A 143,870-nucleotide genomic window follows, 5' to 3' on the forward strand; every position below is an offset into this window, starting at 1 on the left:
CACGTCAACTTGTTGGCAAATAAAAGCCAACAGCAGTGACTTGAGAAGTGGATTTATTCCCTTATAACAATTACACTGTGCAAATTATCATGCCCATCAGTTCATCTTACGCTTTCAATTTTTGCTTGACTAAACAGCAACACGGGCCATGATGCAAATTTTGTTTTCATGATTACTAGAACTCTCCTCCTCCCTCCAACACCTGCAAGGAGGAGACTTGTGCTCATATGTATTGTTTTTAAGCTATTAATGCATCACCTTGAATATAGAAAATGCTACATTAGAAAAAACACAAAAACCTCCATGCAGAGAACTCCAGGTTGGACTTAGGAGGAGCTCAAACCAGGCTCCCATGCCGAAGACAGGTAGTAAGTGTCCCTATGATCATGAAATGGATCATTAAAATGAAACTGCTTAGAAAATGTAGCCAAACTCATTCAGGCTGAAGAGGCTTAAAATGCAGAAATATCTATGCTACTGAAACATAAAAAAATCTTTTTCAAACAAAGAAACAAAAGCACTTTTGTGCTTTGCAGGATCAGCACTGTTACTTTATAGCAAGACCATGGCACACCGAGGACCCTGTTTGTATTTCTATAAATCATACAGATGCAGTGCACTCTGTCATGTGTACACAATGAACAACATGGACAACTTAATCTAGCTGTTTGCTATGACATTAAAAAACAAACAAACCTATGGGTCTAAGGTTTAATACAAGGCGGGGGGGGGGTGGGGGGGTGGGGGGTGGGTGGGAAGGAGGACTGTATTTTCTCCATTGGTTAAAGTGAACAAAAGTGGCCATGTATCTTAACACCTGGGAAAAGTCAGGGCATGCACAGCTGGCTGCGAGCTGGTCACACATTCCTGAGGTTACAATTACGAGCAGTGTTCTCAAACCAGGCTCATTGACAAGCAGTTGCAGGTGGCCAAAACGCTTATGTATGGAAATAGCTTTACTCAGCAAAATCTTAGAAAAATAATGTATCAATAGGAACACTTGTATATGCAGATATAACACTTTCTCAGTGATGTTTTCTTCAGTTAGCCCCCAGGTCATGTCATATAAACTGAAAACAGGAAATATTTTGTGTTGCACATCATATATATATCATTTGGTACCAGAGTATCATTTTCCCCAACAAGTAGACTTGCAATGTAGTTAAAGTGAGGAAACACTATCAGCCTGTTACGTTCTGTTCCCAGCTTTGCCAACAGCCAGCTAATGTGGCCAGCCCTCATCTCAATATGCTGGTTTAACGAGGGGACAAATGGGCATGATAAGACTCTCATTTGTGTATACAACTTCATGTTTCTGACACTTGGATGAACAGCAAAGAACACTGTTAAGTATCATTTTATAATCCCTGTAACACAAGAAAATGCACTCATATTTTCTCTCTTCAGTAATGACATTTAAAAATACATCTACCTGAAAAACCTCTCTGATGTTTACTGAAACAATCAAAATTCAAACATGGTAAAAAATGAAAAATGTCCTGTTTAGATACAAGAATATAAAATGAAGTGTTTAGATATTTGCAATCCCTACAAGATACTTCTTCAGGAAGGTGATGGGGTGATCACGTGATCGGGTGACATTTTTTATGATGCTGAAAACATGGACACAATACAGGAGAAAGGAAAACAGTTGTTAAAGATTAAAAATACAGGAGGAAAAAGATATTTAAGTGCAACTCAAAATATAGCTTCAATTTTTCAAATTGTTTGGCAAAAATCAATACCAGAAATGCTATAGGAAAAATTATCAGAGTTCACACCAAGACTGCCAGAGCCAGCAGCAGGGGCAGAAACATCAACTGAAATCTAATTAGGGGACTGAGGTTTGCACCACTAAATGGACCTTCATTTCACAGGAAAAAAAAATACTATATTTTCCAGAACCAAATATGCAAAAATTTACATCCAGGTATGAATGCAAACATTTCATTTTCAAAATTTTCCTCAATAAAAAGCACAGTAGAACAACAAATATACAAGAGTATTGCTCATACCTGCTACCCCCTGAGCAAGAGCCCTGTTGCTGTGATTAGTACAGACCAACAGATGACCATCTTTATGCACATGATCAGCAAGACCAAAAGGTCACTATGGTGTTAATTGCTATAAAACTTGTATCTTTCAACAGACTCTGCATATGTTTTCCAGATATTACGTATACCTTAAAATTAAAAAAAAAAAATTACAAGTTAGATTACAAACCACTCAATATAAACTCCTAGTAATATTTTGACCCAAAACAGCCCCAAGTAGAAAAGACCTGTCCAGAACTTCTGGCTTTCCATTTTACTGGGCCTTACACTGCACTCCTGGAAACAGAAACCTTCCTTTATGAAGATTAGGGAACTTTGCCACAGTAAAGCGTGCAAGGCAGACTTCTTGTACAGCAATAATGATAACACTCTCTTAAAACTATTAAAGTTTGTACACAACACTTTAACATGTTATCAAAATGATTGGTAAACAAAATACTAAATGTGATTCCCAATTGTGTAGGTTAGTATTAGTGAATATGCCAAAGCCTTTTGAAAGAGAATTAGCTGAGAAGTAAATTTGAATTTGCATATTGCCTTCTGTATATTCAGCTTTTCAAAGATTATTTTATTTAGCTTGTAACTACCAGCACAAATGCTGATTCTAAATATATCTGCTGAACTCTAAATGACTTCTGTTTATAGAAATAGGACACAACAAGCTATTAAATCTTCCTTACAACAAACTGTGCTATGCCAAAATACTTGCTTCAGATTTTTAAGCTGGAGTTAAGACTTAGACTAACAACCAGAAGAAAACTGGTAAGATATTTATTATAGCAATGTATTTTATCATTTAAGTCTTTCCTTACTTGAAGACTTGGAATTAGTCTTACTAATTCTACATCCACACAGGTTAAAAAAAAAAAACAAACCCACAAAAAAACTCTAGTAGTGTTTGAAACCTTTGTTACTTTAAATCATTTAGAATTCAACACAACACTTTCTTGCTATACATCATCCAAATAAATCCAGAATAATCAGAATGCAATAATAATAAAAACCTGCATAACTTTCAGCAACACAAAGAAGTATCAAGTAAGAAATCACAATCCTGAGGACAAAGTTTGTAATTAGGCAAGAATTAACTGCACCCACCCATTAACCATTAGGTTTCTGCTCATTATAGGAAAAATGCAAAACTGGGAGCTGAGTTGCAGAGTTTGGGGTTTCCCCCCTTATTTTCCCCCCCAATAATCTCTGCATCCAGGTCAAGGTTGAGCAAGCTGCTTCTCCAGTTTCTGTAATCTCGAAGTGGTTGGTGTACTATAAAGTATTTTTAGGTTCTACAGTAAAGGTCAATAATAGTGTAAAATACTACAATTCTAAAAGGCCAGTATCCATTTTATTACTGTCATTGATGCATAAACACATTTAATTATTTGCATATGTAAAGCAAAACTAAAGTTTCAAACCTACACTACCTAAAGGAGCAGGCAGCATTTTCAGTTGCTCAAAGGTAATTTTAAATAAAGCACAAGAATTATGGCTCTCCTAAATGACAAGAGGATCTTGGGCAAGCAGTTCTGAAAACAACGATTTTGAAATTGAAAGTGAAGTTTCAAGTACAAGAATTAAGGAATGGGACTGTAATGGAGGCAGCTAATTTGTGGGAGGTAACTATGAATTCCTCTGATGAGGGAACATTTTTGTAGAACTACATGTATATAGTTTCACATGTCTCAGTAACTGTTAACAGGTTCTTGTTCTAAATTATACACATCTAAGCTGCCAGGAACATTAGGAATTTTAGCTAAGTAACAGTCAAACTCTGCCCAGAGAGGCTGTGGAGTCCCCTTCTCTGGAGATATTCAAAACCTGCCTGGATGCAAAGCTGTGTAATGTGCTCCAGGTGATCCTGCTAAAGCAGGACTAGATGATCTCCAATGGTCTCTTGCAACTCCAAGGATTCTGTGAAATCCAACAGCATGTTGCTTTGAAATAACCTATTTATTACAAGGCAGTTTTAGCCAAGTCTGACAAGAATCATAATACAATGGTTTGAGTTGGAAGGGACCTTAAAGATAATCCAGTTCCACCCCCCCTGTATGGACAGGGACACCTCCCACTAGACCAGGTTGCTCCAAGCCCCATCCAACCTGGCCTTGAACACTTCCAGGGATGGGGCATCCACAACTTCCCTGGGCAACCTGTGCCAGTGTCTCACCAACCTCACATGAAATAATTTCCTTCAAATGTCTCACCTAAATCTCCCCTCTTCCAGTTTTGAGCCATTACCTCTTGCCGTCTCACTACAAGCCCTTGTAAAAATTCCCTCCCCAGCTTTCCTGTGCCTAGATCCACTCCTCACAGCTGAAACCACTTGCCTTTCAACAACTACTTTATATGAAATAAACTCAGATTATCTCCAAAAGAATCTTCGTTTCCATTCTCTTGAAGTGAGATGACAGGACTCTTTCAAAGCTACTTAAACACAAGGGGCTTCCTCTCTCCCTTTTTGTTTTTTTAATTGAGAAAGTAAATTCTCTTACCTTTCACCAGGAACACTCACTCAATTATCTAACATAAACAGTACCAGGCTAACAAGAACAAGGAAAGTCATTACTTCTTTGTTACTTTATATCAACTTGGATAATTTTACCTAAGCTTTCTTGAAATCCTCCAAAAATAGGCTGTGCTGACATTAGAAATAAAGTAGAACTTTAGCTCTACCAACGCAATTTTATTACTGCAATGACCTGACAAGTGAACATTCATGCAAAAATGCTTCACATAGTGTTCCTCTACCAAAATTCTTGCTCCCTGTGAGTATATTAATTTGAACAGGCATTTTAAGTGCTGAAGCAAAATATATGGGTGATCTAAATTATCTAAAAAATGTAATGATTCAATTAATGCTGAGTTACTCCATGCATGAATGAACAATTTGACCTGGACTTGAATACACTATTTTAATAACGCAGCTGCCCCATATTCACCAGTCTCTACATTTCCTGAAAACTAATCTGCCAAAAAAGTTATACAGTATTAATCTTCTGTGCTTCCGTTCTTGGAGTGCTGAGTTAGTAATGCTCCACAATCACGTTATTTCATTGAAGAGCCACATTTTTTTAGAACATTCACAGATGCTATAATTGTAAAATTAAGACATGTATTTTCCAGTTGAAGAATTACTACTATCACCTAGGAGCATCTGAGTGGCAGGTACTAGTTTCTAGGAAACTTCAGGTCAGTTTAGGTACTAATTTTTAAATACCTGTTGTTTGTTGTTTTTCTTCTAGGTACACATGGCATTGCATCTGCAGTTTTCAGGTATTGTTCTCCAAGTGGCTGTGAGAACCATAGCTGTTCTGTATTTCAAATGCTTAGTAGCACAATACATTTGTTGTAAGACCTAAAGAAAATAAATTACCTAAGATTAAAATTATTTTAACATAAAACAAATCCCATGCACAAACCACGAACCATTCCTGCACCACCTGTCTGTTACAATCCCAATATGCAGTGCTGAACCTAAGTGAGCACTCTCTGGCAAAGCTTCACTTTTCACCAACCAACTTCATCCAGAGTTCATATGAAATGTGCATTAGCCTGGGCCCTCAAGAGCAATGTTCTTCTCCCCTTGTAAAGACAGCTTGTTTCATTGCAGAGTGAAATTACAAATACAGAAATAAACTTTGAGCAAAACCAAACTCAAGATTGCTTTGGTTAAGTAATTCAGCCCAATGAAACAATAAATACAATTATTTACATGCAGAGAGACTAGTGATGGATTGATGAAAGGCTACAATAAACTTTGGATAAACATTTACAATTTCAGATGCAAAAGTGATGTAAAAAGTAAGAATTCTGGAACTGCAGATGACAGCAGCATTACAGTTAATATTTAATCACGCTGTTATGAGAATGTTCAGTAGTGGAAGACAGGATTAACATATTGCTTTAAAACATTCCATTACTTTCTGCATCTGTTTACTGATAATAAAAGAAACAGCTGTTCGAAATGTAACATTAACAGGTGTACACTGTTCATTTGAGATTTAAAAACAATAATTCTCCTCCATTTCCTCCTTCGCTATTTTGAAATGACATTACAAACACCCCTCCTATTAGCTTACACAATTAACCCCCAATTGTTTAACCTCTCTGTATGTCCACAAAATGTATACATGTGGAGTTAGCTTCCTTCTCATTTTGTGGAAAAGGCTCTGTTCCTCTGCAGCGCACATCCTGAACTAATGCACCAGATGTGTCCCATAAAATGGTTGGTCACACTATTCAGCAGCTTTCCCTTAGCAACTGTTCTATATCAAATTTACTGTAAAAAAGCATCATAATTATGAAGTAACACTGTATCAAATTCACAGACGTAATATCTCACTACGTTTAGTTGAACCATGAATGATAATTGAGCTTGAAATTGTATATTTACTTTAAATAAGTCCTCCAAATCATCTGCAATAATGTGTGCTTAATTCGAAGCCATTAACAAAAGATTTAACTTTTCCACATTAATACTCTCCATAATTTCTGATATGATACTCCATACTTAGAGAGAGACAGACATAGAGAGAGGGGAAAAAAAAAAAAGCAAAAAAGCTATTTCTGGTAGCTTTCCATTTGCACAATTTAAAGGATGTACTTTAAGTTTCTTACTATTGTTAACCCAGGCTGTTAAATTCTGGGTACAAAAGAAACAAAACACTCAAAACCATTCAATATTGCTGTCGCAATTCCCCTGCCCCCCAAATTTTCAGTACTATCATTTTAATAAAACAACCCCAAAAATTCCTATAAAACTAAAACTAGACTTGCTTTATGCAAAATAAAAGAAGCTGTGAAGACCATATATTACAACCCTTTCAAAAACCTAAAAAACTGGTATTTGATGCTTACTTTCATGAAAGAAATACCAATATGTAGGTAGGAAAAAAAACCTAAAAGGAAACCACTTGCATAAATTGAGACTGAGGAATGGGTGCTTGTATAGCTAAATAGCATGTTGCTTAGAAGTACTGATTCTACTGCTAGATATTTGAATTATTCCATATTAGAATATGGAAATACAAAAAAGCCCATTTTAACAAGTCACAAAATACACCACACCAGTTTTACTGTTGCCAATGACTTGCTAAGTGCTCCTGAAACAAGTTAAGTGTTCTTCTGCTTATTATTCTCTGAACTGCTACTAATCGTAGGAAATGAAGAAAAAAATTCACATAAATACTCCAAGTCTTTTCACACACACTTCTTAACTGAGAGGAAACAGATACTTCATTAAGATCCCTACTACATTCAGAAAAGAAACATTTAAAAGTTCCTGAATTTCATTCTAATACCCATATTTATTTGCATAGAAAAGTAATGTTTTTTTTCAATAAAACTTTTGCACATTTAAAAAACAAGACTGGTATTCAATGGTTTCCTGTTTAAAGAATAAGCAACTTGGGCAAGGTGGACACTTGAGCTGCAAACACACCGCCAGAACCGAACCTGCTCAAACCAACCACATGAATGATCTGCTGAAATGTTGAAAGCTATGTACAACCAAAAGGTTTTAAATTTTTATTATGAGATCATGCTTCAACCTGGAAAACTCCAGATTATCACACAGGGAGCTCTGCTACCTGGACTAGGCCTATTTTGAGAAGACAAATATGGAAACCATGAGAAGCATTATAAGCTATAACAATCTGATTTACTGGTGACTGAAAGTAAGGATCTATGCTCGTTCCTGGCCAGCCTCAGGCCTGCCTACCCACCGTTTTAAGTCATCAGAATTGTACAAAAATAAAATGTCAGCAGAGGGCAGCGCAAATACAGTGACCTGACCCAGCCACTCATGGTAGCAACAGCCTCTTGGGAGCAGGCTGTGAGGTACAGCCATGTGGCAGCTCCTCTGCTTGCTGCTGGGATGTGTGCCCACCTACGGCAAGAGGGTCGAGCACAACAATAACCAAGTCTACTCATTTGTACACATTTCGGGCTTTCTTCTTGCAAACAAACAGCCCATGCAGCTGGGACTGACTGCAAGGACAGGCAGCCCTTGCCTGCTCTCCAGAGAGCCTCATGGGGCTCATCACTTGAGAAAACTTCCAAGTGGCACCAGAAGCTGACACAACAGCAACACCCCAACATGCCTTCCATTCTGAGAACCATTAAATCAAGTGCACCATTTGACCTCTTTTAAACTTGTAAATCTAGAACTGAAGTACTTCTTCAAAAAAGGAACGTAAAATGGACACAGAGGCACCAGTAAGATAATCTGTAAAACAGAAAATTACACTTCTTCCTGCCCAGAGTGGATAAAGCAAGGAGAGGCCTTGCCCACCCAAAGCCATCTCCCCTCAGCACAGCACCAGAGCAGCCCCCAGCTTCAGCCTGCACCCCCAGCCACAAGTTCAGCCAGGTTTACAGCCCCGAAGCTGTGCCACAGCACTCACTGCAGGCACCCAGCCATACAGGAACCCCCAACGTCCCAAAGAAACAGAAAGCAAACTGCACATACCTGTGTCTAAGGCAGAAATGCCCCAGAGCTCGCTGAGGTAAAGGACAGCCAGCCTCGCTGGGCGGGAAGAGCCGGCTGGAGCTGCTGGGCTGGTGCACCTGCACCCCCAGCAACACCTGACACTGATTTGCCACAAAGCCCCCTCAGCACCTGTGAATACTGATTTACCAACCACTTTTTATCTCAACCTAGGGTCTGAATACCTATTAAACAGCTTGTTCTCCATTAAACCAATAGTACTGTTACATGAAAGATCTCAATATTGATGCTAGTCTTACAAAAAATACTAGTATTTCCTCCAGTACAATTAAGAAGCAGCTATTTTACCTTCTGGAAAAGAACTGGCAGTTATTAATCTCTTTATATCCCAAACTGTGTAAAATTGGTGCACATGCTCATTTAAGCTTCAACAAACTTAGTTTGGTGATCAATTTCTGTTCTCCTACTTCATGGCTTTTCTCACTGTAAGGGCTACTGTCTAAACTCTCTCAGTTTGTATCCAAACAAGAATAAAAATAAACAAACTATAACCTTCGGCACCCACCGCAAGGCTGGGATCCTGTTTCCCCCTTAGAGCCAAGAGTCACGTCTCCTTCTTGTGTCTCCATCCACCTTCTCACTTCCATTCTAAAAATTCACATCTTCTGCACCGGGTGACATTTACAGCCAACGAGTGTCCAGCTTTCCAGTGACATTCTCATCTTGTACCTTGCTGACTGGTTAAGTTTGGAAAGAGTCTGCTTGTGTCCTCTGCTCTTTTCCTCCATCAGTCCCCATGCTGCTCACCCTCTTTTAGTGCCCATTACTACAAAGTTATGCATGGATATGTCTCCTTCAGTATAGCAGTAGATATCAAACTTCTCTTCCTCCAGAAAAAGACCCCACCTTTCTTATTTACACTTAACTAACTACCCTCACTGGATGCCCTTCAGCTGTTCCCAGTCTGACCTTACACATGTGCGTGGAAGAGGTGGGGAACAGCAAGAGGTGCCTACACTTCGTTGTGGTCTTGCTCCTTTGCAGCAGTGAGGGATTCACAGCTTAAGACAGTAACAGGAAGAGAGCACGTTGTTTGGTACTACATCTTACCTTAGCTCAGAGAGGCCTTTGCACCATTCTTCCACATATCAGAACTGTGTGCTTTCCTTGTCCTCTAACCCTTCATTTATGTGCCTCCTGGGCCAAAGTCAGCATGTGCTGTAAATGGAGTGGAGTCGGTATGTGCTGAAGGTCCAGGTGTCTGCTGCTGCACAGAGCAGGCTGCTGAGTTCAGCCTGCCTTTTGACTGCGTGGGGGCACAAGGTGCTCCCAGCTCTCTGGCAAGAGCATGGCCCCAAGCAGGTCATTCCAAAACATGAACTCAACCCAAGACTAACAGCTCCTTTGAGGAAAACACACTGTAATTAATGGCTGTGATTTAAAATGACAGCTAGTGAGTGCAGTTTATGTTTACTAAACTTGTTTTTCCTTTCTGCAGTTTGAAGTTATAAGCCCCTCTTCTATATGGAAAAGGTAAACTTTAACGGTGTAACAGCATACAATTCCAGTGTACAACTCACATGTTATCATGTATTGCTGTGATGCATTTTCTTTACTTACCTCACCAGTGTAGCATTATTTGATACACAACAATAGATCAGTAATTTTCATTTTTGGATTGTACATTTGCTTGTCTTGTCTGGTGCTCCTGTCCACTGACTAGTTTGCATTCAGGTCTCCAGCAACCTTCAACCATTTACCTAGCAGCCACAGAAACACTACAAAAGCTAGGTCTTCCCACCACATTTTCATAGTGCCAAGATTTGCTAACAACTGAACCGGAGATGGGCAGGAATGTTCAGGTGACCTTTCTTGAAACTTTTAAAACATACTTTCCAGAGACATTGCATCTGCTGTGCATAGAAGGTATAAATGGGTAGCTTTACAGAAGAAACTACTTGAAGTAGAGGAGTAAACATTATGTTGTAGTAGAAAGAGATTAACAAGTTTCCCAGAATCGGCAGCTCTCTGTATAGCAGACTTTGCACTAGTTATACCACATTCTCCTTGAGTGAAGACCATTGATGTTTCCTAGCCCGCTTCTGTAGATCATTGCACCCACATGCATGCATTGGCTCTGCTTTCAGTGCCAACCTGTGCTTCTGTGATTCTGATCCTCTCATCTTTCAAGTCACTGGCCAGTTTCTGTTTATCTAAAGTTCTAAGAGTGTACCACACTTGTGTAAGCTAATACTAAAAATACTCTATTTGCAGTTTAGAAAAATCCTTTTTGAAGACTGGACACTAGGACTGAAAATATTAATTTATGCAAGCCAAAAATTTGCAAATCGAAATGCAACACCATGGAAGTGTAACTATAACTACAAATGGCAGTTTAAATACCTACAGCTATCTGGCATTCCTTCAAAAATTAATATCTCATGGCCCTAGCACAATAACCTTTCCCAGGCTCTGTTGAAAGCAACTTCTAAGCACATCTAAAGCATTTTGATATACTGGTATTTTCTAAACCTGTAGCAATAAGGAAAAGCACCAAACCAGTTGAGAACATTTATTTAATAAATTCTTAAAAAAAATAGCCATCAGTTATTTCTCTACAGTATTTCCAGTTTTCAGTTAGCATTTGAATTTAAATTAAAAAAGTCTCTAGGAGGTGAACATGTGATAAATGAAAAGTCATTATACAAAAGCTTTGCACAAAACATAATGAAATTATAGAGTAATGATCAAATTAGGCAAGAGAAATATGATCCCAAGCAAAACGTTCCATTTACTGAACAATTTCCATGGAGTTGTGCTCATCAACTTCTGGAATATCTGCTAAGTGATAAAAAAAAGGACGACCATGAACACAGCCTTTATTTTCCTTTCCAAGCTGTTGCTTCATCCTGTAAATTGTGTTTTGTACATCTTCTTTGGACAAATGTAAGGGCAGCTGCCGAGCTAAACGTACTGCTTCTCCCTGTGGAAAAGAAAACAAAAACAAAACCCCAATAGTTTTAAGCACTACTTTTTAACACATTAACTTGGGGCTAGCAGAAAGCAGAATTAAAACACTCACAGTTTACAGGTCACTTTTTTTTTCTGCTGATAAGCACTCCCAAATCCCAGAAACCCAAATGTAACTCTAAACGTATCTTATTGGTAATTTCCTGACCGCTTCATGGAGGCACAGTCAGTCTCCTGGTCATGTCTGTTCTCTTTTTCTTCTAGGGTTCACATTTGAAGAAGCTTTGTGTTTCTGAATATCTTACTTCCTGTTAGCACCAGTATCAGCTGAAGGTGTTTATCAGTTCACAAGACACAATCTGCATGATAAAACTTTAAAACTAGCATAAATGAAGCCAAACAGGCAGCTAAACAAAGTTTTCAAAATATGATAGTGAAAGTTTAATGTTGTATTAACTATTGTCTACCACATTCTGTTATGTCACAAAACTAGAAAGCAGATGTGACTGCTAAGCACAACTACTGAATCATCCATCCTCAAGGAGTCAAGCAACTTCAAAAATAAGTTGCCAGGTGGGCATTCCTGCCATTTCCTTCTCTCCTGTACTTTACTAGTGTTGCCTAGACAGAAATGGATGTGGCATATAGTACCACTTCAGAGTGCACAAACCTGAAGCAGCATCCATAATGTTTTAATGGGAATCTTCTCATTTTATTTGTCTGGGATTTTCTCCCACTCTTCCAAGTGGAAAACAAATCACTGTGGACTATTCTCTACGTAGGAAGGCTGCTGCTTTAAGCACTTCCCTATTCTTTCTTCTGAGTATACAAAAAGAGAGCAAAAGCAGCAGACTTGCTGCCTATTCAAACATGAAACTTATAACAGTTACAAATCTGAACATGACAGTGAATGACATTTCCAGTGCTTACTCCCCAGAATGGTGAAAACTGTTTCTTTTCATAGTGTCTTTTTTCATGACGGCAAGCCATATATGTCCTAGTTAAATATGCATTTCCAGCTACTGCTACCACTCCACATGCATCTTCTTTCTGACAGTTCCTCACAGAATAAACATTGCTCTTAATAAGCCTTGCTTTGATGATCTCTTGATATATACATTTAGATGTATCTGTGTGTGTACAGCTATGTATTTATCTGTATACAGACACACACACACTTTTTGTATGTGTATGTCTATATATATAACAACCAACTCAATCCCACTCCATCTCACTGATGGGTATTTTTTAGTAGAGGAAATAAAGCTGCCTCCAAACCAAGTTGCAAACCATCCCTGTTTCAAGATTTAAATCATCCCTTTGCTAAGCTTCTTTCATGAGTGCATGAGATTGTTCAGTCGTAGAAAACAGAATCACTTGCTCCAAAGGCAGCTATAAACTAACTGCCTCAGAAATACAGGAAAAGATTTGTGTAACAGATTTTTATAAGATAAAACACATTCTGCACAAATGTCTAAGCTCCATTTTGAAGTAGCCCAATCCAGGAAAGCATGTTAGCAAATGCTTAAGTAAGAAGAGACTTAAAGATTTTGACAACCTTTTTGAAGGGAAGTCTTAAGAATTGGGATTAAAAATAGCATTAGTGAAGTGTCTAGGTAGGAAGTGATAGAAAACTACTACTGATAGTTACTCCAGCTTTAAATAGTACCACATATACTAATTATCTCTGAAACTTCACACCCATTGGATGGATAATTTTATCTATTTGCACAGCAAATACTAACACTAGTCATCCCAGTTCCAACTGTTCCATAGTAACTTCTGTAAGAAAACAGATTAAAGATTATTTTACTCAGTTACCATGCTTCTGGCAACTAATAATGCTGACTGCTTGTGAAGGACACATGGTTTCCTCTCTGTCAAGTGCACCACAGAACTTCCTCGCTGTGGCATTGATTAGAGTGGACTCACAAGACTTGCTGTTCATCGAGTGTGTGCTTCCCTTAACTGCATTTAACTGCAGAAGTTACTGAAGTTTTAAGTAAATGCAAGCTTTGGCAGAGGCATATGGAGCTCATTGTATGCAAGACTTCATTTTTTTTTACTTCAGTGTCTGAATTGCAATGACAGCTTTTCTTCTGGCAAAAAGTTTCCATTTATCTATCTCTACCATTTGTTTGACTGAATCATAGGAATTTTTCTTCTTTAACTGAAAATTATTATACTACTTTTCAAAAGTAACTGTTTAGAACAGAACTACATTAGTTGAAACAAAAACCTGAAGATTTTCAGACCGTTTAAGGATTTATTACAAGCCAAGATGGCCAGTACTTAAAAGTAAATCTCTGTCTTACCTCCAAGTAATTTATTACTTTGAGAGGCCTACATTCATATACTTCCTTTGCATTTCCAACAACTATTGCACTCAGAATTTCTTTCAAATCAGAAATACCATAATATGGCACACAAGTTGCCATCCCTTCTATTTCCAGATGACTTTCTGCCACTGAAGCACCTGAAAATACAAAAACAAAACATTTGATTTCTATGCTGGAGCAATGCAGAGAAAGTTAAAGATGTAAAGATGTAAAATCACTTAGTAGATCAGTCTCACAAATCCAATACAACAAGGAAACTTTTTTTATTCCTTCCATGGAGCAAAAAGCATATATTTGTCCAATGTTTCATTATGATGATATGTGCTTATTCACTTAAAAACTTTTTCAGATTATTTTAATTCAAATCCTAGCTGGTACTGTCTAAATGCTTACATTTTGCAGCATTTCCAGCATATTGCAGCATAATTCTATGGCTTCAAAGAAACATAATGTGAAATTGAAAGTAGAAGCTACTAATAAAATACAGTTTAGTTTGAAAAAAGTAAAACTGAGTATTGGCACTGTTTTCTATGTAATTGGTTTGTACCTCTGTAGAGTTCAGATGTTATCATAACAACTTCAGCTTTTACTGAAATAAGCAATTTTTTCTTGTACCACAGCAGAGGAAGAACTCAACCCCAAATAATTCAAGGCTCTGTGACACACTTCATTCACATGGTACCACTGCTGCAGCAGGAGCAACTCTGAATAGGAATTATGAATTAAACATTTAAACAACCTTCCCAACAAAATACCTATTCAATCTTTCACATGCAAGAGATTTCACTTATTATTCAGACTACTTGCAAAAGGTTTTGATGAAATTGTTACTGTACAGCTAACTCAACTCCCCCTCCCAGAAGCAAGTTCTCTAGGGGTCTGTCTCACATATTCTCATGCAGTTCTCCAGAGTTCCTCCTCTCATTCATATTGGGTGCACAGAAATCTCAACCCAGCTCGCATGGCTACCTTCTCTTCTCCTCTACAAACCTAAGAAGTAAAGAGCTTCACAGGGAGAGCACAAAAGAATACAGTTCATAATGAAAATAAACCCTCACTTGGGTACTGGCCCCAGGTAGGAGAAACTACATTTAGTCCGGGTCACAAATGGTTTTTGTAAAGTCAAAAAAGCTAGAGAAAAGGTTGCTACAAAGTGGATTAAACTAACAAACCATGATTAGTGATCACGCATCAGAAGAGAGAGAAAATACTTATGGCAATATAAGACAACACAATGTACTTTTATTAGCTAGTAGATCAGACCATTACCCATAATCAACCCCTATTTATTTGACAGTCATTAAATAGGAGCAGATGAAGATGAAGAGGAGGACTGAGCAGGCTGAGTTTTTTTCTAAATATCCATGTGTCACCAGGTACGTAATGTCCTTGGGTCTCTTTAAGCTGCATGGCATGAGATACCTTGACTAGAGTGGGGATTTGATATAGGGGACAAACCCCCCACCCCTCAAAAAAAAAAAAAAAAAAAGAATCACATAACCTGCTTCCAGCTACACATCTAACAGTGCTTTACATTAGAAATTTTATTTCCTTTTTCACTCAGCACTGTCTTCCCTCTCTTTTTCAAGCTGACTTTCCCTAATAGTGGCCAGGAAAAACAAGACATTTTTTATGTACTGCTGTAAGCCTGTGATCAAATTCAGCTTAAAGCAAAATGTTAAAATATCTAATAGTTCACCAGTTGTTAAGGTGAGAGAGGATGATGTACTATGTCAGTATTTCCCCATAGAAAAGGCTGCCAAAAAGAGGAAGGAGCAAAAGATAAAGTTAGCTTTTCATCTCCTCAAGCTCTTTTATCTTAATTTTAATCGCAATTTTACTTTACTGAAAGACTAGATTTGAGTGACTATTTCAGACCATTTGATTATGCTGCTTTCTTCCTAAAATGAGAACTTTGTGTTTGACAAGCTTTCAATAATTACCTCTATATAAGCTAAACCAAGACAGGAGAGAAAAATGTGTTAAATTTTAAGTGTTAAGATTTCCAGTTTAAAAACTTGAATTTGTAGTGCATGATGGTGAGGTTTTGGATTTGCAAAACTACTTTCCCCCCACTCCAAATCATAGAAAGGCCAGGGTTGGAAGGGACCTTAAAGATCATCTAGATCCAATCCTTGTTAATGAGACTGCTGATGCTCGATCCTCTTCAGCTTTACCAACAGCAATTTTACTGTTTCCAAATTTCAACAGCCAGATTTGCCTTCAGCATACTGCTCATTAATTTGAAGTCACAGGAGGCTTTGAAGAGTCTAACATAAAAATGAACAATGCAAATTCTGGCTAAGAGAAGTGGTATTCTTTAGTATTTGTTTCGTTCTCTTTTTTTTGCTTGCATTCTTTAGACTGAAAAGCTGTACACTGATGCTGATTAACATGTATTTACCTGCAAGTCTTTGCAACATTTTACTATATAAGCAGATACTTGTAAATTAAAAAAAAAAAAATACACATTAAGATTTTTGAGTGTTCAAACAGCAGTCTTCAAGCAGTTTCCATGATAGTTTCTATGAAATGCTTTGCAACTTCCAAGGAAAATATTTCCATGAACAAATAAACTAGCTTTCAATTGACTAAAAATGTGGATTTCTCATTGCTAAAAATTCTCTCTTTCCAAACAAAGCATTCACAACTGTCTTCAGATAATTCCTTCTTGATGGCAAGGAAAAACTGTTCTCTTTCCAGCTGCCACCTAGATTAGGTGACACTATATGACTATCTATCTTCCAGTCTATGGTCGAAATAAAACTGAAATGAAGTAGCAGCATGATTTTCCACTGGTCAGTTATGAGAGCTAAGGTAGCTTATATTATCAAGGAAGATGGGTTATTTACCTATTCCTGCTCCTTTAGGCCTTGTAAGCACATTCTTTGTATATACTTATGTTGGGTACACATACTCCATCAGGCAGAAAATACTACCCTAAAAGCCTGCTTTGGAGCATGGCCCAAGGCCCAACATAGTTACAAAAGCAGGTAAGAAGTGATCTTTGCTCTCAGCTCATTTTCAGCTAAGAATTCATCTCTCTCTCTTGGACTTTCCTAGAGGGAAACAGACAGATGTGCTGTGAAGGCAGATATAACAAACACATCTTAAGAAGAACTGGATGGAAAGTAATCCATCTTACTTCTTGAAATGCTTCTCTGTATGCAGGGGTCATTGCGAGCTATGCCCACCAAACAAATGCCTGGCAGATCCCAGAATACAGAGTTAAGTAAAAGCAAACACACTGCTCTCCCAAAGGGTAGCATCACTTGAAGCCTCAGTGAGGCCAGAACATGAGGGGGCGGGAGGGCAGGGGAGACGAACTGGAGCTCAGCGTCACAGCTTTGCAAATCACAACAACTGGCACGTTCCACAAAGAAACTATTGATTTTGCCTAACTGACACACTGACAGCAAGAAGCTTTTTCTGAGCTATTTCACAACATGTTTTTCACTGTCAGCTATCCAGAGAAAAATCTAGTTGAAAACCCCTTAAGAATGTGAAATAAAGTAATTTTTAGGAAGAAAAGGCCTAATTAGATCTTTCCAAAACCTGCTAGGAGTAGTCCAAGAAAAACATATCGGAGATGTAAGGCTGACACAAATGAAAGTTTGACCATTTAAGCAAATATATCTAGTAAGTCAACAGTTGATAACCATTTTATGTTACTAAAATCAAATTACCATCTCTGATTAAAAAAAAAACAACCAGCCCAATTCTAACTCTAAGAGCAGTTCAGCATCCTCACTCTAAGCTGGTAGGTACTGCCCATAGGCAGTGGCAAAAATCAGGTAAATAAGGGCAGACTTGTGGGTTTCCAAACAGAAGACAAAATTCTGGAATTAAAACTGCCTTGACCACTGATCAACTAATGGTACTGGCAATGCTCAAGCTGAGGTCGAGTACATCAGTTTTGCTGTCTGTGGGCTCACAAACAAATCAGAATCAGCAGAATGGCCTCCTCAGTCAGAAAGAAAAGTGGCTGCAATTACGCAGGCAGACTGCAAAAGGGAGGAGAGTGAGAAGGGGAATAAAATGGCATTACTACACAGATATTGTTTAGCACCTGACAAAACAAAGAGAATAGAAGGCATGACTTAGAAGAGAGATCATATTTTTCAACTGAATACTGGGATGACATCCCAATCTTCCAGAAGAAGCTGAATGCCTGCTTGTGCATCTGGTGTCACATGGTGCCATGTGGTTCAGAGTGATCATGTCTGTGCCTGTGAGAAAGACTCTGGTAGGTTATTAAGAGTAACTAAAGTTGAGAACCACCCCCCTAGCTAAAAGGTCTTGGCCATGAAATAGTATAGTTTTATTTTTGTGAATTGCAACCACAATGAGAGAGAAAGATTAAATATCCAGGTACTAATCCCAAGATCTAACAAAATTAGTGCAAGAGTAATGATTTTTTTTTTTTTTAATCCTATGAGAGAAGTTGTTCCTTACAAGTCATCCAAACAAGGAAAAAACAATACTATATAATTGTTTTGTGGTGGTTTTTTTCAAGTAAGAAACTATCAGAATCAAAACGTTTTTAAATAGCTCCTTAGTGCCATAAGTTGCCAAAAGGTAGGAAGTGAAACTGTGAAGAAGCATCTTAAAGAAAGAGCAGCTGAGATACAAGCCCAATAAAAAAAGAGGAATACCAAAGTCACCTTTCAAATCAGGGCAGCGGTTCACATTTGCTTGTTAGTAAATAAACTATCAGTCCCATAAAACACCCCCCACACCAAGAGGAAAGAAGGAATGATTTTATATATATATATATATTTTCAAGTCATGATACTTACCTAGGAAACAGTCCTTGGGAGGTGCTCAATAACAAAGGAAGAGGTCTTGTGTTCAGAGTTAATATCTGCATATTATGAATACACCTAATGTAAGATAATAGGCAGCAATACTTAGGGTCCTTCTCTCCTCCTTTGGCAGAATGTGTGGAAATGCAAATAATCAATGAATGCAACCTACTAGTCTGACAGTCCTCTTCAGAGATCACCATCAGCCAAGGAAAGCCTCTTCTTCTGTGGTCAAAACTGCCAGACATTGAATTGGAGCATTTAAGTTTCCTTTGTTCTTGTTTTTGAAGGTATCTTAGAGCTACTGATGGCAAGACAGACTTACCACATGGATCAACAGAAAGGCTTGTTATCTTGCAAGAAGAATTTACCAGAAATACCACCTCCACATTCGAATTTAAAGGTAAAGAAATGGAACCTTTGCTTGTGACATAAAAGAGGACACCTCTTTCAGAAAAGGAAATTCTCTAACACATAAAGCGAAACTCTTGACCCAGGATGGAAAAGGAAGCCATGCACCAGGGGCCATTAATAAAAAATCAGCCAGCAGTCAGAAAGTGCCATCTAATATGACCATGTCAGGATTGAAATCCCAAAGGAAAGCTTAGATCTTCAAGCATACTTTAGCAGACCTTGATGCCGAGAAAGAGTTGACTGTTAGTTTAGAGACAGCAAATAGTAGGACTCATCCAATTCACCCAAGAAGTTGGGGAAAAAATGAGTTAAGGTATGTGCATAGAGAATAGGGTTCAGGTGTGCTCCTTTGGATGCTGCTAAGCTGAAATTCTCCAGGTGCCATGGGGTAAATGCACATGTGAATTCTAGACACTTCTCTACAGGAAGCTGACGTGATGATCCACCATACAAAGTGGCAGCCCCTGTACTAAAAAATTAACAACATATCCTGAACAAACAAAACTGAAGAAACAAAACCTTGACACTGAGGCAACTCCTAGTTCAACAAAATGTGAAAGCCTCCCTTTCAGGCTGTGCCTTGAGTTTCAAAACACTGCAAAAACAGACACTGAATTCAGACAGCAAATGAAACAATTATGCTCCTATAAGAACAGTGAAGAATGTTTTATGACCTCTGAAAGTTGAGAAATCCTATAGAATAGTCAGGTGTAAATGGGACAAATCACTCCTGATCTGCAGGTCACTTTCTGTTAAGATTATACAACAAGGATCTATACATTAATAACCTCAAACTGCATATTGAAAAGGGGATGTAAGGAGTGTTAGTAATTAACACCTGTGCTACTAAAAATCAGCTTTAATGATTATTTGTAGAAGACAGCCGATTTCAAGAATGAATTTTTAAAAATTTAAAACAGGAGGGACTGATGAAGTATTTTAAAAAAATCCTTAGGTCAGCTGGAAAAAAATCAGGGAGAAATTCCACTTGTTTGCTGGTATTTCTACCATCATCTGAAATGTCATGCTCTTTTAATAACAGAGGCTGTAACTACTATAATGTCATCAGCAGAACCTTATAAACATGACTGACAAGACTCAGATGTTATTAACATTTCACTCAAGTAGTTAAAATATAAGACTGGGAGAGAGAACTGAATTAGATTCCCTTTCTTTGTATCGACTAGGTGTATGGTACTGATCAAGTCCACGACCATGGTATGTTGACCTGCACAGTGCATATAAAGCACTATTATTTCACCAATTACTTTAACTAACTCTTAAACCAAATTAGAAGAGTTTCCTCACAAGATTGAATTTCCTTAATTTTACATACTTACGAAGACAGGATTGGAAGACGGTTACTACTTCCTCATTACTGTGTCAATTCTTTTGCTGTTTTATTGTACAATTCTGCTCTTAAGCTTATCAAGCTATCTTAAAACTAGTTTCCCATGTCCAGCACCACAAGACCAGTCAACCATTCTCTTCTGTTGTTGCCTAGAAGCTATCTTCAGATTTTCACATTCAATGTATTCACATCCAGTTTACATTAATTAGATTTTGAGCAAATTTAGGATTATCAGGAAGTGGGGAAAAGAAAAAAGGATGTGAGTAAAAATGCTAAGCAACAATCCATTCCTCCCATATTTGTTGAGAGATGTATCGCAGACCTCTTCAGTTTTTTCTTTGCTAGACTGAATAGACTGTTTAGGAGCTGCCTCTTATAATAGGAACTTTATTCCCCTCATCATTCAATCTAAGATTATCACCACGAACACCTCTTCTACAACGTTTTTGCTGTTTATCTAGGGATTTAGCCAGTCTGAACTGTTTCCTTTTTTTTCTTACTGTGCATGATTCAGTTAAGAAAGCAGCTCAGGCTCGGTTCTTCCAATGAACCAGCCACTGAGTGAAAGAGTTGTTCCACATCCCTTTTTTGTACCTACCCTTAAAAGATCCCATATGTTACAGCAGATCTGTCATCACTGTACATATGTGCGGATCTGCAACACATGAAGCTATAGCATTTCTAACGGCTCTTACAGTGAATCTTTCTCAGAGCTGTCAGCTAGGTACTACCCCAAAGATGTTTGCTTTTCTTGGAATTCTGCTAGAGAAATCCCGGTCTGCAGAATGAATCCTGGGTGGGTTGCCCCTGGGTTTCCAACAGCAAGTCTACGGATCATTCTTCAGAAAAATGTATAAACATTTGATATCTCTTGCTAAAGTAAAAGATTGCTTTATGAAATGGATTTGTTCTGTTATCAACAGAGGCATTGAAAAGTAAGCTGTCTCAAAAAAAAGTTCAGATGAAACTCGAAGGTTTGATGATGATCCTGTCTCTCTCTCTTTACTGGCTCCTTTGGCCTCTGCTACAACCCTGATATGAAAGTTGGTCCATAACCAGATCCAGCTCCTTACTGGACCTCCTCAACTGCTCAACAGCACAGTTGTTTAAGCACGTATTTGCAGAAGCTTCTGCAAGCATCATCTTGAAGGAAGCTGCTAAGAATAAGGAAGTCTCTCTGTTTAATCTAAATTCTGTCAGAATGGCAATTAAGGATATCAACATCCAGCATTTTGAGGGGAAAAAAAAAGTCAGGAAAAGGTAAATTCCAGAGCATTATTTGAAACAGTAATAAAGTTTTCTGTTCAGCTATCAGTTTCCATTCACAGTGTTTTATGTGGATGACATTCTTTGCCAAGTAATAAAATCTCAATGTTACGGAAAACAGGATGTTAGTGCTTTAAATGATAAAGTGATGTAGAATAACATCATCTACATTAACAATCATTTAAATAGTGAAATCAGAAGAAAGATTTTTAAACCATCATACCTTCTATCACTTTTATCTGGAATCCATTTGCTACAAGTCTTGGATCTGACAAAAAACTTGATCCACTGAAACTCTGGCAATCCTTCTGCATTTTATAAAGAGCAGCCATATACTGAGATCCACCAAGAAGACTGGAAAAAAAAATAATTCCAAAAGGGTTAAAAGTCAAAATCCCTAATTTGAAAATTAAAACACTGAGAAAAATACAGAAAAAAAGAAGTGATGAAAAGCAATCAAGATTTCTCTAAGTATTCTGAAAGAGTAATTTGTTTAAAGAACCAAAATAGCAACTACTCACTTATCTAAAGAGAGACAAAATTCAGGCATATGATAATAATAATTACATGATCCACAGGGGAAGTTATCTAGAGCAAAGCTGTGAAAATGTGTAGCATTTAATTTTTCTCTGGGGGTAGAAATTTATGTTTACTGTATCATCCATGAAACCAGTCAAAATTCATTCTTATTTCAACTGGAGTATGATTAGGCTTTTCATTCCTATAAGGCAAAAGAACACAAACCAACAATCTCTTCATATAGATAAACAAATGTCTAAATGATAACAGAATTAGGAAACAAGGGCCTTACCAGAGTTTTCTGTAAAAAAATTATCAAATGATGCTTGAAATATTATACAAATACCTGTCTGTTAACACAACTGGCTTGTCCAGTTTCTCTACTGGAAGGTTATGATCCATCAATAATCTTTTGTGTAGGAGGACTTCCTCCAATCTATATGGATTCAGCAACATTAGCTTTTTTTCTGTAGCAAATATCCAGACATCAGGAAAACTCTGACGACGGATCAGGAGAAGCTCGTGTTCATCTGAATAATTTCTCTCCTGTCTCTGAAGGTGATGTCTACAGGAACTCAGAGAAAAAGGCACTGTCACAGTTTTCGAAGGCTCCTGAGGTTCGAACTCTTCGTCAAATAGAACATCAAGCATCTCGTTATGCTCCTGCTGGTTGGATGGGGAAGTCTTCGGCTTAGGTTTCTGTTTCTCTGCCTCCTTCCTTGGCCGGGGCTCTGTCTGTGCCATAGCTTTCTTGACCTCTCTGTTGTACCGTTCCAAGTCTTTAGCAGCTTTGACTTCATAACTTTAAAAACAAACCAGCAGCATTATCAGATAAAACACCTCAAACCCCAAATCCTAACATACTAAAACAAAAGAACAACTCTCATGGTTCATTCAAGTAACCACACCAATATGCTTTTGACTATGAAGGAGGCGGCAGGGACTGTGCTGCTACTACCTTACCCTGTGAAGATGGTACGTAGGCAATTTTCTGTCATCAAGACAGCCATCAAAACCTGAATTCCTGAATGAGGAGGAGCAGACTGCATCATACAAAGAGCTACAGCAGGCTGCTTTTGACCTCAGTCCCAAATACTGTTTGAGTCCAGTTCACAATCAGATACATAGTTCTGAAAGGAGTATTTTCCCAGGTACAATCAGCCCAGTCCACGAAGTCATTTAAGCTTCTAGAGCTGTGCAGACTTCACAGGGAATCCATGAAGGTAGGTAAGAGTTTGGACTAAATAAAGCCTGAGGCTTATGAAGAACTATATTTGACTTCAAACAGCCTAAAGTTAAACAAAAATAAAAAGCATGAGAAGACAGCATAGATACAATTCTCACAGAATTCTGTAACTAGTAAACTAACAGATTTTTCAAAACATACCAATTAATAAGCTACTCCTAGATGCTGACTAAATATTTTAAATGTTACTACATACTAGAGCTCTACATTATGAATGTATTCTTAATGAGCTTGAAAATGTCAGGAAGATAGCTGAACTTTTATAGGTGCCAAGTTTGTAATTGTCTACTACTTATGAATCTTAATTTTTTGAAGGCCTATGGAGTTACTTACTGGATTCCCTCTTTTTGCCCTTATTTGATACTTTGAATTCCAGCAGGTAATTCAAACCAGTCCAATCCTCAATAAAAAGAAGTAGTACTATCATATATAAGTATTGGAAATAAGTATTTTAGCTGGTCATATTTATTTATTGCTACTTGCTGGAACAGTTTGATTCAATTATGTGTATGCATGCTGGAAAATGAAGGTCAACAAAAGGGTCACCATTTGCAATTAATTATGATGTGCTAGCATTCACATATGGTACCAATATTTAGTTAACTAAAAAAGTCGGCCTAAGTAGTTTCTTGCAATAAATCATGTCCTAGAAACTATGGAGTAAACGTTAAGATAGAAAACATCTGCTCCTTTTAAAATGAATGGGTGAAATAACTTGAACAGAATTTTTTTTATTCCCAAATACATTTATAGATTTAACCAGAATAGACCCAATTGCAATGCAGGAGAATATTTAATTGTAAGAGAACTGAGTTTTTAGTGATATACTGGTAATCCAAAACAAAAGCACTTCTAAAGAAAGTCCAAGTTGCCTGTTACTATATGCTACCCAAAAAATTCTAGCCTTACAGGCTTTGATTGTGAGGGTTTTGCAAATTAATATCCATCTCCATCAGTCATTTGTTCAGAATCAAAGAAAATAGCAGGTTTTCAAACTACAAAGGGAATGCCTTTGCCCTTCCAAAAATCCTTCCACACAGGCAAGTATAATCAACAAGTGCTACAAGAACAGTTTCTTCTCAACCTGTGAATTCACAAACCTTTCCTCAACCCACAAAACATAAACCAAGGAAATTTGTAAAACTGTGTGTAAGAAGAGAAGTGGAAGACTAGAATGAAGTCTGGTTTCAAAGACAGCTTTGGCTTCACTAGAAAATGGTTCCCAAGTCTCGTAATTTTTCCCTTGCTTCTTAAACCCAAATATCTTGCATATTACTAAAACTTTTTAATATAAGATCTCTTAAATCTCTTAAGACAAATGAGATAATCTGAATCTGACTATTTGGAGTAAACTCTGACCAGAGATGGCCACTTGTGTAGATTCATTCATGTTTAGAATAGACTGGAACCCCATTCCAAATGTAATACACCTCTCAGCATCAGCCTCTTCACATAATGAAATCAAATCAACTCACACTGTCACCCAGAGTTATGCATTACATGCTCCTCCTGCATTTCCTTCCTTCGTGAAGAGGAAAACAAGAAAGAGCTTTTAACTGCCCATTATCAGCTTTTTACAGTCTTCTTCTGAAATGCATAGGTTTCAGGTACTAGCAGTGCTTCCTAGGAGTGGAGAATGTGGACCTATTGTTATGACTGAACAGATGCTGGGGACAAGCAACATATACCAATTATTAATACCATTATTCATGATTAATATCTGGCAGTAGATGAACGGAGCTGACTAGACACGTGATGGATTGCTGATGACCAGATGGTACCACCAAATTACTCCCATCCAAAGGAAAGGAACATGTTAACTAAAAAGTTAAAATACAATAAAAAAGAATTTTTATGGAATTGCTAAGCAAGCGTATTTTCCCCTGTGTTAGAGAGTTACAAATAATGGATATACAGGCACACAAGCCATGAGATGCACGGAAAGCTTATCAGGCAATAAAAAGCCACTCTACAACCTAGTTACTACCAGCCACTAATGACTATCTATGTGCGTGCTCTTCCCTGTCAATAGACAGCAAAGGCCATGATACCTGAAATGATGTTTCTCCCAAGGAACAAATCTACTTGTGACAAATTACTGTAGAGCACTGACAAAGTAATTTCTTAGCCCCATGATAGTGTGTGTGGCTCTGAACCTTTCCTACATTTTCAGGTTAACTTCTGCTGCCACTGTCATGGCATTTGGAGGGATTTCACCCACTCCTACTTGAGTCTGAGACACAAGATATATTAAGGCCAGAAACACATGCAAGATGCATTGACAGCAGAGTAAGCGCAAGGAATTAAATCCTGACTTTGCAAAGCAGGGGGGATATATGATGCTGCCAGCATGGACACGCATGGAAGTTTTCCTTTTCTATTATAACCTAAAGACCATAACATTTTACATTCCAGTTGAGTAATAAATGCTGGCTTGTTTGGAAAAGGCTGTCCTGTGTCACTATGAGACATCTGTTGGTCATACAGCTCCCCAAGGGATTTAAATTCATTTAGACCTGCTGGAGAAGCCACAGCAAGAAACAGAGACACTGTAGCCAAGCACACTCATTGTAACACAAGTGTGTGACCTTATCACAGAAGGATAGAGGACTAGTTCCCAGGAAAAGCAGCGCCTTGCCAGGAAGGCTGCATGAAGTTGGAGGGACAGTGGAACTAAGGCACTGTGGCTGCCCTCTTGTATATACATTTGTTGTTACCTCTAGGTGGCCCAATTTATCCAGAGTATCTGGTAGACTTACGTTCTCTGCCAGACATAGAACAGTTCTTCTGGATTGCTGCCTTGGTGGAAAAGATGACTGCGTATCTCTTCCTATTTGTTATTTTCTGAGGCAGTTTCAAAAGATTAAAAGCAGAAGAGAGGTCCACCAAAGCTGAAATTGTACAGATACCATTACTGGTAGATTTTTCATTCATTTCAACATCCATTGGACCATCCTGCAGCCATTCCTACATATAAGAAAAACCTCTCCATCCTGAACTAATACAAAACTAATTTGTAGGCACACTCTTAAACATAACAGTTGTATCAGGAAAGCAACCATGAAATCTCAAAAGCTAAGGCAGAGCAAATAAAATTTTTCTGAAACAGCTGGCAGAACCTTTTGTTTCATTTCATTAAAAGCATGACTATAATTAAGAGTAGATTTCTACTAATATGTTAATAGTTCTACTAATGCAGTTATGGACAAAACACTTGTCACATATATGGTTTTGTGATCATGGCATATTGCTTGCTTAGTGAGCTTTAAATTAGCTAAATCAGAAGCTAGATAAAAATGTTTTACTTAACTCTGATATAGCTGCTATTCAGAATAATGCAGATGTTTTCCAAGGAAAACCCAGACATGTTAACAGCAATTCAATATGTATATCTTCTCTTTCTTACCATTCTCCTAAACTAATGTCTCATTAGTGTTAAAATTACACAGTTTTGGCTAGTATAATTTTCTTTCCAGTGCTAGTACCTCTCCTTGCTCCTGTGAAGTAAAAAAAATGTTCACAACACTTCCAATGAGTTTGTTCTTCAGAACCAAAATTTCACTTCCCAAGCTTCTGCTACAAATCACAGTATGCACTCAAATCACTACATGTAAAACTACTGAAGAACGACTTCTATTTTACTCATTGGTGTGATGCCCTACAGTGATGTACATTTTATAAAATTACAAACAAAATGTGAAAAGTATGGTGCTTTTTTTTTCTTCTAAACTGCCTCTAGATTGTCTCAAACTCTGTTATTTTAATTACTCTTTTCCCATAATACAAGTTCCATATAAAAGATAACATATACCTATTATTTTAATTAATCCAACCCATGTCCCAAATTAGGCTAAAATATTTCCCTTACTTGCAGATGGATTTCAAAAACTCAGTGACAGTTAGTTTTAGAAAAATACAGAATTTAGCTATTCAAATTGTAATCTAAAAATAAATTTGCTTTAGATTGTTAGAGGTTAAAATTCAAACTGTACTATGCAGTGAACCAGCAATGGAATAGCTCTTCAGGGAGAAAAAGAAATTCCTATTGTGATTTGATTTGGTTTATAAATGCAATTCTGAAGTAGCCTGGGTTGGGATATGTACTACATTTAGAGGAAAGGAGTGTACTAAACATGTGAGCACTAAAGATCCTGAAAAAAAATTTTCACTTTGTAGCAATAAAATACAACATTTTTTTTTTGAAAGAAGCTCTGGAGGAACTATATGGTGCCTCGTCCATCACCATGCTTGTTTTCATTGACAGTGCATCAGGAGTGACAACACACACGCAGCCCTTAGAAAACAGAAGTTCACAGGATTCAAACAGTACGTTTTCTTGCCTGTTATCTCTAAATAATTCAGCAAAACTGTCCCTAAGCCAATTGCTGTACGGCACATTGTCACAACGAGCAACTCAAATCATCTGTGTACATATGCACACAGCAGAAGATGACAACTCACAATATCAATGCTGATCTTGAAAAGCTAACAACAATTTTCTGTTCTATTTTTTCATGGGTAACTGGGAAGTTACTTTTTTTTTTTTTAATTCACTACAGGCAGCTTGTTGGTAAATGCCAGATTCAGAACCAACACAGCCTGAAAACTTACTTCTTTTTTTCCTCTTCATTCAAATTCTTCCACTGCTCTTCAATCATCAGCAGGATGTCTGTCATGCTTTTCCTTGGATTATCAGCTATCAATTTTGGACGATGTTCTTGAGTGAAAAATCCCATTGCAGACCTCATCTTCTTTATTATTTTACCATTAATTAAGTCGTAAGCTGTCACTCGTCCAAATTTCTCACTTATAATATTTCTTCTCTTTTTACTTTGATTTGAGATTTGTGGCTCATTGCTTTGTTCACCAGGAGGTTTATTTTGCTTATTAATTGTTCCTCCAACCTCAGGAATCAAAATCTTAACAGGTTTCACTCTGATTCCTAGACTGTTTTTAAATCCACTTCCCATACTCCAATTATCAGCAGAGATTTCAGATAAGTCTCTAGGGACTACAGCTTCTTCATTTTTTTCTCTTTCATCAGTATTATGAGAACTCAAAAGATGCTCATCAGCTTTTTTAGACTTGGGGCTCACAGGAACACTGTTACTTTGAATATTGGTCATATTCTGTCCATTCTGTTCCTCCTCACACAATGAAGAACTGTCTGGAAGGGCATCACTCTGAGAAACCTCTTTTATGTCCAGGCCACTATGTACATTATCACCACAAAACTTCTGATGATTTAAGCAGATTTCTGTGTTTTTTCCTCCTTGACAGTTTTGCACATCACTGCTGAGTGACAGGAATGAAGTATGAGCATGTAGATCATCATTTCCAGATGGCCGCATTTCATTAACAACCACATCTGTTTGTTCTGTTCTATAAACAAACATGTTTTCTGAGGTAACATCTGTTTTATTACTTTCACCAGGGACTGTAGCAGGTAGTGGCCCATACACAGATTTCAACACATTTTCAACAGCACATAAGACAGATTCCTGGGGGTGAAGGGGAAAAAAATAAATAATAAAAAAAATCAAACCAGAAAATTCACACAGACAAACACACCTGAAAATGTAACTGAGATACCTAGAATATAGAACAATAAGCAAACTGATCTTATTCAGAATATTTTTCATACAAATCTGAACAGATTCTTGCGTTTCGGTTGTTAATGCATGCTCAAAGAGACTCTGAACTGGACACCCTTAGCCTCAAGTATTTTGTGATGAGTATTCTGCTTCACTGGTTTACTTTGATAACAGATAATGGATTAATTGCTTTCTTTGTAACAGGGTACTGACTGCTTAAACCAGTATCAGGTAAAGCTATTCCCACCTAATATGGAGTTAGAAGCTTATAGACAGATGCACCAACAACATCCTATTTCATGTAAGCGTGTTTTTGTAGGTGCTTTTATGGTGCATGTTTCCAAGACAGCTTTGTGTCAAATGATGGAAATGAAAAAGAAAAACCAACAACCCACAAAATAAAACACAACCACAGGCAAGTTTTAAACTAGACTAAGTGCGAGAATACTGGGTTAATTTTCATACAAGTGACACTTAACAGGCAGTACCTTTACAAAATTAACATAGATAAATAAAACTTTCAGTGAAGAAGAGAATTAATACACTCATGTTACTGCCTACATTCCCTTCAAATAACCACTTTACCTATGTAGCCTTCTTAATTTTCTGTGGCATTTTTTAACAAAGTGAAGTGGAAATTTATCCCTATACAGCCTCTAAAACATGAGCATATATGGTCTAAATTTCAGGTCTTGGGACTATAAACAGGATATCCTGAAACTTACGCGATGTCAACAATAATCTATACACATAATGGCAAAATGTTGCTTTGACCAGAAATCAACTCCCCCGGTCCCCACCTTCACATACATTACTTTTAAGAACTGATTACTTAGTGCAATAATGAATTTAAGCATAAGATTTATGTAGGGAATTCCGTTTAGCTTCCCTCACTATAAAGTCATTTGAAAACAAAGCAACACACGCACATCTGACACAGTGAACGTGATATTTGCAATCAAGTGAGAAATTAATTTTGAATAATCCTCCACTTAGCCTGTTCAATACTTTTCAAACAAAACAGCCCCACAAAGGCAAGCTATCCTTTCATGAAGAAAAAAACAAAATAAAAATTCAGTGACAGTGCTTAAACATTTCAGTAGTTACCAGAAGCCCTTATCATGCATATCTAAGTAAAAGGTTGACAACTCAAAAGCAGATTAAAATCGTAGTTACCTTATAATGCAGTAAAACTTGAGTTTTATCAGGTGTTACATTCACATCCACAGCAGAGGCAGGTACAGTAATATTCAAAAAGAAAATAGGATATGAACGAGTACAGCCCTTCTGCTTCACCTGACTGTAATACTGTCGAATTAACTACAGATTGATTTAATAAGAACATGTCAGTAAAGACAATAAAACAGACACAAAGGCACAGAAACAAAATTTGACATTATAATAGCATAACTAGTTTGTTTGTTGGTTTGTTTTTTTTTTTTTAAGTTAAAGGAATGCTAAAAAGGTCCTTGGGGAATGTATGTATGCTGGAATAATCATCAAAAGAGCAGTTACTGGTGTTTTCCACATCTTCAAAGCTAAATTTAAAAAAACCCAACAAACCAATTCCAAGTAGCTACTTTGACCTTCTGATTTAATCTATTGATCACACTTGGGAAAAAAAGGAATAATATGCCCAAATTGTACTGCAACTCCAAGACTTACTTCTTCAATCAGCATAAATACTATTATTTCTTTCCTTGTTAAAGAAAATTTTATAGAACGCAACTACACTGCTGTCTCTTTCAGCCAAACTGAAGTCTATTTGAGAGAGCAGCACTCACCACAGGCCTGCCCTTTTCACAGAACAGGATTAATTTGCTCCATTTATTAACCCAATTAGAAATTTACAGCTTTTCTCAAACTTTACTTGCCCTTACTATTTTCTCTATAATCCTCCCAAAAATGCATCCAAAAGACTATAAAATTATCTTGCTGTTTCAGAATCTTGGTCTTGTTGACTGGAAGGATCAATTAAAGATCCTTGTATTTCCCTCTAGTATCATGGTTCCTTCAGCAGGAGAAAGAATATGTTGACAGGACAAAAAAAAATTATATTGAATGCCTAAAGAATTAAGAGCTGCAGCATATTAGTTATAAAAAAAATATAAAAATTCTTAAATACTGTTTAAATAGCATGAAACTTGTGAAGGGGTTGAGTCACCATACCTGGACACATTTTAAAAGACATGCAGATGTGTTGCTGAGGGACATGGTTTTGTGGTGGACTTGGCAGTACTGGGTTAACCATTAGACTTGGTGATCTTAAAGGTCTTTTCCAACCAAGGCAATTCTATTATTTTCAAGTTATGTTAGCCTTTATATTCCCACAGTCTGTCCTCAGCTGTCACTGAACTGTAGTACTACCTGGTTCACCAACACTTCTTCCCCATACATAGCACAGACATAAAAGTAAGTGACCTGTAGCTTGTTTTCCAGGCCCAACAAAAAAATATTCTTACAGATGTATGGTTAGCCTCACCTGGCCAAAAAATCAATTATAAAACTGGACCCCCCCACCCACCAGAAAAAAGGAAAAGGCAGTGGAACACCACCACTTGCATTGCTACAAGAACAGCCCTAAATGAAAGGCAATGTATTTTTACTTTGTATAATAGTACTCTGAATCCCACCTTGAATCTAGGCCTCTGGCCTCTGGTTAAAAAGCTGCCTCTGTCATGGGATTCAAGCTGAGCTTTGAACTCCCAGGCACATCAAATACTGTGTGGAGATGGATCAGCGTTATTTGTCACTTCACATACCACAGTTCAGGGTTTACATCTGCAAAGCTTCGCTTGCCAACTTACTTCATTGTCTCCACTTTAAAACCTACACATACACTTTGGCATGATTTTCTTTTCTAGGGAGGGCAAGGACTAGGAGAGCAAGGGTGCTCCAAGGTTCAGTAGTGTGAGAAACCCAAGAGTATCAAATTCTGCCTACACAATGCCTAGCTGTAGCCAATGCTGCTGCACTATCACTTTCATTTTTATCCAACGCATACACAAACTTAAAGGGAAAGTATTCATATCTGCTTGATAAGCCCACAGAAAGAAGTGAAAAAAACCTACTTTTTTTTTTTTTTTTTTCAGAATACTTCTCTTAGAAGAAACCACAAAGTTCCCTCACTGAAAACTGCATTAAGTGTATTTCTGCAGGCTAACACAAAGAAAGAATCAACTGTGCTGATCTCTTGCACAGAATATCTGAAATTACATTTTTTTAAAGAGCCCTAAACATAACCTCCAGCTCTGTGGTCTTAAGAAACTGCAGCAAATGGAATAGAACTGAGGCACCAGGAGCATCTGACTTGTGGAAGAGGTTTCTCTTGTAAATGCAAGTATCTCCATCTGTAATACTCTATTTTATGTGGGGAAAATGGTTGCAGATTGCACAGGTGTCTCTGTTCTCAAAGAAGTAACATTTCTATTTCTTGAATAAGAAGCTGGATGATGTTACCTTCAGTATTTCCTTCTGGTGAACTGGACGACTATTAATAAAAATGAAACTCTTTTCTGAACTTGAAAGGCTTGTCAAAGAACTGTCTGACTGAGCTTTTGGGAGAAATCCAGAAACGTTTATCTGCAATGATAAAATAAATACAGTACAAAAGTCTTTTAAAGAGATCCCCAAAAAGGTTTTCATTCAGGTGAGATACTAAAATAAAATTGTACAGAACCCCAAGTCATTAAAACACATGCATCGCTTCTTGAAATTAGGATACAAAAAAATAAATGCACTCAAAGAAAAAAGAAAAGATTAAGGATAGGTTTGTATCTATTTTTCTTGACAAATTTTTCCAGGAGTTTGCCATTTGGACTGCCAGTTGCACCAGGTTGCTGCTGCAGCTGAGGGCTGTGGAGAACACCACCAGCCAGCTTTAGGCCTGCTGACTGCAACCTAAAGGCACGTGCTGCTGCCCAACCTGGTGAATGCAGCAGTGAATTACCCCTGTGGGGAAAGCCCAAAACATACAACCCCCCTCCCATACTTCACGCAGGGCACCTTAAATAGCCTGTCACAGGGCATTTATTCAGGGCACCTAAATTTACCTACACCACCTGTATCCAAATCATCTGACTCTCAAGTATGCTGAGCACCCACGATTCACAGACAGCAACAGAACCTGTGAGCGCACGGCACTGCCAAGGAGCCTCAGAATATCACAGGGTTTCAGTACCTAATATTCAACAACAGTTTTTTTTCTGATGAGATGATTTAACTTGTTTTTTTAAGGTCAAAATGAGGCTGATGACTTGTGCTGCCTGGCCCATCACCTCCCCCTCTCCTCCACCAAGCAACTTCGAAAATGTTGGATCAATTTCAATTCAATCTGACAAAGAAGCAGAAATCCCAAAGATATCATATTTCCACAAATTCTGTGATAACTGACAGCTGTTTGGAAAGGACAGCCTCCAGATAATGACCTTACTGAGGAAAAGGCAATTGTAACTTTTCAAAAGACAATATCCATCAGCATGTAAGCACTAACATGACAACCAGTCCACATACAGCCCCACTCATCACCCAAACCAGTAAGTGAAGGAACACAGGGGCATCGTGAGGATGGAGATTTTTGGAGATGTAGGGAAGTCTGGAGAATGTTCTGGTCACAGGGTAGATCACAGATATCAGACCTTGTTAGCTTTGCTTTTGGCAGAACCACTTGTATTTACTAAAATCCAAATTATCATGCATTAGAAACGGAATTTAAAATCCCTGGGATTTGGCCTATTCTTCCCATTCATCTACGTCACACCAGCTATCTGCTCATGTGCTCCCTTCCTCCCTCTTGACCTTGTAACAAGCATTCTGTGCTAAACCTGGAGTGTTCTGGTCAGCAACGTTGCACAGAACCAAACACCACTGGTCAAGTTAAAGAGGTGTCAAGTATCTGTTGGATGATTATCAGAAACCAACATGCAGCACTTCTAGATTTTATTCTGCAACTTTAGCACATCCTCTCTGACTGTTCCTCCTTTAGGCTTCAAGCTCCTTTTCTAAGTCCCATGTATTTGTACAAGTCTTCACTTCAAACCGTGTTTTTATATACAGACAACATTAAAGCAAAACTGAAAGTCTCTAAGTAACTCATTTAAGAAGTTGCCAGATTTAGAAATGGCTGACTGCTGTTACTATTTAAAGTCACGCAGAATATCAGTATGCTCATTAAAAGTTAGCAACAATTTCTAAAACTAGTCTTTCAGATATGAAAACACAGGAGGTGTAAAGACAAAACTAAAAACACTGGAATATACGACAGAATTTTGGCTTTTCCATTGAACCAACTGTTTTCAAAGTTAATATTTTAATAAAACACAACTTACATATGTATTAAAATATATCTGTGTTGACTAGAGAATAGAATGTCTTTCTTAAGTACTTATCTTTTTTCCCAGTGGCATGTGTATCTGCTAAACTTTACCCCCACAGAAAAAGAAGAGACTAGGAAAATTTCCTGTATGAAAGTTTTCAGCCAATATAGATCCATTCATTTATAAGACTGGGAATATGGATAACACAGATGCTATTTTGAACATGTAAAAAGTTGTGTTAGTTTATTTCCTTAGTTTGCTTTTTATTATAAATAGCTCCTGATTTGGAGTGAGCTTGAAATGTGTTCTTATTTCAGTGCTCATAATGAAAATGTCTTGAAGAAAGCCAGCCTTTAAAACCCCTAAATCACTTGTTAAAGGAGTTTTAACTCTGGAGTTAGTAAGGTATAGCTCACAGAAAGTTGTTCACAGCAACACAATTGTTGTTCAGAGCTACATAATGAGCAAGTAGGAGAGGAAAGAACTATAGAGCCTGGCCTGTGTGCTGAATGAGGCATGGACATAGCAGGAAGGAAAAAGGCAGCATATGCCTTGTCATTAAATACCTATCCCAATACCTGCACACAAGTGAGAAAGAAAGGGTTACATAGGCAACCTTAATTCTGCCATTTCATAGTGTTTGGCTGCTTAATTTAGAAACATTCATGGTTTCTGAATGTAGGTTTGTGTGAGCAATAGGCAAGGACTACTTACACACCTATAAATGATGCACATGGTATTTTACACACTATTTAGAGACAGAGAGCGATGGAATGTTCCCCAACTTCTATTCAAGGAATAGGGATGCCTCATGATATAGCAGAGAGGTAACGTGAGAATCTGAGTGCCTTCTTCAAGATAGTCTCTTCTAAGTACCCTCATGTCTTCCCTCTGCACTTGCCCTGTGGGGCACATCCAGCCTGCATTCAGGCAAGAATAACTCCGGATGTTCCATTCTGACATAAGCAACCAAAACTTTGTAAGCTACACGAAGCAACTTCCCTTTTTTCCCCTCATTTTGCTGCCTATCTATACTACAAGCATTCTGAAACTCAAGATTTAAGTCTAAATAATGCTAATAAACACAATTTACCATTCTGAATGTAGCATGGTAAGTTGTGTTTAATAGTCACTGTGACTTTACAGATGGTGATTCATCTCATCTATGTCACTGGTCAAGATTTATTATTACAAGATACAGGAAAATGCAACTTTAAAGGATCAGCAGTAGCAAGACTCCCCTTTGTAAGAATGTTTCCAACTCTCTAACCAGAGTAAAACATTTTTTATCTATTGGACAAAGGAGAATATAATGGGGAATTCCCTCAGCTTCAACAGGGGCAAAGAAAGCTTTAAAAACTATGGAGTTATTTCCTTGAAATATATGCTTAGTGGAAATTCCGCATAACTTGCTTTCTAAGTATGTGTTTCTTTTGTTGCTCAGGTGGAGCTCACTGAAACTGAGAGGATACTCTTAAAACTATGAGGCTAAGAGGCTACATGGATGAGAATGATACAAATGCTTAGATATTAATCAGAGCACAACCTGCCTGAGGGCCAGGAATCCCAACTTAGACAGCTCTGAGCAATCAGCAATTCTGCATTTGTCATCACAACTGTTTTTACTGCCATTTGATCACTGCCACATGAGTCCTCACTAGATGATTCTTGGAGTGGATTTTCAATCACCAAACCAATTAATTTTTCAGAGAGGACAGTAATAGAATCAAATGCATTAATCAGATGTCAGTGGGGAAATATTATTCTCGTTCTCAAAGTCTCCTCTGTGAATATTGATTCAGGTCTCTTCATTGACAGGCTTTAAGTGGATTTGGGAGAAGGAAGTTTAAACTCACCTCAGGATCTTCACAGCAGTGTTGAAAAGGTACCATACTGCTCATAACGGCTGTTCCCAGAACTGACATACAGGCCGTTTTGTGATTTGACACCCTGGTCTTCTGCCAAATAACTGCCTGAAACAAATGGCACGGAGTCAAATTTTTGACATTATATTTGTTGAACTCAAGTCATGTCTATGAACATGTATATGCAACTGCACACATACTGTATATGTAACATTCTGTACTTTGACCCTCTTACATTCACAACTTTCAGTGTTAACCCACACGATATGGTCCAACTTTCTGGCATGTCATCTCATATTGTATTACTTATTCAGACTCATAGTGATTGGAAAATTAGGCAAAGCTTATATTTATGGATGCTACCTGGCTAATCTGGACTTCTGCACCTAAAACTTTTATTAAAAACTAATCAATCAAAATACTACTTCTCCTCTTAGATATATAGCAGCAGGCTATGTGTTTTTACCAACCACGTAAATTGAGGGTTTACGACATGTCTCTGGCATGGTGGTCAGCACTCAGAGGTGGGCACTGCAATGCTGATGGTACTCATGGTCAAGAGATAGGCCATTTTGGAAGGTAGGCCATTAGATGTTCATTCATAGCACTCATCTGGATACTCTAGGTCTATGACAAGCCTGCTATTTAGAAAGGAAAATGGTTTCTTAGGCAGTATTTATAAGAAAAGGATTTGTTTGTCTAATGAAAACTTTGTAAAAGTTAGAAGTATAAATGAGTATCTGTTCTCTTAGCTACATATCTTGCAACACTACTGCAAAGATGAATTAATACAGTAAGGCAGTATGAAATGCAACTTGCATCAGAACTTACCTATCAAATCCACTTAAATATACAGAAAATATTAGCTTCTTTGGAAGGTGAAATTTTGTCTCTCACTAATGTGAAGTCTGATATTAAAGAGTCACAAATTTAACTCTGCATCTGCTGACTTATTGCTGTGTATCATCAAAAAAATATTTTGCTTAGGTTGCTTTCTGCTTCTAAGCAACTGAGACTGCTAGATTCAGATCCACTTTATTTCTGTCACTGTTAGCTGACTGAGTGTATTTTGGTGTGCGACATTCAAACAGAAGTGGAAAAAAATGCAGCAAATTGCACTTTAAATCTGACTTTACAGTGCTGTTTAAAATGCATGTTTTAAATAGGTGCTAGGTGTCCCATAAATTCAAAATAAGTCCACAGTATTGGAGTACAGGATGTTATCCGAAAGCATGGTGAGTGAGCAAAGAATACATATACATCCATCTCAAGAAACGCAATACATAGCCTTAAAATTCCACCTGTCCAGTGGGATATTTGCTGGCCTTGAGGGGTGAATTCCACTGAAGAACATGGTGTTCCTGTAAAATGATATTCCCTTCCTACAGGACAGGTGGAATTGTAAAGCTTTGAGACTGTTAAGCCTAAAACTGTTCCTCAAATCTTTAATTTTCCATTTCCATGTGAACTCCGAGTTGTTCATGAAACAGGGCTTTTTAGTCCAGCCTGAATCCAACTCACCTCCTAGACACCAGCCTGACAGACCTTTGTACATGCCAGATCACAGCTCAGTCATCCTACAGTGAGCTCAAACCCCTCAAACATAAAGGACAGATCTTAGTGTGGAGGGCAGCGAATTCAGAAAGGGGAGAAGGAAAAATGAGCAAGCAGAGCCATGACCTGGGTGTCCACAGCTCTGGCAGGGAGAGTCCCCACCGTGCTTCAGCAGCAGGCAGCAGCAAAGGACAGCCTGGGGCTGCCCAAGGCATGCTGTCTCTCAGCCTCTCTCCTCTACACCTGCTGTAAATCTCCTCAACGACATTTTGGAGTGATGAAAGAATTTGTCCTCTTCTTTAGAGCTCGTCTTATAAAACATATCCTGTACTGCTTCTATTTTAAAACAGATTACTTAAAATGGAAACACACAGTGCCAAGCCATTTTTTCTTTACTGCATGTGTTTTAAATTAAATGCATGTGACCAAACTGAGAAAGACACTTGTTACATGACAAATATAAACATCATGCTGTTTATTTTAGGTTATACTAGTGTGATGCTGCAGGTACAGATATAAATCTTAGCTGCTGATTAATGCAAGGTTATTACACTGCTTGACCTGCTGAATGGCTGATACTCAGGACTGTTAAAAGATCACTTCAGTAAGGTGGTTCTGAGAAAGCTGTCAAAATGAGAACTTATTAAATACAAACTTGCTAAAAGTAGATACTGTTATTAAGTTCAGGGTCTGTTTTTTAACTAGTCATACATTTATCAGACACTAATATTCAGAACTACAGGCATAATTTTAAGAACTAGTTACCTCTGTAGGTTAAATTAAAGCCTGAATACTAAAAAGACTAGGCAACTCCTAAATTTCTGTACAACAAACACAGAATACACTGTGTGTTCATTTTTAATCCTGACTGCTCATTATGAAGCAACAGCACGGGAATAGCTGGTAGTTTAAAGAAAATTATGCTTCTTGACTCTCCAGATGTATCAACAGGTATTAATAAATCCACAAAGAAACAACACCTGTTCCTTTTCATTTATTTTAGAAAGTGCCCATTTCCATGAGGTTCCTGCAATACCCTACTTTTTTAACCTTGCTTATACCCTTTAGTTTAGCTAAAAATACACCCCCCACACCCCCCATATTTTTTTTTCTAGGTCATATAAAGCGGGTGTCCAGGATGAGCCAAGGAAGAATCTGACTCTAGCCAGTATGATGACACTGCAGAAACAGCCTACTCAAAGATATATTATTACATATGGCCCATCTTAGGCTTTGCTAGAGCTAGCCAAATATATCCCAGCTCCCTCCTTGTTTCATTGAGGGGGATTACATGATCTAGATCTTACAAAATGTCATAACGTATAAAATCTGCTGCACATACACAGAAGAAAAGCATACGTGTGTGCCTGTGTATGTTTCTCCACCTCTAGGACATATGCATGCATACTTTTGTGGAACTGACAACGTATATGCACATATGGAGCAAGCATTTCTGTTATTTCAGGATGCAGGCACATAGCACAGAAGAATTTCCTGAAAAATATATAAAGTATGGAGAAAGAGTATGCAACCTCTTCTCACTGGGGTCCTTGGTATACGGCACTGAGGAGTATAAGAGCTGCTCATTATTTGTGTCCTCAAAGACAACAAGGAAGGACCAAGAAAAAATGCAGTCACTCCTAGTCCTTAGCTATCCTTAATATTTTAGAACTTTTACAAGCAATCACAAAGATCTGCAATCACAGACAAAAGAAAAACCTTAATTAGAGCTGATGCTGTTGCTGACTGGGGCTACTTCAATGCAACTATGATGTTGCAAGTTAAAAAGATTCATCCCATTTACCCGATTACTGCTTAATGGCAGTAACTTAACTAAGTGGACTTTTGCTACCCAGAAACCACATACTTTGTTTTGTGAAAAATGTTGTTTTATTTATCCTGTAATACAGTTTGAGGATGTAAAAGTCTAGTAGACCAATAACTGTACATGAAATGTAGGTTGCTAATGACATGAATTAGCCCTTTAAAAGACAACTGCATTTCACAGTCTCTCTGATTTTGTTTTACATGCTTCAAAAATCCTGGCATCTAGGATCTCACTGCAGATAGTTAAAACTCTTTGGGCCAGTAAGTTCCTTAGGTCCTGAATTAAAACCTAGTAGTTTATTAGGATCCAACATAATGGAAAACATCCCTGCCTACCTGTTAAGGGAGTATAAAAACAGGAACAAAGCCAGGCAGCAATATCCAAAGTTTGAGTGGAGCCCAAGTGAAACAAAAAGACATCACCTTGTATGATGTGTATAATCTTCTGCTTGTGACACAGGCACCTAGCTGCAAGGGTTGGTAGGTTCTCTGCAGTGGAAGAAAGCCTATCAGCTAAGATCAAGATAAAACCTTAACCATATTCTTTAAAATCCCAGCCTTGAAAAGCATTGCTGTTGTTTCTCTGCTCCACCCCATAACTGGTGTTTGTGTGTTTTTAGCTTGTTTAGAACAAGTTTTAAAACTCGTTTTAAAACTGCCGGTAAGTTATCTTACTAAAAGAGGGCTCCTGCACAATCTTCTCTTGAAAACAAACAGAAATCACAGCAGTTTTTTGACTTAAAGAAAAATAATGCAACTGTACATAATCCTAATTATTCTGCCTCTGTATTTTATACTTGCCCCCGAGGAATCAGTTGTCCCATCCACTTCATAAGTGATGGTGGGACACCTACCAGTGGAGGTAGAGAAACTGAAGGCCCTCTTTTTCCCCTCATCAGATGCACCTGACGTACTTGTCTATCCCAGGGGCATCAGACATCACAGCTATCAAGGGGATTTGTTGAAAGACAGTAATGTTCCACAGCACTGTTCATTCTACAAATTCTGATTTATTTCTTGCTCATATTTCCCATTTGCAATACAAGAGCACCCTCTCAGTGAAAAGGCTTCTTTCAGCATCACACAGTGGAAAAGTGCTTGTATTTGGGGAGCTGGAAGTTTAAGTTTGGAGAGGAGCTGAGCTATTACCAGGAGCCAAGGATGTTAATCTGGTAACACAGGTCTTCAGAGCCTTTTAAGAATTACAAAGACTACAGACAGTTGTAAGTTTTTTGGCTGCTTTAACCACACAAGTTCAGCGGTGGGTGTCTAGAGAAATTCTACTTGCATAGCAGAAGGAAAAAAAAGATAAGCAAACCCTCCTAAACAATCAAACTACTGTAAAAAAATCAGTTCCTAAACTGTCATTCAGAGGATGTATATCATCACAGTGAATTCCATTTAAGTAAAGGGAGGTTTAAAAGCTTTTTGTAAAACAATGGTTAAGAAAAACAACATACCTAACTGTGACAAAGTACATTGGTAAGGAAGAGGGAAAACTCCCAGGTGGCTTTGGAAACAAATATTTTTCTGTTAACTTTTAAGTGTACAAAGTGAGTGTGAAAGTCTTGTGAGAGCTAAAGGCACATCTCAGATTCTGCAACATGTTCTGCATATGTGAAACAGTAATTGTTTTGAGATTTCAGACATACACTGTGCTGTCATTTGAAAAAAGTGATGGATGAGAAACTGAAAACCTTGAGGAATTAGTAATAGGATATAAAGCATTTCACCTCTAGGTCACCAGTTCAAATTCAACCAGGTTGGTAGTGACCAAAAGTAGTTACCATCTGGCAGCTGTTCTCTGGCTGATGTAAATTGAGTTGAGGGTCTCAGCGCATTTCCTAGTGGACAGGTGTCCTCAGCACAAAAAACCCACCATAATTAACTCTCTGTTTGGCTTTCTCAGCAGAGCTACTGAACAACAAATGGAAGACTGAGCTAAACTGCAGGTCAGCATGAAAGCATGTTGGCTGCAGAGCACTGCAGATTCTTAATCATAATTCCTCTTTATATTTTAAGACACAGATTAGGGAGGGACTTAATTTATCATCATTATATTAAACAGAGCTTATATACTGCTGTTTCTGCTCACTGCAAATTTCTTTTCAGTGTGCAGCTACAGCAGAGTTTTGAAGCAAAATCAATGAATGCAAAGTACAACTCCATTATTAAAAATGGTAAATTTACCCTAAGGCACTTACTCATCTCAAAAACCACTTACTACAGAGACTCGGATACAGAAAACAAACTGGGTTTGGACTAATGGATACAGACTGCAGGTTGAGATTACCCAACTTTGGAAATAAGAGGAGACTTACTGTAAAGAAAAAATAAAACAAAGGTGGCACCCTTTAGGGCAACACCAACCACAACAGGGACTGGGGAATAATATAATCCACAATTATAATAATAGCTTTTAAATAGACCTCTTGCATCCAGAAGTTCTGAACTATGTCTCCCTCAAGAAACAAAAAAAACATAGCTCCAGGCAGAACCCTGTGTGACCAAGGATTCAAAATGTTACACATGAAAACCACTGGAAAAAAGATATTCCCTTATGCAGATTTTTTCTAAACAGCAGCTGGAAAATTTATTCAGTCTACTCAGGACCCACCTGTGCCTTACACAAGACATGGAACCAGTTGTGTATAGTATGACCTGCTGATAGGCACCATCTAAACCACCTGTTACATAATTTGTTCAGCCCTATTACATTTGAAATTGCTGAGACAGGTATAGTTACTGAGCGTCCTCTCTCATTTCACCATTTGTGGAATAAAGGTAGCTAGAACAGAATTTAAGTATTCCATACCATCAGCCTTTCAACACACAAAGGCATTTCTTGAACATCAGTGGCTTGTAAGACTGAGTCAAGGGCTACTGTTGTTAAACACTGAAGAGTGAAAACTGTTGTTCCAGGGCAGACCCCCTGCCCCATCTCAGGTAAAATACACCTAGGGTTCATAGGTGGCTAGAACACAGCATTTTGGGTTGAAGAGTTTGATGCAGTTAAAGTGGTAGCTGACTTTGGTATGTTCTTAGCACGCCTTCTGATAATGTTAACTTTAAATAAACCTGCTGAATACTCATGTAAATTATTTCCATTTGGCTGTCTCATTATTCAATATGCTTTCAAGGAACACGGTGATGAAAGAAGAAAAATACCTCTTTCTAACATAACCATACTGGCAAGAGGATCAACATTATCAGTATTCAAAGAATGTGTTGGCAGAATAAACCTTCATAAAAAGAAGGAGCACTAGCTAATCCAAGTTGTCAAAATAGCAATAGTACTTCAAAGGTTGCTCTGCAAAGTGATTCATTACTTATTGCTAAAGCAAACAAAACATTCTGGGCAGAAAGAGAAATTGAGTATTTCCCATCTCAGAAATCTACCGACAGAGTGACACAATAAATGAACCTAAGGATGACTGATAAAAGGACAGCTATTTTCTTACTTACTAGAAAACAACCCAAAGGCAGGAAGAGCATTGTGGTTCTTCACAGAAAAAAAGTCAGATCCTTAATGGTAATATTTTCATCTGAACTAACACAAATATGATATGTGGCACAGCAGGAAGAAAAATATCTGGAAATTTCTTTGTGAAGCACAAGGCTTAATATGATTAAAAAAACCCACATGGTGGAAATAAGATGTGCAATGTATTGTTCATCCTAAAAAATATATATACACTCCACAGTTCAGTACGATGCCTGCCTTTAAAAAATAAGTTCCTGCTAGAACCAATTAGGTAACCATTTCCAAACCCCTGACCTCAGACTTTTTATGTCAGTTTCAGCCTCATTATATCCTTTCTCCATAAAGCCAAAGCTATCCTTTCTTCCATTCTCCTTTCATTTCTCACAAAACACAGGGCTTTAAGTAATGATTTTTTTTTTTTTTTAAATCTACTGATTTTGTCAGTTATTTTCAAAATTCCTTTGAAATACACTGTGTATACTTTCTATGCACCTTGCCTTATCTCCTGAAATACCTCATCTCTTGTACCTTCTTGCTCTTGTAAGCCTCAGAAACTGCAATAGAACACCTCAGGAGTAATAAGATCAACAGAAAGTATTGGCTCAGCCTCAAGAATTTAAGATTCTAGGAGAGCTCCTCTGAATACTTAGCATATGCAAGTTTTAAAAATTAATATATCATCTGCGAGCTCCATGAAAAATACAGCCATTCTGAAAAGTTCAGTCTCTCCTACTACATGTCAAACAGAAATCCAACAGCCACCACAAAAAAACAAAACAAAAAAACAAACAAAAAAACCCAAACAAACAACAAACAAACAAAAAACCCACAAAAAAACAACAACAACAACACAAAAACCAGACAACCCTATTGAGTAGAGTATTATTCTAACACAGATATACTACAGTATCACTATAGGAAAAACATCTTCTGATCTGAATTAATAACTTTAATGACAACAATACTTAGCCTCTGAAGGGAAAATAACTAATGAATATTCACGCTTTGTGGTATTATGGTAAAGCAGACACACACAGACCTGTTGAAAGGTGTTAAGCATTGGAATTTCAGAATTTATTAAAAGGTATGATGCAATGGGTTATTCTTACTTTCCCTGCAATGACAACAGCAGTAGAAACAGGATTCTGCACTCCAAGCTCTTTTTCAACTTTTTTACACTATTTAAAAGCATTCACATATGCACAGGAAAACTACACTTATTATACCATTTCATTAGCCTTTGATTTTCCCAACTCAGCAACAGCTACTGAGCGACCTCTTGTGCTGAAACATGTCTGAGCAGCTCCTTTCTTTTTTTTTTCTCTAAAATAATTAAATTAACATAAGGCCAGCACTGCAAAATGTGGAAGCCATCCCTGTCATTAAAATGAATATATACTGCCTGCAGATAGCATTTAATTTTTACTGATGTGTTTCACCCACTCCAATTGTTTACTGAGGAATTTACCTCTGAAGCTAACATGAGAGGTAGTCAAAACCAACGTGCAACGGTTGCCGTCATGCTGCTCTCCATATCAATTTTGCAATAAGTATTGTGAAAAAGACATGTGATCAATGCCTTGCACATTATTGCCCTTGTATTAAAATAAACTTACGAAGAAAAAAAGATAGTCTAATCAAAGAGGATGAAATAAAAATACCATTAAAAAAAAATCTGCAACTTGTCAGCAGCAGTGAAATTCTCATTCCCCTTCTCCTCATTCCACTTTCCCCCCAAATCACAGCTGTCTTATTGAGAAGTCACATTCCCATGCACCTCTGCCAGCACCCAGAGGCATCAACATGACTTTCCAAACAGACTAGAAAAGCTCATGCAAACTCTGTAAGCAACCATGCAATAGATGTCTACTTCAGAAAGGTCAACTGAGCAACCATCTTCCACAGTAAATAACATGTTTCCCAATGCAGTAGATCAAACTTAAGATCTGTAATAGATGATAACAAGCTACAGTTGCCACAGAGGGGAAAAAAAGATCTACAGAAAGTACAGGCAACAAACAGTACTTGCATTGGTCAATAAAGATAAATAAAACCTCCTGCTTAACCACAGAAAAATTATACCACACCTATCAGAGAGGTCAAAAACCAAACCACCAATAGAAGATGAAACTAGTTTTATTAATCAATATTTAAGACCAAGACTGTGAAAGCACTGTTAGATGTGCCAGGAACCTTAATACAAACTAAGGAGAGATCTCTGGTTTCAAATTTTCTGTAGTGTCAACGAAGTAAGACTTAAAAGTAGTTATGCTTACTCAGCTTTGGAATACTTGCTCCTCAGCCACAAGGCAGGCTTTTGTTTTACACAAGATCTACACTTTGATATTTAGGAACTCATGAATAAATATAATCAGAGCATGCTACACAACTGGGATGGGCAATCTGTTGTCTTCTCAGAAAGCACAATGTCATTTGCCATTCCCCCCAAAACGGAACTGAAGTCTGAATGTTTGCTTGATTGAGTAACTGATCAAAACTGCCCAAGGAACAGGCAGAATAGCAAGATCAACAAACAGAAATGGTTTTTAACAGTAAAATAATTGCTGAGGGATCTGGCCACGAGATGTCACTCTCTACTTTGTGCCAACTTTTTAGCCTAGCTTTCCTCACAGAGGTGCTAAAAATAGTACAGCCAATAAAATTAGCCATGTTAAATTGGGGCCAGGTAAAGGAGGACTGCTCAATGAGTCATTTCTGTAGCTGTGCTGTAAAATTATTGCTCAGTAAGCTATGAAGTCAAGTAGACTCCAAGCAGCCTCTGAATCTGTTCCAAGTCCAAACAAAGCACAAATAGCTCAACTAAAGCCTGTTTGTTACATTACCATTGCTTACACCAATGTAGCAAATTGGTTTGTCTTTTTAAATAGAATCATCATGATGCATTGAGCTGTTATGAATCAGAACACAGCAAGTTACCTGAATGTGCTGGAGTGTCTACCCAGAGAGACAGCATAACCAAATGAGTTCTGAGAGTTTTTTTCAGTTGGTTTAGGTTAACACTTGGTTAGGCCCTGTAGCCTAACAAGGTCTCACTGTTTTGCACTGCAGACCACCACCACCATCTTTACTAACCACTAGCATGCAAAATAATTCTTATACCGCTAGCATGTAGAATAATTTTTATACTTCATGTATCTAACCAGGCATCTGTTGGAACAGACCAAGAAGCAGATCCGAACCAGAGTTTTAGAAATTTAGCATCAAAATCCATAACCATTATAAATACACATATATGAAGTGAAGAAGAAATCAAAGTTCAAAACAAATCTAAGGTGAAAGAAAATTCCTAGGAATTAATAATTTTACGTAAGTATTAGATGAACTGCATAAATCAATGAGAAACTGATCTTTAAGATAGCTGACAGAAAAAGTCATTACCTTATTATGTGATAAGGTTATCCTCAGCTCTGGTTTTATGATACCATATGCTATCAGAAGATCTTGGATTTTTTTCAGTTCTTCCTTACATTTTTTATTTGCTGAGTAAAACTGCTTTCTTACAGGAAGATTCTTAAACAAATTCAAGACTGTTACTGTAGTACCTGCAAGCAGGTGACAAAAAACAAGTAGAAATGACACTGAAAGCATACCATTGACTGGATATTGAGATAACTTCATTGTCACTTTAAGAGATCTGTCTGTTTGCAGCCGTACACAAAATAAACCCTAGTAACCCTTAATTAGATTATATTAGCATGAGAAGAAATTGACAAAATTAGCAGTCAACTTCCCCAAAAAAGTACCTCTAGAGCCCAAGAGCCACAATTCCCCTTTTTTATTTAATGATTGCAGCATTAAGTTTTCTTTTGTACACACTGACAATAGCAAGAATTAGCACTGAATAAAACTGGAGACTCTTTCAGAGTGTATTAAATTAACTTCTATTAGTAAAATGGTTAACAGACTAGGATCTAATTAGACATATCTGGAGACAAAGGAACACTGAGCTCCATAAGGCCCTCCACAAGCATTTGCTTTAGGATAATACCTGAAGAACCAGAAACCTCTGTTCAAGACACAGTACACAGTAAGAGGAGGAATATGTATCTACACAATCACATAAATTCCTAGCCCATAAGGATATTGCAAAGTATAAAATATATGTCACAGAATTCAGTCAATCATTCAATAGTTTTCCTAAAAGACAAGGAAACACAACCCACAGGCTTTCCAGCCATGGAAAATACTACAGGTGAAATCTTAAAAAGAATCCCTGGTTAAAATTAGTTAAAATTAAGAGTTCTCAGCTTTAACTCTTTCGTCAGCATTTGCCCATTGACAAGCCCTTGGCAGCTTCTGGCTTAATGGCTCCCTGCAGCCAGTCAGTGCTGAGGAGGAAGGGAGCCAGGTGATAGCAGCTCCCCATGGTGCACAAGTGCTGCAGCCAGCTTGGGGGCAGCTTGTGGGCACCGTATCGATAAGCAGTTGCCACAGCTCAACTGGGAAAAGTTGGATTTTATGGAAGAGCTGCAACTGCTTCCTCAGAAGCACACCCTCATTATGAGAAACAAGCACATCACTTTTCTTTTGAGAATACACACCAGTTGGAGTGTGAATGCCGGAACACGGTCCTCACTGAGCTACAATTAGCTGACCAGAGCACAGAGTACATGCTACCCCAAACCTACACCAACTCTGAACCACCATGGCTCGACTCTGAGGTGAGGTCAACCTTTAATCTTCCACACAAACACACTACAAGGGGGACACATCCATCCTGCAGGTCAGAACAAACTGTGACTGCCTCACCCAATAGCCGTGTTGCTTCCAGCAATTCCTTTGTATAGCAGCAGGGCAACTCCTCCCGCTTTAACTGAGGATTTTGCTACCTACAGAAACACTACTTGGGTCTTGAACAAATCTTTCATATACTTATATAGAAAGTCTGCCTGGACCTGGGGCATTGAATTTTTATAGCCTGTATTTCTGCTGTCAGCTTGAAGAGGTGAGTCAGAGAAGAAAAAACTAGTTTATAATTACTATCTAGGGCAACATCCAAGACTTATTATTTCTTATGGTAACAACACATTCTCAGTTGACAGACGTAAGGCAAGAAATATTTACAGCTGCAGAGAGTTCAAACTCAGCCTTCAGGTACAGAACAGGTATTTCAACATCAAATAGAGCCTCAGAGAAACATAAAATACTTCTGTCAGTGCAACACAAGAACAATTATATCCTACCTTGCCAAAGAGGGGAAGGCTTTTTAGAAGCTATATGCCCATTGCTATCCAAAGTATACTGAATGCTGAAATCATCATCAGGTGTCTTTGTTGTGATCAAAACCTGAAAAATGTGATTTAGAAAAAAAAAAAATGTTAGTCAAGGATTCACAAAGTTCAGCATGAGCTTAGATAAGCTTTGCTGCCACTCTTACCACTGCGTTATTTTAGTCACCTCAAGTACCTTTAATTAGTTTAGAAAAACTTTTCTACAAGTGCTTCTTACAGAAACATTCTGCATTACTAATAATTTCCCCTCAGTTTAACAAAAAGCCATGCACTTCTATCACACTAATACACCAAGCACAGCAATGCTGATTGCCTACCACACCACACTCATATTGCCTGTTTGAACAAAGGTTACACAAACAACTAAATCAAACGATAATTTTCATCCCCTGGGAGAGAAGGCAAATTAATGTGAAATTCCACAAATATAATAACTATTATCAAACAAACAGTATATTATCTTTGCACACCCAAACTTATCTAGCAATCAGCAGTAGCATGTTTTGTAAGGTATTAAGGTGATACACAGCTCAGCTTTAGCAAGACCAGTAATGCACCAGAAGTTCAATAAAACTACAATTCCCTGAGTTTAGGTATCAACATTTTGAAAAACAGAACCACTCTTTTTCAACCACCTGAAAGGCATAAAGTTTATCACACATACAGAGCTTCAGGATATTTTGGTTTATTTTAGTGTCCCATATGAATAATTCAGAGTTCAGCCATGCCTCTGGAGAAAAAAAAACAACAGTAGTTGATTAATTGGAAATTACAGTATTAGAGACCTACTTAAAGGCCAATACTAAAGTACCTCTTAGCTGAAACTTCAGGGGGCAATCTGGGTAGGCAGAATGCAATTAATGCCAGGAGTGCTTAATTAACATAATTACTGATCCAAAGATTAAAGTAATACCTATTAAAGTACTTACTATACTCAGACCACCTCCCCTCTCTTACGAAAGGCTCCACAGAGCTCATTAAAAGCTCAGAACAGATGGCACCCTGCTCTGACAACTCACAGAAGTGAGAAATAACTTAGCTCTGTCATTATCTGTCAAAACACCGACACGTTTGAAAGTATCTTTGGAAATCTCCAACCAAACACAGCACCAACCCCTGCTTAGTGCAATGTGAATGTAGCCCAAGGTAGCACAGAGTAGAGCTGTAACACCTCTCCTGACCTCAACAGTTGATGGTTCCAATCAGACACAGACACCAGTATCTTCTTGCAGGATCTAATGCTTGGCAGACTTAGAAAGAAGAATCCAAGACTTGACCTTTGCACAGCATGAATACAGAAAGGCAGAACACAATGGAACAGGCAGATGCTCTGCCCTGATCTGCCCACTTTTCAGCCGGTTTTGAACCAACTTACTTAGTTTCAGTCAACAAGTTAATCCTAAATATCAGTACACTGTCAGTCCCCATAACACAAACACATGGATCGGATTCAGGCAGGCCAGGGAGCAGGTTCCTGTTTACTCATATGGACAACAAAGTTTGTGCAATTGCAGTTATATACCTGTCAAGGAGCAATATGGTGCCCAGCAAGATGCCATGATTGCTGATCACCTAGATAACACCAAGGTAGAAATCATTACTAGAACAGTAGCTATGTGAGACATCAGTTCCCTGAAACAGGATCTCCTGGCCACCATCTGCCATTCCTCATTTTGGTTTACCCTAATTCAATTAGCAAACTCAGCCATACTCTTTGACATTATATTTGCTGATAACACTAGACAGGATAAGTCAGTGTCCTCAGGAATCACTCTCTATACCCTGATACAAAATAAAACACTAAGCAATGTGTCTTGGACCTATTCTGACTGAGGAAAAGAAATCAAGCACTCCTGTGACCAGTATGACAGAAAGGAAGGACACAAACCAAGAGATCCACACTGTTCCCTAAGCATTTGACATGACTTCTGGGAAGTGGAGGAAAGATAGCATACACAAGCCAAACTGTTCAGGAAACCTAACCCTGGCATGCTGCTGGAACAATTTAAAGTCTTTGCACCGATATTCCAATAACATTTTCAGAAAGACTTAAAAAGAATAAATCACAACACAAAAGACTAGATACATTTATACCAACTGCTCACCTCTGATATGCAGCAAATTGATGACAAAGCCTCCCCACGGAAACCATACGTTGTCAAACTGTCAAGGTCCTCAGAAGAGCTTATTTTTGAGGTGTAGTGTTTAATTGCCATAACTGGAACATCAACAGCCTTGATGCCATCACCATTGTCTCTTACTTCTATTTTGTTAAACCCATAATTCTCCTAGAAAAGAACAAACCAAAGTAACACTAAACCAGTCAAAATAACTAAGATACAAGTCTGAAGCAGCTAGGGTGACAGCCTCTAGTAATCCAGATAGAAATGGGAGTTTGGTTTTTTGGAGAAACTGTGCATCTACTAAATGTTCGGTTAAAAAAAAATTAAAAAAACATGTTAGGACAGTAGTGATGGTTTCTCTTGGTTTCACTATGAACAATGCAATTCACACCCTGTGGTATGAGTATATTACATAATGCAAATACAGTAGATTGAAACAGGAATTAAGTAATATTTTTTTTAAACTATGATGAAATTTGAAAAACCTAAGCACAGAAAAAGACCTATAGCTGGAAAGCTAAATACTTTTCACCCCTCTTACTTGTTTGGTGTAGTATTTTTCAAATCTCCCTAAATGCAGCCCTACATCCCCTAAAGTCAGTGGACTCTCACTGAGAGTTGTTTTCAGTGTCACCCTTTATGTGATTTCACTACTGCAGAGATTTTCCAGTCTCTGTATTGTCTCTTAATGTACAAAAACTGCAATTCTAAAGGTGGCAGGACATAAGTGGGGAGAAGACAGAAATAAGAAAGCCTGTCAAGGGGTACAACACTTTCTAGAAAGCAGTAAAGGTTCTTATAGGCTCTTTTAAACACCTTTCAAGGAAGCAACCTTCAGTCTCTGTGATTTACCTTTACATTTATACAATACATATTTTACTGAATTCTGATTTAAATGTTATTTCAATAAACACCAGCATAAACAGGGTAAAATTCTGAAAACCCAGATAATTAGTACAGCTAAATGAAACATGGAACGCAGGTTATATAACATCTCAAACAGATTTACCAAAGAAATGCTACCTTATAATCCGCACATGTAAATCACACCCAAAAAAATAATCACAGGCCAGAAGAAGAAAGTATTTAGAGCTGCAGGATCACTAACTAAACTTCTTTCACAGAACCACACCTGGCTCTTTGACAAGACATACAGAAAAATGTGCTGTAGTGTGTAATACATCTAGGTGACCTTAAAATTGGCTTTGCTTAGACAGAGTGTCTTGATTGAGTGGCTGACACCACTGATGCTGTTCAGAGCACATGATGGCTGCTCACAGAAAGCTGACTGATTTAACAGAACTAACTTTGTTGTCCCTTCTAGGCATATGTGTCTTCTAGGCATATACTGAAGACAGTTATAAAAAAAATACACTGTGCTCCCATGGTTATTTCTCTAAGTAAAAAAATAACGTAATTAAAGACAAAAGGAAGGTATCTACATATATTATCTGTGTTCACACAATCTACATTAGGAAACATCAAAAACCTCTGAGATAGGCACAGAACTATATATATTCAGTTAACACAACAGAAACATGGGTACACTTGGCTTTCTGTATTAATGAATCATGCTAAAGCTATCTTAAGGTGAAAAGCAATGCTTTTGCTAATATTTGAGTCAACCTCCTACTGAGAAGCAGCAATACACCTCACCTGAACACAGAAACACATAAGGAGATAGAAAAAAACCTTCTACCCTGCTGCTGTATGCACTAACGAAGGGCTGGAGCATTTTACAATGAACCCTTATATTCCATTCTAATTTTTACCTTCAGGCCACTTAACTGCTCAGGAAAAGTGAGATTACCTTCTTCTACTTGAATAAAAATTAATAAATAACTATTTCTTCTCTAGTATTATTCATTTTTACTTGCACATGTTTTACTTAAAATATTACAATGCATACTTTAACCTGAAGCCAGGACATTACATCAAGAATAAAAATAATTCTACACATGCTTAATGCACAGCCATGCTACAGAGGCAGTTGACCCTGCTGGTAACAAGGCAAGCTCTACCATGTTCCTATTTTTCAAAACAACGAAGCTGAGGTTCAAATTAATCACTAGATACCACTCGACACCTTGCAGAAAGGCTACAGTTGCATTTCTAATCAACTAACTGGCTTTTAATTTTAATTAAATAACATCACATTATAGAAAACTACAATATAAGCTGATGTTTTTCCCTGTATTGTATAAAAGCTAGTAGATATACAGCACAAGGGTGCTCAATAACATCACCTCCTGGAGTCTGGTCAACCAGAGAGTTAACAGGAATAAAACAATAGCCAAAGCTTCCCACTGCAACTGACCACTACCACACTTTCTACCTGAGAACCACTCCACCTGCTGGTTAACTCCTGACTGTCTCCAAAAAGCCCATTCCTGTCTTTCTTCAGGCAAATTGGGTAATAAATCTGAATGAATCAGCCAGCCTTCCTAATCCAGCTGGAAAAAGTTAAAACAATGAAAATGCCACAAGCCTCAAGCAAACACCATCAGGCTGTAAAATGAAATTTCAAAGTTTCCATTCTCTATTATACTTTGGAACTCAAGAGTTAATGTGGTTGTTGAACTCTCTTAAGTGGTTGACCTTATTTATGCCACACAATAGTATTCTTTTATACAAATATTCTTATCACAAAAAAAATCTCAGAAGAATCCATTGTTTTGCAGTCCTACTATGTACAGCTGTGCAAAGCACAAGTTTTCTCTTACTCACATAGTAACAATTAGCAAATCTCATCTACTTACTGACAACCTCCATAAAGCCAGGCTGGTTGGTTTGCTTGTTTTAGAAATACAGCAATCTGGACTGAACTGACAAAGTATTTAACAGTAGTGCAGGTGACTCATGCACTGAAAATGGCTGAAAATACTATTTTTAATTGATTTGGGAAACCAACACTGATGAGAGGACTTTCTTGTCTGCCTACCTGTATGGCTCTATACTGGCACTCCAGAAAAGCAGACAAGGTTTGCTCAAATAATTTTTGAAGGTTCCAATATCTTCTGTTGACTTCCTGCAGTTATTGATTAGCTCCCAGGATCTGATTGCAATACCCTTGCCCCAGGGCTGTGCACACACTACTCATTTTGGAGTTATTCATGAAGCAAGATAAGACACAGTCTAAATACTGAGAAGATAAGAGGCCATCACAGATCTGTCATGAAGACAAAAGTATCTTCAGCTCATGTAAGGCAAATAACAAATAAGTATGTTCCTTGGCATCTGCAAGCACCTGCAGACTCAGATGGAAAGCACTTGAGACTCATTTAAAAAAAAAAGCCAACAGTGACATGGAAAAACAAACAAGCAGAAATTTAATTGCCATCCTAATTAAAAGCACGTGTCTAATGCTTAATTCAATAATAGCTTATACATTCACTGTATAAGAAAACTGGATGTAATTCTGGACAAGTCCATTTATATAGATGCTAACAATACACTTTCTTACTAAGTATGAGATAAAGTACTGCAAAGCCAGGAAAACTCATGGAAGCAAGAGAAGCTGATCAGTTAGACATTTTATCCAATTAGGGGGAAAAAAGCACAAATTTCCTACTCTAACCAGTATTTTACTTTTTTTCAGAAATTATCCTTGAGTGTTATGCCAACTTTTTTTTTAAATCTGATAAACATGAAATGCTAGAACTAGCCAGAGATCATCATGCTGATGAGGGATCACGTGGCAATTTGTGTTACCAAAACATCTAACATGGCTATCAACAGCTTCTTCCATTGCTTCCATTTTCACCTACTTGATAATGTTTTGTAATGAAAATTAAACATGCCAGTCTAGCAGTGAAATGAAGTCCAACATCTTTTAAAACAAGCTATTAGCCAGAATAATTTTTAAGTAGGAAAACAAGTATTAAAGAAGCTGACAGGTTTTCCTCAAGATTACACTCAAGAGCACATATATGATTTGCTGTTTCAGTGAGTCTTCAAAAATGCTAAGGGAAACTGATTTTGGACCATTTTTATTTGAGGTTAAAATATATAGATGTATAAACACTTACTACCCTTCTATTCCCAAAGCTGCAGTAGCCTAAAAAATACACCTGCAGTAAAACAACTTTTCTAGCATCTTAACTTTACATCCAATTCTTTACAAGAGTCAAAAAAAAAAGAGGACTTACCAGTTTAATATCAACATTTGTGGCACCGGCATCCAAGGAATTTTCTATCAGCTCCTTCACCACACTGACAACTGATGTAATCACCTGAGAACTTGAAAGGAGACGAACTGTTTCTGCTGGCAGTTGTTTCATACTGGAGTAAGATGCAGAGAAGCTGCATAGAAAGAAAACAGAAAAAAGAATGTAAAAAGCAAGTTACAAAGTTACATTTCTAAGTAATTGTTTTACAGCAGGTACAGGTGGTTGTGATCTTGCAATTACAACTGACTAGACAGATCACTCCTCAGCATCAAGTCTAATTCCAGCATTGATGCAAAAAAACCCAAACAAAACCAACAGAGCTTTTTAAACTTTCAGTATTTTTTCCCCTACAAATTCCTTGCATCTTTTTTTCCCCCCCTACATTTAAAATTTTTGAGCTCAGCACTGCTGTGTTGTGTGTATGATTCCCATTACCTAAAAATTCATGGAATCAATATGAACTGAAGGTAACTGTTTGGGACTTGGGAAAGAAGTGAGGAAGAAGCAAAGGTGCTGAGTCAAAAGTCGTATCCAGTGGTAATGTGATCTACTGGCAATAATGAAAGACAAAAACACTTCTGAATTACAACCTTGCTCTACTTACCTGACTTCCCATGAGCCCTCACACAGGTCAGTTTATTTCTCTGTCTCTTGGAAATGGATATTATAATCTAGTGGAATTTTTATTTTTTTTACCTCACTGATAACACAAAGAATTACAAAATTCTTGCTGCATTATGAAGACACTTTACCATGAGGAGACTGTAAGTGGACCTTGCATGCAGTTCTGATTAAGTACCCAAGCAGAAACAATTAGCCAAGCTCCAGGAAAAATCTTTGTTGATCCTTGTAGCCTGACACAGGACTCAACTACAGGTTTCCATGCATATGAGAAACAGTGGTTTGCACCTGAAGAATGGTTCAGACTTGGGCTGCTCTCTGTCCTACAAGGAAGGCTTCTTTCCTGTGCAGCAGCAGTCTTTATTGGGTTATGTTATATAATGTTATTGATGTTGAAAGGCAAATAATCGCTGGCAGTCCCAGTTGCCCCATCAGTTCAGTCCAAGCTATCTGCTGGAGAACACAGAGCACATGCCCAGAACCTGTCCTAAGGATATGAGCACATGTGGAGGAATGGAGCAAACCCAGATTTGCTCCTGACAGATTCAGGACACAGCAATGGACTGCAGCCAACACCCCAGAGCACCACTCTCCTGCACAGTACATGCAGTGATAATTACAGGACCTTCCTCTGTCTTGATACCCTTCTAAAGACTGCCACTCTTGAAACATAAAAGACTAAGAAAACAAGAGGGTTACTTGGGGGGGAAAGTATAGTATTTTGAACAGGAAGCAGAATTAAAATTTCTGAAAGCAATTACAGAGAGGTTTCCTCTTAACACCTTTATTTACATTCCAAAGGCAGTTTTTGCCTTTTAGATGTGGCAAAATGATCGGACAAATCAGTTTTCCAACAAACAAACTGGAAAAGAGGAGCACAGACAGATGCATGTTGTTGAAGACAGACCAGTATTGCTCATGTACATGCATTGATAGGATCACAGAATGGTTTGGGTTGGAAGTGACCTTAAAGATCACCCAGTCCAGCCCCCCTGACGTGGGCAGGGACACCTTCCACTAGACCAGGTTGCTCAAACCCCATCCAACCTGGCCTTGAACACTTCCAGGAAAGGGACATCCACAGCTTCCCTGGGCAACCTGCGCCAGTGTCTCAGCACCCTCACAGGAAAGAATTTCTTCCCAATACCTTGTCTAAATCTCCCCTCTTTCAGTTTTAAACCATTCCCACTCATTCTATTGCTACAAGCCCTTAAAAAAGTCCCTCCCCAACTTTCTTGTAGGCCCTCTTCAGGTACTGGAAGGCTGTTGAGGTCTCCCTAGAGCGTTCTCTTCTCCAACCCCAACCTTCTCAGGCTGTGTTCACAAGGGAGGTGCTCTAGCCTTCTGATGATCTTTGTGGCCTTCTTCTGGACCCATTTCAACAGCTCCATGTCCTTCTTTTGAGGACTCCAGAGCTGGCTGCAGTACTGCAGGTGGGGTCTCTGAAGAGTGGAGTAGAGAGGGAGAATCACTGCCCTTGACCTGATGGTCACGCTTGATGTAGCCCAGGACACAGCTGGCTTTCTGGGCTGCAAGTGCACATTGCTGGCTCATGCTGAGCTTCTCATCAACAAACACCTTCGAGTCCCTCTCTTCAAGGCTGCTGTCAATCCATTCTCCACCCAGCCTGCATTCAGAGAGGCAGGTTTCCTCATGCACTCATGCATTACACAGGACTCCTGTGTCAGTGCTTCATGAGTGGTCGATGACAAGTGCCAGACTGGAGCTGTATATCTTTATCAAAAGACACTGACTAAGACAAGGGAGGGTCTTAAAAAAACCAAACCCTTGCAGATCCCAAAGACAAATTTTCTACCAGGTCCTAATGCAGTCAATTTGGGAGAGGAAGCAGCCCCCATGTGCTTTTCCCTTCCCTGGACTCAAACCACCCCAGGCTGGGCTGCCACTGCTCCCTGGATCACAGAGAGAGGATGCCAGGCTGGCCACATCACAGGGGCACCTGCTGGGAGAAGGTAGGATGAATCTCTGGTACCTGTTGCCTATGGAAGGAAATACAACCAACTCCCAATTACTTTAAGTTAAAATACGTGTATTTCAGCTCAAGCCACATTACTACTGACTCCTTGTCAACCAGACACGTCTGTGCTCAGGGGGAAGGTGCAGTATTTTCTGTGTTTGAACAGTATCACTGATGCTATTCTTCCAACCCCTCTGAGCAAAGCCAGGGACAGGGTCCCTCTGAACAGCTGTAATACTACAGGCCATCAGGGAAACCACAAACAAAAGCTCCTTCAACTTCGCAGTTCGACCCTCACAGATTCCTAGATCAGCACCCAAACCCCCGCCCGACAGCCACCTATCTCAGAAGTCCACCAGAACACGTGCCCAAGGAATTCTTACGCTTATGGGGCGGGGGGGAAGGGAGAAAAGCTGCAGACAAAACCTGCGGACAGTCACACTTGCGTTCACCACACGAACCGGCCCCAACTCCTGGTTCTGCTTTTCATGAAGAAAAGCACGGGGAGCGCCGAGCCCCTGGCCGAGGTAAGGGGAGGGGAAGGCAGGCAGGGCCGGGGAGGGCCGAGCCCCTGCCGCGGTAAGGGGAGGGGAAGGCAGGCAGCGCCGGGAGGAGGCGCGGCTCCTGCCCCCGGCCCGCAGGCCTCGCTCCCCGGTGGGGCCTGGCCCCGCTTCGGGGGCTGCCACACTAGGCCCAGGCCTAGGCCCGCGGAGCCCGGGGCGGCAGCGGTTCCCGCCGCGGTGCCGCCAGCTGCCCAGAAAAGCGGCGTCCCCGCCCCAGCCGAGCCCCGGGGGAAGCGCTGGCGTTTCCCGCAGCGGGCGGACAGCTGCCCTGCCCTGCCCCGCACCGCCCGCCCCGGGAGCCTGCGCGGGGGCCTGGGCCCGCACTACCTGCGCGTCCGCAGCGCTCCCGCCGCCGCCGCCGCTCCTGTGGGCGGTGCGGGCGGCCCAGCCCGGCCCCTCCCCGGCAACCCTGCCCACGGGGCAGCCGGCGGGCTCTACCTGCGGCCGGGGCTCCGCGCTCCGCTGCTGTTCCTCAGCGGCCGCAGCCTCGAGTGGGGCCGGCGGGTCTCCGGAAAGGTGGGGCCGCGCTCGGGAGGCGGGGGGCGGGGAGCGCCGGGGCCGCCGCTCTTACCAGCAGGCCCCGCAGCGGCCCGTGGCTGCTGCCGTGGGGCCCGGCGGGCCGGGATGGCGGGAGGGGTCTGCCCGAGGGGTCTTCCCGGTGCGTGGCCGAGGAGAAGAGCGGCTCCGCGGGGAGGCCCCGGCTCCTGGCAGGGCGGGCTGCGGCGGGTGTGCGGGCACGGCGTCCCGCCGCTGCCGTGAGAGGCACCGGGCGCCGGGCTGAGAGCAGGAACCGTGAGGGAAAGGTGGGGAGAGACGGAAAGTTACACCCCGAGGTTTGTCTGTGTGCGCGTTCGCTTGCGGTGCTGCGTCCCGGGGAGGGGTGACAGGCTCGCTCCCCCCGGCGCGGGTGCTGCGTTCCCCGCACGTGTGCCTTCTGCAATGCTGTGCAACAAGTAGGGGTGAAAATCGGCATTGCCCCGGTTTTCAGGTTCTATCGCATCTATTTTTATTCTACATCCCGCTGTTAGTAGCCCAAACTACTTGGGTATTAGTGCTCTACAGCACTAAGTATGTGTAAGGAACAAGCTTCCTACTAAAAGCAAGCTGTTTGGGCTGGTCAAACGATGCTTTTGAATGCTGATTTAGGAGGAAGTTAAGAAGTCTCCATCCCAGTCCCATAAATGAATGTAAGTGTCTTACAGATCAGGTGAGTATGACGCATGCAACGAGGTTTTTTAAATTATTACAGCTTTTAGTGCAACAGTATGAGAGTGTCACCTCCAGTAAGTTGTGTCAGTCTCCTGAAGAAATCAGTTATGAAATTGTTCCATGTATCTCTGTGTATGTCTTTTAGAAAACTTTTGAACCCATTGGCTCATTTCAGCCAGATTTGAACTGCCTGTCTGAAAACTAAAAGATGGGGAGAGGAGGAAAATCTGAAATCTGCACTCTGCTGCAAGAAAAGCGTGCAGAAATTAGTCCTTATTGATTCTTTCTAGCAGTATTTGTCAGGGCAATTGGTAAATGCAGCATGGATTAGAAACACGAGGAAATCTGTCAGATATGGGAAGTGGAAAGGAACTGTGGATAATGTTGGTGGATGGAGGAAGGGCACAAAAGATACAAAGCTTGGTTTCTTACAGGTTTGCAACTTCAGCTTATTGATGGTTTGTTTTGTTTGGTGGTTGTTTGGGTTTTTGTTGGTTTTTTTTTTAATGTCTTTTCTGTAGCAGGCTTGTGGGTTTTTATTTGTTAGGGCTTTTTTTAAAAGAACAGATCCCAACAGCTTCTTTGTATTGACTTCTCTATAAATCATACTTGGAAGATCTTGAGGTACGTCTTCACTTACACACTGTCTGCTCTTTTAAAACGGCCTTTTCCCAAGTTCAAAAATGGTGTATGTTAAGTACTTCTCTAGAAGAGTAGCCTCAGTCTTCAAACAGTTCTGTTTTATAGGGTAAAAATGAACGTAGGAGTTGCCCACAGCGAGGTAAATCCAAACACGAGGGTGATGAACAGTCGTGGAATGTGGCTGACATACGCGCTTGGAGTTGGCATGCTGCACATTGTCTTGCTCAGCATTCCTTTCTTCAGTGTCCCTGTTGCCTGGACTTTAACAAATGTGATTCACAACCTGGTAAGTACCCTTTCTTGTAACAAAAATTTGAAAAGCTGTTCCTACGTACTTGTTTGTCGTAGCAGGAGATGAGAAAAATAGCCAGGCTGTATACAAGGCTCATGAAATCCAGCCAGCCAAAGCACCACCTCTGTGTGCCTTATCCACTATTAAATGAGTGTGCTGGTTTGGGAAGGAGGAGTGATACCTCATCACTTTTAAGCGCAAAACACAGGAAATACTGTTTGCATATTTTGTGATTTTAAAAGGCATTTGATTTAGCTAGAATCTTGCAAACATAAAATCATTATGCCAACCTACTTTTACAGTGTTTTGTATATTATTACAGAGCTGTGCTGAATCCATAAAATATATTACATTTGTAATACTTGGATGTTACCTACGAATGTTTCTACTGAAATCTGTTAGTATCCCAGAATGTTTAATTTCACCACTTCACCTGTTTGCTTGGACAGAAATATTTGTGTTCTTTTTCTTCTTGCTTTGATTTCTGATCAAGCTAGATTGATTTTAGTTCGGAAGGACTTAATGGTGTCAGTATAAAACTTTGTCACTGTACATGACATAAGAAAGATCTTACTTGAAAGCATTGGGAAAAGCCTTGACCCAGGCCCTGAAACCTTTTGTTATCTAGTGGATTGTCATTTGTATGATGACTTTTGTATGCAAAAGGATTTGGAAGCTGAAGACCCTAATCTTTTTTGCCTCCTCTCCCCAAGATGGGGAGGATAATTTTGCTGTAATAATTTAAGGTAATGTGGGTCCTGCCAAGCTTAGAGAAAAGAGGCAGCAATTTACATCACACTTGAGGTCCGCTAACTCAGCTTTCTAGGATAAACAGCAGAGAAGTGTTGACAGAAAGATAGCTTCTTCCTTATATAGGAAAAGGATAATTCACTTTACAGGGTGATGTTGGAAAGTATCCTCTAGAAGCCTGTAAAACAGTTTTTAAAAATCTTTTAATTTTTGTAGCTAGGTTTAAAATGAGTAGTGAGATTGTAAGCATCATTGGAGCATTTTGTGTGTTATCTCTGGCAGCACCAGGCATGCCTGACTTTGGAAGATGTTGGCAGAGACGGGTATTACTAAATATTTCCTAAATGCCTTACCAAATTCATTGTAAGTAGCTTATAATGGTAACAGGGATGAGAACATGCACTGGCAAGGAGCTTTCTTGAGGAACACTAGAAGATGAGTATAAACTGCACTTTTGGCTATTTCAGCATTTGAATGGTATTTTTTTGGAAACAAATAATTGAGTTGTTAACAAACAAAAATACTCTGGTTTTCAAAAACTGAAAAACTCTTAACTGACTTTGAAAGCATTTTTGGTGGTCCTTTCTGCAAGAACCAGTGTGAAATAAAAAGTGTAGTAAGCATTTGGATCTGTCCTAGAGGTGCCTTTTTGATTAAGTTATTAAAACCGAGATACTGCAAACATCATGAATTGAAGAATTAATTAAACAAATTAGTTCGCTTAGGTTAATAGGCCTTCAGTGAAGGGGCTGTTCAAAAAAAAAAGTGGAAAAAGATGGGAAGTGACTTGCTCAACTTTCACCTCCTACATAAGAATGCAGAAGAAATGTATTTTTTCTATATAAATCTTTCTCTAACAAATTCCCTAGATGCCTAAGAAATTAACGCTTTGGAAAGAAAGAAAATGGAAGTATTTGATGCTTTCTGGTAGGCACTCCTGCTTGGAGTTGGTGTGCTGTCTTTGGTAGAAAACAAACATTTGTTAAAACTGGAAGAGGATGACTCCCCTGTCTGATGGTTCTTTGGGCCTAAGTTGCTCTTTCAGAGCAGACCAGACGTGTCATGCTCCCATCAAATAGAAACAGCAGCGAAGAAGAGTCCAGTGTGGACAAGGAAAAGCAGTAAGGAGATGGACAAAGGGTATTCAATAGGTTGCTGGTAGTCAGCTTCTAAGCATTTGTGGTTACTAGGGGGGCTGAGAAAGCTTTCAGAAGTTCTTGAAATATTGCCAGTAGTAGATAGATCTGTTAAAATTATTTTGATTTGATGCAGTTTTTGTCATCTAATGTAGAAGATGAGGCAGTGGATAGGATGCCACGTATTCGACTTCAATCCTGACTGTGCCATTGACTATACAACCTCAGGCAAAACACATCTTGTCTCTTCCTTCCTCTTCTATAATTTGTCATTACAGGCTAGCAGCTCTTCTGGGTGAGAATTCACTTACTCTCTGGTTTTTTGTTGTGTTTTTTTTTTTCCACAACACATTGAACAATGTAGCACTTACAAAAATACAGCTAAAAATGCCACTGTTTTAACTATATGCCACTTCTTGTTTTCTCCAGGGAATGTATGTGTTTTTGCATGCAGTAAAGGGAACTCCATTTGAAACACCTGATCAGGGGAAAGCTAGGCTACTAACACACTGGGAACAACTGGATTATGGAGTACAATTTACATCTTCAAGAAAATTCTTCACAATCTCTCCTATAATTCTGTGAGTTGAAAAACTGTATTACGGATTAGTTGAATCATAGAGCTGTGATTTCAAAAGCTGCAACAAAGTGGGTTGCAATTTACATTCTAAAAGCATTTTCTTTCTCTTGTTTGTTTGTTCTACATCACAGAAGTAGGAAGTACATATTTACAGGCCATATATTCAACAGTCTTTCTTCCTTTCTGCAGCTTTCAACACTGTAATTCACATGCTGAAGTGGAAGTTTGTAAACAGTTACTAACTGGGCAGGTTTCAAAGATTAGGAACATTGTGAGGAAAACTTGCTGTTAAGTCTTGAAGTTCTTTACAATATTATGAAATCATAAATACTGAAAATGTAAACTAATTGCCATTATTGCAGGCACATGACACAATTTATTAACCATTTTGCAACTTGTGAGTTATAAGAAGTGTGGCTGTTGTGACTGATTTTGCGTGTTGGTTTTGCTTTTTACAGATTGTCTTGTTTACACTAGTTGTGTAAATAGATTCAAAATTCTACACTGCTTGTCTCTGTTGACAAAAGTATGGTTGTGTAACTAAAGGAAATCAGATACCTATTTAATACCCAACTCTAAAAAGTATTTCTGCTTTTCCCATAAGGAAGTTGTCCACTTGTATGGACAGGAGGGGAAGGGAAGATGCTGCATCATATTACAAAGTTGGTTCACAAAGGAGAAAAACTGAAAAAAAAAAAGCTGCTAAAAAAATTTATCTTCATTTCTTCCAAGATAGCTTTCCACTTTTCAGTGGGAATTTTGTATTCATAACACTTGCATGTGGTTCTCTTCATGCACTAATAATGAACAAGCAGCTGAATAAACATCTTTGTTTTGCTGGGAAAAAAGCAAAAACTCAACCATCTGATAGCCTCATTTCTGTGCCTAGTTTTTGCAAAGAATGAGATTAAATTATTGGCTCAAAGTGTAAAGAAGTTGGTAGTGAATTGGATTTTCTGAGGCACGTTTCCTTGTTCTTCCATTTGAACAGGTTGTGGACTAGCTTAAAAGAAATGTGTGCTGGGAATGTCTGTCAGACAGGAAACATTTTAGAATCACGCCAATCACAGTTGTGCTCAATAGAAATAATTTTTGCACTGAAAAATTCCAAATGCTGTGTCACTGAGCTTGTTAGGGTAACAGAACTGCAAGTATTTAGGTAACTCATCTTACAGCATTTAGAACCTGTTACCATAAATCAGGCTTGTAGCTGCAGAGGTTTGAGACTCCAACTTGAGGGGCAGGGAGAAATGCTGGGGGAAAAACTACCCAAGAGTTGCTTTTTAGCACCGTGAGAAATATGAGGAGAAGAAACTTAGTCCATAATTTTGCTGTGGATATTCCAGAATCTCAGGTGAGGTATTTAATACAGGACTAGTTTCTTAATCGGTAAAATGTGACTGGTTACTAAAGCACTTTTTTCAACTATGCTTTGTTTGTTTTATTTTAAATAAGGGTGTCATCAGCTAAGCTTGTTCCCTTTTCTCCTGCAGGTACTTCCTGGCGAGTTTCTACACGAAGTATGATCCAACACACTTTATCCTCAACACAGCCTCTCTCCTGACCGTGCTTATCCCGAAGCTGCCACAGTTGCATGGCGTTCGAATCTTTGGCATCAATAAATACTGAGCAGAAGGTTTGGCACTGACCACCCCTGACATGGCTACTGGTGCTCCCCAGGTGAAGGAAACGAGTAGTCTGCTGAGCTGTGTATCTTACCGTATTCAATGAGAGATGCTTCTACATCTGAGATACAATTTCTACTGCCTGCAGCATTGTCTGGGATGCAAGTTGAGTTTATAAGACGATGCCTTCAAATACTTAAATGTGAATCAGAAACCCCTAGAAGAAAGATTTCCATGAAGAACTGGGCAGGCCCAGATCTAAAGCATAATTCTCAGTAAGACTCTATGTGTGCCTGGCTGATGCTGGTGACTTGCTAGGAAAGTGCAAGGAACAGCTGAAATGGAGAGTAGTGTTTCAGAAATGGAGAGTAATGTCTCACAAATACCCAGTCAACCGTAATGGAAATGGTAACTTTACATATAAATCCAGGATCCTCAATGCCAAGGACTGGTGAGGCCACATTCTTAGATTTACTAGCTAGTTTCTGCTGTATGGATTGTAGGTGGTGGTGCTTGTCATTGCATTGTAAAAGTTTGTCTCACAGTAAATACTGTGACAGCTAGCATAAACTGATAGTGTAATTCATGCCTTATCTGTTCTCGTGATTTTATTTGTCACAATGACTAAAGAAAGTCCTTAACTGTCAGCTCAGGGGATTTCTACATCAACTTGATGGCTCCGTTTACGCTTTTACAACTTGCCACTGTTGTGATGATTTCCTTTTCCTTACCAGGATACTGACTTTTCTATGTGTTAATTGGACAGCCTGAAAAATTGATATTTCTTGTAGGATTTAGATTTTTTGACTATTTTCTCTGATACTTGACTGGTGGGTTATTTTTCAGTAGCTGAGAGGCCTGCAGTTGTGGGGTGGGGAGGGATCCTGCTGTTGTAGAAGCAGCTCCATTGCAGAGCAGCAGTGTCAAGAGTATGTAAGAGGAACTCTGTAGGTCCTAAGTTAGAACAGAATCTGAACTACAAGTAGGTGAATAGGCAAATCACATGGACTAACTGAATGCTTTTGTAGAAAAAAAAGTACAGGTAATTTGCATGTCTTAGAAATGTGGAGGAATGCTGTGTTGTAGGGGTACTGAGTAATCTTGTATATAATCAACACTGGAACTAGGGTGACGGAGGTACATCTAGAGCTCTGAGCACTTACTACTGTATCTTGGAAAAAGGATGAATTTTGAAGTCTACCATATGTCTGACAGGCAAAACTGGCTCAGATGTAACAGAAGACTCCCATTTCAGACTTGATTTACATTTCAGTTGCAGTGACAGCCAGTGAGCTGGGGAAAAAAAAGAAAGGTAGATGCTCACAGTGGTGTGTTTTCTCTTGTGCTGAGAGAATTTTCTGCCTCTTTATTTTATTGATAAAGATGCCGTTTAAAAAAACCAAAACCGTAATGAGTCATGAATTTTATTTTTTTTTTAGCAAATGGAAATAAGTGTGTTATTTGCACAGGCAGTGATAAATTGTTAACGTCTACATAACGACCGTCACAAAGCGATGTGAAAAAATCACTGTTTTCTGTACAAGGGACGAGGATTTTCAGACACGGCCCAAATCCAGGGACGCGGAGCGGCGGTGGGTGGGGCCGGGACCCCCGGTAACGGGACAGGGGGTATCTCGGGCGCTTGTACAAAGCTCCTGCCTAGCGGTGTTAAGATGACTCTGCCTGTTCTTCCGGGCCTTGCCGGCAGGCGGGACAGCGCTCTCCATGGCTGCCGGGCTGCGGCAACCGGGCGGCCCCGCTCCGCCTGCGCGCTGCGGCTGCTGCTGCTGCGGGGCCGCTCGCCTGGCCCGCGGCCTCGAACCCGCGACCCAGCGGTGGGCGCGGGAGCGCGGCGGCCCTGCCGGCGGGAGGGCGGGCGCTGGGCCCGAGCCGGGCCGCGGGCTCTGCCGGGCGGAAAGGTGCTGCTGGGAAAAGGGGAGGGAGGGGGCGTGAGATGGCGATACATCGCGATACAGCGCGGTACGGGGACACAGCGCGAGTGCGCGGGGGCAAGGCCTGTGCCGGGCGGGCCGGGGCGGGGGGTTCGGGCGCAGCTGCGGCCGTTCCGCGCTGCCCGGGGCGGCGTGAGGCGGTTCCGCGGGCCCGCTGGGGCTGGAGGCGAGCCCGGGGCGGCGGCGCTGCCGGAGGCGAGGCGGCTGGCGGCTGGGAGCCGGGCCGTGCCGGGCTGCGGTCCTGCCGCCGGGCACGGCTTGACCGGGAGTTTGTGCCGCTCCTGTAGGAGCGGGGAGCGCTGCACCCAGCGAGCGGGGCTGAGGAGCTGCCCTGAAGCGTAAGGTAAAACAAAGACGTGAGCTCCCAACTCTGGAGTTCTTGGTTTTTTTCTTGTGGTGTTAAATATCGTAGAACCATGGAATCCTTTTGGTTGGAAAAGACCGCTAAGATCATCGAGTCCAACCGTTAACCCAGCGCTGCCAGATCCCCCGCCGGACCGTGTCCCTCAGCATCTCCCCCCCTGGGCCCCTCCGGGGCGTGACTCCCGCTGCCCTGGGCAGCCTGTTCCCGTGCCTGACAACCTGCAGTGAAGAACTGTTTCCTAATAGCCAACCTAACCCTCCCCTGGCACAACTTGAGGCCATTTCCTCTTTTAAGGACATGTGGTCATTCATAACTTGAAGCGTAATGCCCCCCCCTTCAGAAAATCTAACCAGAGCACGTGCTTAAAAACCCTCCAGTAATAATAAACCGTACAGTTCTTTTGTAGGTGCAACTACCCGGTAGATTTTTAGCCATGAACAGCATTGCCAGAAGCCTTTTGAAATCGGTTAAGCACAGCCAGACTGCGTGGCTGAGGAGCAGCCCTGCTCACTCCGGAAAACAGCACCTTGGGAAACTGGTTCTGGGAATAGAGACGAGCTGTGATGACACGGGGGCTGCTGTGGTGGACGACGCCGGCCGTGTTCTGGGAGAAGCACTGCACTGTCAGAAGGAAATCCACTTACAGTAAGAATATCCTTTTCTCAGGGCTTTCGCCTTAGTCATAATTACATTGTTGTAGGATCTGTATAAAAGTCTTCTCTCCAGAAAACGCGTTAAGAGTGGGGGGTGTAAAGGCCTGTCTCTCGGGTGACACTGCATCCTGCTGGAGATACTACTGAGGGCAAAGAAAGAAATGCTGTACATTTAACTACTTTCTTTAAAAAATGCGTTTTCTCCAGTATTTTCTTTGAAAAAAGAGACAGATTACTTACCTAGGTTGGATTAAAGATGAAATAATTTTTACTGGTGAAACCACCAGATGTCTCAATTTTTTTAGGGGAAAATTACAGGCATTGTTGGCCAAGCACTCTGAATATTAAGTTACAGACATTGTTTTGGAACAGTGTTCAGATGCATTTAAGAAGTATGTGTACCAAATAAAGGCCTGATAAATGCTTTTCTGACTTCACAGTGATAATTAAGCTCTCTTCAGTGCACAGATGCCCTTTACACAGCATTTAAGAATGTGCTGAGGATATGGTGAGGTTAAGAGGTGTTCAAAATCTATTTGTATGCCTTTCTGTCTGTTAGGAAATAAAAATATATCGTAATTATTTGTTTTTACTAGATCGGGTGGAATAATTCCTGTGGTGGCACAGCAACTGCACAGAGAAAACATCGAGCAAGTCGTAGAAGAGGCTCTTAGTGTCAGTGGAGTTTCTGTGCATCAACTTGCAGCTATTGCAACTACAGTTAAACCAGGTCTTGCCCTGAGCCTGGAGGTGGGGCTGCGGTACAGCTTGAACTTGGTGAACAGGTACCAGAAGCCCTTCATTCCCATCCACCACATGGAGGCTCATGCACTGACCATCAGGCTGACACAGCACCTGGAATTTCCCTTCTTAGTTCTTCTGCTGTCTGGAGGCCACTGCATCTTGGCAGTAGCTCAGGGAGTTTCAGATTTCCTTCTGCTTGGACAGTCCATAGACATAGCACCAGGTGACATGCTGGATAAGGTAATATTTTCTTACATAAGTTAATCTTTTAATTTTTTAATTTTTATTGCAGTTACAGTACAATAATGGTAGTATTATCAGCCTGAGAACAGCACAATCTGAGCTCTACTTCACTTTTTAAAATATTTTTAAATACATTTAAGACACGAGGCTGTTAAAAACCTGTGCATAACATCTGTTGTAACATATGTAATATAATTGTATTTTTAGCAAATGGACAACATAACCAAAACTGGTGTTTCATTGACACCCATCAATTTGAGAAGATTGACATTGATATTTTAAAGGATGCTGTCAGGTTTAAAACAATACATACTAAAACATTTCTTACCTTTTTTTTTTTTTTTTATAGTTTGAAATGCCTCATTCGGCTTTGAGAATCTTTTAAGTTTTCTGGGTCAATGAGTACTTTCTGTGAAATTCATCACTTAAGAGCTTTGTTCTTAAACACAAGCAGAATTTTTAAACAGTATTTGCACGTGTTAAATAGCACAGTGGGGAAGTGAGTGGAGTCAGGAAGGGGATTTTGTTGAACATTAAAACCAGCTTTGCTCCTGTTTATCTGGTAATGCAGTATGGCAGTCTGTGTGTGTATAGCAGAAAAACTGGGTGATTAACCAATCCTGCAAAATCTGTTTGCCCAGACTGTTCCAGAACTCCATTCTACTTACTCCAGAAAAAAAACAAAAAGAGAGAAAAAAAATCCAGCCAGCATATATCTTGTTCTTAATGTGCCCTCTTTGTAACTGCACGTTGGATTGGATTTGGTGGTGTCTAATTACACTCCATGGGCTGCAAGAAGGCGATGCAGTTACAGGAGGTGTGAATTTCACTCTCCATTCCAAGTCTGTGGTTTATCCCCCCCCTTAGGTAGCAAGACGACTCTCTCTGAGGAAGCACCCGGAGTGCCAGAGCATGGCTGGGGGGAAGGCCATCGAGCACCTGGCGCGGGGGGGCAGCTGGCAGCAGCACGCCTTCCCGCTTCCCATGCAGCAGCATCGCAACTGCCAGTTCTCGTTTTCTGGCCTGCAGAACCTTGTCAACAAAGCCATCGTGCAAAAAGAGCGAGAAGAAGGTATTTTTAAACAAAGTCAGGTAGAAACTGTGTTTTTGACACCGTGAGGAAGGCCTGTGTGATGATACGTTTTTGTAGGTATTGAAGAAGGGGAGATCCTGTCCTGTGCTCAGGACATTGCTGCTGCTGTGCAGCATGCAGTGGCTGTGCACATCATCCAGAGGACATACCGAGCCATGCTGTTCTGCATAAAAAATAGCATATTGCCATCCAAAAGTGCAACTTTGGTGGGTACATGTTATTTTTTTCCTTTTTACATTTGATTGTATAACATAATTTCAAAATGCAGGTGACTTGTACTTGCTTCCTTAACAGGTGAGGAAGATGTCAACATGTATTACATTATTACATTAATCCTGGCATTTTAACAGTCTTATTACTGTTTACAATAAAGTCTCTCATAGTTTGGTTTTAAGATTTTCTTACCATCTGATCTGACTTTCTACAACAATTTAGGCCACATAATTTGACCTAGTGCTCCCCAGTATTTGTCAGTTGTTGTAGTTAGAACATGCTTCCCTTCAGGAATCTCTTCTAACAAAATAAGCTCACTTACCATGGTCTTTTCTGATATGTTTTCATCTTCAAATATATGTTTTAATCTTTGAATGCATTATTTACTGCTGTCTTCAGAACTTCATCTGATAACCTTTGTAAATAGGATGTTAACTTCAGTGAGGCTCATCAGTACTTTCACCTTTTTTTCTTTTGAAACTGCTGTCAGGTTGTATCGGGAGGGGTTGCAAGCAATCAGTATATCCGAAGAGGTCTACAGACTTTGGCAGATGCAAATGATTTTGCTTTTCTGTGTCCTCCTCCAAGACTGTGTACTGATAATGGTGTGATGATCGCATGGTAAGACTTGTTTCTCTTTCCCTGTGTTTCTACAGTGTTTTCAAAAGTTGACATCAGAGTAAAGTACTTTTGCTTATGGTCACTGAAGCACATACTTGTATTCAGGTGGTTATGACATGGGATTTTACATGATTGCTTTCTTGCTTAGGAATGGCATTGAGAGGTTATGTGCAGGAGTTGGTGTTTTACGTGACACTGGCGGCATCCGCTATCAAGCAAAGTGAGTGACTCATCCCATTCACAGTCCATTTCTTCACTTACTCACCACTGTCAGTGACAGTGGAAGGAGGTGCAGACTGGCAAGAGTAGCAGAAGAGTAGCAGAAGCTGAGTGTTTTTGCAGGACACAGAAGCTTTAAAAGTTATTAGCACTTCCTTTTCAATGTAGTTGTGAAACACAAATATGGTGTCTGGTGTTTGTTTTGGGTCAGTAACTTCAATCACCATACATCATAACAGTTCTATGTATTTTCCTGTTACCATTTAGGTATGGGAAAACTGGAGCAAGGTAAGGTGTAGTATGCTCCCCCTAGCTTCTCAGTCACTGGAGACATAAATCAAAATGCTCCAAGTCTCTATCCATAGCGAGCAATCAATTTTAAAAAAAAGTATTTGACATAAAACATCTGATTGTTTGTTTGTTTTTACTGATAAATACTGATATTTTTAATGACTTGTTAGGTAAGACATGTTCTTTGGATTTAAGTACATCCTAGGCTCAAGGCCAAAGTAAGTTGTAGTATTTCACAAGTATGTGCTGGTCTTCAACTTGGAATATTTTTCAGGTTTTTCCCCTTTCCACTTCCAGGAAAACAGACTTTTCCACATGAAAAATGAGAAAAATAACTCTCCTTCAAAAATAACTTGCTTGATATATCTCAGTGAATAAAATGCTAACTAGACTATACATTCTTCAATATTATTGCATAAAGAGATACCTGTGAATCTCTAGTGTGTCTTGCATTCATCAGTGAGAAGTAAAATGAATTGTCAACTAATCTAAGTAAAACAACATCCCCAAAAGATGACTTTGGAATCACAACTATGCAAACGTTTCCTCAATGGGAAGATGTTTCTAGGTACAACTTCAGATAGAAAAATACTGACTCCCCTGCTCAGTGTAAAGAAGGGTTTGTGAATCTGCGTATCTGTGATACAGCAGTTACTTATTTTTTAAAAAGGCATCATTTTTATTTTCTAGAGCTCCCCTTGGAATTGATATTTCAAAAAGAGTTGAAGAAGATTCCATCAGGGTGCCAAAACTAAAAAAGAAGATACAGTGGTTGGCACCTTAAAAAGCAACGTAGTAAAGTAAATGCCACTATAAATGGTTCACTAGCAACTCTTTCAGTGCTGTTACACTTACTGACAGTACAGGGCTTACAAGTTCTGGAAAATCATGTCAGACAAAAAAATGCTGTATGATATCACCAAAATTATTCCAGTTACTGTTCCACAAATGTCTAAGAATTCTAGGTATTTAAATAAGATTGCATTGCTTAATAAAAATAAATTTATAAAAATGAAAGTGTCTCCATTGTTTACAGTTTTAATTTATAATAAGGCTTATATATTTATAGTACCATGTTATAATTTAACAATGTATAATTAATGTAAGGTTTATAATTTACACTAAATCTTAACCAACAACCAACACACCTCCTATGACTGAAAAGTTAAGAGAAAGTGAGCAGGAGAGAACAGATTTCTAAGAAGTTCTCAGTGTGTTAGCTGTGCTAGTACAGTTGAATTTCAGAATACCTAATTCTCTACTGCTGGTGTTAGAACCCTATTTTTACTTACACAAAGTTAGAATTTTTAGGTCTAGGGCTAGTGCCTTTTAATTGTCTCCTTTTTGTATTAAGAGCTCAGTAAAGTTAATCACCATCTAAGTGAGCTGTTAAGATGCAAGTTCTGAGGTTTGATGTGAAAAAACAGTTGTTTGACCTTGCCTTTTGTTTGTCAGTATAACATGCTTTTACATTATTAGTCATTGCAGTGGTATTTACTGGAATAAATGTTTTCAAGTATTATGCACCTCTCCATTTTAGATGACAATAAGAGTTTTTCAGTTCATACTGCATATGCTTAAAATTGCTTCTATTTAAACACAAGCAAGTAGTAGGGATTTAAAGGACAGTTGCAAACAGACAAGTTGGCTGTTTTAAAAAATATTTATTAAAGTCGAGGGCAAGATGTAAAAAATTAACAAGGTATGTCTATTATTTTTTCACAAATACTTCATTTTTGGAAGGTTAAAATCCCCCTCAACTTAGCAAAAAACATTGGAAGATTACCTAGTATTTACATTTTGTTACATAGCATTTCTGGTCTAATTTTCCTGGGATATTAACTACAAGTAAAAGTAAAGTAATGGTAAATTAATTACCATTTGGTAATTTATCTGTATCATTAAGTAGTTTATCTTCTTGGTAAAGTAATATATGTATCTATATACATCTGGTTCACTGATTTCAACACAGATGAAAGACTGCAATTGGAGAAACAGGAAGCACAAGCTTTTTCCTTCCATGTTACATATAATCTCTGTTATCCCAGTTTTTAGTGGTGATCATTCCTTAGAATCAACAGTTCAGTCATTCTTGCTTTAAAGTCTCTGCTTCCAAACTTTATGACATGGAGCAGGAAGAAATCCCTGAATAGATGTATTTTGTGAGATAGTCAATGCTGATAGAATCCAAAACGTATTTTCCACCAGGTTCCCAACCTTATGAACTGGAGGTGGAGTGGTTCCAGGATAGCCTCCCAAAACTACTGTTTGGACCAGACAGCTTGATTTTACCACCACAGAAGCTTACTTGCATAATACTACAAATAAAGCTAACAGATCACTGTTATGTTTATCTCAGTTAAGTGTTTGAGAGTTTACATAGCAAAAATGGTTATTTTTTTAAAAAAATAATTAATGAACAGTGATAATACAGCACACGAGGTCTTGACAGGTTTGCTGCAATCTGTAGGTTTTTTTGTTTGTGGCTGAAAATTGAAAGCACAAAAGGAAGTGGTGAATTTGCAGCTTATAGTTTTGAAAGCAGCTGCTAATGCTTCTGAAAACCTACTTAGAAACAAGGAACTCTTTGGGTTAAAAAAACCCCACTAAAACAACAACAACAAAAAATCAGTAAACTAGTACACTTAAAAGCAAGCAAATACAAAATACCAGCTAGGAATAATGAGGTAGATTGGAAGTGATCTTTGTTGACATATGCAGTGGATGCTTTGCAACTACAGAAGTAAAAGTAGCAGAGCTAATGCAAAAAGGAAGGGGAGCAGGCTAGGGGGAGAGCTAATGAGGGACAAAGAACAGCCTGCAGGGAGCTTCCATTTCCCTGGGAGCAGAGGGAAGCCAAGGCTGGGGACCACCAACCAACCCAGGCCTGCAGAACTGGAGGCTGCACAGCACAGCCCCAAAACACCCAGGGTGTGTGTGGGTGTCTGTGTTGCTCAAGTAACTAAAGGGCAAGCATGATGCTTGGAGGGCAGATCTCCAATAGGCAGCAAGGCCTGAGACCCTCTGCTCTTCCTGCTCTGACAATCCAGGCCAGCTCCTCATGGTGCCCTCCATTCTAAATGCATAAACAACCCGAGCCCTCTCTTAAAGCACAGGTGCAAAACCAGCCCTTCTCTACTGTACTGAATTCTGTGTATGTGATAGATTTAATATGCTTTTTGTGACACTGAAGAAGGGTGGAAAAGCCAATCTCTGGCTGTTCTCTCTTCCCCAGAGCCCACTACTCCCTTCTCTCCCAAGGATGCATTCATAGTGAGTGTCTACTACGAGTACACATGTACATGTATTACTTTGAGGATTATTAATAATGACCAAGTTTGTAAAAAAAAAATCAACAGACCAAGCATCCTAAGAAAACTCCAAAGATTTACTGAATTTGCAAACAATAAATGCAACATCAAGGTGTAGCTCTATAATTCGTTTACTGAAAATGACTTCAGTCTGCTGCACATGTCAGATGCTTTTTCATTCTTGCTCTCTAGTTTTGCAATCCGAGATCCAAACTGTAGAGCTCTTTTTGGCAAAATGGTGGATGCTGCAAGACCCAATTCCTTAGCAGCAAGGCGCAGGATCAGTTTCTCACCAATTCCTCGAGGTAAAGTCAAGTCAGCTTTTTCTGAGATGGGCAGAGAATTGAGGAATGAAACAACCTCTTCGTCAAGAAAAGGAAACCTGAGGGAAAGATATAAATGGGGAAAAGACCCTTTAAAAACTTCAAATAGTCTTGGTTTTCACCTTTACCACATGCAAAGACTTCAGTTTGTGTCAATTCCTGATACAGATGCACCTTAGTTGTCAGTGTCACAGTACTGAGGCTGGTCTCCAAAACATTTACACAGTCTTGGAGAAAGAAAACATAATATATCATGCTTTCAAAACTCAAGCAAAGAAAAGAGTAAGAACAAGCATCAGAAATGTTTGGTTTATACAAAACAGAAGTTATGAAGAAAATCAGAAAATACAATGGAAGAGCAAGACAGATTTTAAAGTAACACTTCTCAAGGTAACTTCTAAGTATTTAAAAATGCTGTATGAAGCTACCGTGTGACTTGGAAGCAAAAATATTTAAACACACTCTGACAGTGTTCCAAATTCCACGCATTCATATCTAATCACAAGTATGACTAACACCATAGCTTGTCCACCTCTGCAACTGCTGAACTGAAAATGTCTTAAGAAAGAACAGATTTGGAAAATCAATGGCACAAAGACCACATGAAAAGACATGTCTTTCTCTGCTACTGGACATCACCCAAGGAAATTTTTGCAAGTTGGTAGTACCATGGGGAAAAAACCCCACAAAGTTATTTTTCAGCTATTTTGACTTAATCACTAGAAAATGCAGTGCATATTGATCATGCCTTTATTGCATGGACAGGAATACATGCCTTTTATTATGCTGTCATTCTCCAAAGTCACTCCTCAAATGACCAGACCAGTCCCCTTCACAGAGGACTGTTCCACTTAAAATTATAAAACAAACTTGTTTTTTATTATTTCAACACCTGTTGCTGCTTTTTAAAACTTCCAGATGGAAATCCAATGGTCAAGTTGCTAAATTTCCTTAAGTAACTCTTTGCAGTGCTGCAGACTACTTTTTAAAAAACAAAACCAGATAAACCCCACAAGACAGTACACATCAACAAAACTGCAGCAGAACTTGAGAGACAACAAAATGCAGAGAAGTGTCTATTAAGCTTTCCATTGGGAGTGTTAAAAGCAGAATCTAACCAGCAAAACCAGTTTTACTTCATGTTAAAACAACAATACCTGGCTTCTTTTCCGTGATCACCAATAATCCTGTCATCTCTACCGAGATTTCTAGAAGAAATGCGATCTAACTCCATTTCAAGTTCTTTATTCAGCCCCTCCAAGCCATATTTTTTGAAGCAAACACGATGTCGAGAATACCCAGCAAGCTGTTCATCTGCTCCAATTCCTGTAAGCACAACCTAAGAAAACAGAGCAAAATAAATCTTTCTTAATATCTATGCAAGCTGAAAATACGTAACAGATCTTAAAAGTTTAACTGTATCTTAAGGAAAATAACTTTTACACATCTTCTCAACATATTACCTATCATGATGGGATGTGCCTTACACATTTACCAAGCCTGAAACAGTTCCCAATAAAGTCTCTGTAATTCCCAATAAAGTCTCTGAAAACCTGCAGTAGGTTCACAATCAGACATAGAAATACATACAAACATTTCTCCTGAGGTAAGGAAAAAGCACCAAAATTATGTTGTGCCCATCACAAATATTCGAGTATCTTTGAAAAATGTCTTTGTTAGTTTCTAGTACAATAAACAGTACATTAAGCACCAGCCTTTATAGAAAAAAAACCTGCTGCTGCAGATTACACAGTATGTTGTAGGTTCTAAATGCTCACCTGAATGTACATCCAGATTACTGATTTACCAGCTACTAATAACTGCATTACAAGAAATAAAAATGTGCGATCTTGTTCTGTCTATTCAATAAGCACATAAAGTATAATCAGGAGAAAAACACTAATATACCTGGTCCACTACTGTGCCTTCAACAGCAATTCCTGTAAAAAGTGAAAGTCTCTTAACATAAACAGTCGTGTGTGTTTTACTAATCTGACACCAGCTAGCGGTCAATTCATTTTTGACCTGTGCACAGCAGTAAGTAACTGATGGGAGAATGACAATTTCACTTCCTGTTTTACTAACTCATGACCAATTTCTTCATACTCAGAACCCCAGATGAATTTGTATATTTTGTAAACCTGAGATGCACAGCCTTCAGTAGATCAGTCAGCTAACCCGTGTTCTACAGCAGAAGTTTTTACACAAACTGTTGTGATTGTTGGCGTTTTTGTTGTTGGTTTTTCTGGGGGTTTAAGATCTAGCGATTAACTGAAAAGTAACAGAAGCCTCAAAAAGAAAAAGGCAACAGTGAACTGCAAACTCCTGAAATTAAACAGTTCATTCTTCCCTACACAAACCATCAGGAATTGGGAAGTGAGGAGAATCAAATTCCCAAGAAAATAATCTAGTTACTAATAAGATTTTAAACTACATAGATGAAAATATGTTACAGAAAAGGATGAACTACTTTTTTGTAGTTCTATCACTCAATCAGACTCCAATTATAAAAGATTCCAAGTAGTCACCTTTTCTGCCATTATTATTATTTTGCCTAAGTAACAAGCTAGTAATTGTATAGCCATTGGGATGTTGGCACAAAACAGTATTACTGAATGCTTCATTAATGTTTATCTCTAAATTTGTTAACCTATTCAGTTTGGATTGAGTAGCAGTTACTACTGGAGTTGAAACACTAAAGCTGAGAGATGAATGTCATTTCTTACACTGTTGCTTATTCAAGCTTAATAAAAAGACATACATATTACATGACAAAAGAACTGAACGCAGTTTTAACTCCTGAGTTACACAAGGATTCAGTATGGAACTGTTCTATACTCTGCCACTGAATTTCAGAAGTCTTATGAATATTAAACACCCCTGCTGATTTCTGAAACAAAAGAACTTTGTTTACATTCACAGTTCAAACATAAGGCAGAAAACAAACAGTACCTTTGCAGGACTATTATATGGTTTCAGCTCTCCCTGGTTACTAATAAAACCCTCTCCTCTGGAAGCAAACCAGATTGCACAGCCAATGCTGTCATCCAAGACTGTATCCAGGGGATAAACTAAGTGATTAATGCACTGTTGTCTCATTTTATTCAATTCCTCTAGTGTAACATTGATTTCCACAAAGTTCCATGTTCTTGAAGGATTAATGGCTTCTAATTCTTTCAGTCCTGCCCTACCAGTGAGTCTGTCTGGAACATCAAAGCAAGATAAATGAGCACCAGCTTTAGCATCAAGATCTTTACAACTTTCTTGAGGACAAAGCAAATCACGCTGTACTTCCTGGAGGGTATGTTTTTTAGTGGTACCCTTTTGCTTGGTGTGTTCTTTTATCATGAAAGCTACATTGAGAAGATCGATTGGTTCCCCTAAAGGCACATGTTTATCAGCAAGGGCTGCGATAACCATAGAATCGATGCCACCAGAAAAGAGCACTGCAACATGTGCTTTCCTATTAGACATGCTTCGAGTTGCTCTTGTTTCCCAATCTTCATCTCTAAAGAGAGATAAAACTCGTCTCTTCACTGCTTCACTTAAAACATCAATAAACTGATGGACTAATTTTTTCTTGTGCTCCTCTGCAAGAAATCCTTGAAGGGTTTCTACAGACACCGTATGTATATTGTTGCTAACATTAGTGCTTGGACATCCACCTGAAGCTTCAGAAATTGTTTTGTTTAAGGAGATAACTGGTGCTCTGAGACACAGTTTTGATTCATTCATCACAAGAGGTATGTGGTTTGGTAAGTCTTTTGAAACATGGTCCAGAACATTACTAAATATTGGTTCTACTGCCTTCTCTGTGCAGCTGTACTTCCATGGAAACAAAATTAAAGACAAAGATTTAGTTGTTGCACAGGCTTTGAGATTGATTTTGAATATTCCAGATGCTGGGACTTCCTGCCACTGGTTATCTGATTTGGAATAAACACTTACAGATGTGAGACAAAAACCACTGTCAGCCTCATTACCGAATTGCCAAAGCAAACTACGACGACCAAAATAATCTCTTCCAAACCATAAAGTGTGTTGAGATGCTTGATAATAAATAAAAGACCATGGACCCCGAAGTGATGAGAAGAGTGACAAAATGTCTGCTTCACTACTGCATAACGCAAGATGATGGAACATGACTTCAGTGTCATTCTCTAGATCTCCTACATGCACTCCATTGAAAATTTCTCCATTCCAAAGAAAAATATTGTCACTGGCATCTTTCAGAGGCTGAGGTGTTATCAGTCCCCTCAAGCGAAGTACATGGCCAGAAAACAGACACTTGTAAGAGAGATCAGATGCAGTTTTTATCAGCTGTTGGCTACTGTCAGGTCCTCTTCTTCTGAGATGGCAGAGTATGTCTTTGTTGAAGAAATCATGAATAGCATGCTCGCTACACCAGGTAACAACACAACAAATGCCACACATTGTGACTTGGAATTCAGACGGACTATTTCTTGATTTTAGTCTTTTCTGAATTTTCCAACTCTTGATGTGCCTTCTTTAATTCATCTAATGTATCTGTGTAACAGAAAAATACACAGATTTGTAAATGGGTATGTTTATGAGCAAATAAGTCTAAGAGTACATCTACAAAATGAGTAGCTCTGGTCACTTGCTTAATTAAGGAGATAAACCCAAAATGCTAAGTAAGAAAACTGCTACAGTATTGATGGAACACAAACATAGCCCACTATAGATTATTCCTCTTTCATTATACGAAGATTATGATTTATTTTTTTCTCTCCAAGAATACCATACTACAAATACAAGAATTAGAGGAATGGCCAACTATTGCCTATGTTATCAGCATGATTTACACTTTTATAATAATAAGAAAAGTAAACTGTCAATTAAAACATCAATGTTATTTACTTAAATCAAAGGAAAGAAAATGAAAGTAGAATTGTTCATTCTAGAAAATAAATGCACACTTTAAAATTTATACATTTCTAATGCTTGTTCTCTCATCAGCACTCTTTATCATTCATTCTTCTATCTTCATAATCCCACAGATCCAGTCTTTCAACTATCTAAAGATTTCTAGCTTAGCTTGCAGTTTAACTCATCATTATTTTCTTCCTACTCATCCCATGCAACTTTTAAGACTTTTAAAATTATTAAGGGACAAAGCACTATACAGCTTTGCAAAGAGCACTGAGAACAACAGCTCCTCTGTGGGGCAGATGTCCTCGCTCTTTCTGTATCTTCAGCACTTGCTCTTTTACCACATCCATGTAGCAAGTGGAAACACTTTCACATTTATCCAGCCCAGAAAGAACAAGCATGTGTCTGAAGTCTACTTTGCATCTGATATACAGTTGCAAGGCTTTCATTTTAATACACCTTGGAAATCATTAACAGCTACAAACACAGCTTTTATATAGTTAGCTATTGGATCAAATGTCACTTTGCAAACTTACTTTTGCACTGCGATAGCGTTTCTGTTCGGTCCACAAGGAAGAATATGTTGCTATTGGGTTGCTGCCTATAAACTTTCTGTAAAAGAAAACCAACAATGCATTAAGTCAAAGCAACAAACTGGCGACCACGCTGCAGCAGAAGCTGATGCCCCTTCACTTTTATGCAGCAAGGACAAGTTCTGCCCTGGCAACACCCACATTCTAATGTCATACCATCAAAAACATTTCATTATCAACCCGTGACACCACATTCTATTTTAAAACACATACACATGGAAAGTAAGGATACTTCATGAAGTCTTCTGATCAACTCAAACATGTTAGTGTAGTAACTCAGATAAAACATAAAAAGGAAAAAAAACCCCACAACAATATACTGTGTTACACTGCACAAGTGTACATAATCAAACAATTTGGAGGACAAATTATTCTGAAAACACTAGATCCCATCTGTACTAAAATCTGTATTTAAACAATTCAAAGACAATTCTCCTCTTGTCTCTATGCTTATTTCTTTGATGCTAAAATTAAATAGACAAAAGCAAATCTCTAAATATTTACCCGGTTCTTCTTCAAATTAGAAAGCTCATCAACTACCACCTTCTGCTCTTTAATCTGAAAGACAAAAAAGATGTATTTCAATTTAATGATTAAAAATAAACCACTGTATTATAATCCTGGTGGTGAACATGATTACTGTTATTTTAAGACAGCTACATGCATATATAGTTGCTGTCTTCTGAAAGGGCCACTGAAGAAAAAATAGAAGAAGAAATTTAAATTAAATACTAATTAAATACTAAGTAACTGTTCTACAAACAGGTTATCTTGCATGGACTGGTATTTCTCCTACCCTTGAAAGCAATCACTACTAGGAAGCCAGAGTACCTCGAGCTATGTATAATCAGAGATCACACTTCTCCCCCAGAAGAAAACATGCAAACAACTAATAAAACATCAAGTAACTTTAGAAAACAAAATTTAGCATAATATATACAATACACTTTAAAAATCACAGGTATTATCCAGATTCAAAATGAAACCAACAAAAACCCAAGCCCCCTAAAACTGTACTATAGATCAATGGAAGCCTTTCTACTGCTCTGGAGTTTTGCACACACTTCATTACTACCACTGGCAGAGTTGGAAGGTATTCCTATTTTCTTTTACAATGACAGCTGTCAATGCTAATGAGCAATCAGGAGGGCCATCAAAAGCCAACAAGTAGAACAAAATCTAGTCAGCAACACTCAATGCTTTTTGTTAGAAATAAACAATGTTGTTTTCTTTGTTCTTATGTCAAAATCTTAGGGGTAGGAATTAGGGATTGGGATAACAAAGGGAGTCTTGTGGTTGGAGTCTACTACAGGCCGCCCAGTCAAGTGGAGCCTATTGATGAAGTCTTAACCCAGCTCCAGGAGACATCATGATCACAGACTCTCATCTTGCTGGGGGATTTCAACCACCCCAACATCTGTTGGAAAAGTAGCATGGCAAGCTGTAGGTAATCTAGGTGAGTGCGTCGATGACACCTTCTTGACAAATTGACAGCCCTACCCAAGGGGACCTGATGGTCACAAATGCAAGTGAAACTCATCAGGGATATCAAAGTTGAAGGCAGCCTGGGCTGCAGCGATCATGCACTAGTGCTGTCTGCTGTCCTAAGGGGTATGAGGCAGATGAGAAACACAGTCAGGACTAAATTTCAGGAATGCAAACTTCCAGTTCTTCAAGGAATTAGTAAGTGGGACCCTATGGGAAACAGCCCTCAGGGACAAGGGAGCAGAACAGAGCTGGCAGATCTTTCAGGATGCTTTCCAGAAAGCGCAAGAGGTCTCAATCCCCAGGTGTAAGAAATCGGGCAAGGAAGGCAAGAGACCAGCATGGCTGAGTTGAGACCTGCTGGTCAAACTAAAAGACAAGATGGACCGACAGAGGCAGTGTAAGTGGGGACAGGTGTCGTGGGAAGAGTATAGGGATGCTGCTCGGTTGTGTAGGGATGAGGTCAGGAAGGTCAAGGTGCAGCTGGAGCTGAACTTGGCAAAGGATGTAAAGAAAAACATGGGCTTCCAGAGATAAGTAAACCAGAAAAGGAAGGTTAAAGAAAGCATATCCCCCCTGATGGGGGACATTGGTGAACAGCGGAGGACAGTCGTGACCTAGTAAAAACTAGAGAAGAGAAGGCTGAGATTCCCAACAACTTTTTTTCCTCAGTCTTCACTGGGAACCTCTCTCCTCATGGCTCTCAAGTGGATGGCCCAAAGGACGGAGATCAGTGAGACACATAGCAGATAGAGGCAAAGCAGATACTACAGAGAAAAACCTCACTGTGACTCTGCTGACGTGTCAAACTCAACTTGGAGCAGCAAGAACTAAAAAAAGCAGTTTATGAGAGAGCGAATGGCAACGCCGAGAAGCACCCGCTGCTGGGCAGCCTCTCCGAGCGCCGCGCCGCAGCAGCCCCGGCCTCCGGGCGGGACGCGCCCTCCTCCTCCTCACGCCGATCGCGCCCGGGGTGACACAAGCTCCGTGAGGCCGCCTACCCAGGCAGCAGGGCCCTAGATCTGTCCCATATAGCCGAGAGCCCCACGGGCATGCGGGGAGAGGACGCAGCCTCCGGCGCCGCCGTTACCCGCACCGCGGCCTCCTCCCGCCCGCCCGTCCGCGGGCCGCCTCAGCTCACCCTCAGGCTCAGCTCCTCCTTGTGGCGCAGCTTCGCGTCCTCCCCTTCCTCCTGCCGGGACGAGGGGCCTGCCATGGCCGGGCACCGGGCACACGGGCCGCTCCCCGCACCGCCCGCCGCTCCCCGCACCGCCCGCCGCCCAGACAGGCAGGGCGCCCGCAGCCCGGCGTCGCGAGCGCGCATGCGCGCGGCAGGGCCGGGCGGAGCACCAATCAGGTTCTTCCCCCGGCGGCGGCACTGGGCACGCGCGGGCCGTTGGGCGCGAGCGGGTGGGACTGGCGTCGTCGCGCGGCTGAGGGGGCCGGTGCTGCCGGGCCCGGCCTCCTGCTGCTGCTGCGGCCCCGGGCCCGGCCCGGCCTCGCCTCCTGCTGCTGCTGTTGTTGCTGCTGCTGCTGCTGCGGCCCCGGGCCCGGCCCGGCCTCGCCTCCTGCTGCTGCTGTTGTTGCTGCTGCTGCTGCTGCGGCCCCGGGCCCGGCCCGGCCTCGCCTCCTGCTGCTGTTGTTGCTGCTGCTGCTGCTGCTGCTGCGGCCCCGGGCCCGGCCCGGCCTCGCCTCCTGCTGCGGCGGCCCCGGGCTGCGTCCTGTACCTGTGAAAGGGTTTCTGTGAATCCCGGTGGCAAGGCTAAGGTGAAGAAGCCGTTTGGAGCGAGGGCTGGGCAGCTGGGCCTTGTGGAGTTTGAAGGGAGAAAGCAAAATAAAGACTGGGGGAAGCGTTTTCCCTTGGAACTGTTAGGTGTGGTGGTGCACCTGAGCAGCTTGTGCTGAGGCACCTTTAACCAGCTCTCCCAGAGGAGATTTAAACTATATAACCTTTACAGATATTAGGATTATGTTGGTTGTTTGGTTGGTTTTTTGTAGGATGGCCTTAATATTTGGTGGTGGTTTGTTTCTTTTCCCTTTCTACTATAGCTACATTACAGTGGTGCATCTGCCCTTTTTTTTGATAAATACAGGGAGGGAAGAAGCTGTTCCAGTGGCAGGATGATGGTAGCTCAAGGGCAAATAATTTTATCATGACTTGCTATCTTAAGTTTGGGCTTAGAAATGCTGAAAGGAGCCAATTAGTGTGACAAGAAGGTTCAAAAAATACCTTCCAGTAGCACCAAAGAGGAACAAATAATTAAGAGTCTGATTTACTTATGAAAGGAATTACATTCTCTGATGACTGCTTTCTTGGTGAATGAACTGCAGATTGCAGGAAATCAGAAGTCTGCTGACTTTCATGGAACATAGATCATGTATTTATTAATGAGTATCAGTGGGGACTTTGGGTGAGACTGTCAAGGTACTTGTTGCAGGAACATTACACTTACTTTTTGGTTTCATGTTATCCCTTTCCCTGCTTTTAAATATTGTTCTGTAATTATTCCAAAGACTCGGAAGCCATTCCACATTTATAAATTACTACCAACACATTGGTTGGGATAGAAGTCTCATGCTATAAATCCTTATGCTACTCACTGAACTGCAAATATGCAAATCCTCATTAATTATTTGACATATTTGCTACCTCAATAAGTGAGGTAGGAGTGTTGACATTTCTTCTGTGTGATTTCTGGCTTATGTAATCATACCTGTTATGCATTTTGAAAATACTTAATGGATATCACCTTGTTTTGGTGGTATCCATGAGCTTGGTTGGAATATCCATGGTACTGATTGGAATTGGCAGTGATACAGGATGAATAAGGATTTTGGCTCCTAGTGGAAGCATGAAAAAAGACAGTTTGGCTCCAGGAATACTTAGCAGTATGGTAACTTGCAAATGTTACCCTTATTTGCCTTCAACAGGAAGATGAGGTTATGGTTTCATAAAAGCTTGGTCTTGCTCTTCACTCCCCTTGAGCCAAACACTTTTGCCTCCACCCTTGGTGGCCTCCACCCTCCACGTGGCTGCTGGTGGGATTGTGTGGTGAGACAGGTCAGGTAGCTGATCTGACTTTCTCTGCAGCGTACCTGTGCTCCTGTGGTTCTGGCAGTCCCAAAGCAGATTAACTGAAGCTGCTGGAGAATGGTTGCCTGGCAGTTGGAAAGGTTCTGGGGCTTGTACCTCAAATTCTGGAAGATGTATGCATGCCTGGGTCACGTAGAACGGTTCTGATGCTGTTGCTCAGTGTGCGTTGTAGTTTGTCACTCTTGTTTTGTGGAGTAATTTGTTTAAGCTGAGTACCTCCCTGCCTGAGTGTTTTATTTGCTGTTGATATGGTACAAAGGTTGATGATCGAGTAACCCAGTAATGAAAGTGTAATTTCTGGACTGACAATCCTTTTCATGTTCAGCAATAAAAACAGTTAATGTTTACTGATTAAAAAAGAAAATCATCACACTGTTCCTGAGAATCATGCATTAGTTGGTTCACAAAAGTGATGATAATAGCTAATGTTTTCCATCTCTGGTGTTACCACCAATTGCCCATACAGAATTTGCTTTTGAAAGTCCTTTTTAAAATGAATGGATTCCTGCAGAATGATTACTGCTGAAATGACCCACATTCATACCCACAATAAGAGCAGCTCTGTTTAAACTTGGCAAAGGAGAAGGTTGGCACCTTGTACCTCCCGAAGCAGAGCTGTGACATCTTAATTCAACCGTATTTCAGGGCTGCTGTAGTTACAGTTTTTGCTGTGTGCTTGCTCTGTTCCTCATGAGAGGTAGTGAGGTGACTCAGGAGATGATCTGGCTGACAACTAAGTGGGTAGTGTAGTTCAGTGATATATTCCTGGTCCAATTTGCTTGTTTGTGTCTGTGCACTTCTTGTGCCATCTCAGGTGCTCTGAGCTATTCCTGGCATGAAAATATTATTGGGAGGTTAAAAATGCCTGACACAAGAGTAAAGTACCAACGAATATTTCAGAGTCTTTTAAGTCTTCACCTTTTCAGCATCTGGGATCTTTAAAAATATACAAAATAACACAAATTACTCAAAAAGCAATGTGAACAGTTACAAAACAGGCAGTCATTGCTAATGCCAGAAAACACTTGAAGTTGCCATCATGTGTTAGCAAACACATGCCCAAACCAGTATCCTCAAATACACAAGCTCAAGTTCTGACAGACTGTTGTTAAAAGCCTGCTGAAAATGTTAGGCCATCCTTCTGAAAACCGCTATTAGTCTTGAAAACCTCTTTTCAAGATGTTGGCAGTACGTTTGTGTCAGATTTCGTGGATGTGAGAGGTACAGGGTAGCATGAATAATGCCTTTGAGGCTTAGCTGTGCCAAATTTCCATACTTTGCCGTGGGCTGGAAATCTATTGGCAGTTCTGTGTTTAAGCTGATGCTTGGTAACATGTTAAATCATGGTAACTTGATTGTGGGTTCAAACTTGAATAATTTACTGGGTTCAGCTGTAAGTGACTGTAACCTGAGGAAACTTGTCATGCTTTAGAAGTGCTACTCTTGAAGATCCTTGGAATTGAACCAGGACAATTGCAGCTCTAATGTTGGCCACAAGAGAGCAAGCCAAAACTGTGCTGGCTGTTTGGTGAATCCAGAGACAGTCAATGAAAGAACGGAGCCTGGTATATAGGACAGGTAGATGAGATCTCTAGAAGGGAGAGAGGATGAGCGGAGGGTATTTACATTTATGCTTTTGCTTCTTTTTTTTTTTTTAATATCTCTTAAATTCTGATTCTGGGTTATTTCGTATTGAGACATAACTTAAGAATCCACATAAGGAAATTCTGAGATGTAACATTGATCTCTACAGTAACTTCTCAGTTGAACCTACATTTTAATAATTTACTAACTCTTACCAGTCTTAAGAAAATTCAAATTGCTGAAATGTATTTGGCTTGCTTTATGGTAATCGTTCTGTTAATTTGAGACATTAGGATTTGAAGGAAGTTAGATTAGTTTGCAAAACCTGGGATCTGAATTTCTGTACCAAAACTACATAAAATAATGGCTTGTTTCCTTAGGTTAAGTATCTAGATTATTGATTGCACAAGAAACTTTGCAAACTCTCTAAAATCCTAGTACTGCAAACAAAACAGGAAGCCTGAGCACTTTGAGTTTGGAGTACAGAAATTTATTTCAGTATTTACTTCTGATACACTGTTAAAGCAATGTGAAAACGCACAAAACTTCTGCATAGTTCCAATGCATAGAGTTCTTAATTTTCTAATTAAAAGCAGAATTGCATCAATTTCACATAGAAGATTTTAAGGCTGTTTTGAAAATAGCTGAGAACTTACGTCACTTGAATCTATCGTCAGTTTTTACAACCTGATTGCATTCCTTCAAACATCTGAAAGTGCTGGACCAAGCAGTTTGTAAAATACTCCCAGCATAGTCTTTTTGTCTGGTCATTTAAATAAAAGAGAGTTTTAATATAGACTTCTCCAAAGTCCACTCTGTTCTTCAGTGTAAAACTGAATAGCTTAAATGATAGAAGGTCTTTCTCCAGATCTCGTGTTGCTGTAGCTGGGAACACAGTTTGACCTTTATTTCTCATAGTCTTTCCTTCCTTAGTGCTCTTTGCTAAGAGTTTAAAAGAGAGTTGAGAAGTTCATGTGAGTGGTAGCTTGACTTAGAGAGGTAGAACTAAAAGATTTGACTTGTCCCTTGTTTATTAACTCCTCTCTTGTGTTACAAAGAGTTTGTAACCTGGCATGGCAGTCCCTCATAGGCTTTGAGTAACTAACACACAGGTTTACTATATTGACTGTCCAATTTGAACATGGGATGTGATTTCTAGATAGACATTTTGAGCAGTGAATGTTCAAGGATCTTTAAAAATCAAGTGCTCTGTCTTACAACAACAAACATTTTGTTTGCAGGATGAAGCGGGAAGCCTGACGGCTGACGGCTGGAAGCCCTTCTGTTGATGCTGCTAAGGAGCAGAGGTATGAGTGGTTTACAACTGCTTGTAAACACCCAATGGACCCATGCCTCATTTGCATTACCTTGAATTGGGACATCTTGATGGAAAATCAGATCAGTGCTAATATTTCGTCGTCATGAGAAAAGGAAAAGAGAACTGCACCAAAGACACTGGGTGAAGAATCAGCCTGCCCACAATAATCTGCTTTTTTGTAAGCTGAACTAGGAAGCCTGGAGAAGATTTAGAGGGATAATTACGTGCTTGCTCCTATTTCCTGTTGGGAGTGCCTCCCTGACAGTAAGTACTGTATTTAATACTATGTACTACTGATGCTTTCTTGAAGATAAAGCACAGAGATTAGATGGCTTTGAAGGAGTAGGCAGGCCTGAGCAGGATGGGCTGAAGCTTCAGAAGTAGCAGCCTGCTTGTGTTACTTCAATATGGCTCTCCTAGAGTCAGGGACTTGGTCATTTTGGCTGAGATGGGTTACAGTCCCGTAACTCATGTTCCGGCAGACACAAAATGGGCTTGCCTAAGTGTGAGTCTGGGCAGACCAGAACATGTCTGAGTAGGCTGGAGAAAGGGGGAAATGCCTAGTAACATTGCAAGGCTCTCTGAGGGAAGAGGAAAGGTAAGGCTGTTTGTTCTAAGATGCCCAATTGGATTAGGATCTTACATAGATTAATTTAGTAAGTGTCTTGATCTCAAGTGCTTTTGGTCCCTTTGTTCTCATTGTTAAAAATACCTGGACTAAATGCTTGAAAATTCAGTTTTTCCAGGTTCAGAGAGGGGAGTTAAGAGGAAACTCTCAGGCTTTCAAAATAGAATGTTCCAGAAGACATGTTACCAGACTGTTTCTTGGGCTTCATCTATTTTTATACTTCAGCCTTTGTGTCTTAGACTATGCTGAGGGCTTCCCACTTACCCATTGTCTTTATTTTCCTCTAGCTTTTTTTTTTTTTTACCTACCTTAAGCTTTGGTACACATCAGGCTTCACACATGGCAAAACAACCTGGGACTAAAATAACTGAAATCTTACTAGAGTTTTCAGTCTTGAGGGTTAAACTTGTTTGCCATCATTTTATGATGAGTATGATACTTGGTGCTCTGAAAGCTTTAAGGGTCCTTAAAACTCAAAATGTCTGAGATAGAGAAATACAAAGAGGAATTCTGAGCCAGAGTTGTGTAAGTTAGCAGAGTGAGGAACAGAATTTTGAGGTTCTGGCGTTTCTTCCCGTGTTCCACCTATGAACATTCTTATTTCCATGTTTAAATTGCTATTTCTGTATTTAAAATGAGGCTATTTTTGCTTTATGAAATCACAGTCAGAACACTACTCAGTACAAAAAAAAAAAAATAATCACTGCACTGAATGGTGAATTTATGTATATTTGAATTTTATCACAGTTTTTATGTTGACTGGTTTAAACCATCGTGCTTGCTTGGCAGCCTAGATGCTTCATCTCAGTAGCTGAAAGGAAAATACTCTGATCAGGTTCTCATGGGACAGCAGACTAAGGATTCCCCAGCTAGTTGAGCTCTGACAGAAATGCTCACAGAATAAATCTCATGAAATGTTTATGAATATGACAGGAAAAAGGCATCCAACATTTGTTGTGGATGCAAACCCCAAGAAAGGCAAAATTCACTAACTGCAAGTTGCTGTGTCCTCTGCATTACTATGATTGCCATCTTATTTGAAATCTAAACATCAGTGAGATTTTACTGTTCTCCCTAGCTATCCTCCTGTGAAATAGAATAGCTGATTCTATACTCCCTGTCACTTTTACCACAATTTTTGGAGTAATTACAGCTGTTACAGTTAAGGAGGAAGGACTTAAAGTAATGAAAAAGGGTTATAACTACTGTGAAGTGTAAGAACCCCATTTTTAGATAGTATAATAGCTCTCAAAAGGTTTGCTTCTATTCTAAGGCAGAACCACTAGAAGCTAAGAAACCAGCAATGTAAGTGTTGGTAGGCTTTGAATGTCATTAGTATTATCTATAGGTGACACAGTTACTTGAAATGCAGTAATGTTGGCTGAGCTTCTGGTATCAGTGCTGAATTTCGAATATGACAGTTTGTCATTTGGAGCAGGAATAACCACAAGAGAGGAAGAGGCATTGTTACATAATTCCCGATGTGTTTTAAATGGTGGATATTTAGCAAAATGCTGACCATGGCTCAAAATTTAGCAGTAGTTTACGTAACAGAAAGCTAAGGGTCTTTCTGCTATTGACATACATTAGCATATATGGGAGAGGTGGCCTAGATAAATTATACCATTGTGCAGCATTGAACATTTGAGTAACATTTTAATAAATATTCCAGTATTTCTGTTATGGAAGATACTGGTATTCAGAATTCCTGAAATCAAGACAGGAAGGTAGCTGTCTGGAAAACAACAAAAAAACCCCTAAAACTCACATTAGATATGTGTTAATTTAAAATCTCAGTTTATACACATTGAAAGCTCAGTTAATGCTGTTGGAGCAAACTTTTAAAACCTTTTTAAAAGAGTATGAGAGTAGCAGTGTAACTTGACATACTCGGAAGCAGTGACCTTCATTAACAATGGAAATCAGAAATAAGAGTACTGAATTTAGAATAAACAAACTTTGCCAAATTTTGCTTACAGTCTCAATAGATTGAAGGTGACGGTAAAGTCAGTATCAATTTACATGGGCATAAACAAGGACAGGTCAGAGTGGCCTAGCAGCAGTAGCATATGAAACTGAACTTTGGAGCTACCCTTTCTTGGTAGAATTGCACGCAATATGAGCAAGATGTGACTACATTTGGTTCTCTCCAGAACAAAAGAACAAAGAGGCATGACAGTCAATTGTAATGAAGAAACACATTTCTAGCATTATTCCAATCTAAAAGCATGAAAGTTATCTTAAGGGAAAACTGGCAACTGTTTTCCACTCTCTTTGTATCTTCTTAACCTTCTCTGCTGGTTTCCATTCTCAATGAAATGTTTAAAAATTATAATCAGGGATATAATGAATTTCAGTCCTTGATAGGGAAGCTGAAAACAGGTACATGAGCAATGTGGTATATTTTTCTAGTGTTGACTGTGTGTATGTTATATGGGTATGGCTTTTCCTTGTGATACACCAAAAATAGTAATGTTATCTCAGTCATAAAACTATGTCAGTGTGTTTGTATCGGAATTACATGACCAAATTGGTACAATGAAAATACTGCTACTTAGGGCAGTCCATGGGGGGAAATAAAAGTAGGTTAGAACAAGATAACACAAAAGTGGCTGCATGGAGTCAGCTCAAAGGTCTGTCTGGCTCTGTAGACTGTCTCCATCTGTGTTTAATAAATTAAGACTAGGAAAGAACATGCTAAGAAGTATAGGCAAAAAAAAAAAAGTGTTGTAAATGGTCATTACACTAAAAAAGGTGATCTGTGTGGCAGAAGTTTTGTTTTTTGAAATCATACTGCCTTCTATAAAAAGATGAGGTGGATTTATCTGTTACGGTTTGCTGATCAAGGAGGATTGGGTGTGTGCTTTCTCAGAGTAGAAAAGAAAGCGGTGTGAAACAATCCCTTGAGAATTCTCTCTTTCTCAGTTGTTACAGGTGGACTGCTAAGCATTTGGGTGGAATTTTTAACGAATAAATGTCTTTACTTCCTTTAACTTACTAGACTAGGAGAAGTATAGTTTTATTGCACCAGTGGACGGTAAAGAGGAAAAGCAAACTACATTTTCTTTCAGTAATTATGTAAAAAATAAATTATATTGCAGTAATTCTGTGTTTATAGTATACAGAAAGAAATAAGTATTAAGTAATCCCAAGAATGGCTGTTGGAGGCCATTTTAATTTGTGCACAACTTAGGTTAAGTAGGGGACTGGTAAATTGATCTGCCTCATTCTCACTATTCACATCAATGTCAGGATTATAATTCAGTCCATAGTTCATTGCTATGTGGAATGCACAAGGCTGTGCTGCTTCCTCTTCAGGAACTGTTCAGACTTCAAGTTTTGTAGACTGTAAGCGCAGTCAAAGTCCTCTTATGAAGAGTGTTCAAAACTAGGAAGGCAATTGAAAATTTAAAGCAATCCTTAGGCATAAAGAGTATGGTTAAGATGTTGGCAGTAGGACTGCAAGGATTCTTGAGGTAACCGTTGCCCAGTGGGGAAAAAAATGCACACCTGAGCACCTGAACAGTGCTGTCACAGGCTGTGCCTGGCTTATTGGTCAGCAGAGTTTAAGTGAATAGTTTGTCACAGCTACTAGAGAATTCAGGCTGTTTTCAGCACAAAGCAGGACTGGTTTGGCAAATACCTGTTAAAAGGCTTCTTGTGACCAGCCCTTGCCACTATCAGATTTACTTTATTAATTAAACAGCTACTGCAGAAATGACGTTAAGATATCGGATTAGAAATAATATTAACTAGAAGGAGGTCATGATCTTTCTAAAGATCAGAGGAAGATTATTATTATTTTTTATTTTTTGCATTTTACTTTTTATCTGAAGTATTTAATGGACTTTGAATCCTCTGTTAAGTAAGTCCACTAAATAGTTTTACATGGATTGACTGTTACAGAAATGAGTGCAACAGCCCCTTAATAGTATATATAGACCTGTTGAAAATATTTTTGGATAAGAAATGAAGGCTGTAGCATTCAGTTACCACGCATGTAACTTGCACTTCCTTGTTTACTGCGTCTTTACCTGAAGTGTTGCCAGGAAACTGCCACACTTATTTTCAATCATGCACTTAGAATAAACTCCTGCATTCCTCTTTTAATCTCCACCTTTATTTGTTTAATAAAAGAGCTAACACCTTGGAGAATACACCTATGTATGACTAAAAAGTTGGAAGATTGTGTTCATACCTGAAACTGCGAAATAAAAAAGCATTTATTGTTCTGAGAAATAATTTGAAAACATTTATTTTTTATTAGCAATAATATTTGGTGGCTTTAATAAAAAGCCATCATCATCTTCTTAAGCAAGAACTTGGACATGTGATCTGCATCTTACTTGTTTAAATTAATAGTAGTCCACAAAGGCAAACTCTGCTGCCTTCCTCTTATAGGTAATTTGAATTGAATAACTGTTGATTCCAGAGCAAGACAAGCAAGATTTTGCTGGTAAAGAACTATTTGTGTAACTGTATTCTTTCTGTAGGGAATATAAGCACCACAGTCTTGAAAGTCTTGCTGCTGGATAATTTCCATTCACTTTAATGGAACTTCATGTCTCATTTGTGTGATGTTAGTATGAGCAAGTTTGTGTGTGAGTGCAGAAATACAAGTTTATATAAGCGCATAATCATACTGTATTAGGATATAATAACTGTAGATATTCAAGTTATTGTTAATAGCATATCTTCTGTTTCGTATATATACATGTTGTCAAATAAGGAGTTTATAGGTAAACTCAAAAAATAATTTTGAAGTTAGTGTCATTAGGAAACAGTGAAGCAGAGAAAAAATAGTGAAAGGGTTTGACAGAAAAGCTTAATAAATCATTAGTGAAAATCTAACAAGGATAATGTAGAAAAATTGGCAAGGACTGAATCATTCAGTTTAGAAGACAATTCAGAAGTATAATTACAATTATACACTAAGATGAGATTGGAAGACAAGGTAGAACACATGGCTGCATTGCATGTGGCTGATAAAGAAAGCTGAAGATTTGACTCTACTGAACAATTCTGTTTCTAACTATTGCAAAGTTGTGTGTTTTGCATGCTGAGGACAAAGCTGGGGATACTGATGGTAGATTTACTGTTCTAATATGTAGATAGAGAAGTGATTTGGGGGAGTAGAGAAGGAGAAGGTTTGTAGAATTGAAAAGCTTTGTAGTATTCAGCCTCTTCCCAGCAGAACTTCTAATGACAGATTGCACCATCTAATCTGCCTACGCATCTGGCCCTACACAGAACAACAATGAGGAAATACTTGCTACATAATTGGCAAGATGATTGCTAACAGTGTTGACGTTAGTTATCTTTCTGATCTGTCACTTTACTAATACTATATGGTTAACGTGTGGGAGAATTTATTTACAATTGTATTAGTTAAAACTGGGAAAATGGTTGAATGATACATCCAAATGGTAGTTTCTTTCCTCTTTTAACATTAATTTTATAACAGAAAAGGCACTGATGGGTGGTGGGATTGTAATATATTTAGAACTGAAAATATTAGTGTTGCATACAATTGGTGGGTGAAATAGAATGCCACAGAAATTCCTAGTTTAAAATGCTGATTTTTTGTTTTTTTTTTAATTGACTAATTTTATGAGCATGAATGATATTTTGGCATAGGGTAAAGCAGACAGTGTATAAGCTCGTGTCAGAAGGGGGTTGCTGTGCACCTATAAGTCTCCTTCTGCACTCGTGTGTGCAGATACAACAGTGAGCTGCACATCTACTGAAATCTGCTCTCTAGAACTGACTGTTGGTCAGGGTCAGGGCAGAATGTCAGGCACTTAGATGGATACGGTAGAATTTAGGCTTGGGGATTAAATGTTTCTTCTAATAAGTCAACAACAGCAGCAGAATGGCACAGTATCTTGTGCTGTACTTAACTACTGCTAGCTGTTAAGTAATCAAACAATTTCACAAATGCCAGTGTAGTCTGGATTGTCTGGGTACATAGGTAGTTGGCAATGCTATAACCTATAGTTATAACCTTAAATTAAGATTTTTGCTATGCTGATTAGCATGGTTAATTAAAACTGACTGGATTCACTGAAGTTATTTGCATTTTAGATTAGAATGTGGGTTTTTCTTCCACTGAAGCATTTGCTATGATTTTTATTGAGAAGGCAACAACAAAGAGGAAATCTGCTTAGGCAGATGAATTTTTAATGATTTTGTAACTACTTCATCTTTTAAAGTAGTAATTTAATAAAGCTGTAGGTAGTAAATAGGTCTTTTTGAAAGGATGTGTTATAGGTCTGTTAATTTCTGATTAGCAAAATAGGTGGCAGTTGTTTTCAAATAGTACTGATCACATGCATGGAAAATTTACTTGGCAGCATTACATCTTTTAATTCTTAATACTCTGCTTCTCATCAGAATAGAGTATGCTTGAATCAAGTACTTCCTACTGCCTATGGAGCAGCTTCTGTATGATCCAATAGCAGGCTAAATATTTTTGGTAAACTCAGCAGTTGAGGTGAATAGGCTGAGGATACTTTTATTTATTCCATGTATTACTGTCATTTTATGTTAGACTGTACTTCTAGTCCTTCATATTTAAAGTTGTTATGCAGACTTCCTGCTTGACTTGGTGTCATTGCTCCATGTATTTATTTACTCACTGTTTTGTTAAAATCTTAGCTCTGAGAATTTTTAAAAACACTCACCAGCTCTGCATTTGTATGAAGTAATCTCCAGTTCCTGGCTTAAGTTATTGCACAGCGGTGGAACAGCTGCAACATCCTGACTGAAAATCTTGCCTTTGGTCTGAGGAGGGAGAGTGGTGTCATTGGGCCAATATTCTGCCCTTGGGCGTGCTGTGTTCTCTACAGATATATCAAAAAAGCCATCTTCAAACAGAATTATTAATTGGAGGAAATTTCCTAGGTAAGCAGCCAGGTTTAGGGTGTGCATTATGAAAGGCTCTTCATATGCAGGAGCTCTGTGCAGCAAGCTGTTTTCCTGCAAACAGATTTGATGAGAGACCAGAGTGCCACACCTCTGTGCATAGGTGTGGGAAGAATGCCCATCAGTGCTCTGACTGGGACACAAATGATGTTGCTGATTTTTCATTCTCTGAGGTGATGAGCATCCTGGGCCCTGTCTTAGAAGGCACCTATGTATACCTCAGAATAAAAATCTGTATCGTGGAGTATCTTGCTTTTCTATTTCCCTTACTGCTTATTCCACAGCTGTTGCTCTCACTTCGACTCCCTGCAGTTTTCAGGGTGCAAAACATACAACCACTTCAGTTACTGTTTTGTTGATTTTGGCAAGAATGGTTGCACAGCTGCTTCTCTTTTTTCATAAAACATCCCTGGGGACTGAAATTCTTGTACCAATGATGGTGAGAATGTTTTCAGCTTGTACTGTTTTCAGATGGGAACTCCTAAATTGTCTACTCGAGAGCCTTTTAGCCTACGGAATTTAAATATACCAGCTGAGACTGTTCATAACATGGCAGTGCCATCTGCTAATGCTTTACAATCACCTGAACAAAAGTGTGTTTTTTCAGTTTAAAGCACACCATCATTTCCATTCTCCTTTGTTCTTGTCACATTGCCACAGCTTAATCTGAAAGAACTCTCTTTTTTTTTTTTTTAAATAATATAAATTGAGCTAGTTATGCCGCCTTAGCAGAATAAAAGCAATTTCAAGATGCCAGTATCAATGACAGTGAAGCAGGAACAGATGCAGAAGATATTTGGCAACTGGAAACAATTTCTCAGATGAGATAAAAGAAGCTGCAGATGAGGACAGTGAAGCAGTGGAACAGGTTGTCCAGGGAGATTTTGCAGTCTCCAGCCTTGGAGGTTTTTAGACCAGACTAGATAAAGCTTTGAGTAACCTGATCTCATAGCTGATCTTACTTAGAGCAGGGGATTAGACAAGAGAGAGACCTTCCTAGGTCCTTTCCAACCTGAATTGTCCTATTACTAATGTCTCTGAGGTCAAGAAGAGCTTGAAGGTGCCTGGCATCTCACAAGGCCCATAAACCCTTCCCAAATCTGGCCTGGTGTTTACCTGCAACACCTTCCTTTGACTGCCTGTCTTTCCAGTGAAGCTGCTCCCATCTCCTACTTCTATTAGATGACCTCTACCTGTGTGGAATCCTACCTAAAACCCATTCCCACTGATCTGCCCCAAACTTCAGTACAAAGATTGTACGAATTGGTTGTCCCTAAGGCTGTAAGGAAATTTCTGCTTAACCTTCCATGAAGTAACATTGCAGGGAGGAGAACACAAGGACAGTGTGTACCATATTCATGATATTTTCAGGAAGTCTTCTATTGTTTTATGTGCTCAACTACTGAAGTTAATTTCCTTGCCCTTTTCATGCTGATAATAGTGCTCTATATGATCTATTAGCTTGTGTCCCTACTTCTCATACTTTTATCACACTGATTGTGATAGAGTCAACTTTTTGACGTAGCTGGTCAAGCCACTTTGATCATTTTACTCAAGCTATTCTTTAATTCTTGTGTTTTTCTAATATGTAAAGTAAACAAATCACATCTTGAATTTCAGATTTTACTTTTACTAGTTCTGCTTCCCTTCTTTCCCCCTCTGTTCAATAGATAAGCATTCTTTGCTCCTGTGGCTACACTCTTTCCTGTACTCCTTGCTTGGTCACTGCTGTAATGGCTGTACTTCATCCCACAATTCTTGTGCAGATTGGTCACCAAAAATTGTTTCACATCAGAAGGTGCATGGCAAACACATTGGGAAGACAGGCAGTGATGAGAGGGCTCAGAAGACCTTCAGGTGAACTTCAGCACCTCTTCACTGACTACGTAAGGATCTTCTTTCCTTGGGAGAACTATACTGAAGTTAGACATACTGAGTATTACATGGTCAATAGTTGTCAGTGTGACAAGTCCAATGCTGTTAGATAAATTTTTTTATATATATATATATATATTTAATAGTAGGTGAATTACCCAAACATCTACTACAATATATATCTATATATAGATATATATGTATCTGTATCTTGTAGCCAAGTAAGTGGGGAAAAATAATGATAGCCCCAATACTTAGCTTTGTCCAACTGCTTTGTTGCCTGAGGAGCACCCAGCCCTGTGGATAGTGTGTGAGCATATGTTTAGGTGTTAACAGTTGGATGTTTTCCTCCCAAAGAACAAATTGTGACACTGGAATCCTGCAAACTGGGCATTGGGATTTTAAAAAGTATTCAGCATCCTGCTACAAAGGAACCTTACTGGTACCACTAGGAGAGGATCTAAGCTGAGTTTTAGCCATTCTAAATTTCTCATATTTTAGTACAGTAGACAACTGAACTATACAGTTTTTTTTTTACATAAACAGATCTCAACAAATAGGCAAAAACAATTAGCCAAGAGCATAGACCTAATTTTTATGATCTCTATGGTTTATAATGTAACAACTAATGAAGTACTGGGTGCTAAGCCTTGGCCATTGTTCCATTCGGTTGATAAAGTATCATCAGCTTATAATGGTCATTTTTCTAATATGACTCTGGGTACAATAACATCATAGTTCCCTGTCTGCTGCTCCCTGGCCTCTTTGTAGAGATAAGCTTTATGGAATATCCAAGTGGTGGAACTAGTAATAATGCTGCCTCCAGTTTCTGGTTTTGGGAATACTTGACTGTCATTAATGAATGTAACCCCTTAGTGTTCCCACTAATTACATAACATAATCATAAATTCTATAGATGAGGAATTTGGATTATATAATATTACACATGACTGCCTAGGACAACACTCTGAATTTATGTTCAGAAAACTACTCAGCAACAAATTTTAAAAGAATTTATAAAACATCTCTTTTTCTAGGACAGGACACTGAGACAAAGTATATACTTGTTTGGCAATATGGAAAAGACCTGTGATAGAACCAGAAATAGACTCTGACCCCAGTGGATTGGTACTCTATAGCTATCAAGCTGCTGGTAAAGTGTACAGGAAAATGTGATGCACTACTGATACTTTTTCCTTGGAGTTAGTAGCATGTGTGATGCTAGTTCTGTACCAGTAGGCATGCAGCTTTAAGCTTAACATGGACTAACTCAGCACCTACTCTGTTCCTTAGGCAGAATGTGTAACTTCTGCTCAACTCAGTGCTGCTATAACTATACTGGTGTTAGATAGACTGCTGTGTGGGGCACCCTGTATCAGTGACAAAGCCAGAGACAGCATGAATCCAAGATTAGCAAGCTACTATATAATTTCATTTTGGTACCAGGAAGGAGAAAGCAGGCAGCGAGTTATCAGTGGTTTCATCCAATTTTCAGTTAAGCCACCCTAGCCACAAAAATATTGTTTTTCTTTCATATTCAGATGTGACTATTTAGATGTAATGTCACTTTTTGCAACTAATGTTATTCGTGATGTTCTTGAAAACTAGTGATTGTGTGTTATGGTTTGGAGATACAGCCTATGTTCATTTTTAAACTAGCTGTTACCTTGTTTGCTAAATTATTACAACTTGCTGTCTTTTTTTACAAAACCTGTTTGTCTGTTTGGCATTTGAAAATGGGCTGGACGACCCAGTTTTCTTTTTGATTGGCTAATGAAGCACACACCCCTGCTTCTTTCCATGCAGAGATGGTAAATTATTTTTCACTGGGTTCCCTGAAACAAAAAATGTAAAAGCAAATTTTGTCTCAGCACTTAATCCTATTTTGGTCTTCCAGTGTTTTTTCTTGTTCTCCTTAGATTGGAAAACTGGTTTGCTCATTGTTTAGGTGCAGGAGAAGCAGAAGTGGACTAATAACTAGATTAATACAGTATGTCTGCTATATTGTGTATTAATTCACACTGAATAGCAGTTTTATTTTTCTGTATTACATCACGATAATTTACTGAAGTCAATGGCAGTACCTGACCCAAACACAGCAAAACTTAATTGGTGAGAAACTAAATATTTAGTTCAAAATTATTTATTAAATGGTTTGTTTAAATAGGTTATGAATAAACTTGACTTACACGTGGCTAGTGAACTTTCTCAACTGAGCTTTCTTATGTTATTCAACAATACCAAATTAGGTCAAGTTGTCATGATTTTTTAGATAATTGCATATATAAAGCCTGAGACACACAACTTTAGACTCATAGAAAGGACAGGCATATTAAATTGGATAGAAATTACACTTGACTGACTTATGGCAGTTAACCCTGCCATACAGGGAGTCACAGTTGACCCATAGGACACTAATGGCCTAACAGCTAAGACGGCTTTGTCTTCCTGAGGAACCTCAGCCTTGAGTAGAGGAATCTTTAAGGAATGTAAGTAACCAGAATTTTACCAGCTCAGAATACCAGTCTGCTTCTGGTCTGATTGTGACCAAATAAACACAAAGCTACCTAAGATGTAGCAAGCTTTTGACATCAGATGAAATAATCATAGAATCAAAGAATGGTTTGGGTTGGAAGGGACCTTTAAAGGTCATCTGGTCTCCTGCAATGAGCAGGGACAAATGTATCCTATAATAAATGTATCCTATAGTTTGTGGTGATTTAAAAGAAAAAAATTAATACAAAATTCTAATGAACATCTGCTCTTTACAGTGTACTTTGATGCAAAGGTGCAAAGATAGACCTTAAAAATGGTCCTTACTTTAGAGAGCTGATGACCAAGTCTAAATGTATTTGTTGCTCTTTTTATAACTTACCAGCTGTTATTATTTGTATCTGAAAAAGTGTTCATCAGATCTTTCTGTAGATATGCAATAGAAGACAGCCCTCTACACACCATGTAGTCTTGGAATCTAGTCTGACAATCAGTTGGGCTCATTATTAACTTTAGCTGATAAATAGTTTTACACATATGATTTGCTTGACTCAAACATGAGCTAAATACACTGTAAGCATTGGTGAAAATAGGTAAAGAGTAGACAGCAGTAACAAATCTGTACTGGCATTTTTTTATATGCTTTTTGTATAGACTGTTTTTGCTGAAAAGGAATGAGCAAGTCGGTTTGATGCCTTCCTAGCTATTACTGTGAATTCAGCCTTTCATCTTCAAAGTACTTTCCAAACCTATATTAATTATCTTTACAACATTCCATGAGACCAGTAGATAAATATCACCCTGCTTATGAGAAACTGAAACGTACAGGTGGAGTCATTTGTTTGTGGCCACATGGTGAGTCAGCAATGAATCTAAGATCAAAATCCAGAAGTCCATGGCACCCAGCCTGTTGGTCAGTCACTGGATTTAGTCTCTGTCCTGTCTTCCTGTGTACCAAAGCTTCTTTTTTATTTTCCTTGCGTTCTTCCCATCTGCCTTCTTCCTTCAGGCCCCACTGGATATCAGATCATGCCCACGTCGGCAGGTATAGTATTGAGTTTTCTTTCTTCTCCCATTCTTTCCTATTAAGTAAATATCCAGCCTTCTTTTTCTCTTAGGTCCTGCCTTTGGCCTATGCATTTTAGAGAAAGTAATAAACCTTGAATTGAATGTATCTTGCTTTTGTTAATTTGATCTATCAGAGCATAATTATGTACTTTTACTAATTAAATGGCTGTACCTAACTACACTGAATCACAAAAATTAATCTCATGTCTTGAATTAGTTAATGCAATACTTCTTTTTATAGTTTCCTTTAAATCTCTTAAGTTTAGGCACCTCTGCACAATGTTAAGGAATTGAACCATTTTATTCCAAACAGTGATTACCACAGCCAGTTTCCATATATTTAATCATCTAAGGGATAATAATTGTCAAGGCAAGTATGCTCCCCCAGACAATTTGAAATTATTTTCACTTTTCTAGTGAGTATCTCTTTCAGTTACTGCTACAACCTGCTATTTACTGCAAAAAGCACAAGCTTGTGTATTGCAGAGCCGTCGTTTTCTCTTTTCAAGCTGCTTTCTAAAAATCAGTCAGAACAGTTTCCCATTAAGACTCCATCCAAGGGTTTTGAAGGCTCCAAGCAATCCTCCTGAAAGAAGTTATGTAAGGCCAAACTCATGCCATCCAAACTGCAACTAAGTGGTGGTGTTTTAATTGTTTTGCTGTAGGCTTTTTCAGTGGAAAAGGCTGGACACAAAGCCTGACAAAGGATTTGGGAAAACTGAATGTGGCTCTTGGTCTCCCTGAACCTCAGCTCTTCCACACTGGAGTTGTAATACCTAGTGTAGAAATGCTGCTGAGTCTCAATGTAGAAATGTTGACAGTGTACTCTGAGGTTAACATACAAACAAAAAATGTACCACATTAATAAACGTGTGCTGTCCGAAAGATTTAGCATGTCTCCAACAGCCTTAGTAAGGTTTAAGAGAGTAAGAGCTCGATCTGTTTTTCTAAATTTACTCGTCTTTTATCATCTGAGATGACAGAGGGTATCCTGTCTGCCACCAGTTAATACAGGTAACAGTCTCTTACAGGACCTATGCTGTATTTGTCATGGGTGTTTCAGATACACAGGTCTCTCCAACCAGCTACCTATGTTTATGCAGCTTATTTTCGCCTTACATAGCAAAATAGTCACTGTGCATTTTTTTAGCTAAATTAGTCACCATTTTGAAGCTTGTTATGCGTGACAGCATATACAAAATACTTGTTTTGCAACAGGAGGTATGAAATCAATTGCTAACAATAAGAATGTGGTCAAAACAGACTACAGAAGGAAGGAATTCACAAATACAAAACCTGTGCTCCTCAGGATGGATGTGAATATTGTGTAAATAGGCATTAGCTAGAGGTTTAATTGTGTCAATGTTTTTCTTCAATAATTATATGTTGCAATAACTACTCTGTTTGTTTGCAAGGTCAAATACATTACAGTAATGCTTCTGAAGTGTCTGGCACCCAGAATTGCACCTTCACTTAAGAAACATCCTCTACCTGTTTATCCTATATAATTTACCAACCACTTTGGAGCCCTGTACTTAATTGACGTTGGCATGGACTCACCCTAAAAACACTTGGAAGCACGTGCATAATAAATACTGACTATTTCTACTGAATACAGTAATGGGCAATAATGTATTTTTATAGGACTGAAGACAAAATTAGTGAGCAGCCCATAGATTTAAAAGAATACTTACTTGAAATTTACCTTGAAAAGCAACTTGATTCAGTCTCTTCCACAGTGAAGCAAGAGTCCTGCCTTAGCCTCTGCTGAGGTCAGAGGAAAAAAAATCAACATACTGTATTAAAAGACAATTTGAAATCTGTTGATCTTTTTCTGTTTTACTTTTTCCATGTGTGTGTAGTTTCCATGCAGTGTAGTTTAAGAATATAGCTAATATACAGCTGTTCTTTGCAGTACGAGTAATATCCAGACTTTGTTTTTTTTTCTTCTCATAGTTGTTTGAAAATACTTGCTCTTTCTGAGTAGTAGATCCCAGAGCATGTCATGCAGGGGCTTGTCCAGTTGTGTATTGGACACCCGCAGGATGGGAATTGCCCAGCCTATCTGGGTAACTTATTCCAGTACTAGACCACCTTTGTGGTAGAAAAATATTCTTGTAGCTATTGGAATTTCTCATGTTGTGACTGCTGCCTCTTGTCCCATTACTTTGCAGCTCCAAGGGGAGTTTGGCTCCATCTTCTCTGTATGCTCTGACAGTGTTGAGATGTCTCCTGAGGCTTCTGTTCTCTAATATATAACAGGTCCTGCTCCCTCAGCCTGCCCTCTTACGTGGTGTACTCTAGCCCTCTGACTATCTTTGCTGAACTTCCTCTACTATGTCAGTGTCTTGACAAGAGGAAACAAAAACTGCTGATGGTACTCCAGATGCAGTCTTACAGGTGCTAAACAGGGGAGATCATCAATTTCCTGGGCCTGCTGACTACAGTTTTGTTAAAGCTGCTCAGGAGGCAGTTGCCCTTCTTTGCTGCAAGGACACACTGCCTCATGTTCAACTTGTCCACTAGGCCTCCTTGATCATTTCTTCAAAGCTGCTTAAACAGTTCTCCCCCAGCCTGTACTGCTAGAGATATTCCATCCCAGATTTTTAGATTTTTGCTTTGCCTGTGCTTCTGATGAAGTTGACCACACTTGTGTTTCAAATTTTTAATGGGTACTTACTTTGAGACTTGATTTTTCCCTAATTATTTAAAGGTATCACAGCTGAGGCCATTGAACGTAATTGTTCCATGAACATTGTACTTGAGCCAGCTGTGTAGGTTAGAATAACAGGTCATTCCATGCATTTGGGAGTGCTGGCCATAATAATAGGGTGAAGAATTATTATAGGAAGATAGGAGCAAAGCTATATTTGTGTTTTCTTGTTAGCTTGATTTAAACTAATGAGTAGATATGTGCTTAAGATATTAGAGAGCAAAAAAAAAAAAGCTCTGCAAGTGCTTTAAGCCACATTTTCAGCTTGCAGAGCAGTTCTTGCACGAAGCTGAAAATGAGAGCTGAGACCACTGTTGTGGTAAAAGACTATCTCTTTGAAAAACATCCTGAGGCAAAGAGCTTTGTGTCTGCTCATGGAGCACAGCTACATAATGTGCTGGTGGCAACAGATTCCATGTACCATTTTGGATACTGGGGAGGGGTCTCCCTAGCAGTACCTCCCTCGTGATTCAGGCCATGGGTGTCATAAATGGAACAGAGATGCAGTGCTTTCCTTGGCATTACTTTAACTTCAGACAAATTAGAAAATTAATGTAATGATATTAATGACTGTTCTTTTTAGAGCCACTATACAAGAAATTTTAGAAGTTATATTTTTCAGTTTTTCTTTTTAATTTTTCAATTACTTATTAATGCTAAACACCTTTTAAGGAGAAACCTGAAGATGGACAAAGCTTTCTATGAGAACTTTACCTGACTGAAAGAGCAGTTAGTTGATGATTACTAGCGTTAGTGAAGTCATATCATCAGACACAGCAAGGTATCACAGAATTGTCAGGGCTGAAAAAGACCTCTAAGATCACCGCATCCAACCATCAACTCCCCCCGCCCCCCAAAAAAGTTAAATAATTGGTTAAATACCTTCAGGGATGGTGATTCCACCAGCTCCCTCAGCAGCCCATTCCAGTGCCTGACTACTCTTGCAGTAAATAAATTATTCCTAATACCAGGTCTAAATCTCCCCTGGTGTAACTTCAGGCCATTTCCTCTAGTCTTACCATAGAATCATAGAATGTTAGGGGTTGGAAGGGACCTCTAGAGATCATCTAGTCCAGAAGAGACCAACCCCCACCTGGCTACAACCTCCTTTCAAGTAGTTGGAAAGAGTGATTAGGTCTCCCCTCAGCCTCCTCTTTTCCAAACTAAACAAATTCCCTCAGCCTCTCCTCCTAGAACTTATTCTCCAGCCCCTTCACCAGCTTGGTTACCTGTCTCTGAACTTGCTCCAGCAACTCAGATGTTTTTCTTGACAACTCTTCGAAAGCGAAGGCTAGATTTTATGAGAATTGAAAGCTGAGTAACTGTAGAATGATGGCTAATTACTAGATGGGTTGTTATGAATAATCAATACAGTGCTAATACCAAAGGATTATATTCATGATATTGCAAAAGAGGAAAATGCTGTCTTACTGATTATTAATAAGATATGGCAACTTAACCAAGGTCTAACATCAAGTACAATCAGATGGTAGTACAAGGTTTTTCGCATACCTACAAATGCATGTCAGAATCACCTAAGCAGGTTTTGCTAAAGATTAATTTGGCTCATCTCACACCCCAGTGCGGATGCCTGTTCACACAGGGTGCTGTATATGGGCAAAGGGCTTCACCTGTATTAATTCACCTGCAAAACTGATGGCTGTTGTGGTGAACATTATAACTGCAGAACAGTTCAAATGAATGGTTTAGTATGCTGACATAAACTTATTTTGTGCTGTAATTCCTAGTACTTCTTGTCCTTTGTGCTTTTCCTTCCAAAAAATTATTTCAAAATTGTGGCCAACTTGAACATAAGTGAGTATTGGTCTCCAAAAACAAACATGTTTTTACAGAGACTGTTCTGGGAGACACCCAGAAACAGGCATTGATAGTGCAACTGAAGCTACTCTAAGTGAGTTTCCTTTTTCCTTCTGCGGGGTCATTGATACTGCAGATTGTTCAGTACGGACTAGTAACAGGTGGAAAGAAGCTTTTATTCCCTGGTTCACTTCTGTTGCAGATGTCTTTCAACATCATCTTAAAGCTAGGAATTTATTTTTTTATTTCATAGAAATCGCTGGAAACAAAATATGTGTCTGAAGTTAAACATGTGATTTTAAATATTTCCTTGGCATAGAATCAGAGTTTTTCAGAAAGGTGAACAGGAATTTCAAAATCTGACTGTCTTAAAGAGGTCAACTGTAATTTTTCACAGGAATTGTTCAAGAGAAAAATTACTTTTACTTATAACAGGATTTCTTTATTAAGGGTTACAAATACTCTCCAAGTTGCTTTTACATTTGACTTTGCGGTATGTATCAAAATTTGTGAACATTGAATTAAGAAATAAAGGCAAAATTCATGGGTATCAGAAGGCTGTAGGGAAAATAGCAAATCCCAATGTCTTCATATTGAACACTGAAATACAAACAGGAAACAAAATACTGTTTATTAAGCATTGTTGTATTTCTTAGAACAATGACACCCTGTAGGAGACAAACTACAGTAAGTTCTAATGAAGAAAACTAAACAAAATGAGCTTAAATTGCAGATACGTTTTTATCTTACCCTGCAGACTCATTTCAGTCCCTTCTCAATACAGTGTTCCAATTCAAGTCAATAATTCCACTCTTGAGAATGAATGTTAAGTATGATATAGGGAGTTGGTAAAAATGCTACTGTTGACATTTGGTGTGAAACATCCACTTGTTCCTAGTAGATGTGGTGTTTTCCTTTAATTTGTTTTTATCTCATTTGGAAGAAGATGCTTTCTATACTTGTGGTTTGGGTACGGTGTTTTCTTATGATGGAGAAAAATCAGACCAAAGGAGGCTTAGTGAAACAAGTTGTCACACACAGGATTTTAAGCAAGTTGTTCTGTTCACTATTTAGACCATCACTTTTCAATGACAAACATCTTAGTTTGAACACATAAGCACAGAGCTGGTTCAGCTCCCTGAGCTAGAGTTTTGTATAAGCTAGATAATTCTAGCTTCTCCAAATAAACCCAAATAACCTCTGAATTTGGTAGAGTCTGGTGGTTTTGTCTGAAGAGTTTTTTACATGAGTCTAGCTCAGGTCATGAAAATAATGATTGTTTCAGGTTAAAATGACTGTAGTCTGTCATCTAGCTCTGAGAGACAGGAGCTGTCACTTTGAGGTCTGAGAAAAAGAAATCCAATAGGAGCATAACACTGTGTGTCTTAGAGAAAGTGGGAGGGAGTAAACGTTTGCTCAAAGAGGATTAGTATGTATAGATACTCAGATTCCCATATAAGCAAAATGAAGAGTTTTGGAGTGAAAAGCATCTGTTTTGAAAGGAAGCAGCAATCCGAAGAAATCTGGGAGACTTCACCCCATCTCTGCCTGTTTCCCTGTGCATGTGCACTGCAAACTCTGGACTCGGTGTCTGCTGATACAAAGATGGTAGTTCTGATAGTTCAATGTGTGGTTTTCTGAGCAATTGAACCACAGCTTTCTGTGCCTAAGTCATCGCAGGGGTCAGTTCAGTAAAGACTTCTGTGCTTCACCCTTCAAAAGATGGCAGATTATATATTCCAATGTTGCTGGGCCTTGTGTAAGCTAATTGAGTAAAAAACCACTCTGCTTACCAAGAGGGGCATCTTAATGAGGTATGCTAACATAATGACAATTAAACTTCATGAAACTTCTCAGCTGAGTGGAAGTTCTGAGCTTATATGAGTTCTCTCACTATTATTCATGCTTCTTTGGTTAAACCATGATGACGTTTGTAGGTATTACTTTGTAAAATTGCTATTGCTCCAGATTCAGCAGCTCTATTACAAGTGTAGTGCTTAAAGAAGCAGCCACTGATGTGGGCAGTTGTTTAAAGCCAAAATATATCTCTCATTTTTCAAGACATGTTTTTCCTGGAAGTGTATCTTTGAATATTCTTGGCATCATAGTTGTGTTCTTACCAATAATTAAAACATTTTCAGTTGTTTACATCTTGTAGTTGAATTGTTGCCTGTGTTGACAAGCGAAATGTACTATACCTTTTTTTAGTTCCAGACAGCTGTCTCATTAGAAATATTTCAAATGTCTTTTGAATAAAAATATTTTTATATTTTAATCTGAAACTTTAAACATTCTAAAAACAGATCCAGCAGTTGCATTTTTTCACTCAAATACTAAATAGACATTATTAATATATTTTAAATAAAGCATAAGGAATTAATCCACTGAAGGACTCTGGCTAGGAAGACTAGAACATAAATGCAATTCTTGTGAATTCCTGTGCATCTCCAGTAATGCGTTTTAAGGAATAAAGAGATTTTTATTGAGAATAAAATACCTTTGTGACTGCTGCAATAGAGTAAATTCTGAAAGAGCTTTCCTCACATGAAAAAAGACGTAAAACAAAAATAAATGGTGCTGTCTAATAATTTGGGAACATAGTAGTAAAAGAAATTATTAAGCCTTCCCATAGGGAGAGATGTGAGAAGAGGAAACAAGAAGTTATTAAATAGGAGGCTAGGGCTGGCCTTGTAATAGAAGAGGCTATAGGGCTGCCCACAAACATACATCTTCAAAAGTGTGGTGAAAAGCCAGGGTTATCTGCATAGCAAAGTTGTCTTTTTTGTTTTGGTCAGCACTTGTCTCCAAAATACCAGTTTTTTTGTCTCTGCCAGTGACAATTAGACCCAGGCTCAAATCCACAGCTGGTATGCTGTCCCATGGTGTAAATTATTGCTGTAAGACTGCTGAGTCAGGACTATACCAAGTAAAACTGGTAACTCCTCTCGTACAGCTTCCAGCTATTAAACATCTCCCTAAGTGCATGTGAAATCTGTAAATGTTGTGGTGAAAAGACTCTGATAAACCAGTCAACCTGAAGCAAGAGTTTCCTCTTTCAAAATATTCACAAGGCCTTCACAAAGCAATATAAACCAGTTTTTATTTAGTGCAGTATTAAGAAGAAGCAGCATCTTGGATGTAAAAATTGAAATATTCAAGCTACTGCATTAGGTTTAACATGGCTCTTGTATGGAGTGTTCCTGTTTGATAGGGAAAAAAACCATGAGCACAGACCTATTTAATCAGCACCTAGGGAGGAGGTCATGCAGCAAAGTGGTAGCAAACACAGGTGAAAAACTTACCGGTTTTCCCTACCTGCCACCTCCATTGCTCTTGGAAGTAGATGAATGCTTCACAAATTAGCTATGGCCCTTTAGCTATAGGTCTAGAACCTCTGGACATTCAGCAGGCAAATTGTTAGAAAAAGTGCTGTGCTACCTTCAGCTATAAAAAATTCTACTGTACCTACTGGCGCAGATTGACTCTCTATCCCATCTGCAGTGATTGGTATGCCTGGGATGTACATCACTTGCAGTACATGAACTGCATGGTTTATTTGCACTATTCAAGTTGTTTGCATCATGCATTGTGCACTCTGGGCAGGCTGATTTCATTGTGTGCAGATCCACTCTACATTGCACATGATACAATCTTGTATGGACATCCAATAAATTCAGTATTTCATGGAGGCATTGGATTCACTGTGTATACACTGGACAGACTATACATCTATGTGAGAAATCTCGAAGAGATATGGCTACTGCTACTTTTTAAATTTCAAAGGATGGTAGATACATTTTCTTGCACTTTTCTCATGCCTTAAATACCCCCCAAAAATCCTCATTGCCCAGAAGGAAAAAAATTATTATTATTTCAGTAATATAAGCTACATGTGTAAAGAACTGCAAGCATTCCATCAGAAATGGTTATTTAAACTGTAATTCATCCGAGTTGTTCTCTAGTAACAAAAATGTCTAACGAGTAGTGCTTTTCTGGTAAGTGTTCGTCGTGTCACTGTATGGACAGGAAACCTCAGGGTCCAGTTCAGTTGCTGCTGTGTTGTGTGTGGTACCTGACAGACTCTGTCAGCCCCCAGATCCATCTTGTCCAGTAACCAATAACTGGCCAGAAGGACCATCAGATGGAGAAGATGCAAGGCAGATTTGTTGGCCTGTATGGACCACTAAGGCAGACTCACCACTAAGTGCTGCTAGAAATTGTGTCTCCTTATTGCCTAAGGTACAAGGAACTTAGACACTAATCCACACCCTTACTTCAGAAGAACCCTGAGTTTGTTCAGTGCATCTACTTGCAGAATACACCAAAATTTTCAGAAAAGGTTCAAGCTGTGACCATTAATAGACTTAAAACCAACTATGTATGAGTTGATACTGATATACTGTAGGTTATCTGTTTAATATGGGCTAATGATATTTAAAAATGTTAATTTTTGAAAAAAAATATTTTTCTGTTAGTAAAGGAGGAGTACAGTTTAAGTGGTAAGGCTTTATAAGGCAAGCCATCAAGAATATTTTGTCTACTTTTGATGCCAATCTGAGAAAAGATTTTGTGCATTTTTAAGGAATATACCATAAGAAGAAATACTTACCTAGGATAACAAATCCCATTAAAATAGTAATTTTAGGCTTCCTGTGTTTATATTAATTTTTATTTCCATATTAATTTTTTTCCAAGGTATCCTTTATGCAAAGGATAAACTGATTCATACACGGAAAGTTATCTGATTAATGGAAGAAATACTTTTAACAAGATCACAGGAGTGGCAAAACTGGAGCAGGTTATTGGTCTATTACATCAGATATTTGCTTTTGGGATGGCCTATATACTTCGGGAAGAAAAACCCCAACAAACCAAAGCAAAAGCAATTTTATACATAGGAGGGAACTTTGCAGTATTACACAATGGAAACATTATTTCATTCCTGGCAACCAAGAGCAACCATTACGTTTACTGAAGCACAAGGACAGATGCTGCTTAATTGTTTGCATAGTATCCTGAATAAACTAGCCTACCCTCTTTTGAGTTCTATAGAAATGGATTTTTTGCTGGTGGTCAATACCCAAAACTAGGTCACAGAGGGTGCCAAAAAAGCCTTTATGGTAGGAGCTGAGATACTTGGGATCTGAAGCAGCCAGCCTGAGCCAGCATCGAATCAGTGATTTCTGCACCATCTTCATGAGAACAGAAGGTCATTTCAGTTACAGGGCTTAAATTTTGGTACCTTGGTAGTTTTTTGAGAGCTATAAGTTGGGAGCACTGTCATTTGTAGGTGTTTAAGCCACAGCCTTGTGATAGTTGGTGCTTATCTTATGAGCCCACCTTTGTGATGTCTTTGAACATTCAAGAATGTCACATTTTTTTAGAAGTCATAACATAGAAAGGCAACAGAAAACGAAGAACGCTTACAGCCCACAATACAGGCGGCACATTGAGCCGGTTACTAAGCGGGGTCCTTGGCAGGGCTGCGGGGAGCCGAGCCTGGCAGGGGCCGCCGGGCAGCCCTGCTTTGCCGGCCGCTGCTCTCGGCCGTCCGAGGCGCGGGCGGTGCCGGGCCGGGGCCGCCCCGGGGCGGGCCGTGCGGGGGCGGGGCCGCCGCCGCGTACAAAGCGCGGTGCGCGGGGCCGCTGCCAGCCCGGAGCCTCGGCGCCTCCGCAGCTGCGGCCACAGGCGGAGCCGGGCGTCGCGCGGCGCTCGGCCCCACCGCGGCGGAGCGTCCCCGGCAGCCCGCGGCCCATAAGGCTAAGGCTTTCCGACTTCAGCTACAGTGCTAGCTAAGTCGGGGAAGGCAACACGGAGCGAAGCCGCGGGTCCTCTCGCCTCTTCTCGGCATCGGGCTGAGCGGGCCGGCATGGCGGGGCGAGCGGAGCCGGCGGGCGAGCGGCGGCGCTGCGGTCAGTGCGGGGCGGCGACCCGGTAGCCTGGCAGCCCGGCAGCCTCTCGCTCGGGTGCCGAGCTCGGAGTGGGGCGGGGGACGGGCGGCCCCGCCGGGGCTGGTGCGCGGTGCGGGCAGGGGGCTCCGCCGCCCATAAACACGGCGTGTCCCGGTGGTGGCTTCGTTCTCCAAACGGTGTTGGATCTCACCGTGGCAGCGACCGTACTTGGTGCCTGCCGAAATGCGGTGAATGTGCCCGAATCTCCTTTAGCATTTGTTTTTCTTTCTCATTTAGGATCTGTGGCTGCCTATTTTACATCTGCAAAGTTCCTACTTTATCTTGGGCATGCACTGTCCACTTGGGTAAGTAAAATATTGTCCTGGTAGAAGTAGGACTTTATGATTGATCTAGCTGTGACTTACCTGAACATTACTGGTAGTTTCCATGATCTTCACACAACAGGCACTGCTATGAAGACTGAGGTCTCATTAGAACACCTTGCTCTTAAAAGTCTTCATAATCTTTACATGGTATGTTGTGTAGGTTCTGTTTTCATTAGTGAGGTACTTGCCACACCATGTAATGTACTACTTAATTTCCTGATGGCCTAGTTCTATACCTTTTGATGCTTTTAAGTAGCTACAGAACCAGTAAGACTTCTTAGAGTAAGTTCTGAGTGAAGTAGATGAAGGGTAGTCCATAGCAGAATGAGTCCATTGCAACATATACTTGAAGGCCCTGCATGCGAGCTACGCTTTGAGTACTTGGTGTTTGCAGTGGACCCCTTACTGCTGCTCATTACCTAACCTGTTGAGAGTGTCAGGGGAGAAGTTTCTTCTTAAGTGTTTGCCTTCTGAAATGCTTTCTTTCTGTACTGAAGAAACTTACTACATCAGTTTTCACTCTCTTGAATGGTACTAAAGTCTTAATATGCCCTAAAAATAGTCTGCTTCTATCCCATAAAATAAATACATTTATCTTATAATACAGTCTTAAGTCTCCATCTAATGGCTTGATTCAAAAAGAATTGGAAAGTTTCTTCCCTAATATTCCGCCTGGATTTGGATGGATTGGATGTGTGCTCTGTATGGCATTGAACAAATGGCTGATACACAGTCACAGCACTATATGCCTGACTTTGGCACCTCCTCGCTTTCACTAACCCAACAGGTTATATTGATGTCTCTATCAATGGAAGAAATCTTGGAGTGCTACCAAACACTTGTTTAGACAAGTGCAATATTTTAGCAGTTATTAATATTATTGAGGGAGCTGGATGGTGATGTTTATGTTTAGTTCACTGCTTTTCAGAGGCCAGGACTGTTACCTACAACATTTGTCAGTAATGCCCACAAAGTCCTGCTTACTCCTCCCTGACCTGTGCTTCAAAGCTAGGCAGTGGGACTGCTGTTAGAGTACATGAGTAAAGGTGACAAAGCAGAGTTTGAGAACAGTGTTGCACACCATAACAAACATTAGACTGCAAGTTGTCTATTCAGCTGTTTAGCAATATTAATAGTATAGTCCTTGTTGCAGTGTGGTTTGTTTCATGCTGAAAGTCTTGACTTGGAAAACCCCAAGCGAACCTACTGAAGCAAGAGAAATATAGGTTATTTTGACAGAACTGGATGCAGGACTGCACCTTTTGTATCGTCTAAGCTTTAGTGTTCCTGTAGTCTGACTTTTTCTTTTTTTTTTTTTGCTAACAGGAACAATAAAAAAGCACTTTAATCTTCAGAACTCAAAGGAATAGATAATCTTTATTCTAAAATGGCTGCGTCCACAATACCAAACCTGATAGAAATGTGGTTTTGGTGTAATTGAGAGAGCTAATTTTTTTTCTGTATTACTAAGCCATTCCCAAATACAGAGAGAAGCTCTAAATGATAAAACGTGTCACATCTCCACAAATGTTCAGATTTTAACAAAGTCTAAACTGTGTCTTACGCTCTTGTTCAGTACAGCGTTTGAATGTATGCCTGGCCTCAGTGAATGAAGAATGGTCCTTTTGCTCAGTCTGCATTAATAGGCTGGACTGCACTGCTTAACTGGACTCTCAGACCTTACGCAGTTCCCTTTGTTTTTAATTCATTGCTGTCTATCACTTTACAGTAAAGAAAGAACAGAATAGGTTCTCCTTGTTGGTGTCTAATGCTTGCCAGGATATCAGCAACTTCCCAAGCTTACCTGTGCCACTCAGAACTTAAGAGGCCTGTTTGTTGGTAGTAGCCTGGTTACTGCTTAACTTGTTGGCTTCAGTTCTGAGATGAGATGGTATGCATTGTGTCCAAGATACATTACAAGGATAATTACAATGACAGCAGAGCAAGAACCACCTCTAAAAGAGTGGTGAGGCTAAACAGATGTAGTTAGTTATTTACAAGGTGAAATACCCACATCTTGAGACATTTTAAAGTTGGATTAAGTATATGTAATAAAAATGTTGCTTGTTTCTGAAGGCAATATTTAGTGTTTAGTTTTCAGTAGATCCTTGCATGTTTTAAAAAATGCTTTTGTCATCTTTTCAGTACCTGAAACATCTCTGCTTGAAAAAAACACGTAGAATTTCTGTTATGAAGTTTTTATATGAAGTACTCTTTGGCTTACTTTTCTAGCTAGGTAAACAGTTACCTGATCTAATTAAAACTTAACCACCTGAGTGTATTTTAAGTGAAAATCAGTAAAAGAGGTACTTCTGGCTATATTAAATTTAAGGGACTCTTAAACTTGGGAAATTATATCCCTGTATTTTCATTGCTGGAATACTTTCTATATAGTTCTAGTAACCATGGAATAAAAGTGGAACATATTTTACAGAAGATGTTAGGGGTCTCTGGAGAGTGAAAATTAGTTTATTATATATGAGGGGGGACATCTAAGTTGACTGTGCTTATATGTGTATTTTTTTCATTTGTTTTAGTTAGAAAACATACAAAATACCCAGGGTTTTTCCATGAGCAGGTTAAATTTTTCTTCCCACATAATTGGGGTGTAATTTCTTTCTGCCTATGGTTAAGGAAACAAATATGAATGTTTATGCATACAGTATGCATTACATACGCATACCTCCTTCAGGAACCTCAATAGGAGTAAAAGGTGTATTCTTGTTGTGCTTTTGTGCTACACTGAAGACTTTAATCAAACTTTGCAGTAATTTTGACCCTCCAAATAGTGTGTTTTTTATGTATCTCTTAATTGCAATGTTATATGGTATGTTAGATTTAGCAGACTTGGTTTTTTAAAAGTGCTTTTATGTTTCACCTCTGCCAGCCCTTTAAAATATTTGAGGTCCTTAGAAATTGGTACTATTTGCTGTTTCACATAGGAAATGCTTGTTTAAAATAAGGTGACAGAAAATAGTTTCATGTTTGACCACTCTCCATCATCTTTGGTAAGTCATGGGCAACGGGAGAGGTACCTGAGGACTGGAGGACAGCAAATGTCACCCCAGTCTACAAAAAGGGCAAGAAGGAGGACCCAGGTAACTGTAGACCGGTCAGCCTCACCTCCATCCCTGGAAAGGTGATGGAACAACTTGTTCTTGGCACGATCTCTAGGCATATCAAGGATGAGGGTGTCATTAAGAGCAGTCAACATGGTTTTACCAAGGGGAAGTCATGTTTGACCAACCTTACAGCCTTCTGTGAGAAAGTAACTAGGTGGATAGATGATGGTAGGGTGGTAGATGTGGTTTATCTTGATTTCAGTAAAGCATTTGACACTGTCTCCCACAGCATCCTCGTAGATAAGCTGAGGAAGCATGATCTTGATGATCAGGTAGTGAGGTGGATCATGAACTGGTTGAAAGGAAGAAGTCAGAGAATTGGGGTCAATGGGACAGAGGCTGATTGGAGGTCTGTGACTAATGGAATCCCTCAGAGGTCAATACTGGCACCGGTGCTGTTCAGTATTTTTGTCAACGACCTGGATGAGGAGACAGCGTGTAACCTCAGCAAGTTTGCTGATGACACTAAACTGGGAAGAGTGGCTGACACACCAAAAGGCTGTGCTGCCATTCAGTGAGACCTGGACAGGCTGGAGAGTTGGGCAGGGAGAAACTTGTTGAAATTCAACAAGGGCAAGTGTAGAGTCTTGCATCTGGGGAAGAACAACCCCATGTACCAGTACAGGCTGGGGTCTGACCAGCTGGAGAGCAGTGTAGGAGAAAGGGACCTGGGGGTCCTGGTAGACAGGAGAATGACCATGAGCCAGCAATGTGCCCTTGTGGCCAAGAAGGCCAATGGCATCCTGGGGTGCATTAGAAAGGGGGTGGTTAATAGGTCAAGGGAGGTTCTCCTCCCCCTCTATTCTGCCTTGGTGAGGCTGCATCTGGAATATTGTGTCCAGTTCTGGGCCCCTCAGTTCAAGAAGGACAGGGAGCTGCTTGAGAGAGTCCAGCGCAGAGCCACAAAGATGATTAAAGAAGTGGAACATCTCCCTTGAGAGGAAAGGCTGAGGGAGCTGGGTCTCTAGCTTGGAGGAGACTGAGGAGCGACCTCATAAAATATTTACAAATATGTTAAGGGCGAGTGTCAGGAGGACAGAGCCAGGCTTTTCTCAGTGATGTCCAGTGATAGGACAAGGGACAATGGGTGCAAACTGGAACACAGGAGGTTTCACAGAAATATCAGAAAAAACATCTTTACTGTGAGAGTGACAGAGCCCTGGAACAGGCTGCCCAGAGAGGTTGTGGAGTCTCCTTCTCTGGAGACATTCAAAACCCACCTGGACACATTCCTGTGTGATGTGCTCTAGGTGATCCTGCTCTGGCAGGAGGGTTGGACTAGGTGATCTTTGGAGGTCCCTTCCAACCCCTAAGATTCTGTGATTTGGTTTATAAAAGGCTAAGATTCAGGACCATTGTTAAACTGTTTACCGTAGAATAGCATGAATGATTTCTAGTCATCGGCTTTGTTACTGATTGCATAAAGCATTTTCTGTGGTGCATTTCTTGCAATAAGTTTAAAAATGAAGTGAGATGTGACTCCCATCATGTGACAACATAAAAACCTCAGTGCATTCATTAGCAAACCACAGGTCTGTTTGGTAGCAAACCTAAAAATGTTTTGAATAGTATAAAGATTACTTCACTTGGACATGGTTTACATTTTGGGCTTTTTTTTCTAGCCTGTAGGAAGTGATATCAGAACATAAAAGCTTGTACTCTAAGCACTAGTTTAAGCTAGGGGTAGGCTAAATGAATTGAACTACCAATGAGTTTGCAGTAGGTTAAGTGAGCTCTGAGATTCTACCTCTTCATAATGTGGCAGTGCTTAACATTATTGAAAGTGCTCGAGTCCATTGACTTCGGAAGCTTCAGGGAACATTTAGGACAACACCTTCCTTGATTTACCCATGTCTGCCCTGGATTGCATTGTGACTTGCTTTGGCTTGACTGGCTCTTGTGTTATAAAGCAGCATTTAAGCTTTGATCATCTAAGAGCAAATTGCTATCTTGAAAAATTACTTAAATAGTATTAGTGATGAATAAATCTGTTGCTAATATTTTATATGTGCTAGAGAATCTATGTAAGCTTTCTGAAACTTGTTGGATTTGGCTGGTAACAGACTTTTTCTGTAGTATTTTTCTACTTTTCTGTTATTTCCTACTTTTCCTAGTAGACAAATGAAGGGGTTTTTGACATGGTATTACAAACTGTAATGTTGCATTTGATTATGACAGATAATCTTGGTGATGCAGGCATAAAATCAATGGTGGTGGAATGTAGTAATAAAAAAACCCCATAACAATTCCAAAAATTAAACTAAACCCCAAAAAACAAATCGTCCCTCCCACACACCCTACCCCCGCATGTGTGACAAACCTTTATTTTAACACAGGCTTATCTGGGCATTAGTAAAATAGTCAACTTGTGTGCTTGCAAGGTGCAAATAGTAATGTTGTGTATGTACTCTGTTACTTTTAAAGGGAGATCGTATGTGGCATTTTGCTGTGTCTGTATTCCTGGTTGAACTTTATGGAAACAGCTTACTCCTGACTGCAGTGTATGGACTGGTCGTGGCGGGATCAGTTCTTCTCCTGGGAGCCATTATTGGAGACTGGGTGGACAAGAACTCCAGGCTCAAAGGTTAGATGTCTAGAGCAGATTATTTACTTAAGGATGGATCAAATTAATGTAAAAATATAAAGCTGATAGACTTAACAGCTCAAGTCAAATACGTGAATGGGGCTTGCTGAGTTGTTTTTGTTTTGAGAAGGGTAGTGTGTCAGAGTGGTAACGATGATCCAAAGATAGTGTCAGTGACAGGAGGAAAACAGTTTTACTTGCATTGTGTCTGTTGTGGGCTAAATCTGTATGATATGTAGAGATGTGTGGAAATGCAAGAGGTAGAAGCACTTAACTTTAAGGACTACAGATGATAATCTTTACAGACTAATACAGACATAAGCTTACGTTATTTGTTGTCTTCTGTCATTTTCTGCTTAAGTGTAAACATGCACTGCATTTGTTACAGGTATTTTAAATATGTATCTTCTAGTTTGTTTTATAATTAGCATGGCATCAAGTTTTTCATACACATTTTTACTTTCCAAGAGTTTATGGAATAGCACCACTTCCACGGTACACCAAAGATGAATTTTAGAGACTCAAGCTAAGTCTTGTTTTTACCCCTTTAGAAATAGTATCAGCATTTAATCAGGTAGAGTTTGGTTTTTCGTTGGAAGAAGACTCGCTTGGACTGCAGATTAAGAATTTGGATTATCAAGAGCTACGAAGTTACACCAGACATTAATTTGTTTCTCTAAAAAAAAATCAAGGATTCAAAATCTAATAGGAAGTATGGGTTTACCATTGAATTTTTTATTTTGGGGGGGAAATAGGAAAATAAAAGTATTTAAAGAATCTGTGCATGTTCCTTAATTATAACCTTCTTAAGCTTATAGTTGGCTCATTCTTATGTTCATAACTGTTGCTCTTTGTTTTGATTTGAAACAGTGGCCCAGACATCCTTGGTAGTACAGAATGCATCCGTCATCCTGTGTGGTATTATCCTGATGATTATCTTCTTGTTTAAAACACAGCTTTTGACCTTATACCATGGATGGCTTCTTGTGAGTGTTTGAACTTGTTATTAAGGAATTAACTTGCAAAGAAACTTTGGGGAGCTTGGGAGACAGATAAATTTTTCTTTTTCTCTCTAGTTTGTTTTAGACATTCTTGGGTGCTAAAACTGGCATATGAAACTGAGCTAGCTGGGTAAACAAAGGTGACTGTTTTCTGTCAGGAATTTTAAAGTAGACTTGGTCTTGTTTTGTCAAAGAATAACAGTAAAATGTAGGGATGCATATGTCAAGGTGTCTTTTCTGGTTGTGCAGGGTAGGAGGGGAGATCTCCCTTTAACAATTTTCTCATGCTGTAACTCTTTCCCCCATTTCTCTAGACGATGTGCTATATTCTGGTTATCACAATAGCAAATATTGCCAATTTGGCCAGCACTGCCACAGCGATCACAATTCAGAGGGACTGGATTGTTGTGGTTGCAGGGGAAGACAGAAGCAAACTGGCAGGTGAAATATGTTGCCTTTTTAATATCTTAAATGTCTTGCTTTCCAAGCTTGATTTGTTTTTTAGATTAGAGTTTTGCAGAGGTCAGCACATACTTGAGTTCCAGATATAAGAAAACAGCAGGTAAAAAGAGCAGCCTTTATTTTCTTTTTCCCTGCTCTGGACTGCACTTACTGACATTGGAAATTACTGCTGTGACTGCAATTCAGTTAGGCACCCCTATGCTTGTTTTATCCTCCTTTTAGTCCTACTGCAGCTTTGTCAGGAAAACTTTATTCTTGCTGAACAAATAAACAACCGCCACACTCTTAAATCAAATAACCAGTGCTTAATAGAAAAGCTGTTTTAACTTCCAGACACGTAAAGCCAAGTGTTGCAATACTTATTTTTAGGTCCCTAGAATGAAACAGAAAACTGTTGCGTAACTGGGCTCCTCACATAGGGATCAAAGAAAGAGGTACATGAGAATGAAGTCCAGAATGGGATAGTAGGTGGATCAGGAAACTGTCAGTAGGAAATGCTGTGCATGCAGATACATTTGATGTCTCACATTAGATGTCTAACTCTGAGCTGTGAATGCTTTTCTTCAGTTGGAACTGAAAGCTCTGTACTCTTAACATCTCATATCTTTGCTATTAGATAACAGGCTTAATCTTTTTTTTTTCTTTTAAATATTTTTCCTGTTTTTTCCTCTGTTGCACAGTGGTATGGCATCATTAGGACAGAGAATGAGTTCCAGCTGAAATTCTGCTGCAGCTTGGTGGTCATGACTCTAGTGGGATGTGAGAGATTGTTTGGGATCTTCCCCAAGCACACATAGAACCTGACTCTCCTTTGCTGAGGGGGCTCTTGTAGCCACAAGGCCATTCGCACCAAGGGATGTATGATTCATCTTTGACACTGCTGCTCTGATTGTAACACAGTATGGGAAGCAGCATTTTTTGCCATGAATTTGGGCAGTCTGTGTGGGCTCTGAGGCAATTCTATAAGGGGACTTAAGCTTTCCCAGATAGAGGAACTGATACTGAATTGCAAAGAAGGCACAGAGTAGCTTAATGTTCCCAAGACATATATAGCTCAGTAAAGTAACACTGGGATGAATGTTTTAAGTCTAACACTTGCGGAGTTTAGATACCTCCAGGCCTAGACAGCATTTGAGCTTTTGGATTCTTAATTCTGTATGAAGCTGCCTAAATTCCCCATGAAGTTCAGTTTACATGCCAGAGCCCTTTTAGACATGAATCCTATATTGCAGATTTGTTAGAAATGTTTATCTGCAATGAAGGAATCACATTTTCCTATCTCATCCAGGAAACGCTAGCGCTTAGTCAGAGTATTAAAAGTGTCTTCCTTTCATTTCCCAGTCTACAGATTTTTCACTATACTCTTTTTTTGACCTTGTGTGTGTTCCTATGTCATGCCTTTTGTAGGTCAGGTTAACTTTCTTTATGCCTGTGAATCACAAGTAGCAGGCTATCATACATCCATAAAACCCTCAAGTTCTAATGACACTCATTAACCTTTGTTGTGTTGGATCTTATTCAGCAAATAATCTCCCCAATCCCTGTACTACTTACTATATGTCAGATAAGGTACAGACCACACCTGCAGAGAGCTGCTGCACAGGAAGCAGGCCTGCCTCTATACTGCTTCATGATCTTGGGCAGAATTATGTGATCCCTTATAGTCTGCACCAAAATAATCAGGCAAGATGTAACTCTAAAATGTGATGCAATTAATTAAACAAACAAACAAAAAAACCCAACAAAAAACCAAACCCCTTAACTAAGCACATTAGTCGAACAAATCTGTCTTAAAGATCTCTTTCTGGGTTTTCATGTGTTTAATCATAATGTAACTTGGAGACTGCCAAAATTCCTTAACTTAAAAAAATAAAACACCAGCACTGACTTTACAGCATATACTGTTTTCCATCTCTATGAGCCTTAATAAGTAAGTTAGTGAAATAGGCAAATAAAAAATTCCCTTGACTTCCCCTTCTTTGTTGCCATTGATTGATTTTTCCATTCACTCTTACTTTACCTTTCCTGAGTGTAAATATTAGCCCTACCCAAATAACTCAAAACAAAGCTTAGTTCTTGGAATATCTAAAGCCAAATATTATACAACTTACTCGTCTTTGTTAACCATCAGTCAAATAGTTAATACTGACTTCTTTGAATTCTAATAGAGTAACCTAAACTTCCTTTAAATGTTAAGGAGCAGTTTTCTACAGATTGAAAAAAGCAGTTTCATGCTGATAGAGTTTCACTTGCCTTTCAAAAGCTCCAGCTTCATAACAGAACTCTACAGCAGGCTTTCGATACCTGCTTCTAAGCAGCCTGAAGTCCTGATGCACAAAACCATTGCATGTCTAGCAACTTAAGGGTGGAGCAGTGGTAACATTTATATGAATCCTGCAGGAGCCCAGGGGGTGTAATGACACTATAGTGGGTAAGACTGGGGAGGGCAAGACCAGCAAAGGGAAGATGCATTTATGCTAAGAATAGGCTGATCATTAACATCAAAGTGTGGAACAGAAAAGAGTAAGGACTTTGCTCAGTGAGTTCTAAGAGTGCCTACCACTGCCATCAATCAATGTGACTCGATAAGGACATTCAAAGCCAATTTCAAAGGTCTGCTGCTATCACAGTGGGCATTGTGGTCACCCATTATTAGAAGTAAATGGAGGAGATTAAGAAATACATGGTCTGGTATTGGGAGATAATAGTTGCTAAAATTATATTTACATGAAAGAATTTCATCATACGAGATTCCTATTAATGTTTAGAGTTGTGCATGCTGGGTTTTAATGTTACAGAGAGAGGCTTAGGAGGCTGTAATGTCACTTGGATCTGAAGATGCCTCTGGTAGGCAGTCTAACTGCTGATCCTACTAGAATCACAGTTGGGGCAGGACTTCATAGCTTGATGTGCAATCCTCAGTTATGTTAATGAACATTCCACTGTAAGTGTTCGGCAACTACTTCATATAATCAAATAATTTCTGACAGATATGAATGCTACAATAAGAAGAATTGATCAGTTGACCAATATCTTGGCCCCAATGGCAGTTGGTCAAATAATGACATTTGGGTCCCCGATGATTGGCTGTGGATTCATTTCTGGCTGGAACTTGATGTCGATGTGTGTGGAATATCTGCTACTCTGGAAGGTTTATCAGAAGACTCCTACTCTGGCTCTTAAATCTGCAAAAGTTGAAGAATCAGAACTGAAACAGCTGAATGTAAAGAAAGGTATTGAAACTGAATTTAACTGTTTACATTCACAGTATATTCCCTGTATCAGTCAAACTGAAGTGGTGACTTTTGTCTTCTGCAGACAGTGCTTTGATGCTATATGGCTTTCTACTCACAGCTTGGCAGTTTCAGATTTGGATGTAGATAACAAACTAATCTAAGTAACAATACTTTGTGCAGCTATTTGAAGAATCCCATAAAATGCAGCCAAAGAGAGAATTCTCTCAGTTAATACTTTAGAGTAAGTTTGCTCTGTTATTTAGGGCTAATTGTGAGGAATGCTCCTCTCCAACTGTGCAATAACTAACTAGCTGACAAGGCCTTTTACTCTGTAGTGTCTACAAGCAAAACAGCCTATGTAGGACTCTTTCTTGCTAACTTATCTCTACTTACACATAGTACTAAGAGGCCTTCAGGAGGTTGTCAAATAGGTGGTACTATTTCTAGTCTGGCATGTTTCAGTGAGTTCCATGTGCTGCAGGAAATTATGGAGGAAAAAAAAGTCTATTTTAACCTACTCTGCTTCCTTGGCCAAGCTGAACAACTGGATTTGCAGTGTAGATGGCTATGGCGATAAGCAACCTTAAAATTGAAACTAACATTGCTTTAGATAGTCCGACTTCAGAAGCAGATTTTTTTTCTTGCGAAGCATTTGAAACATCAGATACTAGACTGCAAGACATAAGCATTTTTTAAATTTTTAAGGTAGTGGTATGTGAATACTACCAAAAGCTTATTTAAAAGCTAACTAGCAATCTGGTTTTTGCTCTGTGTATAGTGAGAGAGGAGACTGCTATTAAAAGTGTTGAAGAGATGCATATTCTTCCCAGCCAGAAGATCCATTGTGGTAATGGCTGGTCCAGTAAGCTACTGGACTAGGCTGGTAGCAGCCTAGGATAGGGAAGTAAGATAAGGAGTGTAGAATACTCTGTGACTTTGGAACTGGCTCTTGAATGCTTCTGAAGAATGAAACATTTAGCAAATGTTAACATGTAGGAAACATGTCTTCATCTTTGCTACTGCAGTATTCTGATTTCAGTAGAAGACTTGCATTTTTGTAAGTTTTAGGAATACTTCACTTGTCTCGCTGTTTGTGGAGGCTTTTTTCATACTTGACTGTGTGTAAAAACACTGTTCAGGCATCCAAACTCTTGTATAGTTTCTATTCACATTACTAATTTAAGTACTGCTGTGGGTTTGTTTTATTTTTGTTTGTGACCAATTGGAAGTGCTTTCCTCCTACATTAGAGTGAAAATGGAATTGCAGGAAAGTGTGCTCCAAGAGGTTTTTTCAAGTGAAGTTTTCAAAGCTTTTGGCTTTGGTAGGCTTCAGCAAGTATCTCTGCACTGGTTCTTCTACCATGTAATGAGATATTCACAGATGTTTTAAGTAATCCCTCCTTCCTGGGCTTAGTTCATTTAAACATACAAATCTATGTTAAAAAGCCACCTAATGGCATTTATTAAGTGAATAATTTACTCATGGAAATGGAGCATTCATTCAGAAGTCTGTTGAAAAGAAGGTTATGTTTTCTTATACCACAGCTTAATTAAATAAGCAGGAGTTTATAGTGATAGAATTTACTTGTTGTTAATATACAGATGGGATTTAAGGATACTTTAAAACACATAAGGAACTGGAGGAAGATTGATTGCACAACTAATCTGATGCACTTCTGCAGCAGTGAACTTGGATTACTAACGGTAGACAATTGTCTTGTGCTTTACACTCTGCACTTTCCAAGCAGGAGTGTATCTAACAGTTATATTTCTGTTTACAGAGAGTGATGGGAAACCCCCTGAAGGAGTGCAGTTAATTGTTGAGAAAGATGTAACTGGCTTTGAGCCCCAGCAGGAGAAGGAAGTCGGCTGTGCTGCCCGGATTGCTGAACCTTTCATCACGTTCCGTGATGGATGGGTTGCATACTACAACCAGCCAGTGTTTCTTGCAGGCATGGGTCTTGCATTTCTGTATATGACTGTTCTGGGCTTTGATTGTATTACTACAGGCTATGCATACACTCAGGGTCTGAGTGGCTCTGTGCTAAGCCTCCTGATGGGTGCCTCGGCAGTCACGGGCATCATGGGAACAGTAGCTTTCACTTGGCTTCGTCGCAAATGTGGCCTTGTTCGTACAGGCCTGATTTCTGGAGTTGCTCAATTTGCTTGTCTGGTCTTATGTGTCATCTCTGTATTCATGCCTGGAAGTCCTATGGATTTGACTGTTTCTCCGTTTGCTGACATCAGTGCCAGGCTGTTTGAAACTGAACCATTACCTACTATAGCATCTCCAGTAGATAACCCTGAAATGATTTTTGCAACTGGAATGCCCAACTTGATAAACGGGTCTACTACTCCTGCTAACAGTGACCCAGAGATGAGTCCTGAGCCTGTGCCTTTACTCTCTGTTAGTCTCCTGTTTGCAGGAGTCATTGCTGCTAGAGTTGGTAAGTATTATGTCTCTATTCATTTGATCTATTGACTGCTTTGAATTCTAAAAAATACAGTGCCGGTCAACTAAATACAAATTTGTGTTTAGAATTGTAGGCTACAGGTAGAGTGTTATATCACGTCTCTAAGGCTAATTCATTGCACTTGACATAAAAATGCAGTGATCTTGCCATAGTATCACCAGTGCAGAGACCATAGTACTAATTTCTTGAGTATTGTGTTACCACATTTGGACATGAATGTGACTGTTTTTGGCTTGCTCATCTCTAAATGATCTTCCTTCACAGCCAAGTAAAACCATTTGTTACTAAAAAAGAGCTAAACTCATCTGCTGTGAAAACCTGCAAATTTAGAAGTTTACTAGATCAATCCATTCATTAAATAAATTGTTTAACCTCTACACTTCTGACCATCAAAGGAGTTTAGAACAGAAACTTGAATTTGAATGACAGCTTAATCTTTGAGGAATTGCTGGTTAGCCCGGTACTAGTATCTGTCAACAGAAGAGGTAGTAAAGTACAAAAATGTAATAAGCAGTAATTCTCATATGAAGAATTTCTGTACTGTTAATTTCTACAGCTTTTGCTGAATTTTGGAGGCATAAAATGATTCACATGTATTAAGTGTGTTTGCAAGATAAACTTCTAAAATTGAGTCATTAATGGACTAAAACAGTATAGAAGTTAGTGTCAATGGTGACTGTCATAAATTATTACGGATTCTATATAGTTTAAAATGTTTCATTTTTTGGAGAACATCTTGTACAAAACTTAGCAATTGTAGGTATTGTGAATACACTGTAAATAGCTTTGAAACAGCTGTTTAAATAAGGAGCAGATGAGCAGAACATTGTTAACTTGATATGTTAAAGTCAGTTGTGCCAAGCTGTATGTATTATTTCAGGAAATACTAGTCAAGGGAAAGTAAAGAACTCTTTAACTCTCAGTGTGAAATCCATTTGAGTCTGACAAGAGCCTAGCTTGTCCTGTGCATTTTTGGTGGAAGTGAGTTTTTGAAAGTATTAATTGAGTTATGCCAGTAATGAAAGCTTGCCATGAGAAGCCCAGTTATATGGATAACTGTTTTTTCTTTCCATAGGCCTTTGGTCCTTTGATCTGACTGTCACACAGTTGCTCCAAGAAAATGTAGTAGAATCTGAAAGAGGCATCATTAATGGTGTCCAGAACTCCATGAATTATCTTCTTGATTTGCTGCACTTCATCATGGTCATCTTGGCCCCAAACCCTGAAGCTTTTGGCTTATTGGTGCTGATTTCTGTGTCTTTTGTTGGAATGGGCCACATAATGTACTTCAGATTTGCTCAGAAAAGCTTGGGTAAACAACTTTTTGTTTGTTGCACTCCAGATCCCAAAGCAGTCTCTGACACTTCACCACCTGGTAATACATCTACTGTTTGAAAGGATCAACTTCCCTTACTAACTTGCTACGCAAATATAATGGTTAAACACATATACTGCCTTTTGTGATCTTACCTAAGGTGTTTCTCTAGAGTTGAATGCAAAACTTGAATGTTTGAGGCAGCTGTCCCAAGAGAGCTAAAATTAATCTTACAGTGACCCTGTACAAATGTTACATGTTTGGCAGAGGGCATCCTGGCTGTCCAATTGGATCTTGGCAGTTGGTTTTTTGAAGAATCCACCCGAGTCATAGATCTAGTATCTGATAGCAAAAATGTTGAATTTCTGTTGCTCACCCCCTCAGGGATACTGTGTAGTGGTTCTACATGCTCAGATTTGTTAAGGAATTCTGAACAATTCCTGTGCTTGAGCAAAACAAGGGGGTTTAGTTACTTCAGGATAACTTGATAAACAGTATTTGGTGTTGTGGTTTTTTCTCTATTTTCCTTGCCATCAACAGTTCTGCTCCCCTGTCTTCTCAAATTGGTATAAACAGCCTTCTTGGATTCCTGAAGTGGAGTCTTGGGTTCTGATGTTTTCCCAAAATACCTTTTTAATATTTTACCTGTTTTAGTTTAACTTTACAGAAACACCTTTTTATTTTTTTGCATGTTTCCTTACAAATTAGAGAACGCTAGGTACAAGATATTATTGTATTACACTTTCGTTGCACTTCATAAAGTAAATATAGCCTCATTTTAACAGAAGCTATTGATGTAACATTCTAAAGCATGGCTTTTTGAATTGCAAATGATAGGTCTGCTCAGGTTTGATGTAGCAGAAAGTGCTAAGGTCAGGAGTTCTGGTACAGCTAGGTGAAGTCTAGGGCTAATGCAGTTTTTTACCTTGGAGTACAAGCAGCTTTAGTTTATTTTTGAATGCCACTTTTTTTAAAAACCCTATTAAAGCCTGATGTATTGGAAAATTACCAGTATTCCAGGCAGAAGCAGTCAAAAAGTGGATTACTTGCATTGATGTTTTATATGTATGTTTGTTTTGACTTAGTTTGTTCTAAAATGCCGCCAAAAAGGAGATGTTGTACTAAGTGGCCCTCTAAAGAAACTTCAGAGCAATTAAGAGTTGTTTACCCCTCTGATTTTCAAGAAGCTATTGCATTTTTTTTTTACCCTGCATGTGTACTAACACAGTACCTCATAGTCATTAACTATATGTGCACTTTTGCAGAAACTACGCACTTTCCTTTCTCAGAGTTGAACCTGGTAGTGTTCTGAGTTTTCCTGTGGCACGAAAAGTAGAAGTTCTAAACATAAATCTTCTTAAAATGTTTCTTTACCAAATGAGTGGTATGCAAAAGCACACATCAGCAACTTGTGAAAAGTATCTTTACATTTTAAAATGAGGTGACTGACCTTAACAGTCATCTGTGTTGCTAGACTTCAACCCTGGAATGTCAGTGTGTGAACTCCATTGACATCAAAGGCGTTACACCAGGGCTGAATCTAGGCTGTTCATCTTAAAATTTGTGAATGATTACAGTATAAATAAAGCTAAATAGAATGTAAAAAAAATTCTAGTGGCTTTTGCCTCAGATACAAAGTATTGTAAGAGGAGTGGAAGTGAATGAATGGGAAGCCAGTGTACAACCAATGTACTTGTAGCCCTTAGTGTTCAATAACTGGTTGTAACAATTTTCCTCCTCTAATGGACCAAAACTGCTATGTTATACTGAAAGTTTCTCAGGGACATTTTCACTAGGTTTATAGGTGTTTATACTTTGACTAAGCTTTTGGGTTTTGTTTTGATATGATAAAATATATGTGAATTAGAGTAGTTTAAAATTTGTGACTCGATCCTGAGTGTAATTTCTTAAGGAAAAGGGAATTTTGCCATCAGCAGAATTTAAAAGTCAGAAGACAAACCAAGTTTATCTAGTTTTGTAGAATAATTATGCCCAGCCTATACAGTGTGTGGTAAGTAAATAAAATACTTGATTTGCCAAATGTTTTCTCATGTGTGTCTAATCTAAACTGGGACCAGATTTTAGTATTGCTGAATATAAATAAAGGTACCCCAAATTTCAGCAAATGTGTCTATACTTGGATGAACATCTGATTTCCACTGTATGTATTGGACTCACTGGCCATGACGGAAAGAGAGCTTAAAATGCAGCTTCTTGTGGGCTGTCTATTGTCTATAGAACCCAGTGTGCCTAAAGCTTGGTGCTGTAGCACTAAGCACCAGACATCTCATGAAGGATGTATTCCTGAAGTCTAGAGAGCTCAAAAAGCCAAACAAATAGAGCAGGGAGCATACTATGTTCCCATCTGTTCCCTAAATATGTATATTTTTTTTCCCCCAAGAGCAATGTAGTCTTACTCGAGTAGCAGTTTCATAAATTGTTCCACTAGATAGCGCAGTCTGGATCTCAAGCTAAAAAAGTAGTGCTGTTAGGGGACTGGACCTTTGTATTTCGTACACATGTTGCTACAATTCATATGTGCAGATAAACAGCTAGAAGGCAAGACAATCCTAAAAGAGAAGAAAGGTGGATAGTAGCTTTAAGAGGAGTAAAGAGTTCTGAATTGGAAATCTTGTATTTATTGACCTGAGTCAATGTCAAAAAATGTATGCTGCTTGAGCACAGCCCATTACTGTTTAAGTCTAAGATGTACACAGACACCTGTACTGATTAGTGCTTTGAAGCAATGTGGAGCCTGAAGTCTTACTTAGCAGGACTTTCTTTAAGTAAGCATTTTTGGCCTTGTATTTATTTATTTTTTTTAAATGTGTCCAATTTGGATAAAAACTGCCCTTAAAATGTACGCACTAGAAAATCAATCTTATCAGAATAGCGTATTTTATTATATAACCTTATGCTGGACATAGTATTGATTTATGTATTACTATTGTTAAAGCTGATGAATAAATTTGCATAAAAACTTGTTTGTCCTGTATTACTCAGTTTGTGGACATCTCTCTATGCTGCTACACCTGTAGGTGAAGACTTGCCGTAGTTATGGGTTTCCCTGAACTGATTGTTCTTTGAACTAGAGTTTTTCCTAGAAAAATGTCTTTATGGTTTGTCCCCAGTAATGTTACGACCATGTTATGCCCCCATGGGAATTATTACTAATAATTAGTTATTTCTAGGTGGGAGTTAGAATGCAGTGAGTTAAAAAGGGTTTGTTGTGTGTATCAGACTTTGTAGCATTAGGGTAAAGGATGTGCCTCTTTAATAGGAGCTGCCAAAATGTCCATGTTTAAGTCAGATTACCACTTTTCATCTTTAGGAATGCTTTCCTCCTTCACAGCCAGTTACAAAGTAAGAAAAAGGTTAGAATACTGAATTGAAAATGTAATTACACTGATGTAGGTACAAAGAAAAAAGTGTGTTGTATACTTAACATATAAAGAATACTCTCTTGACTGAAGAAGGCCCTTCACAATTTACCATTTGATGGTCTCACTGTTTTCCTTTACTCAGGTGTTCAGGTTTTGAGAAGTTCTGAGTTTTCTAACACCCTGTGGCATTCAGTGCTCAGCACCCCATGGTAGAATAAGTGAAGATACCTACCACTGTTCACTTGTTTGTTGCACTACTTTGCTCACTAGGTAGTTGAGGTACCAATCCTGCCTGTGAAAGGCAAGGTATATTTAATATTTTATTATTTTGTTTTTTAAAAGGTTTTCTTAAATTGAGCACTACAGGGATTGAAAATTGAATATTTTTGTAGGAAAAAGGATAGAATTAACTCAGTCCTCTCAATTTAAGCTATTTTCTGTTTCTGTAATGCGGAAACTGTCTCTTAGAAATTCCACAAGAGTAATTCCTATCTACTAGTTTTAAATTAGATAGTAGGCTGTCTTTGTTTATGCAATATAAATGGTATACATGTCCCAGATTAGTAAAGCTAGCCTGCTTCCTTCATAAGCTGGCTGAGTGTTCTCTCAGTGGTTGTTGTCAAAAATAACTTTTTCACATCAGTGTTATGCACCTTTCCCTCTGGAGAGGGGCTTGTCTTCTTTGCTTCTTTACTGTAACTGTTACAGAGCACTGGAACAGTCTCCCCAGAGAGGTTGTGGGGTCTCCTTCTCTGGAGACCTGTCTGGGTGCCTTTCTCAGTGATCTGCCCTAGTTGTGTGTGGTTTTTTGGTCCTGCTCCAGCAGGGGGGTTGGACTCAATCTTTGGAGGTCTCTTCCAACCCCTAATATTTGGTGATTCTGTAATTATTTCACAGACTCCTACACAAATAGTTTTGCAATGTATATATTTAAACTCTTTACCTGCAAATTATGATTCTTTGCAGATTGAGCTCCATAAAGAAATGAAACATTGCATAATAGAAAATAACGGGAAATTCCAGACTAATTTATAATAGATTCTACTGCTTTTTAGTATTAAAAACTAGCAGTTATGATATTGTGCTGAACTCTGTATTCTTATCTTCCTCGAGTATTAGAGTCCTAAAGAAGCTAGTAGTAGGTATTGGCATAACAGTCATGATCTTGCCCTCTATACTCACATTTTTTCCTGCTTGTGGTGCTGTTAGTGGCATAGCGTAATAATCACTATAGGAATAAATGCATTTTATTCCTGGAGTAAGGCTATGCCTTGAGTTTCTCCTTTTAATAAGACAGACTATATTTTGCAACTGTGAAAGGGCAGAAAAAAAACAGAACCAAGGGTGTTTGCTTAAAAGCTTGCAAAGTGCATGGACAAAGTGCAGGCTGTTCAATAATGCTTTTTCAAATACTTTGCTTGTCCTGGTATGGGTCAATATTTCTTCCTAGTTAAACTTTATTGCATTTCACCACAAGAGAAGCATGCAACCCTGTGCCTTCCACTCTTGTTCTAGGTGTAGAGTGATGGGGCAATCTGTTCTCACAGAGTTAAGAGTTCTTAATCCTGTTTAAATTCACAGGAAGTTACTTAAATTTAGAAAATCTGATTCTTTTTCTTTGACAGATGAGGGAAAGAGACTGTACAGTAGATGTTGCTATTAGAACTTCAGTAGGTATCTAAGCATAATTCATAATGACTGAAAAAAACCCTCAAAACAGGAAAACACTTGTGAAAGCTTTACGGATTAGCTCAGAAAACACACTCACTTTGGTCATGGTAAGTCATTGTGCACTTCAGCCAGGGGAAAGACAATTTACAAGATATCTGCATCCCACTTACACTACCAGAGTCTGAAAAAAAGTTCTTCCTCAAGCAGGAGAACTAACAAAATGTGTTTTTTTCTATCTACATGTTCTTGATCCCTACACACCCACAACTGCAATAACTGTAGCTCCTGACCTTGTTTTGTGTAATCCTTGCTCTTCCACGAGGTCTCCTCACAGTCTCCCCTCTCCAGTTTTATCAGCAAAGCAGAGTGGAGCACATGCTCTGCCTGATCCCTGGGAGTGATGTGTGTGACACAGGCCCAACAAGTGCTCAGGGGCTGATTAGCTGCTGACAGGACAAACAACACATGTGAGACTTGGGGAGAAACAGTTTCAGACTTGTCTACCCAGCTGCTGAGTCTCTCAAAATGCTTAAAGTTAGTCTTTGAGACGCTTCTCTTTCGTCACATTGAGATGGAATTAACCAAGTGGTTCAAAAGCTGTTTGTCAGGAAGTGATGGAGGTGACAGAAAACAGTATGATTGTGTAAGTCCCGTGCCCTTAGAATATGTAAAATGTGGTAAAAATGTGATATAGCTGTATGTCTGTTGCCAACAGAACATCTTAAACTGCTAAAGTGGTCTAGACAAAAGAGATTAAATCCACTGTAAACAAGTGCAAGGCACTGCATTTAGACCAGACCAGGTAGCTACTCAAATACAGGATGGGAAACACCTATCTGTCTTTGTAGAAACATGGTGAGGTTGTAACACAACAAAGGCCAAACATAAGTCAACTACCTAACATTTTTTTTAAATAAGGGAACAGGTGAATAGCATGTATGATTCATGAATTGAGTTGCACAGGCTGCTGTTCTCTTTGGAATTAGGAAAAATGGGGTACTGCATCTCCCTTTTTTTTCATGTCTCTCTTGCACAGCTGTGCTAACTGGGGAGAAAACAGAAAAGTGCAGCAGTTGTAATGAGAGCTTTAGGAGACGAGTGAAATAATTTAGAGATTGAGAGGTGATGTGCTAAAAATACCTTACTTTGTAAAAGGGGATGGGAAAAATGTGTGATCTTGTTTGCAAAGACAGGCGTTAATAAAATCATTTTAAACAGGTTTGAAACCCTGGAAATTGAGAAGCTTCTAATCCTGAATATATGATTACCTGTAATGTATTTCTGAAGTTCTTCCAGTACAGTATTTCCTCTAGAACCTATTTTCTCTAGAACCACTGCTGAGAGATTAGACTTAATTCACTCTGACTTTTCACACCAGCTAATTACTGGCTAATTGGCCTGAGATCTGTCCAATTGATGGCATATCCATCAATAAATGCACCTTTCCCCTTCATTTAATATCTTTGTGAGTGTTTGCTTTACATTTATAAGCAATCTCTGAATTTACTATTGCAAGCTGTTCTGCATGAGTATCTAAGTGTTCAGTGCATCTTCTAGAAGAATGAAAGCTTTTTTGTTGACTACTGTTGAACTACCACAGGCAGATTTTGTAAAGCAATGATACATCTTCAAAGGGGTGCTGCTGAAGACAGAAAGCTGAAATACACTGTTGAAAGAACAAGATTTTTACTGTGAAAATCCTCTTTATGCTTAGAAAGTACAACTAAAGCAGCTGCAGCACCTTTTCATCTAAGGACCCTTTCTAAGTAGGACAGCTGAAGTGAAGAAAACACACATTCCTCATATTAACATTTTCAATACAGTTAAAACTGTTTCAGATTTTTATCCTAACTAAAGAACTCAAACTGATGTTTCTTGATTCACGATCATATAATTTCAGCAGAAAGTAATCTTTAACTAAAGCAGGTCTTCTGAATTACTTAGCACGACAGTTAGGAATATTAGATTTTCCCTCAAGTTAATTTGGTACAATAGTACATAGATTCCTGTTTTCATTAAGCAGACTCACCGAAACTGTTTTCTAAAATGCTCACATGTAATATTCCTGTGCAGAGCCTGCCTGCATTGTATATATGCATATCCTACACAGTCTGCTTCTTAGAGCTCTTTTAGCTCTCTGTAGCCTGCTGATTTAACTAAGAGCTGCAAACCTTAACTTGGAGAATTTGGACCATGTGTTTCTGGGGCTGCTCCTAGAAAAGCACATTTTGGGTCTAAGGCTCTTGAAAAGGTAAAATAAATGTTTTAATTCCTTTATTTCTGGGAGCTTCCTTCCCCTGGCTGACCACATTAGACATAAGAACTGGCAGGGAGTTACAAAAATATGTGGTCTGTCTAGCTGAGAAAGAGGGAGGAGGAGTTGTCCATGTTAGAAATATTTGTTCAGCTGCTGGTAGAGTAAGGCCAGTCAAAGTTACTGTTTATAGTATTAAGTATGCTGCAGTCCCTTAATCTTCTAAAGATAACAAAACAAGACAAAGAATCTGTGCTTTGGGACAGTTTTGATAAAAGTTTCAGAGGAACAAAAATTACTTACATGAAGGAGTTGTTGGTTTTTTGTTTTTTTTTTCATTTTCTTGGCTGCAATATGATCCCCTTTAATTCCAGCCCCTGGATCTGTGTCATTAGTATCCTACTTAGCCAGAAGAGGGAAAATAAAATTCTCCCACTGTTTGTTATCTTTTTTATTTTATTTTATGTGGCTGTGTGAAGACGAGGAAGAACAGATTTTCTGAGGAGGGGAACTCGGAGAACAGAGGAATCCAGTGAATAGAGCAATCTGGCCTGAGTATTTTTAATTTTTGGATTCACAGCAAAAGCAGCCTGACAGAGATTTTTTTCCTTAAGGTGAAGGCTTAAGTATGTCCTCCCTCCACCAATAATGAATTCTTATCCAGTTCTGCTTTACTAACGAGACTCGATTTCCAGTTACAAAAAGGAAACTTGACTTAATTACTCGGGTTATTAACATAGGTTCCCAGTTCAAGTTCAGGGCTATAGAGAAATGTACAATTTCATTTTATCTGCTTGTTTGTGGTAAAATCTAAATGTTGCCTTATCTAAGTGGAACAGAGCAAACAGAAGAGACTAAGGCTGATAGATGGATGTTCAGCAGAAAGCTGTAACTTTAGGGTGGTTTTGTTCTTCTTTCCCATGTTACATCTGCTGTCTAGTTGGCATTCCCCACTTGGCCACAGAGGACACAGGTTAGTTGAGTGTCAGCCCACGGAAACAGAAGTGCTAGAAGATCATATTAATAACCTGCACACTGTCTGGCAATTCTGAGTCCTCTTAAATGTGATAAAGGAATTGAGGTACAGATCAGCATTCTCCTCAATGCTAGCCAGCCATGTGCCACCACAGCCACAGAGCTCCAAACCATGGAAGTTGCACCTATGTGTTCAGGATAGGTGCTGATTCCTGGGTTCCTGCATTTCCCATGCATCACCCATTTGCTGAAGATTATTTTGTATTCACTGAAAAAATTGACATCAGGAAAGAGGGATCTAAGGGCACTACCCAGTAAGTGGCACATCAGCAAGGTTATCAGTGTTTTTCACAGCCTAAACTTTGAGGTGCACACCTTACTTGTAGCCTAGCTCCAAACAAGATGACCAAGGCAGCAGCTGCTTTCATCTTGTAATTTCCTGAATGGGTGTAGCATTGCTTGGGATCATACTTAAGCAGTACTTGAGGTCATTCTGTGCAGACGTCTCTGCACTGGTATTTTAAATTCCGAGAACCTTCACCTCTGGGAAGGACAACAAGCAAATACTGTACTTAATACAGATATATATTCAGATAATTATTTATTGATGAGCATTTTGGTCTTTTAATTATCTTCATTAAAAGACAGAATCATTAACAAAAAATTGCACTTCTAATTCTCCTTGTTAACACTTCAGAGTAAGAGACTACCAGTATGGTATCCTGCTGCTTATTAGAGAAATTAAAAACAATTTAATCGTTATATATCATTGCCTGTGAAAACTGTTGCTGAGCAAAAGCTTAAGCAATAACTAGGTAGGAACAGCTCACCTCAGTAGTATGGACTGCAATAGTTAGAACACATTTTTATTCAGCTAACTTTGCTTACATGTACCAATAACACAGTTCAAAAAAAGGGGAAAGACCCGTTTCGCAAAACCATCCTAAGGAAGTGATACAAGGAATTATTAGATGTGCTGGAGGATGAGTCAGCAATTCTTATCTTGCATCACAATAAACAAATTATACCAGAAATTTGGCTATAATCACGAAACAATAGGGTGGTGAAAGGAAACCAATTCTGGAAGCTTGAAGTGCAGATTTTGGTTAGAAATGGAAAAGACAGTTGTGATGATCCCACAGAGCAGCAAGTGTGGCTGATAACAAGAGAGGCATGGGAGGAATGTTTGTCCAGTGCCTGTAGAAGAACATATTGGAGAGCTCAGACCAGGATGATAAAAGTTTATAAAATGTTAAGGGAGTGGGAAGTATGGCAGCTCACCAGGAACATGTGATGGAGGATACACAGATATTGCAGAATGAGATTAATTGGTTTCATGTGATTACCTCTCTCCTAGTCATTATTTAAATCCCTGGACCTTTCAGACCTGTGATTTATTCAGTGGATGTTCCCATCTTTCCCTGCTACTTTACCCCTGAAGCGTGGCTTCTTGTTACACTGGAGTAAACAGCCTCTAGATCTTACCCCTGCCTCTGAAGGCTTTTGGAGTGAGGCAGTTCTGTGCCATGTTAATGACACTGACTGAAGGTTAATCAATACGGATAATTTGTGTCTTCTGCTTAACAAGTGCAGGGGACTGCCATTTCTGGACTCTGTTAGTCTCAGTCATTTGCTGTTGAGATCTAAAAAGGTAGGACCAAGAAGCACGACGTGTTTGTGAATGCCAGGAAAAAGACTAGCCTATTGGGCAGAGACCAAGAGGAATTATCTAACTACAGCTGTGCTGAGGAGTTCAGTGGATTACTCATGAGCTTGTGAGAAATACATAGCACAAAGGTAACTGTAATTATCATGTGTTGAGGGTGCATTCTGTATAGCAGAAGTACATGGCACTAAGTACCTATAATCCCCTGTGCAGTGTGGATACAGCAAACGGCCTGTGCCAGGCAGCTTTGCTAAAGCACCAGATTCCCACAGCATGTCTTTTCAACAGAGCTCAGATGTCCAAACTATGCACAATTTAAAGTTCTGTAAAGGAAACTCTGGAAATACCATCCTCTGCTTTCTGAGTAAACTGCCCTCCGTGGAGATGGCAGAGCCAGGCTGCCCACACTTTCTGCCTAGAGATGATTTTGCTCTTCAAATATGGATTTTATTAGCAAGAAAATTACATGATTATGTATATTACAGACAAAATGCAAGAGCTGCAACTTCAAGCAGCTGTGTCACCGCAGATGTTTTTCTTGCCCCTCCTGTAATAAAGAGTGCATGAGAATGTTTCATTATGTGATATCCAAACTCTTGTATAAAGGTTACAGGATAGATGGTTAAAAGGGTGATATACTTGCTGTTCTTTTAAAAAACACCACTGTGATTTAAATGGTCAGATATGACATGGATGACAGTCAGCCACTGCAGAGAGGGGCAGTCAACCAGAGAGGTAGGGAGTAACACTCCCAGATTAAGCATAGAAAACTGCAATAATATTTCTTCCCTTCTTAGGCTTCTATCTACAAATTCTCAGTGCCTGTCTCCTGACAGCTGTAATGAGAGGGCTATTCTGCATGACATATCCCTCATGCAGGGCCAGTGCTCCCAGGGTGAGACCACCAGCAGCTGTTCTGCACCAGGGCCAAAGGAAGAAGCCCTGCATGCCAGCACAGGGGCTGGAAAGTGGATGCAAGTCGTGCTGCTGGAAGAGGGGTGCCCAGCCACCTTAGCCACCTTAGACGGACTTTGCTAAGTTCATACCAGCAGCCTGCACTGCACCCTTTCTGCTGATAAACCCAGGACTTCAGTCTAGGGCTCCATCATGCCAGGGCAGAAGGAATAAGGTAGGAGGTAATGAGGCACTCAGAGGGCAACTCCTGTCTCTCATTCTGCCTATGGGATGCCAAAGGCCTGGAAAAACTACAAAGACTGTTAGAGAACATCATTAACTCCAGCTGGAGCTTTTGAACTCAACTTCTTAAAACCTTTCCCTCCTTGTTAAGGGCATTAAGCAGTCACCTTGCCTAGGATCTCAGAGAGAATGGCTTTCCTTGTACTAAGTCAGTCTTTACTGGCTTTACTCTGGCAGGGAGGTTGGACTAGATGATCTTTCGAGGTCCCTTCCAACCCCTAGGATTCTATGATTCTATGATTTACATGGTCAAGAAAGGTGGGTTTTTTTTCCCTTTAGGTCTAAAACATAACTTACATACCATGTACTAAGAACATCCAATCTCGCCAGAAAGAGCTACAACAGAGACATGAGTGATACCTGCTACAGTCTATACTGTGTGTGAAAAGGCAAGTAAAGTTTCTTCTAAGGTATCTTGAACTGAGAAAGCTCACAGAATGCTTTGAAGAAGTTTTGAGTTTATTGTTCTGTTAAAAGCTAATGTTGTGAAAGGGAGAACTACTGCAGGAATAAACATACTTGTCATTCTCTTTCTTTCAAGGAGGCAGAAAAGTTAGGAGAATGCTTAATTTGTTGTGGTAGCAGCTATTCAGCAGGCTTCCAACAACAAGGAACATGAATAGCTTATACGTGCTTTGCAAAATGAAACAGTATTTTCAGTGTATGCCCAAGCGTGACTCAGCAGTTTCCTAGCCAGCAAGTAGTTCAGACCTATCCCAGAGTATTTTAAGACTTGCTATCACGTGTTTCTTAGTAACAGTTTTCCTCTCTTACTTTATCTGTGACTGTATGGTAAATCTACTAATGTCTTACTCATTGATAAGTCTGGGAGCACATCAGGTTATACAGTTATACAGTTTAGTGAGATGACTTGGTAAAATGGATGTAGTGAACACTAAAGATATTACCATTGATTATAACTGTGTCTGGTGCTCTGTAAGAGACTAATTCTTGTGAGAGAATTGAGTTTGAACTAAAGGGACTTAAAACTCATGAAAAACAACCACAGCAGAGTCAACTTGTTTGTATTGTACCTTGCTAATTGTAAGTCTCTCTGCATGCAGGTAGGAGGATTAGTAATCTTCTCAAGGTTACTAATACAGAGAAAGCAATTTGTGTGTAATTCCTGGATTGAGGATCTGGTTGCAGTTACTCATTTGACATTGGCAACAAAAACGTTCAGTGATCAGAGGTCAGCTGTAAGGCTGGAGATTTGAACTGATGGCATATGCGTGAACATAAACATAATTAAAAACATAGGATTCAACTGTCTTTAAGTATGGAATATGTGTGTGGGATGCTCTTGCTTAATCTGCAGTCAGGTGTGCATTACTGTACCTGGTATGTGCCAAGAGTTCATTCTGTGTGGCAGAAATACAGCATCACGAGCAGCAAGCAATGTTCCTGCTGCCCTTGCTGTAAAAATCTTGATTAGAACCAAAAAGGAAACAAAACTCATGTGATGGACGCTTCAGCAGTTTATAAATCCCCTTTCTTTGGTCACACAGGAATGCTTTGCAGAGATCCTCCCTCCTCCCTGTCCTGCCATCTCGCTGGGCAGCTGCCTGATAGCATGTGCAGGAGCACCTCCTCCTTCAGCTTCCCCAGAAGGATCCTAATGTGGTGCTTTACTGTGGGAAAGCACTTTTGCCTCCTTCCTACAGTAGCTTAATTGTCCCATAAACTCAGGTTTCTGAGATCCCCCTCAATTTTCAGGCAGAAAACAGGATGCAGCACACCTGATACCTCTTGATGTGTCCCCCCTGTTCAGTGAGGAAAAGCCTGTGTGTAAGATGCTGCCCTGGGGAGCTGCTACATGCTGCAGAGTTGCAAGGTGGTCTGGGCCCAACAAGTGGCCTTCCAGCTCCCCACAGAAGTGACCTGGCCAGGGACTGCCCAGCCCAGTTGTCTTCTGTGGGGCATGAGGGTTAGTGGGATTGTAAAAGGCAACTTCCCGTATCCATGATATCAAGCATGTTCCTCTGGAGAAAAAATAAATGATATTTCCTTTGCAAGGAGGGACAGGGAATGAGAGGTGGAAAGAATCCAGCCTGATAGTGCAGTGCTTACTTGGAAAGTGAAGAACAATTGCCACAGGTCTTGGAATTTAGTGATTCTGGTTGTTCATATGGGAGTTAGGCACCTAAATGCCTTTGCAGATTCAGCCCATGATCTCAGACTAAAGTTTCCATCTAGGCAATAAAACTAGATATCAGTTCAGTGACTGCACTGGAGAAAGAAAGAAAAAAACCAACCAACCAACCAACCAGGAATCTCACTCAGCCTCAAACACTTGAATGTTCTTTGCAAAAATAACAGAAAATTAACAGCAGAAGAGCACATGCTCCAAAATATATTTTGGGAAATCCAAAGTATTTAGCCTTATCCAAAGCATGACTTTAAAAGCAACATGCTCTATACAAAAGTAGCTCTGTGAAGTAGAACACTAAAATATTTTAAAATGTCAAACCCCAAATAACTTTTTTTTTTTTTTTTTTTCCTCAAGTGAAGAGGAGAATCTGTTGTGTTTTGGTAGAAGCTGTTCTGTGATTTAAACCAAATTCCCAGTGAAACTTGATGCTACTCTCAGGGGTAGAAGTTATATGAAAAGTAAATGGTAAAAATGAATGTTATGTCACATCAAGTCACCAGAATACCAACAAACCAAAGAATTAAGAAAATAATACCCTTCCAAGAGTAAATCAGTTGTACTTTGGAAAAGGTAACTTTGGAAAATGGCTGTTGAAGGTTTTGGGGCTCCTATGTTCACTCAGCTGGCCAAGATTAAACACTTTGGCAGTGAAATGCAAATGTAAAGCATGTCACTTGAGTTTTTCTCTTGGCTATTTCTGGCAAAGCAGGGCACCTTAGGTCAAGAGATGAATAAAGCCACCCTATCAGTCAGTATGGGGAGGGCAGTGTTCATGAGAAGGTATGTTAAAATAAGTCAGTAGTAGCTGGATAGCACAGTGAAAGCTGACCTGTGACTTGCTTAACACAGTATGAATTAGAAACTTAAAATGACAGCTTTTTTTTTTTTTTTTCCTGGGTTCCCACAGAGTTTACATTTGTGTAAGTGAGTGAAGCCAAATGAAAATATGAAAGCCTTACAGACCCCTGGGCTGCTCAGCCACTATGTAAGGCAAAGTTCAGCTGTCCATTGCTGGGATTCTTGGCAGGCACGACAAAGCTTTCCTCCTACTGCTGCTGGAGCCTTGCCATGGCTGTTTTGAATGTCTCCCTGTTTTAGTCTCTGAGAAGCTGACAGGGGGCATTTGACAGTATACCTGTATCTTTTTGTGTGGGGGCAAAAGCCTAAAGTTGACTCTTGAAATTCCTGTGTTGGTTCCTTGAGAAATTCTTAAACTATTGGAACGTGATTGGGAGTTTCAAACTCTTCTAACAGATACTTCTATTAAACAGAAGTCCGTGGCAAACAGAGCACTAGTTAAAGGTAATGATTTTACAATACCTTGCACTTATTTTAGATTCTTTTAGCAAAGATGCTCGTGGAATTTCTAGGTTGTGACAGCCCTTTCTGTTCTTTGTTTTCCTCTATGTCAGAAAGTCCCTTACCAACACCCATTGTGCTTCTGAATGGAGATGTCTTGCTTTTATCTGCTTTAGCATTATTCTTCTATGTAAAACATTACACTACTCAAATTGTACATGCAGGTGGTTCTGTATGCCTGGAAAACCAAACACCCTTTGAAAGCAGGCTCTGCAATCACTTCAGCTGGATGACACTAATAAAAATGGAGAGAAACCTGTACAACACCTTCCATCATTTGAAAGATGAATACTGCTACCTTTCATTACAGATTCTGAAATCATTATCAGAATGAGAAGGATACACACATAAAAATTGGATGCCACAAATCTGATAAGGCTATTGATTTGAGGACTAAACCTTTATTTTTCAAGTAAACTGTAATTTTCAACTATTGCAGCAAGCACTTTACGCAGTTAGGTTTCCTACGTGGACTAGAGTCATTAGGCGTGAGAAAGAACTAAAAGCTTTGTTTGTCTTACTGGTCAAGTATTGTTAGAATGACAATTAGAGCTGATCACAGAATAACAGTCTACTTTTCCAACTCCATACTTTGATTCTTTACTGATGTGAGTAGAAGCTCTACTCACAGCATCAGGAATTCTGATTATCAAGTCACAAAGCAGCTGTTGCAGGACATAGTAGTGTATCTCCTTAAGAAGGGAACAATTTGTTGCTTTGAGGTTAAATAGTAATAATCTGTTTTTCAGGATTTTTACCTTTTTTGCAAGTTCAAGTATCTATTTAAGTTAAGCTTTACATACAAAGAGTGATAGGGAGCAATCCCTGGAATGGTTTAAGCTTTATTAACCTAATGGCATTCCAACTCTATTTTTTCTCTTTGTCTGCTTGTTATTGGTTCTGTTTCCTGAGTTAAACAGAAGCTGGGAAAACTATGCAGTTTAAGTTGAGAGACTTAGAAAATGAGAAAATGTCATGTTTCTCAGCACAGATACAGCACATGTAATTATGCTGATACTTGTAATTGGGGAGTTTCATTTCCTTGAAGCTCTTCTCTTTCTTCTGCCCTTCTGCAATTAGGAAGTCAAATTGCTGTCTATTAGTTATCTATGGAAAGCTGGCACATTCCTCACATGATCTTTATTTTTGTGTCAAAAAGAGCTAATGTTCTCTTTCACCTTCCATATGGTCCGAAATTAACCCCTACCTCCTGTTTACATTCTTTCAGAGAAGTTCCTTTTTTTTTTTTTCTTTTCAAATACAGGCTAGAAATTTAGAAAAAATGACAAGCTTAAAACTGAGGGTATGTATTTTATGAGTTATAAATATGTGTATAATATTAGTTTCAAGTAATTTCAAATGCTGGGAGAAGAAGGCATTCTTAAATTACATTTTAATTAAAAAGTGGTTTTGTAGACTTGATATTATGGGCCAAAAGTAATTTGTCACACCGTACAGACCCTTGTCAGAAGTGCAGGGATGTCAGTAGATGTGAAATGGCTGTGGATTGCTAAGAGGCTCTGAGCAGAAAGGCATTGCAAAGAAACTCAGGCACTCTGAGAGGTGCATTATGAAAACTTAACTAGAACAGGATAAAATTCAGTAAGGTACATAAAAGCATATAGTCCACCTGCTTATAAAGCTGTAAGAATACATTTTCCTATGTTTCATCTGCTAAAGTTAGATGTGTTTTTTGTCTTTTTGTGAATGACAGTAGTTTTTAATTCAATTTGTTTACTACAGTGTCAGAAATGCAATTTTTGTGCATGTCCTGAAAATACTTGTGCTTCTACAAACAGGAAAAGTGGGTTTGTCAGCTAAGTTTTGGTGGTTCTATCTGGCAAAGAGCTCCATGTTCAAGGGAAAACAGATTATGCCATATCAGCTTTTGCTATTTAGTACCAAAACCATAATATGTGTACCATGCATAATGGTGCATCTTCATGTAAGCATACATGTACTATCAAACTTGAAATGTGAAAAAAATATTAAGATTTCAGAAGTGGAATTTCCTTTAAAAATGGAAACTAAGCTATAAATAGTCCATTTTAATAGATCAAAACGTGAGTTTAGTGCATTCTGATTCCAGCAATAAGCCTGCTCTGTGATTTGCCGCTGGGAGCAATCACATTCATTGTACTCATGACATGTAAAAATATACAAGAAATAATACTTCTGGGGTTTCACATCCTTTCACAAGGTAATCAGAAGACCCAGGAGTAGATGTCTGAGCAATGATAGGAGTACTGGGGAGTCATATGTTTCCCATGGAAATAATTTGTGACTTCCCACTCTTTACTGCCACACATCTTCAAAGCACAAAACCAGCTTGTGTTTTGAGCAGACAATTATTTGCTTTACATCAAAGCTGTATGTAGTTCTTAATTCAAACTAGGTTTCAAAGGAGTAATATTAATGCAGGTCTCTAAAACACATGGGTGGTGATGTGGTTTCCTCCCCTAGTACACTTTCTATTGATAGATCTCAGTATACTTAAACATTAATAATTGAGCTGCTTGCCAGAAAGAAAATATAGCTTGCTGTTTCAGCATAAGGATCACTGCTAATTAATTATTGCGTATGCCTTCTACTTTTGCACAGAATTATAAAAAGCAGTCATCTCCACACTTGTCCTGCTGTGTGTTTGTAGTGTGAGGATAGTCTGTTACATCTCCAGGTATTTCAGTTTCAAGCATCTGGGTGGTCTAGTCCTACACGACATAATTTTGTCCTTCAGGATGGTACCTTTGTTGCTGCTTGCATTGTTCCTGTGGGCAAGATTTAAAAAAACCCAAACATAATAGGCCTGTTGATCTATGCTTAATGGATGAAATGGCTCTCTGAGCAATTAACATCACACTTAAGATGCAACTGAAGTACTTGGAAAGATTAATTAAAAACAGAAATGGCATTACTTGCACAATAAAAACTGACATGTTCTGCATATTGTACTATAAGAGCCTATCAATACAGAGAACCATTGAACATAGACTACATTCCATGATAATACTGACTTTTTGATCCAAATATTAGACAATTTATTTCATCCTCTGAAGAAGAGCTCACTGTTAACTAGTAAAAAATGTGGACACTACTATTACTACCTTCATGCTGATTGAATCATACAGTAGCTCCAAGCCTTGTCTGTGATGTCGGGGCGTAACTGTGTGCAGGGTTTGCACCCTGGTGCTGTGACTGTCCTGTACTGCAACACTCTCAGTTCTGTTGGTGGAAATGGCTGACATTGCAGATTGTTTGCAGATAGCCAGCTGTTAACATTTTGCTTTTGAAATTCATACTCAGTCCAAAAATTGTGTGAACGGAACCTCATGTCTGTTTTCTGAAAAGGTAAAAATAGCTTTGATTTTGTGGTGTGTTCACACCAAGCTGTCTGTCCCAGCCATTATGTTTGTACTTCTCAAGAAGCTGTGTGCCTTCATAGGGAGAGAGGTGAGCGTAGTTATTTTTCAATATTTACCTCTATTATAACCCTCTTAGACTTAAAGTTTTTCAGTTGGGATTAGGTCCTGGTTAGGCTCAAGAACAAAAATGGTTTTCTTTCATACGTCAGTTCCTTGTAGTCAGGAGCTGAGGTAGCAAAAGTATTCAGCCTTCCAGGCTGCTGTTACACCGGTAACAGCAGCGATGATGAACAGACACTACTGCAGACAAAGAGCTTTGTCTTGCTGACTGTGTGGCTTAGATGAGCAAAGGCTCCTCTCTCAGCAGGGAAACTCACCCCTCAGCCCCAAACCTCCATCTCAGGTGGAATCCCAGATGGGAGTACCAACCGAACATCTCTTCTTAGTGCCTAACTCTTGTTACACAGTGCTGTTAACATTTCTGTTTTAGATTTTTACTTTAAAACTCCATGTTTTCTTTTTCTACTTACAGACCCTCAATTCTTCAGCATGTTGCATTTTTGCCAGGCTAAGAGTGGAGTTTTGGAAAGAGAAATAAAAATGAAGTGTCTAAAGAGTCCCATTTAGACATAATGCTTGCTTATCTCTTCAGTTGCCCTGAGACATCTCTGCCTGCCTTCAGACTGACTTATTTGTTCAGACTGCCAGACTTGCTGGAGTCAAATCCAAGGGGAATAGAATGAACTCTATTAACCCCAATGCATAGTCCAGTTTTCCCATGTGTCAGATTCCTTAGTGGCTCTGTTTGTGTGGTTCAGAAAAACTTGGAAAATTAAAATGGTTTCAGGAGACCAGAGCCTGATGGAAGCTGTTGCT

The 143,870-nt window shown here is 39.2% G+C and overlaps 6 protein-coding genes across 20 annotated transcripts; 3 read left to right on the forward strand and 3 right to left on the reverse strand.

The window, feature by feature from the left end:
• Nucleotides 1-11,059: 11,059 nt before the first annotated feature.
• On the reverse strand, nucleotides 11,060-58,253 carry PMS1 (PMS1 homolog 1, mismatch repair system component). 9 transcript variants are annotated; one of them, XR_007889842.1, is made up of 14 exons: nucleotides 58,196-58,253; nucleotides 54,575-54,728; nucleotides 50,409-50,591; nucleotides 48,256-48,358; nucleotides 46,451-46,614; nucleotides 36,178-36,294; nucleotides 32,466-32,588; nucleotides 30,183-30,326; nucleotides 28,024-28,913; nucleotides 22,513-22,968; nucleotides 21,871-22,001; nucleotides 18,789-18,853; nucleotides 18,611-18,675; nucleotides 13,866-13,948 (listed from the first exon to the last, which is right to left on the reverse strand). XR_007889842.1 is itself a non-coding variant. In XM_051622948.1 (13 exons), exons 2-13 carry the CDS (start codon nucleotides 54,704-54,706, stop codon nucleotides 11,294-11,296), a joined length of 2,796 nt encoding a protein of 931 aa, XP_051478908.1. In that variant the 5' UTR covers nucleotides 54,707-54,728; nucleotides 58,196-58,253; the 3' UTR covers nucleotides 11,060-11,293. The 9 variants fall into 9 exon arrangements, 6 of the variants coding, with proteins under 6 accessions (XP_051478908.1, XP_051478909.1, XP_051478910.1 ...); XR_007889841.1 differs by having other exon boundaries at nucleotides 18,611-18,694; XM_051622948.1 differs by lacking the exons at nucleotides 18,611-18,675; nucleotides 18,789-18,853 and adding an exon at nucleotides 11,060-11,485 and having other exon boundaries at nucleotides 13,788-13,948.
• On the forward strand, nucleotides 57,602-65,396 carry ORMDL1 (ORMDL sphingolipid biosynthesis regulator 1). 6 transcript variants are annotated; one of them, XM_051622975.1, is made up of 4 exons: nucleotides 57,602-57,721; nucleotides 59,714-59,894; nucleotides 62,216-62,367; nucleotides 63,860-65,396. In XM_051622975.1, exons 2-4 carry the CDS (start codon nucleotides 59,721-59,723, stop codon nucleotides 63,993-63,995), a joined length of 462 nt encoding a protein of 153 aa, XP_051478935.1. In that variant the 5' UTR covers nucleotides 57,602-57,721; nucleotides 59,714-59,720; the 3' UTR covers nucleotides 63,996-65,396. The 6 variants fall into 6 exon arrangements, with proteins under 6 accessions (XP_051478935.1, XP_051478937.1, XP_051478934.1 ...); XM_051622977.1 differs by lacking the exon at nucleotides 57,602-57,721 and adding an exon at nucleotides 57,997-58,273; XM_051622974.1 differs by lacking the exon at nucleotides 57,602-57,721 and adding an exon at nucleotides 58,339-58,590.
• Nucleotides 65,397-65,986: 590 nt separating this feature from the next.
• Nucleotides 65,987-71,401, forward strand: OSGEPL1 (O-sialoglycoprotein endopeptidase like 1). 2 transcript variants are annotated; one of them, XM_051622963.1, is made up of 8 exons: nucleotides 65,988-66,286; nucleotides 66,703-66,952; nucleotides 67,557-67,944; nucleotides 68,815-69,019; nucleotides 69,098-69,246; nucleotides 69,744-69,874; nucleotides 70,023-70,094; nucleotides 71,075-71,401. In XM_051622963.1, exons 2-8 carry the CDS (start codon nucleotides 66,741-66,743, stop codon nucleotides 71,166-71,168), a joined length of 1,251 nt encoding a protein of 416 aa, XP_051478923.1. In that variant the 5' UTR covers nucleotides 65,988-66,286; nucleotides 66,703-66,740; the 3' UTR covers nucleotides 71,169-71,401. The 2 variants fall into 2 exon arrangements, with proteins under 2 accessions (XP_051478924.1, XP_051478923.1); XM_051622964.1 differs by lacking the exon at nucleotides 70,023-70,094 and having other exon boundaries at nucleotides 65,987-66,286; nucleotides 71,075-71,174.
• Nucleotides 71,402-73,751: 2,350 nt separating this feature from the next.
• ASNSD1 (asparagine synthetase domain containing 1) lies at nucleotides 73,752-78,452 on the reverse strand. The gene is made up of 3 exons (XM_051622961.1): nucleotides 76,971-78,452; nucleotides 75,176-75,357; nucleotides 73,752-74,077 (listed from the first exon to the last, which is right to left on the reverse strand). Exons 1-3 carry the CDS (start codon nucleotides 78,450-78,452, stop codon nucleotides 73,816-73,818), a joined length of 1,926 nt encoding a protein of 641 aa, XP_051478921.1. The 3' UTR covers nucleotides 73,752-73,815.
• ASDURF (ASNSD1 upstream open reading frame) lies at nucleotides 78,446-82,284 on the reverse strand. Its single transcript, XM_051622979.1, has 4 exons — nucleotides 82,131-82,284; nucleotides 80,009-80,062; nucleotides 79,448-79,523; nucleotides 78,446-78,545 (listed from the first exon to the last, which is right to left on the reverse strand). The coding sequence occupies exons 1-4, from the start codon at nucleotides 82,203-82,205 to the stop codon at nucleotides 78,475-78,477; spliced, it is 276 nt and encodes a 91-aa protein (XP_051478939.1). The 5' UTR covers nucleotides 82,206-82,284; the 3' UTR covers nucleotides 78,446-78,474.
• Nucleotides 82,285-110,168: 27,884 nt separating this feature from the next.
• On the forward strand, nucleotides 110,169-127,959 carry SLC40A1 (solute carrier family 40 member 1). Its single transcript, XM_051623101.1, has 8 exons — nucleotides 110,169-110,416; nucleotides 110,693-110,760; nucleotides 116,328-116,487; nucleotides 117,358-117,473; nucleotides 117,803-117,929; nucleotides 120,941-121,183; nucleotides 122,968-123,633; nucleotides 124,736-127,959. Exons 1-8 carry the CDS (start codon nucleotides 110,374-110,376, stop codon nucleotides 125,053-125,055), a joined length of 1,743 nt encoding a protein of 580 aa, XP_051479061.1. The 5' UTR covers nucleotides 110,169-110,373; the 3' UTR covers nucleotides 125,056-127,959.
• The last annotated feature ends 15,911 nt before the right edge of the window (nucleotides 127,960-143,870 follow it).

The sequence above is a fragment of the Apus apus genome, chromosome 6, assembly GCF_020740795.1.
Source record: "Apus apus isolate bApuApu2 chromosome 6, bApuApu2.pri.cur, whole genome shotgun sequence".
Classification (NCBI taxonomy): domain Eukaryota; kingdom Metazoa; phylum Chordata; class Aves; order Apodiformes; family Apodidae; genus Apus; species Apus apus.

Excerpts from the sequence above, each read along its gene's own strand:
- ORMDL1 (XM_051622971.1), top strand. Across the intron at positions 59,895-62,215 it reads CAAATGTGATTCACAACCTG|GGAATGTATGTGTTTTTGCA; the intron begins GTAAGTACCCTT and ends TGTTTTCTCCAG. Across the intron at positions 62,368-63,859 it reads ACAATCTCTCCTATAATTCT|GTACTTCCTGGCGAGTTTCT; the intron begins GTGAGTTGAAAA and ends TTTCTCCTGCAG.
- ASNSD1 (XM_051622961.1), bottom strand. The coding sequence starts at position 78,452 with ATGTGTGGCATTTGTTGTGTTGTTACCTGGTGTAGCGAGCATGCTATT. Across the intron at positions 75,358-76,970 it reads CATATAATAGTCCTGCAAAG|GTTGTGCTTACAGGAATTGG; the intron begins GTACTGTTTGTT and ends CTGTTTTCTTAG. Across the intron at positions 74,078-75,175 it reads GATCACGGAAAAGAAGCCAG|GTTTCCTTTTCTTGACGAAG; the intron begins GTATTGTTGTTT and ends TCTTTCCCTCAG.
- PMS1 (XM_051622948.1), bottom strand. The coding sequence starts at position 54,706 with ATGAAACAACTGCCAGCAGAAACAGTTCGTCTCCTTTCAAGTTCTCAG. Across the intron at positions 22,002-22,512 it reads CCAGTTGTGTTAACAGACAG|TCTTCTTGGTGGATCTCAGT; the intron begins GTATTTGTATAA and ends TTTTTTTTCCAG. Across the intron at positions 13,949-21,870 it reads CCAGATAAAAGTGATAGAAG|GTGCTTCAGTGGCAGAAAGT; the intron begins GTATGATGGTTT and ends TTGTATTTTCAG.
- ASDURF (XM_051622979.1), bottom strand. The coding sequence starts at position 82,205 with ATGGCAGGCCCCTCGTCCCGGCAGGAGGAAGGGGAGGACGCGAAGCTG. Across the intron at positions 80,063-82,130 it reads AGGAGGAGCTGAGCCTGAGG|ATTAAAGAGCAGAAGGTGGT; the intron begins GTGAGCTGAGGC and ends TTTGTCTTTCAG. Across the intron at positions 79,524-80,008 it reads CTAATTTGAAGAAGAACCGG|AAAGTTTATAGGCAGCAACC; the intron begins GTAAATATTTAG and ends TTTCTTTTACAG.
- OSGEPL1 (XM_051622963.1), top strand. The coding sequence starts at position 66,741 with ATGAACAGCATTGCCAGAAGCCTTTTGAAATCGGTTAAGCACAGCCAG. Across the intron at positions 69,247-69,743 it reads CATCCAAAAGTGCAACTTTG|GTTGTATCGGGAGGGGTTGC; the intron begins GTGGGTACATGT and ends AACTGCTGTCAG. Across the intron at positions 69,875-70,022 it reads AATGGTGTGATGATCGCATG|GAATGGCATTGAGAGGTTAT; the intron begins GTAAGACTTGTT and ends TTTCTTGCTTAG.
- SLC40A1 (XM_051623101.1), top strand. The coding sequence starts at position 110,374 with ATGGCGGGGCGAGCGGAGCCGGCGGGCGAGCGGCGGCGCTGCG. Across the intron at positions 116,488-117,357 it reads CAAGAACTCCAGGCTCAAAG|TGGCCCAGACATCCTTGGTA; the intron begins GTTAGATGTCTA and ends GATTTGAAACAG. Across the intron at positions 123,634-124,735 it reads AGTCATTGCTGCTAGAGTTG|GCCTTTGGTCCTTTGATCTG; the intron begins GTAAGTATTATG and ends TTCTTTCCATAG.